Source organism: Bubalus bubalis, chromosome 3 (assembly GCF_019923935.1).
Source record: "Bubalus bubalis isolate 160015118507 breed Murrah chromosome 3, NDDB_SH_1, whole genome shotgun sequence".
NCBI classification, from domain to species: Eukaryota; Metazoa; Chordata; class Mammalia; order Artiodactyla; family Bovidae; genus Bubalus; species Bubalus bubalis.
Window position 1 is genome coordinate 17193914 of NC_059159.1, and position 142916 is coordinate 17336829.

A 142916-nucleotide genomic window follows, 5' to 3' on the forward strand; every position below is an offset into this window, starting at 1 on the left:
ACTTAAAACCCTCCTGAGGTTTTCCACCTGCCTGAGGTTGAAATCGGAATTCCTTTCCGAAGTCTCTGAGGCCCTCTCTTCTCCAGCCCTGCCCTTCTCTGCTCTCTCATTGTTATCTTGGGTGGTCAGGGAGGCCTCCCGGAGGAGGTGATCCTTAAGATATACATAACTAGAAGAAACCAGCTTCATAAAGATGTGGGAGCAGTGTGTGCCAGCCTGGAGTGGGGTGGAGTGAGGGGTAGCTGGTGGACAGCAAGCACAAAGTCCTAAGTCAGGAATGAACTGGCAAGCATGAGGACTGGAGAGAAGCTGGTAGGGGCAGAGTGGGGAGGGGACAGCATAGGACACGGTCTCAGATTCCAGTTAAAGAAACTCAGAACTGGAAGTAACCTTGGAGGGACCTTAATTCAACCCCTTTATTTAGTTTATTTCTTCACTTTTTAAAATGTATTTGGACCGAAACATGCAGCATCCCAGACCAGGGATTGAACTTGTGCCCCCTGCATTAGAAGCGCAGAGTCTTAACCACTGGACCACATAGGAAGTCCCTTTATGTATTTCTTTTTAAATTTAAAAAATCTAAATACAGTTGATTAGCATTATATTCCAGTTGATACAGTATTATATTAGTTTCAGGTATACAGCATCATCATTCAGTATTTTTACAGATTATAGTCCATTAAAAGTTATTATAAGGTAATGACTATAATTCCCTGTGCTCTACAATATCTTTTGCTTATCTATTTTATACATATATAATAGGAATATAACATTGTACTACTAACCTTGTTATTTCAAAGACCAGGAAATTGCAGGTCAGAGAATTATTTTTAAAACGTACACAAGAAATACATGAGTTTTCATGTTACAAATTCAGAGAACACAGCAAAAGTAAAAGCCCCCTTGGCACAACCCCATCCACCCCTGCCTGCCCCAGTCTCCTTACCAGTGACCTCTCCAGTGGGAAGTTCAGCCAGTCAAGAGGCTACTGTTCCTGACTTTTGGGTAGGAATATACTGGCAGCTCCAGTTGTAAAGAACCCATCTGCCAATGCAGGAGATATGAGACGTGGGTTTGATCCCTGGGTTGGGAAGATCCCCTGGAGGAGAAAATGGCAACCTACTCCAGTATTCTTGCCTGGAGAATCCCCATGGACAGAGGAGCCTGGTGGGTTACAGCCATAGGGTTACAAAGAGTCGAACACGACTGAAGCAACTTAGCATGCATGCACATACGTTTGTATATGTACACTGAGAAATGTATGGCTTTATTGGGCTTTCCCTTCACATCTATGAAATCATCACTTTTGACTTTGGAAACCTTTTCACGTTTGTTCATGTGGATGGAGTGCATTCTTTTCACCTGCTGTATAGTATTTCATGGCTAGATGAACTATATCATTTAGCTTTTCCTCTTGGGCATTTGGGTTGCCCCTGGTTATTAGAATTAGGACTGTGGTGAATACCACTGGACAAGCCTCTTGGAATACAAGTGCAAGGCTCTGGTAAATACCAAGCTGTGAAATTCCTGGATCCAGGGGCAGGCAAACACCATGAAACTTTAATCGAAGCTGCCAAAGTGCTCTCCAAAAAGAATACATCAAATCACCTTCCCACCAACAGAACGTGTGACAGCCTGCTTCTCAGCACCACTACCTCCGATGCTGGGTCTTATTCATCTTTATAATTTTTGTCACTGTGTTGGGATGACAGTGATATCTTTATTATGGTTGTTATGCATGTGCGTGCCTGGTAAGTTACTTCAGTTGTGTCCAACTCTCTGCAATCCTATGGACTGCAGCCCACCAGGCTCCTCTGTCCATGGGATTCTCCAGGTGTGAATACTAGTGTGAGTTGCTATGCCCTCCTCCAGGGAATCTTCCCTACTTGGTGATCGAACCTGTATCTTTTATATCTCCTGCACCTGGCAGGTGGATTCTCTACCACTAGCGCCACCTGGGAAGCCCAGGGGTTGTTATAGTAGTTGTTATTTACCTTTTTATTTTATTATTGTTATTATTTTTTGGCTACACTGTGAGGCTTGTGGGATCTTACGTCCTTGACCCTGGACCCCCTGCAGTGGGAGTTTGGAGTCCTAAGCCCTCGACCACCTGGGAAATTCCCTATCTTTTTATTTTGAATGAGTTTAGGCTAATAGAAAAGTTGTGAAAATACAGAGTTCTCGTAGTCCCTTCCCCTGATTTATCCTCCTTCAGCATCTTATATAACCATATACAATGATCAAAACTAAGACACTAACATTGGTACAAAGCTATTAACTAAACTGCAAATTTTCTCAGATATCACCAGTTTCTCCACTCATGTTCTAGTTGTTTTAAGTTTTGCTTCCCTAATTACTAGAAAGGTCGAACATCTTTCTGTAATTTTTTTTGCCATCTGTGTTTCTTCTGAAAAATACCAGTTCAAAATTCTTTGCCCATTTCCCCCTCCCTTGGATTGATTGTCTTTTTCTAATGATTTACAGAGGCTCTTTAAAAACTCTCCTAAGCTCACATAGCTAATTAATTAGTGAAATAAAAACCCAAGTCTAACCTGATTGCCTATTTCCACTACAAACACCCAGTCCTCAGTTTTCCTGCCCCTCTCTTGCTCCCTTTCTCCCCAGTCCAGGCTCTGTGCTCCCCAGCAGGGAGGATTCCTCTGTGAAGCCCAGTGGGGCTAAGGCTGCTCATTCACTCCTCATTTCACTCATCATCTCTGGGCTAATGACGTTAGAGGCCGTCTGGGATGTGCCCTTTCTGGACACCAGCTTGCTTTCTCTGAAGTCTCATCTCCCTTGGCCCTGAGGCAGGCTGCAGAGAACGCCAGCTGCTGAGATCCAAGAATGTGCCATTTGGCTGACTGTCCTCTCCTTAACTGTTGTCCTGGCAATCGTGAAACCTCTTGCACTGGCAGAACGGAAACTGCACAAGGGAGGGTATGTGTGTCTTGGGATCACTGGGGGCCCTGCGTTTCCTAGAACACCAGCCAGGATGCTCTGACTGCCTCTCAGGTCACTCTTTCATCTTCCAGCCGCAGCTCCAGAAATTAACAGGACCTAGCAGGCAGGGGTGGGCACTGCTGTGGGTGGGACTGCTCTGGTTCTACCCAACCATCTGTTCCTTGAGGAGAGGGGCTGTGTCTCGGTATTCTTCTCCCTCTGGGTCTAAAGTGAAGCTAAGCAGGAATCTTGTCATTTGTAGTTACTCTGGATCAGGGAGGAGATGGGGTGGAGACACTACTATTTGTCCCTGGTCTGGTCCCAAGTATTTGGCAGGGACACTGCTGTGTCGTGGCCCTCTCCTTCCTACATATAGGTCCACCCAGAACCTATGAATGTGACCTAATTTGGAAAAGGGGTCTTTGAAGATGTAACTATTAAGAATCTCAAGATGAGGCCCTCCTGGGACTTCCCTGAGACCCCAAGTGGGTAGTCCAGTGGGGTCCAGTGGTGGACTGGTGGTCCAAATACAGGGGGCCTGGGTTCGATTTCTGGTCAGGGAACTAGATCACAGAGGCCACAACTAAAGATCCTGCATGCTGCAACTAAGACCCGGCACAACTAAATAAATAAATAAGCATTTTTTTAAAGGATGAGGTCCTTCTAGGTTACTGAGGTGGTCCTGAAACCCAGTGACAAGTGTTCTCATATGATAAAGACAGAGAGAGATCAGAGACACACAGAGGAGAGGAGAAGGCCAAGTGGATGTGGAAACAGAGTCTGGAGTCATTTAGCTACAAGCCAAGGAAAGCCTGGGGTCACCAGAACCTGGAAGAGGCAAGAAAGGCTTTGCCCTAGAGCCTGCGGAAGGAGCATGGCCCTGAATTCCATCCTCCAGAGAAAACAAACTTCTGTTGTTTCAAGCCACCTGGTTTGTGGTCATTTGTTACAGCAGCCACAGGAAACTAATAGATTGGAACCAATTAGGTCATTAAAACCCATAATGCTTGAGGGGACTACAGACCTCATCCGTTGTTGCCTGTGTAGGGAAATGAGGACCACAGGGAGGGATGACCTACCTCTGACCAGCACAAGTGAACATCAGCCTGTTTCATTCATATACAACAGCCTGTGTGGGAGTATCTCTCTACCAGCCCCACAGGTGACAGGTGGAGAGCAAGGCGCTGGCTCTTCACCATGGAAAGAAGTTGGGAATTTTCTCTGTGGAAAATGGAGGGCAGGGATGGGGCTCGCTTTGAGAACCTGTGCGAAGTGCCCAGCTCCTTCCCAGGCACCCCCTCCAGGCCCTGGGGTGGGGACATCTCAGAATTTGCATTTCTTTTGTTTGGTTAAGAAGGCATGGATGATTTTTGGGGGGGTTTGGGGCACTGTTCTGAGTCTTCTTTGCTGGGCTCTGGCTTTCTCTAGTTGCAGCAAGCAGGGGCTGCTCGCTAGTTGCAGTGTATGAGCTTCTCACGGGGGTGACTTCTCTTGTTGCAGAGCATCGGTTCCAGAGTGGGGAAGGGGGTTGGGAGCTTCAGTTGTTGTAGCACTTCGGTCCAGTTGCCCCAAGGCTTTGTGGGATCTTAGTTCCCAGACCAGGGATCAAACCTGTGTCTCCTGCATTAGTAGGCAGATGCTTAACCACTGGACCACCAGGGAAGTCCCTGGATGATCTTCTTTTTAATTGAAGTATAGTTGATTCACAAAAATTGCCTTTCTAACACATTTCCAGGGAAGCCTGATGCTGCTGGATCAGGGATCGCTCTTTGAGAATCCTTGCTCTAAAGCAGTGCTTCTTAGACCTTAATAAGGACAGGCATCATCTAGGGAATCATGTTATAATTCAGATTCTGTTAACCCTTTGTGTGTGCTATCTGACCCTACTCTTCCTGCCATCCATCTCCAGCCATAGCTGATTGGACTAGAGGTAGATGCTGAGTCAAGGGCCCATGGGCTCACCAACAGCCAATGACAAGACCCAGATCACAGACAGTAAATCTAAGCCCAGTGAAGCTCCTATCTTGAAAATCAGAATGGTGTCTGAATAGAGACCATTGTCCACTGGTAGCGATCCCTGAGCTGAGACCACGATGCAGAGTTGTGGCCAGTGCCACAATGAGCCAAGAGGAAAATGAGCTTGCAAAGGCAGCCGGCTCATGGGGGAGGAGAGGAAGAGGGTGCACAGAGCCTGTGTAGCCTGGAGAGGCAGAGGGTGCCTTTGCTTTCTGACAGTTCTCTAATCCCCAACTCCCATGAGCCCCAACTGGGCTGTTTGCCCTGGTGTTCTGAGAAACCCCTTGTCCTTCCAATAAGCTCCTCTTTTTGCTTGAGATGCTTTGAACGGGTTCTTGTTCCTTGAAGCCAAAGGACTTGAATTAATCAGAATGCATGAATCTGTACCCTCATCCACCGGCTCCTGATGGTGAAACCCTCTGAGTCATGAACAGCATCCTGTGTCCTATTCATATCCAGGACCTTGGACAGGGCCCTTACAGTGGGTGCTGGAGAGTGTGGCCTATCTCTGGATATAATCAGTGTGCACAGGTGTTAGGGGAAGGTACAAGGGCACATTCCAAGTGTGTGGAAGGCAGAGGAGAGGCGTGGAGCTGGGTGAGCATGTGTGGAGGACTACACCCACAGGGTGGCTGGGGGCTGTAGTGGGCGAGTGAGGCTATAGGGAAGGCTGATCACAGACAGCCTTAAACACCAAGGCTGATCACGGACAGCCTTAAACACCAAGCTGAGGAACTGGGGTTGGTTAGACAGGCAGTAGGAAGGCATCCAAGGTCTTTCAGCCAGAAGGACAGGACCCAGAACAGTTGTGCTCTTTTCTTTCACAAGGATCCTATTGGCCGCTCATCACCAGGTGAGAGGTGACATTTTGAAATAAGCCTGTAAAAAATGGAAAGGAGGAGAAAATGGATCCCAGAGATTTTCCTAGCAGAGAATCAACAGGAAATTGTATTTGATTGCACGTTGTGCTAAGCCCAGGGACAGAGAGTATTCCATTAATAAACCAGCATGTGGAAATAAAAGTCCAACCTCACTATTAAGTAGAGACATGCAAATTGAAGGGGATATTGTGTTTCATCACAGCAAATTGGAAAAGATGCTGTAGCAGGTGTGGAGAAATGGTTACTTCCATAGTTTCCAGCACACTCAGAGGATAAATTAACACACACATAATTTGGAAAGTAATTTAGCAAAATGCATTACCATCTTTAAAGGTGTTCATACCCTTAGTTTCCCAGAGATAAAATTACTATATCTATCTCACAGAAATCTCCTAAAATATGTAAAGAAATTTACTGCCAAAGATATTCCTCACGCTGCTGTAGGAAACAGATCAAACACCCAATAAAGAGAATGTGAAGTCTATGAAGCTATATCTGCTATCAAATATTACATCACTTTGGTTCAGTCGCTCAGTCATGTCCGATTCTTTGCGACCCCATCAACTGTAGCACATCAGGCCTCCCTGTCCATCACCAACTCCTGGAGTTCACTGAGACTCACATCCATCGAGTCAGTGATGCCATCCAGCCATCTCATCCTCTTTCGTCCCCTTTGCCTCCTGCCCCCAATCCCTCCCAGCATCAGAGTCTTTTCCAATGAGTCAACTCTTCGCATGAGGTGGCCAAAGTACTGGAGTTTCAGCTTTAGCATCATTCCTTCCAAAGAAATCCCAGGGCTGATCTCCTTCAGAATGGACTGGTTGGATCTCCTTGCAGTCCAAGGGACTCTCAAGAGTCTTCTCCAACGCCACAGTTCAAAAGCATCAATTCTTCGGTGCTCAGCCTTCTTCACAGTCCAACTCTCACATCCATACATGACCACAGGAAAAACCATAGCCTTGACTAGAAGGACCTTTGTTGGTAAAGTAATGTCTCTGCTTTTGAACACGCTATCTAAGTTGGTCATAACTTTCCTTCCAAGGAGTAAGCGTCTTTTAATTTCATGGCTGCAGTCACCATCTGCAGTGATTTTGGAGCCCCCCAAAATAAAGTCTGACACTGTTTCCACTGTTTCCCCATCTATTTCCCATGAAGTGATGGGACCAGATGCCATGATCTTCGTTTTCTGAATGTTGAGCTTTAAGCCAACTTTTTCACTCTCCACTTTCACTTTCATCAAGAGGCTTTTTCGTTCCTCTTCACTTTCTGCCATAAGGGTGGTGTCATCGGCATATCTGAGGTTACTGATATTTCTTCTGGCAATCTGGATTCCAGCTTGTGTTTCTTCCAGTCCAGCGTTTCTAATGATGTACTCTGCATATAAGTTAAATAAGCAGGGTGACAATATACAGCCTTGACATACTCCTTTTCCTATTTGGAACCAGTCTGTTGTTCCATGGCCTAGTCCAAATAAAGGTTCAAAGGGTACACAGAATATTCATAGCAGAATGCCAATGTAAATATCCATTTTTTGCTGTGACTTTGTAATTGAAACACACAAATAAAAACCTGTGAATGGGGACTTTCTTGGCGGTCCAGTGGCTAAAACTCTGCTCCCATTGCTGGGGTTGGGGTCGGGGGTGGGAGGGGAGAGATGGGGCGGGGGTTCCACAGATTGCAACTGAGAGTTCACATGCCACCACTAAGAATTCTGCATGCCACAACAGAGACTTGGCACAGCGAAATAAATATTTTTAAAAATAAATTAAAGATTTTTTAAAAAACCTATGAATGGGGGGGAAAATGACTGAGTGGAAATATACCAAAGTTTAAGAGTAATTGTGCTCTTTTTTTTTTACTTTTCTATACTGTCCACTTTTTCTCCAAAGCACAATAAATTCATGATGAAAAGAAATCCCTGGAGCTTGATAAAGCAGTCTGACCCGGGAAACACTTCCTGGCTATTGTAACTGAGACCCCCAACTCCTGTCTCTCTTTCACTGACTGCCCTGTGCCCAGCTCTTCCAGCAGAAAGGAACACACGGAAGGACTAGCAGTGTGGCTGTGGGGCTGTGTCTTTGTCCCGTCTGCTCTGAGACGTTTAATTCTAAAGCACAGTGCTTGGTACTCAGTGATAGCCCCTGCTCACCGCAACTAGAGAAAGCCTGAATGCAGCGATGAAGACCAAGCACAGCTAAAAATAAACAAATATTTTTTAAAAAGACATTAAAAAATATTCTCATACCTGTCTACAGACACCTTCATGTCCTCACAATCAGCTTCTAAAGAGTTCATCTTTAGAACATGGGTTTCAGAACTTTTCTGATGGGTAATTTATATTTGTTGAACACCACCCTTTGCTGTAATTTAGTTTCCGGATGGAATGCCCCTGGCTCTTAAAGAGTGAGCCCGCCTGCTCTTATACCACTGACCAGCAGATGGCAGCAGAGGAGCGTGCAATGTTCAACACTGCAGAAAAAAAGAAGCACAAAACCTCCCACCCTCCAGTCTAACTGGGTTAGACTGCAGAGGGTTCTCTCTTCTGGCTCTGCGGTGGTGCCCCTGCTCACCGCCAGGCACCCACCCCCACAGCACATCCCCCTGGGCATGGCTGGGCATCCTCATTCCAAGGGGAGAGATGACTCCGCTTCTGGGAGCTCATCCAGGAGGAATTGTAAGCGGATTTGGGAAGGATGATATTTGGAGGTGTGCCAAGAGCTGTCCTGGAAACTTTCCCTTTGAAACCTGGGCATCATGTAACGAGATAACATGTGTATCTAGCCTGTCATTAGTTCTTAGCACATGTTAGCTATGTGCTCACATACCTCACCTCATTTAATCCTTATGACAAACCCACAATGTAAGTCTTTGCACCCCATTTCACAGATGAGACTATCAAGGCACAGAGGGGGTGGCCTCAGTGGTCCAGCATCACAGCCAAGTGACTATCAGTGCTGAGCTTTGACTCCAAGTCTCAATGACTCAGAGCCCAGCTGTGTCCTCCTGTGCTAGCCAAGGAGATGCTTCATGGTGAACCAAAACCTTATACATGCAATTACTTCTTAAAGAGAATGGAGGCTGAATCTCCCAGGGGGCACAGGGAAAAGGCATGGGTAGACCCAGGGCTTTCCTAGTGGAGGCGTATGTTGCAGTCAGAGTGTGCAGAGAGGAGGGGTGTTGATGGGAACTAATCCCGGCTGCTGGGCTAGGAGATAGAAGACCAGAGCTGTGAAATTGGGCAGTTCCTGGCCCTCTCTGGGCTTTCCTTCCCTCATCTGTGGAATAGAGCATCTCTCAGTCCTTGCTGGTTCTCACTGTCAAGGGAAGCCAGAAGCTCCGGCACCAAACTTCTCATTAACTAAAAAAATCCCTAGGCTGTGACTGTTCGTTCTTTCTGGGTAGCCTGAGCACAGCACAGCCCCTGAGCAGGGACTGGCCACCTGGAGCCCTAGATATGGCTCAGGAGTTCATTCTTGCGCTGGTCCTATCTTGACTTTTAAAGAATTAGTTAATTTGTTTATGGCTGCGCTGGGTCTCCGTTGCCGCATGTGGGCTTTCTGCAGTGGCAGCGAGCAGGGGCTACCCTTCGTTGCCGTGTGCAGGCTCCCCATTGCGGTGGCCTCTCTTGCTCAGGCTCTAGGGTGTACAGGCTTCAGTAGTAGTGGCACGTGTGCTCAGTCGCTCCACAGCATGTAGGATCTTCCTGGTCCAGGGATCAAAACTGTGTCCCCTGCACTGGCAGATGGTCTCTTAACCACTGGACCACCAGGGAAATCCCTTTAATATGTTTTTTGTTTGTTTTTGTGGGATCTTAGTTCCTGGACTAGGAGTCACACCTGGGCCCTCAGCAGTGAAAATATGGACTCCTAACTACTGGACTGTGGGGGAATTCCCCCTATTTTAGGTTTCACCTGGCATAGGTTGGGCTCTGCAGATGCTGAGATGGAGTTCAGAGTGCAAAAGGGAAAGAGGAGGAGCGAGGTGAGGGCAGAAGAGCCATCAGACTGGGGTGCAGGCCTGCCTGCCGCCTCTCTGCCAGCCCCGGGGAGATGGCCAGGCCCTGGTCCTGCTGTCTTGACCTATCATTATCTGCCTGAGGGTGCAGGACGGATGTGTGTGCATGTTTATGTGTGCGTACCCGAGTGTGTGTTTGTGTGTGTGTGAGTGTATGGTAACATGTGCAGATTCCTGTGTCTCTCAGGTACTCAGGTGGGAGCTGCCAGCTCTGGGCACCTCTTGACAGGTGACAGCTTGGTCCTGCCACTGGATTCAACCCAATCCCTGGGAAGCTGGCTGGCAAAGGGAAGCAGAGCCTGCAACCTAAAGAGGATCCTGGCCTTGGGGTCAGGGCAGGAGCAGGGGGTGCAGCAGCGCCGCAAGGTTTCTGGAGCCCAGGCTCAGCCCCTGCCCCAGAGGGTTTAACACTCAGCACAGTGCCCCGAGGTAGGTAGGGTCATTCTCCCCATTTTATAGATAAAATGTCCTCTAAATGTTTGCCTCTGCAGGGTGGAACAGTGAGAACAGGATCGGACTCATTCTTCCCTGAATCTGTTTGGACATGGTGGGGTGGGGGCAGGTTTGGGTGGCTTCCCTCCTCAGACCCTCCCCTTGAGAATCTTCTCCTTGGAGGCAGGCATCACCCTGCTGCAGGGAGCTCTGAACCAGCATCCTTAGAGCCGCCCTGACTGCAAGTTCCAGGTACAGAGGAGCTCTCTTGCCCCCGCCCACCCCCCCCAAGTCTAGGTGGTGAGAGGGACCAAGAGCCCTCTGCTCTGCAAGCCCTTCCCCTTGGGCCTGGCAGAGGGGTGCAGACCACCCTTGGTAGGTCCAGTGACGCAGGTTGGCAGCGGGGAGTCAGCCTCAGCTGGGGGGTAGCCAGAGCCTGCGGAGGCCCCTCTGCCAAGGCCAGATGGTCACTGACTCTGATGGGAGAGGGCTGCCAACACCTCCGGTCAGTGTCCTGGCCCGTGTTCCTCACTCGGCCCTTGTCCAGACCTGGCCTTCAGGTGCTGTTTGACGAGGAGCTGTTCTTCCTCCCCAGTGAGTGGGGCTTTCTGTGAGATGCCCTTTACCTGCACCCCCCACCTGCCTGGCCCTCTTTCTCTCCACCCCCAGGATGCAACCAGACCCCTTAGAGTCTCATTTCCACACTGCCCAAGGCTCTGCAGGACCCCAGGGAGGAGGCCTGAGGTCTTCATGTTCATGCGTGTCTGCTAAGTTGTGTCCAACTCTTGGAGACCCCATGGACTGAAGCCCTCCAGGCTCCTCTGTTCATGGGATTCTCCAGGTAAGAAGTGGAGTGGGTTGCCATTTTCTCCTCTATGAGATCCTTCTGATCCAAGGATAGAAAGTGCGTCTCCTGCATCTCCTGCATTGGCAGGAGGATTCTTCACCATTGCACCACCTCTTCATGCTGCATCAACCCATTCATTTATTTGTTATAACAGCTTTAAGAACTAAGTGAGGTGGGTTGAGAACAGACCCATCTTGGCTCACACTCTTTTGGTTGCGGAAGAGGATGGTCTGGATGACAACCTGGACTGTGATGGGTGAGGATTCCCAGGAGGGCTGCCTCACTTGCACAGATTCACTTCATTGTCTGGGTCAAAACTGCAGGCAGTGGCCAGGTGTTGCCCAGGATTCACTGATTCATTCATTCATTCATTCATTCCTCCAACAAACATAAATCAAGCACCTGCTACATACCAGGCCCTGTTCCACACAGATGAATAAGACAGAAGGCCCCTGCCCTCACCAAGTTGATGTGACCGGGGGAGACAAGAAAACTAATGAACCGGGTATAGGGTGATGTGATTAGGGCCGGCAGATGCCTTAGGAAAGGTCATCAGGGATCTCCCTGGTGATCCAGTGGCTAAGACTCTGAGCTCTTAATGCAGGGGACCTGGGGGTTTGATTCCTGGTCAGGAAACTAGATTCCACATGTTGCACCTAAGACCCAGCCCAGCCGGATAAATAAATAAATATTAAAAAAAAATTTTTTTTAAAAGAAAGGTCATCAAGGAAGGCCTCCCTGAGGCTGGGGCTGGAAGGACAAGAAACTGGTCAGACCCGATTCTGGGGGTGGGAGGACTAGAAAGTTGCACTAGAGGACCCAGCAGGTGGGAAGGCCCTGGGGAGAGAAGGGACATGTGTGTGGTGGGGGCTGGCGTGTGCTCCCTGGTGGTGGTCAGGGCAGGCATGCTGGGTGTGGAGGGGAGGAAATTGGCACCAGAACTCAAAGGCTTGTAGGAGTTGGATTTGACTCTTTCAGCTCCTTTCACAAAGGGGCATAATATAAACAGAGTTAACATTCACATCGCTCTCCCTACATGCACTGCATTAGTGCTCTTATGGAAGCCAATGCAGTCAGACTTCCCCCAAACCATGGTAGGTCCTATTATTATCCCATTCAACAGGTGAAGAAACTGAGGCACCACAAGCTTTAATCACTTGCTCAGTGACACAGCACAGATCAGTGGTGGAGCTGGAGTTTCTGGTAGGCTGCTGGCTTCCGAACTCTAACCACTGTCTTTTCCCACACTACCCTTCCCACATAGACTCCTCTGCAAGACTTCCCTCACCCCAGAGTTTGTTTCCTTTGCTTAAGCAACACATAAACATACTCTAAAGCTTAAGGAATTGTGGGGTCCTCAAGAGGTCATCTTGTCCATGCTCCTGCCTCCAGATAGACATGGTATTATAAGTCTCATCTTGAGGATGAGACTCCTAAGCCCCAAAGGGGTTAAGAAACCAGTTCATTATCCAAGGTCAGTGAAGGAAGCATTGGAACTAAAGCCATGGTCTCCTAAATTCTTTCACTCCAGCTCCAACCTCTCCATCCCTGTTTTGAGATGATTCTCAAGTTGTTTCTTATCTGTTCTCCATCCCCCACCCTTCCCCCAGCTGGACAGAAGACTCCCTCTGTGCCCACCAGCAGGGTGGGGTACACAGCAGCTGCATACTTGGTGTCTGTGAATGCAACAGGTGGATGCCAGCAGGCACACTGGGTGTGATGTTGCTGTCCAGGATGCTTATAGAGCAAGGATGCTTAGCAGGAAGGGTGGATGTGAGCTGATGCTGGAAGGCTGCTTAGAAATGTTTCATCTGGGCTTCAGCATTTCTGTCTGGGGTGGGAAGGGTGTCTCAGCTAGAGGAAACAGCATGTGCAAAGAGACAAGGAAGAGTACGTGGCATAATCAAGGGACAGTAATGGTTTGATTGGACCTGAGCATGAGAAAAAGATGGGCAATGAGGCTGGGGTTGGGCTGCAGAGACAGACAGGTGTGGTCTGTCCCAAGGACCCTGCAGGCTCTACGTGAACTGCTTCCTTACAGTTCTAACAAACAAAGAACCTCCGTGGGTGAAGGTGAAGTCGCTCAGTTGTGTCCGGCTCTTTGCGACCCTGTGGACTGTAGCCTACCAGGCTCCTCCGTCCATGGGATTCTCTAGGCAAGAATACTGGAGTGGGTTGCCATTTCCTTCTCCAGGGGATCTTCCCGACCCAGGGATCGAACCCAGGTCTCCCGCATTGGAGGCAGATGCTTTAACCTCTGAGCCACCAGGGAAGCCCTAACAAACAAAGCAGCTCTGTGGACAGATACAGAATATTTTTAATGCCCCAATTTATTTTTGTCACACGTGGCTTTGCTCTGTGATAGTCTAGAGGCACATGTCCCAGGATTCCTGGTTCACAAGGGATCTTGGGTCAACATGCTCTTCTTTACCTTAAGGCCCTTCCTCTTGTGGAAGCCTGTCCAGGGCAGGCTGGCCTCGTGGGCCTGGGCCTGGGCCTGGGCCTGGATGTGGCCCAGCTCTGAGGGCGGCAGCCTGAGCGGTATCAGCATGGCCTTTGGCATCAGTGGTAAGAGCTCCTCTGAGACCCCAGGAGGGGTACTCAACAGGTCATCGGGCTCCAGGTTGGCATCGCTCCAGCCCTCGGAGCTGTCACTGTGGCCTTCTGGACTGGCGGCTCCACCCTCAGATATGGTGACAGTCTCAGCTGTGCCCTCCCCAAGGCTGCTATCTAAGTCTCTTGCCAGGGCGGAGATGGTGGCCCCCTCGAGCTCGAAGGCTCTGTGGATGTCTGCTGCATGCTCCCGCTTCTGCTCAGAACCAACTGAAGGGGCACCGCAGAGCCCTGGCACAGGCCGGGTGAGGGCCTTGGCTCTAACCTGGCCTGTCCAGAAGAGGGTGAGCTCTTGGCGGCAGGCGGCCACGGCCAGGCTGGTGAACAGGGTGCTGGACACCAGGTAGAGCAGGGCAGGCTGGCCCATCTGCATGAGGGCCATGGCGAAGAAGGTGACCAGCAGGCCCACAGCGTAGGCCGCTGTGCAGGCCACGAAGTAGACCTGCCGCGAGCGGATCTGCATATCAAAGCGGTGACAATAGGCCACCAGGAAGCCAGGGACCACGATGTCACCGAAGCCGAGGATAGAGAAGGGCTGGTCACATAGGGTCAAGGCCGAGAAGCTCAGCCGGGGCACCTTGAGGACCATGGGCAGCCTCTCATGGCTCAAGGAATCTGCCGGGCCCGAGGCCACGCCAACCATGATGCTCTCGCCGGTCCTGGTAAGCAGGGGTGTGATGAATACGAAGAAGACGTCGAAGACTAGCAGGGCCAGCAGGAAGGAGGCGCAGCTCTTGAGGGTGGGCAGGCGCATGCGCCGTAGGACGAAGAGGCAGTAGGCCACGCCCAGCGTGTCCTGCAGCAGCCACGCCCAGCGGTCCTCGTTCCGGTAGGCGACCCAGAGGACCGTAACCACCAGGCACAGGCCAGCCAGCAGCAGCAGGGGCAGCTGCAGACAGGCCCGGCGGCCGGGCAGGAGCCACTGGTCCTGCCACACGGGCAGGTGGCGCACCACGGGCACCAGGCAGCTGTAGAGGCCGGTGCCTGCGCCCAGCCCGAAGATGGCGATCATGATGTAGACAAAGCAGTCATAGAAGAAGTAGAGCAGCAGCATGATGGAGCAGGACATGGTGACCACCGCGCCCGTCATGGCCGGCGTGAAGTCCACCGGCAAGTCCTCGTCGTCTTCTTCGGGCCCCCGCCGGGCCGCCAGGGCTCTCTGTGGAGGGTGACCGCCGGGCCCCCCGCCCCCTCGCGCCCGGCGCCGCTGCAGCCGGTCAGCCTCAGTCACACCAGCCCAGTAGCCGCCCACGGCCACGGTGCCCACGGCCAGGAGGAAGATGACCACCATGTTGTAGTCGAGGATGGGCTCTGGGGGGGCGTACAAGGCCACGTGGACCCCGTTGCCCCCGTGGGTGTGGCTGAGGATGTCCAGCATGTCGGTGTAGCGGAGCACGGCCACGGGGATGGTGAGGTCTGAGAGGGGCTTGCGGGGGTTCTGGGCCGCCGGGGTGATGTCTGAACACTGTTGGTCGCTGACCCGGCTCACGATGAGCAACCCGTGGGCGCCTCGGCCCTGAGCCAGCCAGCCCTTGTCGTAGAAGCTGCAGTTGCCTCTCATGACCATGGCGGTGGTCCTGTGGAGGGGCCGCTGGCTGGCGGAGCCGTCCGGGTGGGCCTGGTGGGAGGAGTCCTGGCCTGGGCACCAGGGTGCGCCCGTGCCATCGTGCAGGGGCAGGAGTGGGGCGTGCTGCAGGTCCCGGGGCAGGGTGACATAGTCGGAGCGGAAGACGATGCAGTAGTCCTTGCTCCAGTTGTCAGACACCACGTGGACCACGCCGTACTCCCCCTGGGCCGCGGTGCTGGCCAGGAGGAAGAGGAGGAGGAAAAAGAGGAGGAAACCCAGGCACGCCATCCTCCTACCGCTGCGTCCCAGTGTGGCAGCTGCCCACGGCCCCCTGACCCCTCCCAGGGCTGGGTGTGGCCCTCTTGTCACAGAGCAGCTGCTTGGCCGACAGTCCAGGAAACCAGGGCCACACCTACCTAGTCACAAAGCTGGGCAGCCTCTGGGGATCCTGTCCCCCAGCCCTGCCTCCAGGTGGAGAGGTCATCTGCCTAGGAGGAGCTGGACCAGGTTATTTGAAACAAGAGGTGGGGGGATGCGCTTGAGGATCCCAGACAGGATTCGGGACCAACCTCGTCCTTTACAGACCCGGCAGATGCCTGGCCCTCTCTGCCTATTTCTCTAACTGCAAAGAAATGAGGATATTAGACCAGACAGTTTCCTGAGCCCCTGGGATCCCCGACCTCAGCAATGTTGTACATTTTTATCGAGCTCTTCCCGAGTGCCAGGTGCTTTTTCTGCAATCACAGCCTCCTGCAAGGGGGTATTACTACACCCATCCAGCACAAGGCTGTGAGCCCTCCTTCAAGTGATGCCCCTTTGCACAGGCACATGACCGGAACTTCGTTCCCAGACTGACCAGGATTTAGGAAAGGCCACGTGGCCATTTCTTGCCATTGGAAATGAGCAGAAATGAAGTGAGTCCCTCAGGAACCCGGGCAGAGACCATGGGGCTCCTTGTCCATCCCTTTTTCTCACAAGTCACTCATGAACAAGCCATTGTCTGTGGAGAGGGGGGGATGTCCTAAGAGATGGGGAGAAAGGGAGTGAAGGAACCAGGTCCCCGGATGCTTGCATGGAGTATGGGATACTCATTGTGGACTGTTAACATACATTATCTTCCTTAAGCCACAGGCTTCTTGTGAGTCTGTTACAGCAGCTTTGTTGTTCAGTCAATAAGTGGTGTGTGTCTCTTTGCAACCCCAGGGACTGCAATGCACCAGCCTTCCCTGTCCTTCACTATCTCCTGGAGTTTGCTCAAACTCATGTCCATGGAGTCAATGATGCCATCTAACCATCTCATCCTTTGTTGCCCCCTTCCCCTGCCCTCAATCTTTCCCAGGATCAAGGGTCTTCAGCTTTAGCACCAGTCCTTCCAATGAATATTCAGGGTTGATTTCCTTTAAGATTGACTGGTTTGATCTCCTTGCTGTCCAAGGGACTCCCAAGAGTCTTCTCCAGCACCACAGTTCGGCTGAACCTTACCCAAATACATCCACTTCGTGGATGAGTACACTGAGGCTCAGAAAAGCCCACCCCATGGGCCCTAATCCCAGCCCCCAGATCCAGCTCTCACTCTGGACACACGTCACTTAGGTGTTGCCCTGTCCTGGGAACTGCCCGGGGTCAGCCCAGCTCCCTGACTGCTTGACTGCAGCTCTAATCTCTGCCCCAAGGCCTTCCCCACTGCCCATTCTTGACCTTCAGGCCCTACCTTCAAGGACAGTGCCACCACCACATCCAGGACACCAGAGGCCCATCCTTAACATGTCATGATCACAACTCAGATCTTCTTTTCTTTTCTGGTTTTTTTTTTGGTAGTGCCTCGTGGCTTCTGAGATATTAGTTCCCTGACCAAGGATTGAACCCATACCCATGACAGTGCAAGTGCTGAGTCCTAACCACTGGACCACCAGGGAGTTCCCAAGCCTTACTTTCTTCATTCCCTGGAGGAGAGGATGGTAACCCACTCCAGTGTTCTTGCCTGGAGAATCCCCTGGACAGAGAAGCCTGGCGGGCTGCAGCCCATGGGGTCGCAAAGAGTTGGACACGAATGAAGTGACTTGGGGTGCATGCAGCTTGTGAACTCCACATCAATGAGACGGCAAATCTCCAGCTTTGGATGCTTTGAAGTGGAGGGTGAGCTTAAGGGACCTTTGCCAAGAGGTTGATGAGTAGAACCTTGTAGACTCTGACAGTCCCCTCCCACCCAGTTGGTGACATTTGTCTCACCCACACCTGACTTGAAAGGTGTCAGATATTCTGTATGATTCAGATTGTGTCTTTCAAAGCATCAACCACATTTTTGTAAGAAATAACAACCCTGCTTGTTTGTGCATTTCTGTTTCATCCATTCATATAACATTTAATTAGATTACAAACAGTAATTACAATGACAAATTAACTGTCAGAAAGACTTTAGGAAACAGGGACAACTGACTGGTGAGCAGATCCCCAGCCAGTGAGGGTGAAGTGTGAGGGCCAGTGGAGGAAGCTGCCAGCTGCCCCTCCCCGGGCTCCCATTGCAGAGAGAGGACAGGTATATCAGTCAGGGGCTGTCAGGGAAGGTACGGTCGGCTTGTGTAGTTCTTCTGAGAGTGGAGCAGTGTCTAGACTGGGTTCACCTCTCTGCATCTGAGCACCCAGATGGTTGGTACAGCAGGGCTGTGATAATAGAAATCTCTCTGCACCCTCTCCGGCCCCCACTTCCCTGCCCCAGCTACTGATGTTCAGCTAGACTCTACTTCAGGTAGAGTCCTGGGGCTTTAATAAAACTGAAGACTAAGACACCTACCGGGCGTAGCTATTATAAAAATAACAAAACAGATAATAGCAGGTTTGGGGGATTTGCCTGGCGGTCCAGTGGTTGAAATTCCATGCTTCCACTGCAGGGGGTGCAGTTTCAGTCCTTGACTGAGGATCAAGATCTGTGCAGAGCAGCCAATAAATAAATAAATAAAAAGTTATTTAAAAACAGAAAAAAAAAACAAACAAACAGATTTTGGCATGGATGTGGAGAAATTAGGATTCTCATACGTTGCTGGTAAGGATATTGTAAATGGTACAGCCGCTGTAGAAGACACTTGGTGGTCCCATGGTAGGTTATAAACAGAAATGTATCATGTGACCCAGCAATTCCTCTCCTGGGTGTATACCCCAAAGAACGGAAAACAGCTGTTCAAACAAAAAATTGTACTTGAATGTTTGTAGCAGCACTCTTCACAATGACTTGGAGTAGGTGAAAAGAACCCCAACGTCCTTCATCTGATGGATGGCTAGAGAACGTGTGGTCCCCTCGTAAGATGGAGCATCATTCTGCCCTACAAAGGAACGAAGCTCTGATCGTGCTATGATGTAGATGGATCTTGAGAACATTAAGCGACGGAAAGAAGCCAGACACGAAAGGACAAATCCTGCACGACTCCACTTTTATGAAACATCCAGAACAGGCAAATCATCAAGACCGAAAGCAGGTGGTGGTAGCTGGTGGGAAGGAGAGCTGGGGGTCTGGGGTTTCATCAGAGCGATGAAAAAGCTCTGGAGCTGGATAGTGACAAAGCTGATACAACATGAGTGCATTTAATATGCTGAATTGTACACTTGGTTGAAATGGTAAGTTTGATGTTGTGTGTATTTTACTGTAATTTCATTTTTATTTATTATTTTTAATTTAATTTTTGGGCTGCACTGGGTCTTCGTTGCTGCGTGTGGCTACTCTCTAGTTGCGGTGTGCGGGCTTCTCGTTGCAGTGGCTTCTCTTGTTGAGGAGCCTGGGCTCTAGGGTAGTTGCAGGCTTCAGTAGTTACGGCTCGCAGGCTTAGTTGCTCCTCGGCAGATGGAATCTTCCTGGACCAGGAATCGAACCCATGTTCCCTGCATTGGCAGGCAGATTCTTAACCACTGGACCACCAGGGAAGACCCCCAGTTTTCTAAAGAACAAAACAAGGAGCAACTTCAGTTCCCTCCAGGAGCACTGTGCTCAGGACAGGCCTTGTTGTACCTGTCCTGGAGTTCATCAGACCAGCATGTGCCCTGATTTGGGGTTCAGAAAACACCCCCTGAAACCCGAAACAGAGGCTGCTCCTGCCTCCCCCTCTGCCATCTACCCTTGGGCTCCTGGCAGCCATGGAATCAAAAGAATTCTCTGGACTCATTTCCTCCTAGGCTCTTGCCAGGACGCATCTCATCAAGGCTTTTGGGTGTCTTGTCTAATTGCTGCTTCCCCAGATCCCCCATCTTGCCCCCCAGCCCCAACGCCAGCCCCCAGTCTTGGATTGGCTCCTCTCCAAGGCCACTCTGCCCCTACAGCCCCCTGCAGGAGGCCCTGGTAGGCGCAGTCACATGAATGGCTGATGCTCACTCCCCAGCCTGTGTTTCTGCTTCAAGACTCTGCAGCACCCTCCCTCCCCATGCCCCCCAGATTTCACCCCTTTCCTTGAGGGCATCCTGGTCTCCAGCTTCTGGTCCCTCCCAGCTGCCTCATCTTAGCCATGAGGGTTCTCTACAGCAACTCCTTCCCTACCTTCCCAACACCCTGCACCCCTCCACTCCTTAAAATGATGTCTAACTGCCAACAGTACAGCCCACGTCCACCAGAAGCCTCTGAGGGTCTCCACGCCCAGCCCATGTGAGGGTGCCACTAGCCTGCAGCTCGGGGGTCCCTCAAGTTTATCTCGTGCAGCCCCCTGACTTCAAACTCACCTTCCCACCTGGTCACCGCCCAGGGCAGGCTGGGACAGTGTCCCTGCCTTCTGTTTGGGGACTTAGGTGGTGCCTGGAGTTATTTTGAAATGATGATCATTGGTGTTTCTAGTACACCAAGACCTCTGAGAAATATACTTGGTCCAGGCCTCTCTTGACCTGAGTCTGCTTAGCAGCATCTGCAGGGGTTGTGGGAAAATGGAAGGAAAAGAATAAGAGGTGATGCTCTGAAATGAAATGGAGCAGGGACAGGGCTGGGGACTCGGGGAGGGTGGGCTGGTTCAGGGAGAGGGCCACAGGAGGCCCATGGCTTTACAGGCACAAACTTCTGCATCCAGCTTCGTCTCTGAACCCTGTTTGTCCACAAATTGGAGAAACTGGGGAATTCCCTTAGAAGAGGGTTGTCAGGAGCAGTGGGGCAGGAAGGGGAACTCCACAAGAAATTCAGCTGTGTAGGGTTTAAACACCATGGGGGTCGAGTGAGGCCGGCCGGGGTTCACATCTAGCTGGGCTACTGCTGGGTGCTCCCAGGCACGTGCCTCAACCTCTCTGGGCATCACTTCCCCCATCTGTTAAATGGGGATAACAGATCTTGCCTCATAGGGTGGTATGAAGGGTAGATGAGATCAGTGTGTGGGGGGCTTAGCAGAGGGGCTCCAGGTGGGCACTCAGTGATGGTACTGCTGATGGAAAAATGCAGGGAGCACCCCTTCTGTTTGAACCAAAGGTGGGAAGGTGAGTTTGAAGTCAGGGGGCTGCACGAGATGAACTTGAGGGACCCCCGAGCTGCAGGCTAGTGGCACCCTCACATGGGCTGGGCGTGGAGACCCTCAGAGGCTTCTGGTGGATGTGGGCTGTACTGTTTGCAGTTAGACATCATTTTAAGGAGTGGAGGGGTGCAGGGTATTGGGAAGGTAGGGAAGGAGTTGCTGGTTCTCACCCAGTTGGGCTCGGCAGCCTGACACTGGCTGGGCCATCTTTGGGCCGCGCTGGTATTTGCCTGGGACTTTGCCCCCATCAGACAGTCTGAAACCCCCAGTTCTTCTTGCCGTCCCCTCCCCGTAGAGCCGCTTTATCAGTCCTGGCCTCCATAAACCCAAGCCCAGTGACTCCAGTTAACTGATGGGGTGGAAGGAGACCTGGAATTGGAGAAGACCTTTGATGTCAGAGGAGTCCACTTGGCCTCAGTTTTCTCGGCAGGAAAATGGGCTGATTCCATTTTCCGTGAATGTTATAAAGGATTTTGTGGATTGCAAAGCAGTCTACAAATGCCCATAATTAATTATTGTCTGGATTCTAAAACCTCCCTTCCTCCTTGATCTGCACCCTCTGCCCTCTTCGGGTTCTGGGGTGTCTGTTGGGGTCCCACTCTGGGTCCTATTAGCAGCAGCAGGGGGCTGAACAGGCCTGGAGGAGAAGCCGGGGACCCCAAAGCAGAGGCTATGCTGTCACACTCAGGGAGGTGGGGAGCCAGAACTGGAAAACCCAAACCCCACAGGGTGGTTTTTCCTCCACTGGTGATCTGAGCCCGCGAGGGAGGGTCTAAAGGAGAAAAGGGCTCAGGTCGAATTTGAGGGAACTGCAGCCTCTGGGTGTGGCATGGAGAAAAATTCTTCCCAGTTTCATAGAGGGGCCTGTCCTGCAGTGATCCCCCACCCTGCAGCTGCCCGGCCCCTTCCCACAGTGTGGTGAGGTGCATGTCTCTTGGCCCATCACACCTCCCACAACCCCAAGAGACCTCCCTTCCCACCCACGCACAAGCCAAAGCTCCGAGCAGAACGACCCTCAGAAACCCCATTGGGGGCCTTGCCTTGAGCCCAGCCTGGAGCCCACGGAAGGGTTAAACGCTGCACACCTGCCTCTGGCAGTTCTTTGCAGCCCAGATGTTCCAGCCCCTCGGCCCTTTACAGTCTCTGGACAAGGGGGATCTTGAGATCATCTGGACCAGCCCCCTGCCTGCCCAGGGACCCCCTGCAGCTTCTGTGCTGACTGCCAGCCCCGCTTGGATGTCCTCCTGTGACCTTCCAGCGTTGGCAGCTCTGAAATTTGCAGCCTGGGCCAGCATATGTCCTGGGGGGTGCCACTTGCCTCCCCACCTCACAAAGGGCTGAGCGCACAGCAGGTGTGTGACTGGCTCCCATCAGCTACAACAGCCAGGAGGGGCACTTCCCTGGTGGTCCAGTTGCTAAGACTCTTGAGGTCCCAATGCAGGAGGCCCAGGTTCAATCCCTGATCAGGGAACTAGATCCCACATGCTGCACCTAAGGATCCCGCATGCCACAATGAAGAGTGGAGATCCTGAGTGCTTCCACTAAGACCCAGTGTGTAAATAAATAAATACTAAATGTTAAAAAACAGCCAGAGGACAAGCAGGAAAGGGGGCACCACCCCAGCTTGGTCCCCTGCAGACCCCTTGCCTATGGATTCCCCCTCACAGCCCCCGAGCCCCTCTCCGCACCTCTGCCCTTGGACTCCCCCTGACTCCACGTCCTCGCTTTCTCACTCTCCTCCTGGATGGGAGGCAGCGCTGAGAAAGCTGCCTCCTGTGGGCCTCCTCTGTGGCCATTTGAGATTCAGCCGCCAATTCTGGTTCTTCTTTTGGGGGACTCTTTATGGGGTTCCCCATAAAGTTTCCCCGCAGCTGCTCTGGAAGCTGTCAGCCTGTCTCCATCCTGGTGGCCCCTGGTCCCTTTCTCACAGCCTCCTCTGATCAGCTGGCCCTCCCAACTGCCTCCTTAAGGGGACAGTGCCTGGGGAGTCGGCAGAGCAGGGTACCCACTTGGCTTCAGGGACTGAAGCTTCTCCTCCCTTGGTGAGCGGCCAGACCCTCACCCACTGGAGCCCCCCCCGTCCCCCAGCAGATGCTTCTGGGCTCCCAGCACCACAGTCATCTGTCCTGGCGTCCTGACGCCATACTCGCCCGTGTGCACGTGTGTGGGTGTCCCTGATTGTGTGCATGCATGTATGTGCGTGCACACGCCCCCCTGCATGGCCCTGTTTCTGGGTCAGAGACTCGGAGGCAAGGCCCAGGCCTGAGAGTGGTGGGTGGAGTTTCTGTGTTCCAACCACCTCCTGTCCTGAGGATGCAGCTCACGCTGTGCCCAGCTCGCTCCTGACCTCTACAGGAGGTGCTGGAACTACTGCCTCCGGAGGGCTGGTGGATAAACTTCCCTGGCCCCTCGGGTGGGATGACGCAGGTGTGGGTGCCACTCGGCTCCCCCAGCTTCCGCAGCAGGACTGAGCTACCGTCGACCGTGGTGGTGGGCATGTGTGCCCCTGCCCTGGAGTTGGTTCTCAAAGCCTTGTCTCCTGGTCTGCTTCTGGGGTTTCCATGCTAAGACAGCACTCAAGCCTATACAGCCTCCCCTGCTTCTTAGCTCCTTTCTGTTTCCAGCCCAGCTCCTCCCCTGGGGCTGAGACACGAGGCTGCCTGGTCCCACCGCCGCACCTCTGCTCAGGCTGCAGCCCGCTCACGGAGTTCTCCGTCTGCATGGTTTGCCCACAGCCCTTCTCCCTACAATTCACCCTCTTATGAGAGCTGCCCTTATTCCCTGGGCCCCATGACCCACACCCTTCTAAGTCCTCTCCTAGCCTCAGGGGCCCCCTAGGGCCCCATCCCTGGCAGATGTGAGGGTGCCGTTGGTGCCCCGGCCACACAGTGGCCCTAAAGGCTGAAAGTGGCTTCTGTTTCTTTGGGATGCCCTCCCAAGCCAGCCCTGGCACACACAAGGCCTTCACAAGTGCTGGTTGAAAGCTAAATAATATAATTTACACCAGCCACCCCCATCTCTCAGACCCAGCCCCCAAAGTCCTGCTCTGGCTGTCCAGTCCCTCTGGATGTGGCTGGCTCCTTACCTGGGGTGTAAGCGGCCAGCTGGCTGGTGCTCTGGGGAACTCAGGGCAGGGAGGGGCCAGCACCCCACCCGTTCTATTTTGGCTTAGCTAGTGATGCCATCCCAGAGGTCATCCAAGGGCCACAGGGCCCCTTTGGCCAGCAGAGGGGTTGGGTCCCAGAGGCTGGGTCACTGAAGCCAGTGGGCTGGGTGGCCCCGGCATTCTCTGCCCCCTTCAAAGGGAGGCTGGCTTTGGTGGGGGCACACACTGGCTTCTGTCACCCTCCCACATCCCCATCATCTCACAAAGGGGGGACACCTGGGGCAGGAGGCTAAGGACGGGGAGCCTGTGTGGGGTGGGCAGCAGTAAAGTTCCAGGGGTGTGAGGCAGCGAGGCAGGGCGTTTCTGGTGGCAGGGCCACAGGGTCAGATGACTGGTGTTTGGGAGGATTTCGGTTACGCAGCCTGATGTCTGAAGATGCCATCTGATTTCTAACAATGTCTCCAGGGCTTCTGACAACAGAGCCTTGGTTCCCAGTGCTGCAGTGCTGCTAAGGCCTGGAGGCATCCTCATGGTGGCTTGGATGCTGTGGCGAGTTTCCCATGATGCCTGTGGGGCAGCGAATGGGCCCCTACAGTCTCTGAGGACATCCTGGGCTCTCCAGTGGGCTGTCATCTTGTGCTCTGAAGGGGCTCGTGTGCAGCTTTGGATTCCCCACCGTCCAGCTCCCACGCTGCATGTCCAGTCCACTTTCCAGGCAGGATGGGGGCAAAGAGAAGCCAGAGGCCCTGGGCCCAGCCCAGGCCTATCGGCTATTTTCCACTCATCTCGTGGCCCTGACTGCTGCCAAAGGCCTGGAACTTCTGCTCAGCTGGGGGTTGGGGAGGGGCCTCCCGGGCTCTCAGCGCCAGCTGAGCCTGGGGGTAGAGGGTGTGGGAGGGAGCTGGTCCCCTCCACAGACAGGGTGGCCGGCTAAGCCTGGCGGCCATCTCCCCAGCCGTAGATCTCGGGGCCGGTCCGTGGCCCTCTGGCTCACACTGCTGTGGACTGCTTGATGCTGTGAAAGCTGACACGGGTGGGGGAGGTGGGGATGGACATGGCGCGAGCCACGCGGGCGCGGATTGAGTGCTTGTCCTGCCAGCGGTGCCACCTCTTCCGGATGGCAGAGCGGACCTGTGGGTACACAGCAGAGCATAGGGTCTGAGCCCGGGTTTCAAACCCCCGCTCCCACCCCCACAAGCAGCCATCCAGGGAGCCACCTTGGAAGGGCAGCATTGACATCATCACCATCGTTGATTTGCGTATTTGTTAGGACAGTTTTCTCAAGCGTTATGAGGAAGGGGTGCCTTTTTCGAATCCACCCAAAGGTGCCATATTCCCTTGGCCATGAAGAATCTCTACCCTCAACCCATACATGTCTGCCCTCAACCTCCTGCCCTAGAGCTCAGCTTCCTGGTTTTACAACCCATTTCACAGACTCATTGATGAGACTGGAGTCCCCGCTTCTGACCCCCTACACCCACTGCTAAGAAGCGGCTCGTTACCGCAGCAGCTGAGTGGCAAGTGGCAGGGACCCTCCCGGAACTCCCAACAATATCTCTGCAGGGGCTGGGAGCCGGGAGGAGGGAGCCAGGGGAGAGAACCAGGAGAACGGAGCGGGGAGGAGGGAGTTGGCGTGTGGCAGGCAGGAGGCAGCTACGGCAGCCTCTGGTCCCAGCGGGCCTCCTGCCGTCCTGAGCTCTGGGGCCCCGGGTCCTCACCTCGCTGTTGAGGAAGCAGTAGAACACAGACACGAAGAAGCCCTGGGGTGGAGGGGAGGCGGGTCAGGGGCTGGGGCAGGCGTGGCCTCACCCAGGCTCAGAGCCGCCCCCAGGCCCCTGCCTGGGAGAATCCCCACCCAATGAGGAGCCGGGACCGGCAGGGGGACAGGCCGGGGCTGGGAGGCTGGGTGGGGTGGGGGAGGGGTGGGTACCTGGAAAGATTCCAGGAAGGAGTTGAAGTAGATGAAGACGACCCTGGAGACCTCATCCTCCCCGGGGTTCACGAAGAACAGCATGTATGTGATGCCCAGGAGGGGGAGCAGCACCAGAGTGGCCTTCACAGCCTTTCTGAGGGTGAGGGGTGGGAAGGAGGCCCAGAGTCACAGCCCATCCCAGGAAGGAACTGGAGCCTGGCACTTGGTGAACAGGACTGGGTCTGGGGGAGGGTTGTAGCACATCCTTGGAACGTCTGAGACAGGGGTGGAGCTGGGGTTTCAGGAGGGACTCTCAGACCTGGGGGGAAACCCTGGGTCAGAGGTGGGGGTCTCTGAAGCCCCCCAGGGGTGGGGGAGGCAGGTCTGGTTACCTGTACTGAATGGTCTCAGAGGTGGTGGATGCCCGGAGTTTGGTCATGAGGATGCGGACGATGTTGAAAAGGAAGATGAAATTGATCTGTAATTTGATACACAGTGGAATGGCCTGGGCATGGTGTGTGCAAGATGCTGGTGGGAAGGTGGGGGACAGGACAGGGACTCAGCTGTCCTGGGTCTGGCCTCTGCCACCCTGCTGCTCTCCCTCTATCTGCGTGAGCCCAGCGCAATCCTGGCCCCGTGCCCCCTACCTCTAGGCACAGGAAAACTTTCAGTCCATGTTAAGTACTGCTGGCCTCTCCCCACTGAGCCCCGCCCCCACCGCCCTCCTACCCAGGTTCTTACCAGCAGGACCAAGATCATCGGGCCCTGGTAGATGTAGTCAGTGTACACCCCAGGCCTTTTGCCAAACCAGCACCTGGAAGGCCACAGAAATAAGAGGAGAAGGGTCGTCTGGATCCAGTTCAGTAGCATGAGGGAAGAGCAGCGCTGGGCCAGGGAGGAACTGGGGCCAAAAGCCAGGATCTGGGTGCCCCGCTTCTCACCCAGGCAGAGGGTCAAGATCCCAGCACAATGCCTCAGTTATTCCATCTGCAGAATGGACAGCATCCTTTGAGATGTAAAGCTGGAATAGGGCACTGTGGCAGGGAGGGGGATTGTGGAAAAGCCCGCTGAATAGAAGAGGCACGGGCCCAACACACACGGTCCCCACTGTAGCTCTGGCACATGCCCAAAAGGGGGACCTTCCCTGTACCTGTCATGCAGTCACTCCCCACCCCAGTAGCTAACACCTGCCACGAGAGGCAGAGTTGCTTTGCATTTCCTTGATGCCTCCTCCAGCAAGATCTAGGGCGGTCTGGGGAGTGGGTTGGTGGGGGGCACGTTGAAAAGTCCTAGATCCTTGTGCAGAGACGCTACACTCATCACGAGAGTCCACAGTAGCTAGAAATCATGATGCTTCCATAAACAGGAAACTGAAATCTCTTGACTTTTTCAAGGTTGGAGACAAGTTCAGGTTTTCAAAAGGACCAAAGGCAAACTGTCCTGGGGCCAGGTCCAGTCCTTGGCCCTGGGGTCCGCAGGTTCTCTCAGGTCTCCCACCTGCATCCCTTCTGATGCAGTGCCAGCATCTTACCACAAGGTGGGGCTCCAGAGACGCTCAGACGGACTTTCCTCCAAGCTCAGCCATCCTTTTGGCTCCAAGATGCGCCCAGATGCACACACTGGGCAGCTTTTGGAAACCCGTCCTCTCTTCCCTGTACTCACCTGCACGCCTTCAGGCACAGGATTTACAATGCTCCTGCTCTGGGACCCAGGTCGCCATCCTGGGAATCACTGCCAGGCCCCTAGTTCTGTCAGCTGCCCTCGACGCCCAGCCCAGGCCCCCACCCCACGGTTACGCAAATACAGAGAGAGCCACAGCCAGGCTGGGCCGGAGTCAGGAAGGATCACCTTGATAAATGTGGATATAATTTTCCAGGCTCCTTGTCAGGGTTCGACGGGAACAGCCACAGTGATGGAGGCAGCCTGGAACCCCAGTCAGACAGTGGGTTCCTGAGGACACTTTGACAAAGAAGATTCTGGCATATCCCCTGGCCTTCTCTGTCCACTTTTTCTGCCTCTCTCTTACAGTGGTTCTTAAGTTTAGCTTCATATTAGAATCACCTGGGCAGGTTTAAAAAATCCTGGTGCCCAGATCACACTTCAGACCAATGATATCCAACTCTTTGGAGGGCAAGACTGGCCATCAGTACTTTTTAAAGCTTCCCAGGTGATTCTAATGTGAGCCAAGGCTGAAAACCACGGCACCAGAAGTGAAGTTTTCAGGGGCAACTGGGAACACCTGCTTCTATTTAAATACAGCTCCTCAAGACTTGAAAGATGGAAGGAATCTCTGAGATTGGATCAGTTTCTATTAAATCCACATAACCTTTTGCTAAAACATGTTTTTATTAATAGAAAACATTTATACACATTTCCTATGTGTCAGACTCTATTCTAAATGCTTGAGATATATATATATGTATGTATATAAACTCATGTCATTCCCTTAACAACTCTTTGAGGGAAGGCACTATTATGAGGATGCCCATTTTGCAGATGAGAAAACTGAGGCACATTATAGGAACTACCCCAAGGTCATAAAGCTACCTAGTGATGGAGTCACAATTCATAACCTGGGTGGTTTGGCTCCAGGGACTTCCAGTAACCTTTAGTCTGTTCTGCCTGTCATGAAAGCCTGAGACAGGTAAAGAGCCTTGACCTACCTGTCCAGCCCCACCTCAGGCAGAGCATTGCTAGGGATCCACAGATTGAGTCTGACCCCCAGGAGCCTCCCCACGTGGATAAAGAAACTGTGGCCCTGATGGGGAAGGTGACACGGCTGAAGGTCCCTGGGGAGGGTCAGGCAGAGCTAGGCTGGAAACCTGGGCCTTGGGGCTCAGGGGGCCCTGAGGGCAGTGAAGAGGAGGTGACTTACTTCTCATTGTCGTAGTACAGCTTCCCAATGGCCCAGGCCACAATGATGGGGAAAGGCACACCTGGGGGGAGACGGGCGTCACAGGACCTGTCAGTGGAGCCTGCGGGATGCAGACCCAGAAGACCCCAGCGCAGCCCAGGGCCTGGAGGTGGGCGGGGTCTCCCAGGTACTCACTGGCTCATCATGCCTCCTTTGAAATGTTCCCACTGTCCCCATGCCCAGGTAGGGACAGAGGGCTGTGTGCACACCCCACCACCCTCACCTGGCCTGACCCGGGCCTGGGTGGGGGGAGGATGGCCCAGTCGGGGCAGGGGGCTGGCCTGCTCACCCCAGCCAATGCAGATAAACATCCACTTGCGCAGCCGGTCCGTGGAGTACGTGAGCACGATGGCCGTGTGCAGGTAGCAGCCCTCGCCGAACATCCAGAAGAAGTTGGTCACGTGGAAGTAGTTGTAGGCGGCTGTCACCAGCCTGCACCAGCCCTGCCGCCCACCCCATCGGAGGTGATGATTAACCGAGGGGGGTGGGGATGCGAGGAAACAGCAGCCCACCCTGGGCCTGGGGCCTCCTCTGGGCAGGATGGGGGCATCCCTGGGATCCACTCTGGCACTATGAGCTCCAAGGCCTGGTTCCTGTCCCTGCTCCCCCAGGGCCACCCCACCCAGACCCTTCCTCTGACCCTGGGCCTGCCCCCCTAGGACACACCACGTTGCTTTGATGGACTTCAGGGCTCATGGTGAGCTGGACCACGAACCACGTGGCATTGCGCAGGATGAAGGCTGAGATGAGGTTCCAGTGGATGATGTTTCTCAGGCACCGGATGCTCCTGGGGGCAGCAGAGGCAGGTGGGTGACAGGAGGCAGAGAAGGAGGGAGAAGATGAGGGATCAGCCGCCAGCATCACTCCAGCCCAGATGTATTGAGGGGAAGCTGAGGCTCTGAGCAGCAGGGGCTGGCTAAGTCATACTGGGAGGTGGCATCAGGGGCTCTCCTTACATCACAGGTCCCTTCCTAATTGTGGCCTGCCCAGACCTAAGCAGGGGCTTCCCTGATAGCTCAGTTGGTAAAGAATCCACCTGCAATGCGCGAGACTCCGGTTCGATTCCGATCAGGAAGATCCGCTAGAGAAGGGATAGGCTACCCACTCCAGTATTCTTGGGCTTCCCTTCTGGCTCAGCTGGTAAAGAATCTACCCGCAAGACAGGAGACCTGGATTTGATTCCTGGGTTGGAAAGATCCCCTGGAGAAGGGAAAGGCTACTTTCCCTCCACTCCAGTTTTCTGGCCTGGAGAATTCCACGGACTGTAGTCCATGGGGTCACAAAGAGTCTGGCACGACTGAGCGGCTTTCACTTCACTTCACGTCACCTCAGACCTAAGCTCTGGGACAGAGCTTGCCACACGGCCAGCGCTGAAGAGACCAGGGGCTGCTTGCCAACTGGAATGCCCTTCTCCCATGGGCATCCCTCTCTCCTTGTAGCTCCAGGTTTGAGGCTCAGCCTCCAGCGAGCTGGCTCCCTCCCAGTTCAGCCCTGATGCTCAGCCCGTTCTCACCCCCCATTCCTGGCACAGACCCGGCCAGAGCTGCCACCTGCATGCTTGGCAGTCGTGGTGGGCCCAGGCAGGTTCAAACCCAAAGTGGGGCTCCACCTTCCTGGTCGGCCAAATGCGTGCAGCAGTCCAGACTGAGTGGGTGACTCCAGGCGAGCCTGGGCCAAACCCCCTTCCCCTCCCGTGACCCCAGTCACTGGCAGGGGTACAGAAGTGACCCTGCCAGATGCTCCAGGAGACCTGGGACATCTGTATTTGTCACCTTGTCCCATGAAGTGAGGGGGCAGGACTCCCCTTTCCCAGCAGCCCCCACCCCAAACCGCCTCTTGTTATCTTACTTCTCTGCCCTGCTCAAGGCCCAGGGGGCTGGGCGGGGGGCAGTGCCAGGGCCTCCTCACCTGAGCCGCAGAAAGAGGACAAAGGCCACCAGGAGGGCCGCCAGGGAGATGCAGTGGCCCAGGTAGTTGATGATGACAGCGATGTGGTAATGCACCTTGCTCTTCTTCTGAGGTGAGAGAGAGGGGAGGGGCAGAGGTGAGGCCCCCGCACCGCTGCACCCTCACCCACCGGCGCTGCCAGGACGGCCACACCCCCAGGTGCCTGTGATGACGAGTTAGCCCTTCCTGAGCCTGCTACGCATCAGGCGTGGCCCTAGAGCAGTGCCGTCCCACCTGAGTCTTGTCTGTCCCCAAATCCCATGCTCTGTGTGCTGCTCTGGGCTGTGGGGAAAATATCAGTTAATGTGAATCTCCACCTAACAGAGGGTTCCCCACTCCGCACGCACAAACGTGCGTGCACAGATCACGGCTGCGTTCTCACACTCACGCTTCCATCCAGTCCCAGCACTTGCGGGTGCAGACCCCAAGCCCCAGGACTCCTCCTATTCGGAGTTGAGTCACCATCTTCTCCATCACCCCTAAACCCCTCCCGCTGCAATTCAAGCCCGCTCCTATCAGCGACCGGGGGGAAGGCAGGCACTGTGGATTAGCATCCACAGAATCATTTGAAACCTTAAAAAAACATCTCTAGGCACCATAACTTGCTTCCTGGGTTGGCCCCAGAGGTCTGCTCCAAGTCACTGGGGTCCCCTCTCAGGACTAAAATGAAGTTCCCTATGTTATTACTCAATTCATTTCATTCACACCACAGCCCCCTTTCCAATTGCCGTACACTCTCTGAGCGTTGAAGCCTTCCTGTTTACAGAGTATTTTCATATCTGTCATCCTGTCAAACCCTCAGGGCAATGCCAGGGAAGAACTGGTAGGAGGTCTGTATATTATTTTGCAGAAAAACAGGCCTAGAAATACATGGACTTGTTCGAGGTCTCTCAACTTCAAGCCACCTCTCACCTTCACGCACAGATTGGCAAGGTGCTGAGGCAGCAAACGGGTCCCCACCCATGACAGGGCTCCCCACCGGTGGTCCTCAGTGCCCAGCGTCTGCAGACTCCTGACCCTGCGAGAGCAAAGGCCCCTTTCACCCTTTTCTAGGTCCCAAGAGGAAAGAGGCTAGAAACCAGAGCATGGCACAGTGGAGCCCGGGGCGGTGTGTCAAGTGCAGGAGGAAAAAATGGGTGTTGGAAAGTGAAAGTCGCTCAGTCGTGTCCAACTCTTTGCAACACCAAGGACTATACGGCCCATGGAATTCTCCGGGCCAGAATACTGGAGTGGGTAGCCTTTCCCTTTTCCAGGGGATCTTCCCAACCCAGGGATTGAGCCCAGGTCTCCCGCATTGCAGGCAGATTCTTTACCGCCTTTCTGGAGAGGGGATCGCTGTTAATCTCTCCCTCCCTCACCCTTCCCAGGTTCTGGGATGGGGCCTGGACATTATGAGACATAGAAACCAGCAAATACTGAGAAAAAGATGAGCCCAAAGGAAGACTTCTTGGCCCTTTTGAAGCCACCAGAGCTCCTCCTGACTCTCCCTGGACCCTCTTGTTGGAATTCCAGAATCCATGGGCGTCAGACCTGATCCCAAGGGATCAAGTCCAGCTGTACCCATTTTCCAGATGAGGAGATTGAGGCCCAAACTCCCCCCAACCCACCCAAGGATGAGGGTACCTCTGCAGCAAGATACCTAGCAGGCATCCGAGAAGGGGTGAAGCCCTCCCTCCCCTGCTCTCCCCAGCCCCTTCTGCACTGAAGGAGCACCCTCACCAAAGAAGGGGCTGGGCAGCTGTCCTAAAGGCTGGTTTTCCTGAAAGAGGTTTTCAGGAACATGACAGATCACATTACCAGCTCAGGCCCTGAAGGGCTGAGACCCACTGAGGTGAAAATGGATGGGGGTGGGCAGAGGGTATCCATTGCCATCATATAAATGCGCATGGGGGTCGCATCTCTGAGTGCTTGGAGGTAGGTGCCTATTCCAGAGACTCCAGCAGATATGCACATATCCAGGCTGTCTGGAACTGATATTTAATTTCCTTTTATTAAATTTTCCACAAATCCATGCTGCAAAGCCCCTGGGTAAAGACAGCATCTGCGGAGCCCAGAAAGACACCTCTGATACATGTACTGCCCAGGGAAGGAGGCAACCATGTCAGGAAGGCCCTTCACTGCCCCTTAGAGCAGGCTGGGCCAGAGCGCTTCGGCTTAGGGTGGGATGTGTCATTTATTAACCACCTGCTGCATGCTGGGCACCATGCCAGGGGCTTTACAGACGTCACTGCTTTTCTTTCTCACAACTGCCCTCTGAGACTGTTCTTCTGTCCCCATTTTTCCAGTTGAAGAGGGTGCATAATTGGCCCCGGCCACTGGGCCAACATCAGCATCCAGGTCTCCCTGGCCTTACAGACCCTCCTTTCTGTCCCCGCAGTGTGTTCCTTGGGGGATAAGCATGGACTGCAAACAGAGCCACTGTCTTCTTCCTGGACTCAGAATTCTTGGGGAGCTTCTACAGGGAGGTTGGGGGCTCATGAGGGGTTTTCTCCACTGAGGCCGAAAGGGGGAGAATTGGGCCAAACCATCCAGGTGCCACCTCTGCCTTACTCCTGGAGCTGGGCCAAGGAGGGCCCAGGCTGGGTTTGAGTCCTGCTTCCCACCTGCCACATCAGCCTAATGTAATGTGAGAAACAGCAAGGCAACAGGAAGGGCGGGGAGGGGGGTACAGTGCAGAGGGAGCCTGAGAAGACAGCTGGAGAGATGACAGGGTCACTCTGAAAGATGGCCAGCATCACTGGGAGAAATGGCCCACCATCCCCAAGAGCTAGTCAGTGATACCCCGAGAGGTGTTCAAGTTCACCCAGAGAGAACAGCTGGCAACATCCTAGAGACACCCAGTGACACTCCAAGAGACCCTGACGACACCCTGAGAGATACCCTCCTGAGAGAAAGCCACCATTAACTGTAGAAGCAGCTGGGATGCCCAAAGGACAGGTGGACACAGCCAGTCCCTGGGGACCTGAGTGATACTCTGTCCTGTCCGGTTTTGGGACCTGAGGCTGGCAGGTACCCTGAGGAGGGTGGCACTGGGTGGAGGCCACTCTGCTGTGCCCGCACGACCAGACTCTCTGCAAGAAATACCCGGTCCAGTGTCAGACCTGAACCGATCGATGCCTTTTCGGGATGTGTGATGGGTTCTCTCTGCCAGGTGCCCACTGCCCCGGCCAAGTACCCTGCCTGCCCTCTCTCCCACCCTCTCCTGCCCCATTTTTGTGGCTCTTCCTCCCCACTGCCCTGGGTTTCCAGAGCTGCTCTCTGACTCCACCCCTGGGCCCTCCAGCCCCTTGCTCCCCAAACAGTGGTCTCCAGACCTGCAACATCAGCATCATCTAAGAGCTCACAGGAATCTTACGAAATGCAGTCTGAGGCCCCACCCCAGACCCACTGAGTCAGAATCTTCATTTGAGCAAGAAGTTCAACCAGGGCAAGCCCTGGTTGAACCAACGCCCTCTGTGAGCCGTGAACGCAGGCCCACAAGCCTACACCCTCAGAGTCCCTTTCCTATCCCATCAAAGGGTATCCCAGGATGTGCTGGAGGCCAGGGCAACCTGTGCTCAGCAGAGTGTCGGGGAGAGAAGCAGGGTGTGTGCAAGTGTCAAGGGAGGTCGGGGAGGGGATGCGTCTGCCCCAGTTGTCTGGGGCAACAACAGGAGAGCTGTCTGGGGCAGTGGGGGTGGGGGGTGTCTGCAGTGGAGGGAGACAAATGTGTGTGGGGGAGGGGCAGGCGGTGCTGGGGGGTGGGTGGGGTCAGTGTAGGGGCCGGCCCATGCTTCAGGCAAGCTCCCCAAGTTGGGGGTTGTCCCTGGTGGTGATGGCTGTGGGCAGGTCTCCGCCCTGGCCTGGCCTCTGCGCGCCCTCGCAAGTCCCATTTCACAGGCAGCCGTTCTGCGAATCCATTATCTGCAGTTCCCCCAGGGCCGCTGGCGCTTAATTAGGGCTGAGCCCGGCCCAGGGCTGAGAAACCGGCGGCTCCATTTAATTGGCGACTTTTCTCTTCCTCTTTGCAGTAGCTCCAGGAGGGGACGGGAGTCTTGGGAGTGGCGAGGGGTCTGGCGAGGCTGGGGGCGGGCAGAAGAAGATGGCGTTTTCACTAATTAAATTAATTGATTACCCAAAGTGCTAGGCAAAGGGGCCAGCAGGGGCTGCCGCGGAAAGGGTGGGCGGGGCAAGCCGGGCGGGGGTGAGGGCTGCCACCAGACAAAGGGGGTGCCCGTGTCACCTATGAACTCATCCATGATCGCTCATCACCCCGCTCTCCAGGTGAACACTACAACCTCCCCGGAGCGCAGGTGATGAGAGCAAGAAGCGTGGCGAATGGATGGAGCGCCCTCTACAGGCCAAGGCTCAGGCGGACACCAGCCTCCCTCCCCTAGGCGGCAGAGATGGTACAGAATAGCTCTCCCGCCTTTTACACAACAGGAAGCTGAGGCTTACTGAGGCTGAGTTACCTGCCCAGGGTCACACAGTACAGGTGCTGAAACCAGAATCCAAATCTCAAAGCTCCTGCCGCCAACAGCCTCGTGCTGTTCCCCTTATACTGCCAAAGAGGGGCGTGATGAGAAGCTGGTGCTTCCTAATTCTCCTTCTCCCCCGGAGCCCGCTGGTGGAGAAAGCGAAAGACTGAGTCCTGGCAGAAGGGATGGGGGCTGCAGGATGGAGAGAAGGAAAGGCTGAGGGCAGCTGACCTTTGCCCCTGAGTCTTTGAAGGGTGCTGGGAACAAGGCAGTTGCTGAGGGTCCCCCAACTAGAAGGTCAGCCAACTAGAAGGAAGGGGCTTAAATTAGAGCAGGAGAGATTTGGGGGGGCATGAATGTCCTCTGACATTCAGGAGGCTTCCATGCAGGGGGCGGAGGGGGAGGCCAAAAGCAGCGGTGGCGTCTCCAGCTTTGCAGACTCCAAGAAGGGGACAGATGCCTGCTCCTCTGGGGCGGAGGAGAGGTGTCTGTCCTCAGACAGGAGGTTGGTGACCTCTGATTGGAGACATTTGGTCAGCCTCAGGCTCTGCAGACCCAGTGCGTGTGTGCGTGCTAAGTCACTTCAGTCATGTCTGACTCTTTGTGACCCTATGGACTGTAGCCCGCCAGGCTCCTCTGTCTATGGGATTTCCCAGGCAAGAATACTGGAGTGGGTTGCCATGCCCTCCTCCAGGGGATCTTCCCAACCCAGTGATCGAACCTGAGTCTCCTGAGGCTCCTGCACTGCAGGTGGGTTCTTTACCACAGAACCAGCAGGGAAGGCCTTAGGACAATTAAAGCGCCAGGTGGTACTGCACGGAGTACCATGGAGCCACATGCAGCCTGGTACTGCGCCCATGTACCACAACTACTGAAGCCTGTGCACCCTAGAGCCTGTGCTCTGCAACAAGAAAGTAGCCCCAGAACACAGCAACTAGGAAAAAAGCCCGCTGAGCAACGAAGATCCAGAGCGGCCAAAATTAAATAAATTTTAAAAGTTATTAAAAAAAGATGGGATGGAGAGTCCACAAGGTCTCTTTCAATTTAGATCATTTAGGCACTGGAATTCTCTGAACTGCCTAGACCAGCCCCTGTCTTCCACATCAGTAGTACCCTGGGGCCTTTGGACAACTTGGGGTGTCTTCCATCTGCCCTTTGCCCACTTTTTCTTCCAGGTCCATGACCCCCACCTTCCTCAGCATCCACTGAAGGATGAAGATGCAGGTGGGGGGTCAGGGCTCAGAGGTGGCAGCAACAGCAGGGCAACAGTCATGCCCGTGCGTCTGCCAAACGTCACCCTTGAAAGATTCTTCATCGCGGCGCTGTTTGTCATAACCAAAGACTGAGAACAAAGATGGGTTAACTAAGCTATCTGTACATCTGTACAGTGTGATATTATGCAAATATGAAAAAAAGAATGAAGATGCTCTTTAGGCACTTACACGGAACAATCACCAAGATGGATGATTACGTGAAAAAAGCAAGGTGTCGAACATGTATAATCTACAACGTTTGGGTGAAAAACACACAAAAAAGAATAAATCTACATAATTGCATGTCTGTGCAGAGACTGTCTCTGAAAGAATACTTAAGAAACTGGCAAAATGGTTACCGCTGGGTGGGGTAGAGGGAACCCAATGACTTGGACGCGGCTGGGAGGGAGACTTTTCTGTGTTTTCCCATTTGTACCTTTTGAATTTTGTATTAGGTGTGAGCAGCATCTTTTTCAAAAATATTTAAATATTTTAAAGGCTCTTCAAGGGCTTTTTCCAGCTCCATGGCTCCCCCCACCCCCATCCTGGATCCTGAGGCGGGACCCTGGCCGGACCTGGATGTGTCACTCAGGTAGGCGGAGAAGAACACAGATGAGAACCGGCTCCAGTGAGGAAGGAAGGAATGGAGGCTCAACTCACGGCTGTCAGAGCCCACCCGCTGCCCTCTCGGCTCAGCCTCCCTCGGGCGTGCCTGCTCACGGCTGGCCTAGATCTGGCTCCCTGGTCGCCTTCTCTCTGCAGGGCATGGACACCAGCCTCTGGCTCCCCACCCTGTTGGGCCAGTAGCAGGCACAGAGCTATGCCGGGGGCCCAGGCCCAGGCCTCAGTGGGCAGCTGGCTTGGAGCCTCACCTCCTCACTGAGGATCTCTTGGCACTCGGAGTAGTTCACGCGGGCGGCCCACGTGCCATTGGCCAGGCACTCCCGGTAGCCGTTGTCTGGAAAAAGAAGGGCAAGTCAGAATGACCCCAGGCTCCTCTCCCGAAGAGGAGTAACCCGAGCGTCTATCTACCTGCCATTCGTATGTCCATCTACCCGTCCATCTGGGGCAGCCCAGGGGCCGGCTTGCTGGGGGGCCCTAGGTTGAAGCTGGGGAGAGGGGCTTTCTTATTATCTCCATCTTCCTGCCTCTTTCTGCCATTGGCCCCCAACAGAGGTACAGTGGCAACCCCAAAGGCTGCCCATGGGGCCACGGCTGTGCCCACCCAGGCTGGCATGATCACACCCATGGGACTGGCCCAGGGGCAGAGGCCTGACTGGCTCACAGGGCTGTCTCCTCGCAGGCCCCAGTGTGAGGCAGATTACACGGTGGGCGCCCTGCTGAGAAACCTCCCATTTTAGGGTCTCACATGGCAGCAAAGCTGAAGGGTGAGTCTTGATGACTCAGTTCTCGCTCTCAAGGCCGGGCGTGATGCGGAAGGTGTGTGGTGGCAGCTTGCGTGGCACGGGGCACTGACAGGCTTCGTAGGGCAGGAATCACCAGGGTAAGCTACCCCCTGGGGGGTCCTCACGTGGCAGGCTTTCACAGGGCGTGGGGCTCACAGGGCAGGGGACAGGGAAGGTCTCCAGGCTGCCATTTCCCTACAGCTGGCCTCATGTTGGAGGGTCACATGGTGCGAGCAAGCACGGTGGGCAGAAAATGACAGGTGGCCGGAGATGAGGGGTGTGCTGGGGGATGTCATGGGAGTGGGTCACGTGTAGCAAGTATTTTTTTATTAAGATCAGGTTGAATGGGCTCTCAGCCTGGCACTTGGGAAAAAAGACAGGAGAGTGGCTGGAGGAAGGGCAAGAGGTCCAGGCTACCACCAGGCTGGAAGCCAGAATGCGTCACTTCCGAAGGACATCGGGAATCGCCTGAGGTCTAAACCGAGGCTGGCTAAAGGGCTCTGGGACACTCTCCTTCCTGCCCACTCTCTGGGGACACCGGAGCCCTGATGCCCAGGCGGGAGGGGTCCCAGGGACATTCACATCTTGACCTTTTTCTCCTTTGCTGGGAGAGGTCACTCTGCCCCACTCTGGACCCCTCTTAGGCATTGGTGGCTCTAAATATGTTTTCTTGAGTGAATTCTGGCTCTGACTCCAGGCAGCGCTGGCTGGAAGAGCCTTGAGCCATTTCCACCAGAGCCCCTCCCCTCTGGAGGGCTCTCCATGGTTCACACTAACCTGCATGTCACATCTCCACCCCAGCAGGGCTGGAGGAGGGCGGCGGAAGCTGCTCGGATCCCAGTCCCCAAGCCTGGAGCCCTGCAGGGGCAGAGAACCCCCACAGGAGGCAGATGGGGGCCCCTGCTGCATGAGTAGCATCAGTCAGGTCGCCTCCCGGGAGGCTCTCCTCATGTGCAAGAGGGAGGGCTACATCAGCCGATCCCCAGGGTGCCGCCCAGCTGGGGACATGCCTCTGCTGGCAGCACCAGACAAGAGGGAGAGGATGGGGCGGTGTGTTGAGGGGGGTGGGGGTGGGATTTGCTGCCGCTTGCCTGGGAGCAGGAACCTCTGCCTGGCTCTCCCTCCTCTCTAAACCCCGCTCCTCGGCCCTTCTGCTCAGAGGCTGCTCGCCCACGGCACCAGCGGGGAAATGAGGCTAAGTGGATTTTTAAAGCTCTGCTCAGCTTCCCTGCCATTGGACCCAAGTCCCGGCAGAGCTGAGCCCTTGGACAGAGCTGAAGATGCTGCTCATTCCCTCCTAATTGCTAAATGAGAGAGAAGCTAGCAGAGGGCTGAGGGCTCCATGGCTGGGGTTTCAGGGAGGCCTGGGGGGAGGCAAGGGAAGTGGGGAATCCTATGTGTCTGCGGTGGATGGGAGATGTCTGGGACCAGAGGCTGTTCCCAGATGTCTGCAAACAAAGGGACTTGGTGCAAGAGAATCTGGTGGGAAGGAGCATGAAGGCAGAGGAGGGGGCGTTGCCTTAAGAGAGGCAGCACACTATAGTGTTAAGAACTCGTCACCCAGACAGGGCTTCCCAGGTGGTACAGTGGTAAAGAACCCGCCTGCCAATGCAGGAGATGTAAGACATGTGAGTTCAATACCGGGATCACAAAGATCCTCTGGAGGGGGGTATGGCAACCCACTCCAGTATTCTTGCCTGGGAAATCCCATGGACAGAGGAGCCTGCTGGGCTACAGTCCATAGGATTGCACAGAGTTGGACATAACTGTGGCTATTTAGCACAGCACCCAGATAACCTGGGTTCAAATCCTGGCAGCACCCTTTACTGGTTCTGTGACCTCGGACGAGTCCTTCAGCCTCTCCGCTTCCTTATCTGCAAGATAGCAATGATCTTAACAAGAGTTCCTGCTCAATGGTTGAGGGGCATTTTTAGTTGACACATACAGGGTATGCGGAGCTCTACTTGGCATGTGGTGTGAGCTGTTGCTTTTATTATTATTGTCTTGGAGCCATATTTATACAACCTTACATAAGATTCAGAATATGTCACTTGTCGCTATCAAAGGAGGCACAGGTCCGGGAGGCACCCCCTTGCCTCAAGCCCCTCCTTTTGAATGCAGGTGGGGCAGGAGCCTGGAGTCCCTCCCAGGCTGGATCATCCAGAGGGAGCAGGCTCTGGTGGAAAGTGAGGTGATCTTGCAAGAAAACAGGCCCAACAGGCAGCATGAAGTTTCCAGGGAGGATGCGACCTCCTTGTCTTTAATTGCTGAGCTGAGCAGTCCTCCTGGAGAATCACGGGAAAATTGATATTTTTGGAAATATTTCCCATCCCTTTGAAGATCAGATGCAGTGGGAAGGGGGGCATTCAGGAGAAGGCCTAGACATCCTGGCAGCACCTCCTCAGTAAACGAATTAATTGGTGCCTAATGATTAGGTACAAATCTGGGTTCCCAGTCACCCCTGATTATGCAGTGTTTCTCATCATTGTGACAGGGGAGGCACCTGGAAAGGGGAGTCTCCTAGCCCTGCCCCCACCTCAAGGAACCATCACCTCCTCCCACTCTTCTCCTGGGATCACAGACAGAAAAGCAAAGGAGCCAAGAGAACATTTCACCCAAACCTCCCACCCATCCTGCAGGTGGAGAAACTGAGGCCCCAGGTAGGGCCAGTTGCAGAGGTCTCCTTAACCAGTTGTGGGTGGAGTTGGGACTAGAACCCAGGACTCCTGGCTTCCACTCAAAGGCAGGGCTGACAAATCGAGGAGCATGTGTCTAGGCACTAAAGGTGTATTCAGGGGGGTGTGTTGAGTTGTCCTTGGGGACAAGAGTGGGGACAGTTCATGAGGAGTGGCCAGGGCTGGCTACAAAGGTAGGTCCCACGGTAGCCACAGAGAAGGAACCACAGAAAGGCTGACTCTGAGCAAGGGTGTGACAGGGTCGGATGAGAAACTAGGGCTGGAGAGTGAGGTACCTTGAACCAGGGCACTGGCCCTGGGGATGGAAGGCTGGGAGGGTCAGACGTGAGAGTCACCCTGGAGGCGGGACTGACAGGACCTGGTGCTGTTACGAGCGGGGTTGCGGGCTCCCTCTGGAAGTAGCCCCCCTCCCCCAACATACACCAGCCCTAACGTTGCCTCCCTCCAGGGAGCTCCGGGGCCGGGCACCTGGCCGGGTGAGTGGAGGAGCGGGAGGACTCTGGTTTCCCAGCTCCAGTGCCACCTCCAAGCTTTGCGACCTTGGGCGATTTCAGCCTCGCTGCCTCCATTTCCAAATGGCAAAAGGGGCCCAACTAAGTTGGAGGTTGGCAGGATGAGCACCCCAAACTTTTCTTCAGGCCCTTCCGCCCTTCCTCCTACTTACATTCTCCTCACACTTCCTGCAGGCTCTCTTCTCCTCCTGGGTCCAGGGTGCGGTTGCAGACACACAAGGCTGCGTGGTCTGGCTGTTCCAGCTCCTGCCCAGTCCCAACACCTCCCCAGGGCCCTCCCCACCCCTCCTGGACTGTGGCCCCCAACCCTAGCCCCCTTAATCCAGCTGGACAAAAAGGGGAGGGGCAGGAGAAGGAAATTGAGAGGTTTGAGCTGGACAAAGTCTTAAGAAGCCATGTTGTCCAGCCCTCTCCATCCTCAGATGAGGGGTCAGAGGACCATAAAAGAGGAAAAAAAAATGTGCTAAAGGTCACACAATTATCTGGTATCTGAGATCACCCTCTGTCCCCTCTTTGGGCTCTAAGCTCAGGCCCACCAGACGCCAAAGGCCCACCCAGGGACCCCCCCCTCTCCCTCAGACAGGTCAGGGCCCTTGGCCTGCAGCTGTTGCTCTCTTGATAAGCAGGGGCTGTGAGTCATTGACAGGGGAGAGCAAATTAATTCTGAGGGTGACAGGTGGCATAGCAAGAAGCTGCAAAGCCTGGAGGTGGAGGCTCAGGGCCCAAGGGGAGCAGGGTGTTTATGTGAGGATCAAGTATCTGAACAAGCCCTGCTCGGGTCAGTTCTCCTCTGTCCCCACCCAACTTGTGGGCCTGCCTGCAAGGGCAAGCCCCGTGCTTGTGGATCTAAAACCCTGAGTCCCCTACCTCATGGCTGGAGGACCCTGGGTAGGCCTGGGAACTTCTCTGAGCAAAGTTGGGGCTACTCTGATGACCCCTGCCCTACCTCACGGCTCATGCCAACATTAACCCAGTAGGTCAACTGCAGAAGAAAGTGTCAGACAGACCTGGATGCAAATTCCAGCTTCACCTCTTACCAGCTGGTGATCTTGGGCAACTTCCCTAACCTCTCTGAAGCTTGGAGGCCTTAATTATATAACATAGTCACACGGAGCATCTTCCAGGGTATTGCCGAGGGTCCGCAGTAAATAGCAGAGTGCCCAGTGGAGCACAGAGCTGGCCTTCGGTCAATGGCAGCTGCACCCATGAATGGTATTGGTATTATTATTGTCACTGTCAGTATTGTTCTCCCCACATCCAACAAGCCCCCAGTTCTCCGCATCCTGTCCCACCTCCCAGGAGACGGTCTACCTTTCTCAGGCTTCCTTACTTGTGGTATTGTAGCGGACGCCGTAGAAATAAGCGGGACAAGGTCGAACTACCAGCTGCCCTGCAGGACTCTGGGGCCAGCAGGTACCAATAAGGTCCACGGAAGCATTGCACTGCAGTCCTGGAGGCAGAGACGGCTGGTGAGACAGAGCAACATCCCCACTGCAGTGTCCCCCCAACCGGTCCACATTCGCATACCAACTGAGGACAAGACAGCAATGACTTCAGTGCAGAGATGAGCTCTTTTTCTGCAGAGGGGATACCAAGGGAAGGAATCTAGATTTGATCCTATGGCACTAGGGAGCCAATGTGGGTTCCAGAGCAGAGGAGGAACAGGGACACTGGGGTGGTGTTAAAGCTGAGGTCCTGGCTGGCATTTAGAGGAAGGCTGGACATGCTCCAGGTCCCCTGCTCTGTAGTCTGAGGACACTTCTCTTGGCCCTGCACTTGGTGTAGACTGGAGCGCTCAAAATTCACAGCCTGGAACAGCTTGGAAGAAACCCAGCCAATCCCTGACTCAGTCCCCTCACACACCTCTAGAACCAAACCCCATCTGCTCTGAACCTGTAGGAACCAGTTAAAAGCCCACCTTCCAGCTCACCTGATAACCACAATCACTGAACATTTGTTCTCTAATCTATGCTAGGAAAGGACTGGCTGAGAGGGATCATGGGAAAAAAAAGGGAGAGAGACACTATGTGGGGAATTACTGAACCAGCAATTTGGAACCCAGGCTTCAGACTGGGCTCTGCTACTCATTTGCTGTGTGAGCGTAGGCAAGTCACTTGCCGCCTCTGGGCCTTAGTGTCTTTATCAATAATGATGTAGTTGGATCTGATCAGAAATTCTTAATCTCAGTCCACTGGAAATTTTACAGGTTCTTACAGACTTTGAAATTTAATGAAAAATTGTTCTATACATGCATTTTAATTGGGAAAGGGACCATGGCTTTCATTCGATTCTCAAAGGGAGTCTGTGACTCAAAAAAGGGTATAAACAACTGGACTAGAAAGAGGATGTCAAAATCCCCTTCCAAATGTTTGCCCTTAATTAGAAATTAAGAGCTTTTGGAGTCATGTGTGTGCATGCACGCGCACACTGGAGCAGACTTGAAGTCACAGTAACACTTCTGGAGGGCAGGGGGCTTTTGGTTTCCAACAGGTGGGGGCTGGGCTGAGGACAGTCCTGGCCCCCCCTCCCGATGCTGCCCCTTCTTTCTCCCCTTTCCAGGCCCCTCTCCTCTCAAGGCTGTCACACCAATCCTATGGAGGCCCAGTGTGTCCATCACGACGGGAGTGGGTTAATAACTCAAGACTGGCCCTAGAATGTACAGACAATCCGGGGAGAGCCACGAACCAATGAAGGGCAGCATTATCAGTGCAGGGCATCAGCAGCTGCCAAGCCCTACAGGGGTCCGCCTGCCATCCCCTCCCCAGCCAAGCCTGTAACCAGTCTCTCAGGACAGCACTGGTTAGACTGGCGTCCCTTCCCTGCTGAACGCAGCACAAGTGCTGAGTGACCCTTGTACCAAATGCTGGTTTTTCTTTCTAATCAAAGCTATTCATAGGGTGTGTGGGCAAGTCCAGGCTCAAGGGACAGAGGCCTCGAGGCCAAGTGTTTTAACTGAAAGAGAAAGAAATCGGAATTGGGGCTTAATGGACACAAGGAGACGACCAGCCAGGCGGTGGGGGTGGGTCAAGCCCTGGTGCTGCGCCACCATGGCGCCTCCATGAGTGGCACCACAGAGAGGTGCTGGGGGTAGGAGAGTGGGGAAAGCAGGTGGAGATTTTAATCTGCCTTGGGTCCTGCGGACAGAGCTGAGCCTGGAGAAGGGGAGAAGCCGCAGGTGTGTGGCTGTGGGGAGGGAGGGATAACATTACGGACCGTACTGTTTTTTTCAAAGCCCTTCTTCATGTATTTTGTTTGCTCCTCATCCACCCTGCAATGCCATCATTCCCCCTAAAAACTTACAGATTTGTTATTCCCTTTTTACAGATGGGAAAACTGAGGCCCAGGGAAGTTAAGTGACTTGCCCAAGGCCAGAAGCCAATGAATGAAAGAACCAAGCCTCTTCACCAGGTGCTTTGGACTCTAAATCGAGTACTCTATTATACCACACTGCGTGCCAATCTGGGGGGTGGGACAATCAAGGAGGCAGTAGGGAAAGCAGCAGTATTTACTGAGAGCTGACTGAGTGCCAGGCACCTGCCAAGTGCTTTGTATCTTCCTATATATCTATATGGGCTTCCCTGGTGGCTCAGACGGTAAAGAATCTGCCTGCAATGCAGAAGACCTGGATTCAATCCCTGGGTTGGAAAGATCCCCTGGAGAAAGAAATAAGACTACCTACTCCAGTATTCTTGCCTGGAGAATTTCATGGACAGAAGAGCCTGGTGGGCTACAGTCCATGGGGTTGCGAAGAGTCTGACACCACTGAGCGACTAACACTTTGACTTTTCGTATATCTACATCTGACTGAATAACCTTCCTCAATAGATGGTTCATTCACTCACACATTCACAGTTTAGGCTCTGGGAGCTTTAAATGGAATGTCACGAGCGGCACCTGGGACTTGCCTAAGGCACACTATCACACTATCTCTACCTCCCCACCCTTTCTCTCTCCTGCCCTGGACAGTTCCCCAGCACCCCTTCAACACAGGCAGGTCACCACTGGGCACCAGCCACAGCCAAGACCAGCCCAGAGCCAAGGCAGAAACCCACTGCTCAGCTGATGGCCCTCCTGGTCTCCAGGACCAGGTCTCAGCCAGTGGTCAGAGGCCTGACCCCTCCCACAGTTAGTCCGGGATATGCGAGTGGGAGGGGCCAAGGGAGAAGCCGTTTGCCCCTAGTCTGTGGTACAGATTAGGATTCCATAGCACCTAATATGGGCCTCACACCATCTGCCAACGTGGGTGCTCATTCTCCCCATTTTACAGATAAGAAAACTGACGCCCAGCTAATTGTTTATCCTTAGTCACACAGACAGACACTAAGAGGCAGAAGTGGGTTTTCACGCCTGCCCTGGGCTCTTCCCACTGCACCACAGCGGTGCCCAGTCTGAGCAATTGGCCCTCACAGCATTTGGTTGGGCTCGTCCCTGTACCCTGGGTTCCTCCGCCGTCTCCCTCCCTCCCTCATCCTTTGAAGCTCACAAAAGGCTGCACGGAGCTGGCACGGGGGGAACATTGCAGCAGACGTGACCTTTACATTAACAGCCCAGAAAATCCTGCAGGGAATGAATGTCTGTGTGCGAGACTGGGAGAAAGGGAGACAGGCAGCGAGAATGAAGAAGAGAAACCAAATGCAAGGGGCCAGGAGACGATGTTGCCCCTACCTCCGGAATAAAAGGCCGGCTAGCTGGCCTGGGGTCCGGGCGGGGGTGGGGGTGAGGGTTGGGTGGGCAGGGTCTGAGGGAAGGAGGAGCCAAGAAGGGGTGTGGCCAGAAGCACAGGGCCAATCAGGAGCGGCGACCAGCTCTGACTCCCAAATACAGGCTACAAAGTTCAAAGTCCGGATAGGCCCCTAGATTTTAGGGAGCGGATGGACGGAGACCTGAGAGGTAGAGAGCGAAAAGAGGAAGGAAGGAAAAGGGCTGCAACCTCTGAAGGGGAAGGGTGCGCAGGATTTGAGGGGCTGGGGGAAAAACCTTTGTCGAACACCGCTTTCCTTGTGGCTCAGCTGATAAGGAATCCGCCTGCAATGCGGGAGACGTGGGTTCGATCCCTGGGTTTGGGAAGATCCCCTGGAGAAGGGCAATGTGAAAGGCACTGATGAAATTCATGCCACCTATTCAATTCACTTCATCACTTTGAGAAGAATAGAGCGTGGGGTGGGAGGGAAGCGGGGGAAAAGGAGGAGGAGAGAGAGGGTGAGAGAGGACATAGGAGACAAGATCTGAGAATAAAACAGGGAGAAGCGGACAGAAAGCCAGGAGAACAAGATACAGAGAACAATAATTTCAGAGGGGTGGGGGTGGGGAGGACCTGGATCTTCTAGTTGGGAAGGGGAGAAGGAAGGAAAGGAAGCCCTGGTGTCAGTCAGCATGGGGGCTGTAAGGACCTGGAGGTCAGGGCTGTTGGACTGTGATTACTGGAACAATATCCTTTCCCTACAGGTCCCACTGGACTTTGCTCGTAGCTCAGACGGTAAAGAATCTGCTTGCAGTGCAGGAGACCCAGGTTCAATCCCTGGGTCAGGCAGCTATTCACCCCAGTATTCTTGCATGGAGAATTCCATGGACAGAGGAGCCTGGCAGGGTTACAGTCCATGGGGCCCCAAAGAGTCGGACATGACGGAGACTTCAGTAAGCACATGTCCCACTGGTACAAATGCCCAATCTCTCCTGCACTCCTGGGGGATATTTTTCCACTTTAATATCATAGTTCTGGGGGTGAGAAACAGTTTGGACCAGAGTAAACCAGCCTTGCAAATAGCCAAGCAGAATTACCAGTCAGCAGCATGAAGCCTGAGTTACTTTTAGGAGCCAACTCCTCCCCACTTCAACCCATCCCATGGAGCCCCTCCTGGTCCATAAGGTAATGGATGTGGAGGAATAAAGACTTTACTCTTTATTCACAAGTTTCTCCTGACCGCCTAAGAAACACTGTAGGAGCTGGGGATACAGTGCCTGTTCTAGGAGCTAGGATACAGTAATGAATAAAATAAATACCCTTCCATCAGTCTACAGGGTTGGAGGGTGGGATTGTGTGCATACAGACATAAAGTGGGGCTTCTCTGCTGGCTCATGGTAAAGAATCTGCCTGCCAATGCAGGAGACCTGGGTTCAATTCCTGGGTCAAGAAGATTCCCTGGAGAAGGAAATGGCTACCCACTCCAGTATTCTTGCCTGGGAAATGCCATGGACAGAGGAGCCTGGCAGGCTGTAGTCCCTGGGGTCCCAAAGAGTCAGACATGACTTAGGGACTAAACAACAACAACAATAGACATGAACAGATAGACTGACAGGAGGGGAGTTCCCTGGTGGTCTAGTGGTTAGGATTCAATACTTCCACTGCTGTGTCCAGGGTTCAGTCCCTGGTCAGGCAACTGAGATCCCACAAGAGTTCCCACAAGCCAAGCAGCAAAAAAAAAAAAAAAAAGAGAGAGAGACTGAGAGCTATTTTGATTTGGTCCTAACATTTAAGCAGGGACCCAACAGAAGTGAGAGAGGGCACTTTGTGCATAGCTGGGGAGTGGGGAGAGAGTGTTCTAGAAGAGGGACCAGCAAGTCCCTGAGGCAGGTGTGTGCTCACAGTGTGTCTGAGGTGTTAACCTTCCTGTCACGTGGTGGCTCACCTCCTCACTCATGGGGTACCTAGATCCCTCAGAGTTTTTTCTGGGGACAGGGGAGTGGGGCCACGTAGTGCATGAAACTGGTCCTGCATCTTCCTCCTTCCCCACACATGCCCAGAGCAGACACGGGGGCATGGGGGCCCGTGGTCAGCCTGCCCCAGATCCCTGCGAATGGAGGGAAGAGGAGAGAGGAACAGCATGAAACACTCCCACCTGCTTCTGAAAACTCCTGCTGAGTCAGAGTCCTAGGGGAACTGCTCTAATGAATAAATAAGAACCCTTTGAAGGCGGCCTATTTAAAATTGTGCGCAACTGGGCACTGGGCTCTTCCCCTAGATGGATCATATAGTTCCCTTTCCATTGTGTTCAGGAGCCAAATGTGCTCAGCAGACCTTTTTCCATGGTAGATAACTTCCGAGGAAGACTGGAACCTGGTTCCTGTCTCTAGTCATGTCGAGTCTCCCACTGGGGGCTTCTGAATAAGCCAGTTAGGTGGGCGCTTGGCAGGAGCCCGGTAGCTGGGAAGCCCAGCCCCCTGTTTGGTTTAAGCCCAGGAGAGGAGCTCAGCCAAGGCCGCCCAGAGGGGTCAGCAGGTGGCCCAAGGGCAATCTCTGAAACACACGTGCTTGCCCTTTCTGGGAAGCTGCTGCTAGGATGAATGGGCAAGGGCTCTGCCTGGGTCACCTGGCAGGGAGAAGCCGGGCCTAGAGTCTTTGGTCTTTGCTCAGCCATCTTGCCACTGGGCTGTGACCTCCTCGACTGGGCAGAATAGAAAGATGCCTTTGTATGGCGTGTGATTCCTCAGGACATGTGTGTGGGAGCCTCCTACCCTGTGGGCTCTTCATTTTTGCATTTCTGGCACCCAGTACAGTGTCAGGAACATAGCAGGCCTAAGGAAGACTGGGGGCTGTGTGTAAACCCAGAAGAGGTATGGGACACTGTAGGGGTGACTCTGCACCCCAGATGACTGACCAGCAGGCCCTGGATACCATGCCTCTCTGGGTGACCACATACATAGTGGTGAAAATGTCCAGAATCAGGCCCATCTGATTCAAATCTTAGGGCTAATGCTTAGTAACCGTGTGTACTCGGGCAAGTTACTTAACCTCTCTGAGCTGTAGGTTCCTAGTCTGTAAGATGATGATAAAAATACTTGCTAACAATATTGTTGTGATGATTGAATGAAAGTACTTAGAATGGAGTCTGACATATAACAGCCACTAAGTATATCTTTGTTGTTGTTTTGTTTAGTTGCTCAGTCGTGTCCAGCTCTTTGGGACACCATGGACTATAGCCTGCCAGGCTCCTCTGTCCATGAGATTTCCCAGGCAAGAATACTGGAGTGGGTTGCCATTTCCTTCTCTAGGGGATCTTCCTGACCCAGGGATCAAACCCAAGTCTCCTGCATTGGCAGGTGGACTCTTTACCACTAAGCTGCCAGGGAAGCCCAAGAAAATATTAGCTATCATTATTTACTATTATCACTCATGACCTTCAGACAGGGGATTACCCTGGGTCCTTGTCAGCAGTATGATTTCCATGTGTTTCTGATGTTCACTGGTCAATAATTCATTACTTTCTGGCATCATCATATTCATACCATTATTTTATACGTTTCCAAGTCTGTGGTCTGCCACATAATGGAGCCTTGACCCTGGGGATGCACTTTCTCCCTGCTCCTGGCATGTGAGAGGCCCCCCAAAGGCCCCAGCTCAATGCCAGCCACCCCAGGCCAGACGCCCATCCATCTGTCTCAGTCCCTCCACCCCACCCTCACCATCTGTCTCTACCAGTGCCCGTCGGTCTGGGTAGGTCTTAGCGCTGGAAGACAAATAGCCTGTTTTCAGAGGCTGCTGTGGAGGGTGATGGACTGCATGCCCTGAAGCCAGGCAGATTGGGCTGGGGGCAGGGACATGGGGTACAAATCATCAGGGAATGGATGGCATTCATCCCGGCCCGCTGCCTCCGAGGACTGATGACTCCGTCATGGGCTCAGGAATGTCACTGTGCAGGAGCACACCAGGCAAGTTAATGGAGACTGACCTGCCCCACCCCTCTCCTCCCCCCGCCATCAGTGCACAGGGCCTGGGGCAGGGAGGGGCTCCATCTCAGGCCAGGCCTCTGAGTAGGTCTCCTCCCTCCCAGGCTTTCTCCTCTAGAGCTCCAGATCTTTCCCATTCCTCAGCCAACTTTGCAGCCAGATGTTCTGGGCTGTCAGCATCTCCCCAGGCTTCCTGCCCTTCCTGTCTCACCCCTCCCCTGTTCTTCCACCAAAGCCACCAGCTGTTCCTTGGTCAACTCTAGTTTCGACTCAGAGCACTGGCTCTTTTCTGCCAGTCTCTGCTCAGAATCTCTCAGAGACTCGCTTTGAAACTTCCTCCTTCAGGAAGCCTTCCTGGATTCACATCACCCCTAATCTAACCTCCCTGCCGCCTCCACTGTAGTGAACAGCTCATGGCCAGTGTCTGCCTCTCATTCCAGCTACAAGGTGAGCACTTTTAAAATCCTGCTCTTACCAACAATAATCAATAATACTCAGTAGTGGTATGGCACTCTACAGTTTATGAAATATCGCCATTAAATGTAGTGCCTTTAATTGCAATGGATCCTTGAGGCAGGTTTCAGCCATACTACTCTTTAATTACAGAGTGAGGCTCAAGGAACTCAAGGGCATGCTCATCCCTGAAGTCAAGTGTACCAGCGGGGACCCCTAGGGCAGACAGAACAAGACTGAGCGCGACTATGAGCACGGGAACACAGTCAGTGCTCCAGGTCCCATTCCTCCCCTACCTCCTCCCCCCGCCAGTAGGGAGGGAACAGTAGGCCAGGGGGCAGCTGCTCGGCACTGTGGAGTCCTCCTCTCCCCGCAGGCCCAGAATCAGAAACTCCCTGCTTCCCTGTAGCACACGGTGGCCGTTTCTCCACCAGCATGCGTCTTGTGCTCCTCCTCACGACACATGTGTTTATGGACTTGACCCCCAGACCAGACTGTCAGCCCCTCTTTGTTCTGCCAGGGAACATGGGTCCTGGCACACAGTAGGTGCTCAGTTAATCAACTAATTAACTCAAACAGAGAGACCTGCAGAGAAAAAGGAATTACCAAAGAAGAGTCCCTCAAAGACCCTTAGGTACCCCTCTTCATCTTCACTGGGCAACAGCATCGCCAGACCCTAGTTAAAGGGGTCAGGATGAGGGTTCAGGGACCGCACTCCAGATTAGAAAACGCGTGGCCCCAGAGCCCACAAACCTAATTCTCCCATCTCAGTTTCCTCATGAGTATAAATTGTTGTTTAGTCGCTAAGTCGTGTCTGACCCTTTGCAACCCCATGGACTGCAGCACGCCGGTCTCCTCCGTCCTCCACTATCTCCCGGAGTCTGCTCAAACTCATGTCCATTGAGTCTGTGATGCTATCTAACCATCTCATTTTCTGCCATCCCCTTCTCCTTTTGCCTTCAATTTTTCCCAGTGTCAGGGCCTTTTCCAGTGATTTGGCTCTTTGCATCAGGTGGCCAAAGTATTGCATTTTAAACTCTTGTGAGGATGAAATAGGATTATTATACAAAAGCACTTTGTAAATGGTGAAATTATACAAGTATTAGTAACATTTACAGTCCTTTCTGTTGAGGAGGGGTAGAGCACGGTGCTAAGGGACATACGCGGAAGCCAGGCTTCCTGGGCTCAAGTCAGCTCAGCACTTACTACTTCTGCTCCAGGCCTCAGTTTCCTTATGTGTAAAAGGGATATACCTGCTACTGCCTCAGGAGGTCATTGTGAAAACTGGGTTAATACACAGATAGTCTCGACTTAACGATGGTTCTACTTAATGATTTTTTGACTTTACGATGGCTTGAAAGCAATATGCATTCAGCACAAACAACACTTCTAATTTTGAAGTTTGACCTTTTCCCAGGCTAGTCATGTGGTACAATCCTCTCTCCTGATGCTGGGCAGTGGCAGCAGCCACAGTCCCCAAACAGTCATGTGATTATGAGAAGAAATAACTGTCAATGCACTTACAACCACTCTGTACCCACACAGCCATTCTGGTTTTCACTTTAGTATGCCATAAATGACATACGATACTTTAATTTAAAAAAAAAAAGGCTTTGCGTCAGATGGTTTTGCTCAGCTGTAGCTAATGTAAGTATTCTGAGCGTGTCAAAGTAGACAAGTCTAAGCTACGCCTAGGTTATGTGTATTTAATGCATTTTCGGCTTATGATATTTTCCATTTACAATGGGTTTACCTGGACGTTTCCCCATCGCGAGTCAAGGAAGATCTGTTCTCAAACACCTCGGATGGTGCCCTGCACAAAGCTGTTGTTATTTAGTCACTTGTCTGACTCTTCATGACCCCTGGACTACAGACCTCGCTGTCCCTCACCATCTCCTGGAGTTTGCTCAAACTCATGTCCATTAAATCGGTGATACCATCCAGCCATCCAGCCATAGTTAGCACCCTGCATATTCTGCTCCAGGCATTTTTAGCAGCAGAACAGCAGACTCTCTTCCTCACTGATGCCTGAGTCACAGCCCAGCCTTCCGCTCTGTTGATTCTCACAGCAGCAAGGGCTGGGATGTCTTCCCTTGTTTTCCAGCCCAGAGCCAGGAGATAACACCTGGGCACACTTGCCCCAAGCCCCTCTGTCACCTAATCGCAGCTCTTTCCCACCACTCCTACTCAACATGGCACTCTGTGGACAAATGATGGATTGCTTGGAGCCCCAGAGAGGAAATCCCTCCACTATCCCTGCCCTCTTGCCGGCCGTGTGTAGGTGTTGGAGCCCTGGGGGAGATGGGTGGTGGGGCTCTGGGGACCTGGAACCTTGCCGGAGGCAGATGGGCATGCTCACCAGAGATGTTGCTGGCCACAGACAAGCTCTCGCAATGCTGGTCCTGGAGGGAGGCAGAGATGGAGTTCAGCCCCAGGAGGAGAAGGGCCTGTGGGCACAGGAGGCGAGGGAGTCGGTTAGACTGTGCCAGGAGCAGTCTGGACTGCAACTTCCTGCCACTTCTAGTCTCCTTCCTCCTCCGTACAGTCTTATCCAGACACACCTCCTTCTCCCACCAACCCAGCCTCCCTGCCCTCCTGCCCCGTGTCCTTCTTGCCTACAACATCTGGGGCTGCCCTGCTATCGGAGGAACCTGAAAGAAGGCAGGTGACAGCGGGAGCCCAGGTTCCCAGGACAGAGGTGAACTCTCCCTGAGGACAGGGAGGCTCTGCCTGATAAAGCCACCTCCATTCTCATGGGATCACGAGGATGGCACAGCTGTGTCCCAACACACACCCACACTCAGACATACAGACACACAGAGACACACACATCCTCCCACCTGCCCCCTGAGCACCCCTCCCCTCCCCTGGGCTCACAGAAGACCCCCAATAGTGAGCCTACCTCCCTGCCTCACTCCCTCCCCAACTGCAGGAGGTCAGGGCCCTCATCCCTGTCCAGCTAATTAGTGGTCACTGCAAATTGTGCCTGAACCATCTACCAAGTCCTTTTATATCCACGATGATACTTCATTCTCTGTGGGGCAGGTGTGGCTGTCCCTGACGAGGAAGCTGAGGTTCCGAGAGGTGAAGGGATAAATCTGTCTGGAAAGATGGCTGCCTTATTCCCGGGACAACCTTTGCCTCTTACATCCCTGGGGACTCTGTATCACTCTGATTCCAAAATTTCGGCCTCCTTGGGGACAGTAGCATGGGCTCCATGGAGGGCCGACCCTTCTTCAACTAAACCCCCACACAATCACTGTGCTCCCTCCCTTGAGGTCAACACCCTCCCTGTGGATTTAGAGTCAAGAGACCTGGCGTCCAGCCCCAGTTCCACTGTGTTGCCATGGGCAAGTCACTTGACCTCTCTGTGCCTCAGTTTCCTCACCTGTAAGACTGGCATAATAGCCTCCCCATCTCCCCAGGCTTACAGGATGCAGGGTATGTAGGAGTCCTTTGTAAGCAGCACAGCTTGCTCCAAGAGGGCAGGGATTTTATTTTATTCATTGCATTTAAATTTGCTGAATACATTAATGGGTTACATTATGTTTCAGGTCTACAACAGGCACTCAATAGGTCACGTTGATTAATTTGAACTTGGTGATTCTCATTTAGTCAAGGGTTGGAGGCTAGACAATTGTTTCCCTAGAGATTTGATTTGTGAAGGGCTAAGAAGCATGTGGGGGTTTGGGGTAGGGAAGGATGGAAATCAGACCCTCCCCCCAGTTGTCAGGACATGGGAGCCTGGTGACCTGCAGAGCTCTGTCTCCCTGACCTCACGGGAGACTCCTCTCCACATCACCACCCCTGCTCCCTGCTCTTTATTCCTGGGGTCTCCCCTCCCTGGGACTCTCTCTTACCTCCCTCCACCCTCCATGGGGTCTCGGCCCCAGCCCATTTGCAAACAGTTCTGCAAGATTCACTGCAGAACTATTAGGGGAAACAGTGACCAAAACCTCCAGCCCTGTCCAGGCAAGACAGTAACCACTCACATGAGTTATCTTACAACAGGAGGTCCTGAGAAGGAACTCAGAACTCACAAGCGACCACCAACCAGAAGAATTCAAGAAAATCAAAAGGAGACAGAAGACAGATGCCAGTCCATATGTCCTACCAACCTCCCAGAATCCTTCTTGCTGGAATCCATCGTGGTTGAGCAATGTGTGTGCCATCAGCAAGGACCCTGAGTCAGATGGATTGGCCCCAGACAACCTGGAAACTAACCCCATCACCATAAAATCTGGGACTGCAAGCCATGTGGCAGAGCAGTTCTCCTGGGTTCCCTTACCCTGCTGCTCTCTGCCTGGGTGCCCCTTCCCAATAAAGTCTCTTGCTTTTTCAGTACATGTGTCTCCTTGGACAATTCATTCCCAAGTGTTAGAAAAAAACCCACTCTTGGGCCCTGGAAGGAGTCCCCCTTCCTGCAATAGGACTTCAGACAGAGACGCATAGATCTGGAAGTAGCCTAAGCCATTTCAGAGGAAAATGGGACCGGGAGAGAGCTTGTCCAAGTCCCACAGTGAGCAAGTTTCAAATTTAGACCCAAGCCAGGGCGGTGGCCAACGCCACCGGCAAGCATTTGCAGCCTTCACTGGCAGGGCTAGGACTAAGGTGAGAAGAGCAAGGAATTCCTTTCAGGTGCAGAATATAAGGGGTGGAGGCTGAGCACCAAAAATCTTAGTAGTTAGATACATAATATTTTAATGCAATATTTTTTTAAATTCTACATCAATGCCATACAGATGGCTAACAAACACATGAAAAGATGCTCAACATCACTCATTATCAGAGAAATGCAAATCAAAACCACAATGAGGTACCATCCCATTCCGGTCAGAATGGCTGCTCTCAAAAAGTCTAGAAACAATAAATGCTGGAGAGGGTGTGGAGAAAAGGGAACCCTCTTACACTGTTGGTGGGAATGCAAACTAGTACAGCCACTATGGAGAACAGTGTGGAGATTCCTTAAAAAACTGGAAACAGAACTGCCTTATGACCCAGCAATACCACTACTGGGCATACACACTGAGGAAACCAGAATTGAAAGAGACACGTGTACCCCAATGTTCATCGCAGCACTGTTTATAATAGCCAGGACATGGAAGCAACCTAGATATCCATCAGCAGATGAATGGATAAGAAAGCTGTGGTACATATACAAAATGGAATATTACTCAGCTATTAAAAAGAATGCATTAAAAAAAATAAATAAAAAAAATAAAAAGAACGCGTTTGAATCAGTTCTAATGAGGTGGATGAAACTGGAGCTTATTATAGAGTGAACTAAGCCAGAAAGAAAAACACCAATTCAGTATACTAACGCATATATATGGAATTTAGAAAGATGGTAACAATAATCCTGTATGCGAGACAGCAAAAGAGACACAGATATATAGAACAGTCTTTTGGACTCTCTGGGAGAAGGTGAGGGTGGGATGATTTGGGAGAATAGCATTGAAACATGTATATTATCATATGTGAAACGGATCGTCAGTCCAGGTTTGATGCATGAGACAGGGTGCTTGGGGCTGGTGCACTGGGATGACCTTGAGGGATGGGATGGGGAGGGAGGTAGGAGGGGGATTCAGGATGGCGAACACATGTACACCCATGGCTGATTGATGTCAATGTATGGCAAAAATCACTACAATACTGTAAATTAATTATCCTCCAAAACAAATAAATTAATTAAAAAAATTCTACATCAATGCAAAAAATTCCATGATAAACAACATATAAAAAGCTTTTTTTTTTTTTTTTTTAAGGCAGGCTCACTACCAGTGCTGGGTCCTATTGGAACCTGGCATAAAAGGAAAAATCAGTGATAATATTAAAATATTATTTATCTTGATGTGCGATTTTGGGCAGCTTTTTAAATCCCATGCTTGAGAAAAATGTCTCACTTGCCTGACCCTAGTCCCGGCCTTGTTGCTCATGTATCTTCTCCCCAGACTGGTCCCCACCCACTAGCCCAGACTCTCCCCACCCCCCACTGGCACCACCCGCCTTCCGACTCCTGTCTGATGACAAAGGCAGATCCTGATCCCTTCTCTCCCACCCTACATTCCAAGACAGAACCGAATACTCCCCACTCCAGGTCAGAGCCTGCCCAACCCCCTGGCCTCTGGTAGGAAGTCCCCGGCTCCCACATTCACCCTGATGGTTCACCCCCTTTGCCCCCTCAGTGCTGAGCCTGAGCCCGCAGTGGGCTTTGTTGATTCCCTCACTGGCACACTCCACCTGTCACATCATGAGGGTCTTTCTGATCTAACTGGGCCAAGCTCCAGGCTCCAAGCTCACCCTGGCCCTGTGCCCCCATCCCATGCCCAGAGCTTGGCCTCGGCCAACAGAGCTGGGGTCAGCTAACTTGCTCCTGGGACCCAGGAGTGATTAGAACAAACCCAGTCATTTCTCTGGCCCCGTGGAACTTCCAACATTTTATTAATCAGTAATTAAACTTCACGGTCCCCAGAGATGGCAAATTATCTTTACCCTCATTTTCCAAATGAAAAACGCAGAAGCAAGAGAGAGGTGGAGGCCACCAGGCCCGCCAGTGGCTCCTGCAGGCTGAGCGGAGAGCAGCGTCCATGCTGACAGACCTGCTGTCAGCTGGGCACAGTCAGCAGGCGCCCGGCTGTGAGCTGTCCCCCGGGAGGGCCGCTCCACTGGGATGGCCAGAGACCTCTTCTAGAAGCGGACTAGGGACCCCTAGCCCTGGCTTGTCACTCACCCCTGCCTCTGCCACCTCCCAACACGGACACATGTGTACACACACACACACAGAATGGAAATGGGGCTCCCATAGCCAACTCAGCCACAGGCAAATTAAAGAAACCGGTAACACCCTGTATAAAAATATCAGCCCTGCTTCCTGGCATTCTACCGCTATCCTAAGCCTGAAGCTGCGCTTTGTGCTTTGGTCTTTCAGTTCTTCCTTGAAAGCATGCCATGTTTTATTCGCACTGAATTACTTATGGTTTCCCAGCACACGGGGTCCTGCTGGGGTCTGCCCACTCCTCACCCTGGCTCACCCCTTCCCCTGGTGAACTCTGCAGCCCTCAAACATCAGGCCCAGAGCCCCGCCTCTTGGCAGCATCTCCCCAACCCTCCAATGCCAAGCAACTCTGTGCCCCATCCATGCACCCAGGTCCCCTCCATACACACACTGCTGCTGCTAAGTCGCTTCAGTCGTGTCCGACTCTGTGCAACCCCATAGACAGCAGCCCACCAGGCTCCCCCATCCCTGGGATTCTCCAGGCAAGAATACTGGAGTGGGTTGCCATTTCCTTCTCCAATGCATGAAAGTGAAAAGTGAAAGTGAAGTCACTCAGTCGTGTCTGACTCCCAGCAACCCCATGGACTGCAGCCCACCAGGCTCCTCCATCCATGGGATTTTCCAGGCAAGAGTCCTGGAGTGGGGTGCCATTGTCTTCTCCATACACACACTAGACCCTGGCAATCGGAGAGCTCAGACTAGTCTCAAATGCATGGAATTGCCTCTATAAAAGCATTTACGCACCAGGGTTCTAATTAGATGGCAAATACACCAGCCAGAAGGTCTTAGCCTCGAATCTTAATGTCTTGGGGTTCAACAAGGAGTGAGCAAATCCAGATTCATCATGAAACCAAAGCAAATGCCATGGCACGACACCCGTCCTTGGCTGGCTGCCTATAACCGTGATCCTCACCTCTCATGGATGCGCTGGTTCACAAAGTCATTTTCTCCCAAAAGAAGGCTGGGTTTGCATTATGCCAAGAAAAAGGCTTATTGAAATTCCCCAACCAGTTTCCCCTCTCAGGAAATCTCAGCTCTGTACAGAATCTGGATCTAAGCCACCTCTGGCTCCGCGGAAGGGTTTGTCACGCTCCTGGCTTATTCCTGAATCATACTTTCATGAAAAGTGCAGAGTTTTCCTGTGTTCTTCCTTCCACCATAACACTGATCTCCTCTTCAACATTCACTAGTTTTCCAACTCTGCCAACAGGAAATTATTACACTGTAGGGGCAGACAGGCCCCTGGAGTTTCAAGGATGTTGCTTGCTTTCTTCTAAAGCTGAGAGTTTTTAATCTGGGGCCCACAAACACACGAGGCAGGGTGAGGGGCATGAAACCCTGTGATTAAATGCAGAATGCTACATGTAGGGACTTCTTTTGTGGTCCAGTGGCTGGGACTCTGAGCTCTTAATGTAGGGGGTTCGGGTTCAACCCATGGTCGGGGAACCAGATCCCAAATGCTGCAACTAAAAGGTGGTCCAGTGATTAAGACTCTGTGCTTCCACTGCAGGGGCTACAGGTTTGATCCCTGGTCAGGGAAGTGCTGCGTGCCATGGGGTGCAGCCAACAAAAAAGAACCCTCAGGCCGCAACTAAGACTCGGTACAGCCAAATAAAATTTTTTTTTAAAAGAAGAATGTTGCATGTAAGGCCAACGATTTTCGGGGGAGGGTAAAGAGCTTCCTCCACTGCTCAGTGAAGTCTAGCACCCCAAAATATGGCCAGAGCATGTGATAAGCGGGGTCACATCAGAGGCCTGGGCCTCACCAAACTGGACACGTCATCCTCTCCCAAAGTTACCAATAGTGGCTTTGACCTAAGAATTGCTGCTTTCTTTGGCGTCCCTGTCATCAGCCCTGGCCACTGGCTCCTCCTTTCAGAACCATTTTTGACAAACCAAGTTTTCAGGACTTTGTGAGGTGGGAGAGAAAACCAAAATGGGGCTGAGGATCTGAAGCTGGCGGGCTCACTCACGAGGTAATGCACCCGCCTGGCAGCCCCGAGGCCCCAAAATAAAACCTGCACCTCAGCTGCAAATCTCTCCACTTGCCAAAGAGCCAGACCTTGAATGTTAAATCTGGGAAGGCCAAGGGCGTGCTGTGGCTTAATCATAGCATCACATAAAATGACACGGGGTCCCTGACACGGGAGGAGCACTGAGCTCCGGAGAGCAGACAGGGCAAGTCTCCTGCTCCCCATTTCAAAGGGGTTGTGGCTCAGCAGTAAAGAATCCACTGGCCAATGCAGGAGGCTCAGGAGACCTGGGTTCAATCCCTGGGTCGGAAAGATCCCCTGGAGGAGGAAATGGCAACCCCCTCCGGTATCCTTGCCTGGAGAATCCCATGGACAGAGGAGCCTGGTGGGCTACAGTCCATGGGGTTGCAAAGAGTCGGACATGACTGAGCAACGGAGTACGCACACACACGCACGTACAGTTGAACTGCTTTTAGTGCTGAGTGGAGGTTGGGGTTCAGTAAGCAGGCGTTCTGGGTCTGTCTTTCAAGTGGATGAAAGATGGAGGAAGACAGATCAGGGCAGGGCATGGGAAGAAGGGATGCAGAGGAGAGGGGAGGGCGAAGGACCCCGAGGAGAGTGTGGGTGGGCGGGCCGGAGTCTGACAGCTGCCCCCTCCAGGCTGCTCCAGCTGCTGCCCATGCCCCACCCCCTGGCCAGCGCAGAGTGTGGCTGGAATTGAAGCTGCCACCCCAATTCCCAGTGTGACTTTGGCATAAAGGTTAATCACACCCAGAAAATGCTTATTAGAGACCATAAATAACTACGCTGCTGAGGCTCAGTTTGGTCTTTAAGGGACAGAAGCACAATTTCCTTTGATGGGATGATCTGGTAATTAACCTTTCAGGGAGAGTCCTGAAGGGCCACTGGAGGCAACAGGCACCACCCTCACCTCTCCAAAGTTCACGAGGAGCAAGGAGAAGGGGGTCAGCCTTCCCTTCCCTTCACAACCTCTGATGCTCAGCCTGGGAGAGCCCCAGAGGCCCCCAGAAAACCTCTCCTAGGGGCCAGGGACTGAGATGGCTGTCCAGCAGAATCACAGCTTTAGCATTTGAGAGTGGTCTTCCAGCGAGATTCTTCCCCCTTCTTCTGGGCTCTGAGCCCAGTCCTGCCACTGTCTGTGTGGGCAAGTCACCTCACCCCTCTGGGCAATACCCTCTTCCTTACCTGCATTACAGAGATATAGGCCACCTGACTGGTTGGGCGAATAATGAGAGAGATGCTTTCTGGAATTTAAAGACTCCTACAAGTACCCATAAGGGTTTCCCAGGTGCAGCAGTGATAAAGAATTCACCTATCAATGCAGGAGGCACTAGAGATGTGGCTTCAATCCCTAGGTCGGGAAGATTCCCTGGAGAAGGGAATGGTAACCCACGCCAGTATTCTTGCCTGGGAAATACCATGGACAGAGGAGCCTGGCGGGCTACAGTCCATGGGGTTGCAAAGAGTTGGACACCACTGAGTGACTGAGCGCGCACGCACACATACACACACACACACACACACACACACACACATACACACAAAGTGCCTATGGAGTCACAAATATGACTGGGTCACTCTGGGCCTAGAATCTTTCTTGGTTACCGAGAGGGTTGGACTAAAACAAGCTGTTTTGGTGTTCCTCCCAGGCCCTGGGGGAGGGGCTACAAAGGAAAAAAGGGGTTTTCAGCTTAAAGGGAAAGTTGTTTTGATTTTTGTCTCCTGTTTTTTTTTTAAACCATCCAACTAATTGACCTCACCGAGCTCCTTGTTGAACTGGGATTCTACATTCAAGCAGGCCAGGATTCCTTGATTTGAAGAAAAGGAAACGAATTTAAAAGAGGCGGGGAAGGACACATAGACACACAAACAGACACAGATACACACACACAAAGGAGAATGGCAAGGCAGGGTGTGCATGAGTGCAGGGGGATTAGAGGAAGGGTCAGCACAAGGCGACGATGTGGGCAGGCTTCCGGGGGGAGGTGAGCTGGAGGATGGCAGAGCGGCCACAGACTGTGAGAAGGAGAGAGAGGGCTTTCCAGGCGGGGGAGGGGGGTGGGGAGAGGTCCTGAGGTTTGGGGGCAGCACAGACCACCTGTGGAAGGGCTCAGACACTAGGCTGAGATGGATCCATCCGACCCGAAGTGCGGAGGTGGATTCCTGAGCATCAGCTTGTCATAGCTGGTCAGTTTCATCATTTGTAGGTACAGAGACAGACCCAGAGCGGAAGAGTTGTATGCTCAGTGGAGACCCTTCAGTAACTGGGGGAAGAACCTGGGCCTGGCTGCCTTCCCTGGCCCAGGAGACTGTGGCAGATCCTGACTTGGGGCCAAAAGCTGCCCAAGTGAGGCCAAGACTGCAGCCCTCCCTGGAGGCCACCAGAGGCAAAAGACCCTCAGCGAACACTGCCGCCTGCTGGCCAAGGAAGGAAAGCCCACTCCTCCTGGGTTCTGGGGTCCCCTGGCTCCGCAGCCCAAATATCTGACCATCCTGACTCTGCTTTGCTCTGTGCTATGGTCTTTTTCAGCTTTATTGAAATGACATGTAACATTGTATAAAGTTAAAGTATACATGATGATTCGATACACATATATATTGCAAAATGATTACCACAATTAGTTAACACATCCATTATCTCACGTAGTTACAATTGTGTGTGTGTGTGTGTTAGAAACTATTAAGATCTACTCTCTTAGTAATTTTCAAATACTCAACACAGTATTGTTAGCTACAGTCAACACGCTGTCCATTGCACCTCCAGGATGTATTCATCTTATAACTGGAAGTTTGTATTTTTGACTACCTTCACCCATTCCCACATCTCCATTTCACTCATGGCAATCACCAATCTGTTCTGTTTCTCTGAGTTCGAATTTTTTAGATTCCACATATATGTGAGATCATAAGGTACTTATTGTTTTTTGTCTTATTTCACTCAGCATAATGCCCTCGAGGTTCATCCATGTCATCACAAATGGCAGAATTTCCTTCTTTTTATGTCTTAATAATATTCCACATTTTCTTTATCCATTTATCCATTGACAGACGCTTTTGTGTTTCCGTATCTTAGCTATTGTATTATTGTTCAGTGACTAAGTCGCATCCGACTCTTCGCGACCCCCTGAACTGCAGCTCGCCAGGTTTCCCTGTCCTTCACTATCTCCCAGAGTTTGCGCAAACTCATGTCCATTGAGTCAGGGATGCCATTCAGTTATTTCATCCTCTGCCGCTCCCTTTTCCTCTTGCCCTCAATCTTTCCCAGTAACAGGGTCTTTTCTAATGAGTTGGCTCTTTGCACCAGGTGGCCAAAGTACTGGAGCTTCAGTATTAAGTCCTTCTAATGAATATTCAGGGTTGATTTCCTTTGGAATTAACTGGTTTTATCTCCTTACTGTTTGCTGTCCAAGGGGCTATTGTACACAATTCTGCAATGAACACAGGGATTCAGATATCTCTTCAAGGTAATGATTTCATTTCCTTTGGATACATACCCAGAAGTGGGACTGCTGTATCATATGGTAGTTCTATTTTTAATTTTTTGAATAAACTCCATACTATTTTTCACAGTGGCTGTACCAATTTACATTCCGACCAACAGTCCACTGAGGTTCCCTTTTCTCCACATCCTCCCTGGCACTTATCTTGTCTTTTTTATAATACCCATTCTCAGATGTGAGATGATACTTACTGTGTTTTTTATTTGCATTTTTCAGATTTCATTGGATTATTTGCAGGGCTCACTTTTATCTGGAGGGGTGCTTTTGCTATTGAGTTGTATGGGTTCCCCTTATATATTTTGGATATTGACCCTTCATCAAAGCTGTGGTTTTTAAGGTAACAGCCTGTTTTAAGCAAAGCCAGGAGAAGAAAATCTAAATATGAAGAAGAGGAGGGATCATAAATCAAGATTTCTTTAGAAAGCTGGCTCTCCCGTTGGATTTAAAAATCAGGATCTGGTGTGCAGGAATAAAACATATGCGCAATCAACTCTTCGGAAACCTGTGTGCCTACAGGGGATATATCTGTAGAGACAGAATGACAATACGGGGGAGGTGCAGAGCCCACAGTTGTGAGATTTCTGCCCTGCACAGAGGTGCCAAGTAGAGGGGTCTATGGGGGCTGGAATTGCAGGCTGCACATCAGCAGAGCTGGGACCCCTGGGGGTGGGGTGCATTTTCTGATTCATGCAGTAGTGCTCTAAAGACTAGCCTGAGTGAAACCAGACTTGGGACAGAGGGTGGTGATGCCAGATGCCCCTTCTTAGCCCTCTTAACTGACCCAGGACTTCTGTCCCTCCCCATCACCCTTCCCCCCTCCATCCGGCCCCAGGTCAGCTCCTCCCCCAACAGCCTCTGCCTAGGACAGCCACAACCTCAAAGCAAAGAGCCTGTGCTTTCCCCAAAGTGGGTGAGCAGTGAAAGATTATTCTATTCTAGGCCATTGAGAATTAATTTATTGTTACATTTAATTAACTTAAATTGCTGTTGTGCAGAGAGGAATAAAATGGAAAGGAAAATCTCCTGCCTACATTTCAGGGAGTGGGGCACACCTGGGGGGCTCCCGCCTCCAGGCCTTCGCCCTGAGGCCCTGGGTTCAGGATGCACCCTGCCCCACTTCCCTGCTACTTCACTCCTTTGCTCCCATAATAAGCCCCCCGCTACCCTGCACGAATCCTCCAAAAGAGGAGGTACAGGTTTCCTTTCCCTCTTGACCTCTAGCTCCAGGGCATAGCCTGGCTCCCTGTGGAATTGAGGGGTAGACACCTGTGCAGCCCTGTCAGCTGGGGGCTCAGGAAGGGTGCATCTCAGTTCTCACAGGGCAGTGGAGCTTGCTGGGGCTCTGATCCAGCCCCGGCCCCTGGGAACTGCTCAACTGGGAGCCGCTCCCAGACGCCAGGAACCCATGAGGGGGCGGGAGAGGCATCTGCTGCACGGGGAGACAGAGCCGAGGTGTTGGGGACGGCGCGGAGACACCAGCCACGCAGGCGCCACTATCAGTGTGCTCGCGCTGGGCCCACTCTCTGACAAGTGTGAGGTGCGGGAGATTTCGGTGTCGGCAGGAAAGGGTTGTCCTTTAAGAAGCTGCTTTTTGAAAGTGACGTGAACACGTATATTACCATATGTAGAACAGATGACCAGTGCAGGTTCGATGCAAGAGGCAGGGCACTCAAAGTCAGTGTTCTGGGACAACCCAGAGGGATGGGCTGGGGAGGGAGGTGGGAGGGGCGTTCAGGGTGGGGGGACACATGTGCACCCGTGGCTGATTCATGTCGATGTATGGCAAAAACCACCACAATATGGTAAAGTAATTAGCCTCCAATTAAGATAAATTAATTAATACAATTTAAAAATTGAGAAAGAAAAGACGTGAAGCGGTGTGCGTGGGGGTGGGGGGGAAGGCAGCATGAAATCATCAGACGGATGACAATTAATTTCTGTGAGAAAACCGCTCAAGGGTCCGAGGCTGTTTTTTCCTGGAGAAGTGACTGCCTTCCAAGGCCATGAGGGGTGGTTTAAAGGGGGCTGCTGAACCACCCAACCCCACTCAGCAGGGAGATTCAGGGCAGAGATCAGGAATAATCAAATAATCCTCCATAAAACGGCCAATGGCCCTGCCTGTTTCTCTATCTGTAAAAGAAGTGAATTAGACAAAATCGGAAGTTTCAGACCTGTGCCTGGCAGCCAGGAGAGAGAAAATTCTGCTTCTCGGGCTTCCCCTTAGAGACCTGGGCCTGTGGGGTAACCTGGGGGTGTCTCTAGTTTTTCATCTTCTCCAGGTGATTCTGAAACTTCACCAGGATTGAAAGAGAACCGCGCTGGCCCAGTGGCTCTCCACTGGGGGCAGTTCTGTCCCCTGGGGGATGGGAGGCAATATCTGGAGATATTCTGGGTTGCCATGACTAGGAGAGGCTACCAGCATTTCATGGTGAGAGGTCAGCGACGCTGCTTAGCATCCTCAGATACACAGGGCAGCCCCACAAGGAATTTGTTGTTGTTGTTGTTTAGTCACTGAGTCACATCTGACTCCTTTGAGACTTTGAGAGGCTGTGGGACTTGCCCAAGGTAGCCCGCCAGACTGCTCTGTCCCTGGAATTCTCCAGGCAAGAATACAGGAGTGGATTGCCATTTCCTTCTCCAGAGGATCTTCCTGACCCAGGGATTGAACCCATGTCTCCTGCACTGGCAGGTGGATTCTTCAACACTGAGCTATCTGGGAAGCCCCAACAAGGAATGGTCCCTAATGTCAGTGGTGCTGAGCAGGGGAAACTCTGGGCTGGAGGGTTTTGCAGCTCCCTCTCAGTTCTGGAAGTCCTCACCTGCAGGCCCATCATGGAAGTTGGGAATGTGGAAGGAAGATGGTTACTGGGAGGAGAACCCTGGAGAAGAATGGGAGGACAAAAGTGGGGATCCTGCAGGACAAGAAGAGGCTGCGATCTCACTCTGTGGACTTGGACTGGTCATTCCCCCACCTCCTAGCCTCAGCCTGAAGGCAGGAGACTGGCGAGAATGACCCCTCTTGACCAACGGATGGGAGGTCCTTCCGCTCACTGCTGTCCTGACACAGCCAGGTAGCCACCTGTGGGTGCAGCCAACGCTAGGGATCAAGCAGCACAGGAAGGGCATGGACGGATGTGGCATTTCCCACAGCCAGTGGGCAGGGCTCTGCCAGCCTGTCCCCCACCCCCCCACCCCCCGTCCAGTTCCTCAAAGCGGGAGACAGAGCTGAACCTGCAGAAATCGCGCTCCCTTATCTTGGGTGAGCCCAGCGACAAGGGCTAGAACCAGCGTGGGGCTAAGTCCTACAAGCTGTGGGGTGAGCCCACCACAGAGGAAGGACTTCCCTCGTCTCACCTGAGCTCTGTGAGTGTCATGGGTCGTCCCCCTCCCTGCTCCCCTCCAACCTTGGTGGGCGATAAAGGTGTAGCTTGATGAGTAAGAACAAGGCGGAAGAGAGGCCCATCCAGAACCTGCCGAGTGGTAAGGGCTCTGAATGACAAAGGTTTCCACCCTCCCGGACAGGGGTTCTTTTACTTCTTCCTACTTGGCAGCCCAGCCCAGTGGCTACAGCACTGAGTCTTCCAGCAGGAGACACACAGGGGCAGGGCTGGTTGGCAGCCAGACTCCCTTGAAAAGTGAACCAGGGATTCTGGGCTGTGCATCCTGGCCCCAAAGAGGGCTTTAGATCAGCACTGCTGAAAGAGTGGTGGGGACCGGTGTGGGGCTGCAGACTGCTACAGAGAGTGACATCTGGAAACGTTGGTGTGAAGTTGTCTTTGCCGTGATCTCACTGAACAGGGTCTAGACCCAGTTCAGACGTTGTCCAGCTCTGCAGGAGAGTCGTGTGGTACAGGCTGCATGGTCGTCATGCACAACAAGCCCAAGTGCCATGGATTGAAAAGACCCATGTGGTTCTTCCCCATAGCTGGCTTGAGAAGCCCCGCTTTGCAATGGCCAACTCATCAGGAAAGGCTCCATGGAGAAGGAGAGTCTTAAGTACCTGTCGGGCTCAGCATTAAGGGGAGGAGTGAGTGGGAATGAGGGGGACAGTGGAGGCGGGGGAGGGATCTCACCGGGGAAAGCAGCAGGTCCCACTCAGGAGCTTTGGTGGGGTCAGGCCCCTTGCCACACAGGCATTTCCTCCTTAATTCTCCATCGTGGTCCAGAGGAGGGCCAAGCCCAGACAGGCTGTGGGACTTGCCCAACGTCAGCCAGCCAGGCCTCCTGCCTCCTCAACTTTAGGACAGTTGAGGGAGACTCCCTTAGGGATGCTCTGCTTCTCAGGGGTGCACATGTGCCACTGCCTAGGCCCAGAGTTTCACAGTCTGGCAGCAGCATTCATGATAAGACCACTGAGGCCCAGTAACCTAGAGAGAAAGACACCAAAGCTGCCCCACCCCCACCCACAGGGAGCTGGAGGGGAGGGATGTGGATTGAGAGATGGGATCCCATGGATGGAGCCAAGAATGGGCCCACTCCCTTTCACCTGTGTCCTCTGCCACCTCTGCCTCGCCTGGCTATTCCTGCCTCTTAATCAGCAGAACTGGGACAATGGCAGGGAGGGAGCCCCAGCCTGCCCCCAAACCTCCTTCCCAGCCCCTCCTTGGGGACTAAAACACCCTGACTTGCTCTCTCAAGACCCCAGGTTCTGAGAAGGTTCTTGCTTCTCTGTCCTCAGCTCCGCTCCAAACCTCCCTCTGGCAATGTCTCCTACCAGCCCTGCCCAGAACCCCTCATGGAACAAAATGCTGTCTGTGCTTTTATACGTGGACAAAAGCCTCCGGTGCTATGGGGATCAGGGATGGAACACAGGGCAGGACCAGAATCGTTAAATGTTACTAAGTGATGCCAACGGTGTAGCACTCGATAAGCCACGGAGTCATAAATGCACACGCAGAGCCGGGGGGATTTATCCATCTAGCTTGCCATTTCTGCCTCCTGTCGCCATAGCACCTCCATGCACACAGATAAACGTTCATTGGGGAGTGGGAGGGGGAAGATGCCCTCCACTGAATTCAGTGTTTATTGTACGCCTGCAGTGCTTGGAGTACTGGGCTAGGTGCTGGGGACGCAGTCCTTTTTGTTTTTTATTTTCAAGGGAGTCCTCCTGGCCCAGGCAGAGCTCAGAATCTACAGGGGGACAAGGGCTCCAGTTAGATGAGAGACCAGGGGTCCATGCGGGGTCTGGATGGGAAATGTTTTGAGCATCCTGTGGGGGAACACACCAAAGAGTTGCAGGTCCCCTGTTGTTGGGGAGCCCAGGCTCCACCATGAGCTAGAGGCTCACATGAGGGGCGGGGAGAGCAAGCAAAGGACCAGTGAGATTAGCCTGGAGGGCTTCCTGGAGGAGAGGGTAGTGATGGTTCAGAAAGAATTTGGTGGTCCTGTTAGACACGACTGATGCAGAGAGACTGGGGAACAGGGCTTCCTTGGTGGCTCAGTGGTAAACAATCTGCCTGCCACTGCGGGAGACAAGGGTTCGATTCCTGCTCTGGGAAGATCCCACATGCCACGGCTAAGCTCACGTGCCACAATTTTTGAGCCTGTGCTCTACAGGCCAGGAGCCACAATTATCGAGCCCACGTGCCACAGCTACTGAAGCCTGCATGCCCTAGAGCCTGTGTTCTGCAACAGGAGAAAGCACTGCAGTGAGAAGCCCACGCACCACAACTAGAGAGTAGCTCCCGCTTGCCGCAACCAGAGAAAGGCCCTAAGCAACAAAGACCTAGCAAGGCCAAAAGTAAAACTAGTAAATAATAAAATAAACAAATGTGCATGTGCGCTAAGACGGTTCAGTCGTGTCCGACTCTGTGCAACCCCATGGACTGCAGCCCGCCAGGCTCCTCCATCCATGGGATTCTCCACGCAAGAATACTGGAGTGAGTTGCCGTGCCCCCCTCCAGGGAATCTCAAAATTATATTAAAAAAAAAGACTGGGGAACAGAAGCCCTAGAAGGAGGAACAGTATGGCCAAAGGCAGGCAACTGGCAGAAATGAGTCTTCTGTGGGGGTAGAAAGGAGGGAGGGCTGGGCAGAGGCCCAGAAGAGCGGGTGGGGAGGTGCGGGGGTATCTGGTTCTTTCACACTTGGAGTAGGACAGGAGGACTCCGTGGGGTCGTGCGTGTGGACACTGGCACAGAGGGAGCTCAGTGAACGATGCATCTGGCCAGAGAAGTTGGACAAAGTGGAGGGAAAAGGAAGGAGGGGACAGGCAGGAACTCAGCCCAAGTCCAGGACACAGGCATCCCTCCATGGACCACCTCTGGGCCTCCCGGCCATGCATGCGTGGCCTAAGGCATGGCCATAGAAATGGTCCAACCTACTGCCCACTCCCACTGTTGACCCCATGGTCCCTGGAGGCCCAGCTGCTCTTCTGGGTGCCAGCCCTCCAGCCCTGGCCCTGAGTAGGTGGGTGCCGCATGCCTGTCTCACTGGTTTGACTGTACAATAGCCTCTGAGGGGGTAGCAATTGCGGGGATGCTGTTACTAATGCTGCAAAGGACTCCTGGAGAATCCCAGCGTGTGTGTGTGTGTGTGTGTGTGTGTATAAGAAGGAGACGGACTGCACACTGGGGACCAGATAGAACCTCAAAAGCAACAGGCTTTGTTCTGAAATGGGCGCTGGGAAGCCCAGCCCAGGGGGTGCTGGAGGGTATGGGGTTGCTCCTTCCCTTGGGCAGCCTCCACACAGCGTGACTCAGGGCATCCTGACCCTGGTGCCTGAGGAAGGTGTTCCCTGCAGCAGGTTAGAGAGGGTGAGGGTAATTCTTGTAAGAAATGGGGAAGGGGGTTTCCAATAAAAGCCATCTCTGGCCTCAGTTCTCCTGGCTGCTAAAGAGAAAGCACGAAGCTAGAAAGGCCAAAAAAACCATGCACTTCTTTGCTTCACCTCTTTCTCTCTCCTTTTCTCCCTCTCTCCCTCCCTCTTTCTCTCCTCTTTTCTCCCAACCTTTCTGTCCTGATCTCTCCCTCTCATGCCAACTTTAGCCAGCGGTTTCCATCTCTACAAATCTTTGATTTCTCTCTGTCTGCATGTTCGAATCTTACATAATAAAATTCTCGATCCTGAGCCGGCCCACGGGTGCCCAGCTGGGCCTTTGTTTCTGCCTGTGGGGTCAAGGCCCTCAGTGCAGGGGGACATTCTGCTCCTTAGATAGCCTGGGACTTTCCTTTGATCCTTCCCCAGGGTAGCCAAAGCCCTCCTGGGTCTAGTTTCTGTCTCCAGCCTGCACTGTTCAGCCCTCTGATCCCTGGTCCTTCCTCTGTACCCCACCCAGCTCTGTCTGCACAGTGGGGGGGCTGCTGCAGGAACAGCTGGGGCCTCTGGAAACCACTGAACCCTTCACACACCTGCCAAGGAGACTGGGGAGACACAAATCGAAGCTGGGGAAACCCTCTCTGTCAATGGAAATGTCATAGCCATCTCTTGACCCAGCCAGTCACCCTGGGCAGCCTGCCCTCCAGCTCTTCAGCTCCATGGACCTGGCAGGGATACTGAACAATACGTTGTCCCAAAGGCCTGACCTCCCAGTGCTTAGAGGTTCAACTAAGTCTCCCACAGTGCCTCCAGGTAGCTCTGCTACCTCTTAAAACTCACTATGGATGGGCTCCAAATTGTAGTCTGCTCAGGAAGATCCCCTGGAGGAGAAAATGGCAACCCACTCCAGCATTCCTGCCTGGGGAATTCCATGGACAGAGGAGCCTGGCAGGCTACAGTCCATGGGGTCAAAAAAGAGTTGCACATGACTTAGCGACTAAATAACAGCCTAGAACAAAAGAGGCCTCCCCTGGTTCTTCAGGCACGGAAGCAGCTGGACCAGTCTGGTCAGTTTCTGTCCTGGGCTTTGACCTAGGCATCCTGGCTCCTGGCCACACTGGCTGGAGGACGGGAAGTGACTGCCAGGTGAAGGGGAACAGGTGTGTACCCCACAAACCCCACCTCTAAGCACCTCGCTGGGGCTGCTCCCTGGGGCCGGCAAAGCCAGACGTGGGACTGGGATATTACTTGTGTATATAGGGAAGATGGAGCATCCACAAAACACTTCATCTGTCCCTAAAGTGGCTTCATGGCTGCTGGGTGGGGAGCTGCCAAAAAACACATTCAGTGAAAGCTTGTGAGTCGGTGGTTCTGTCTGTGTTGAGGGGACCCATCGACCAGACCTGCATCTCCCCCCACCCACTTCACAGGAAAAGGAAGGGCACATTCATATTCCCCCAAGTATCCCTCTTTCCCTTCCTCCATCCCTCCCCAACCTTCCAGTTTCTTAATGTTGTGGAAGCCGACACCAATTACTTTCAAAAGAAATGTTTAATAATCTGTTGCTTAATAGAACCCAGCTAGTTGTTTTCAAAATAATTGTTTGCACCAGTGAATTAATCATTTTGTATTATCCTCCCTACATGTCTCTAGCCTTATTGTCAAATATTTTCACGTCAGAGATGCTCAGAGGGCCAACAGCAGGCACCTCCACCCTTTGCCCTTCTAGCTTGGCTGAGCACAGGGGCAAGAGAAGATTGTACATTGTTAAGCATTCCTTCCTCTACCTCCCTTTCCCTCACCACTCCTCCTTTCACTGTTATTCCTTGGATTGATACAATTCAGTAAAGATTTATTAAGTGACTATTATAGTTAAAATTTATTGAGCACCTACTGTGTGCCAGACAATGTGCAATTGGGCTTAATTTTACACTTGATATCTCATGAAGTCATTATGATGATCCCATAAAGTAGTTTTCCTCTTTTAAAAAAATTTTTAATATTTATTTATCTTTGACTGTGCTGGGTCTTCCCTGGTGGTCCAGTGGCTAAGACTTCATGCTTCCAATGCAGGAGACCCCAGTTCAATTCTTGGTCAGGGAACTAGATCCCACAGGACGAAATGTAAAGATCCCACGTGCTGCAACAAAGACCCAGCACAGCCAAATAAATACCAAAAAATAAAAAGTATGCAATGATGCCACTTCCAACGGACTCTGCTGACAGGGGTTCTGGAAGATCTAAGCAGACAGGAGTTATTTGTAATTAACAAATTCACTCATTGAAGATCAAACTGTAGCTAAGACTTGGCCTTAGCTCTGAAGTGGGTCTTTGTTGTTGCATGGACTTTCTTCAGTTGCAGTGAGCAGGGGGACCACTCTTCGTTGCAGTACAAGGGCTTCTCATTGCGGTGGCTTCTCCAAATCACCAGGTGCTACATTGGCTGCTTGGTGCTTCCTTTTCCTTTTCTTTTAAAAATAACCATAGGGACTTTGGGGGCAGTTTCCATTTTTTCTGCATCAGAGACGGCTTTTCTGCTAGGGTGGTTTTGGCATCTCTCAGTCTGTTTGGACATGACAACTGCATCTCGTGGGAACAGCAGCGGGTCCTCTGTGATCACACAACACTACACTGAAGGAAGCAGCAACGAAACTATCCAGCCAGCCAACAAACATTCGTGAAACGCTTACTACGTGCGGTTTATTCTTAGGCCCAGTGCTGTGAAGGGTGAAAGGTGCAAAAATGCTAGATGCTGAATGTCCAAGAGGTTTTCCTGGTTGTTTTTTTCCCACATCAGCTCATTTTCTACGAAGAGTGGTCAACTTGCAGCTTTTTCTGAAAGCAAACTCTGTGCCAAGAGCTGGTCCAAGCACTTTGCAGGTGTTGATGCAGTTCATCCTTATCTCAACCGTATGAGTTAGGTATTGCCTCCATTTGACACATCTTTCACAGAGATGTGAAATGTAAGAGGGAATCTAGTCAAATACTCCTGTTCACAGAGAAACTGAGGCTCAGAGAGGAAAAGTGACTTACTTGAAGTCACACAGGCATAGCTGTGAATGATGTCAGGTTTGCTGACTCCCAGGCTGAAGGTCCTTCCACCCCAAAAGCTGCTAAAAATGATCAACCCTGTGCCTAACCCCTTCCTTCTAGGTCACATCACAGCTGGGGCTCAGGCCCATGGGCTCATAAGCATTGTGGGCACTTGGGGTGCTGCCAAGGGGCACCTTCACCCTCTAAACTCCTCCTTTGCAGCTGAATCCCACTGGCTGCTGATGCTTTCCAAGGAGCCAAATGTTAGAGAGGGTGAGAAATGGATTTTCCACTTGAGTTCATCCTCACTGGTCGTTGGTCAGTGTCCTGCTCTTGCTCAGTCACACAGTTCTGTCCGACTCTTTGCAGCCCCATGGACTGTAGCCCGCCAGGCTCCTGTCCATGGGGTTCTCCAGGCAAGAATACTGGAGTGGGTTGCCATTCCCTTCTCCAGGGGATCTTCCCGACCCAAGGATCAAACCCTAGTCTCTTGTGCCTCTTGCATTGACAGGCGAATTCTTTACCACTGGGAAGCCCCTAGTGGGTGTTCTGCTGCTGCTGCTGCTGCTAAGTCCACAAATCTATGCCTTCCTTAGGAACTGGATGGACCCGAGACATGCCCCTACGCAGGGCTGGGCATATCAAATCCTGACGGCTCCCCTCTCCTCCTCTGTCCCTGGACTGTGGCCATGCCAGCTGTCCCCACATCCCACGGCTCACTTTAATATATATATATATTTATTTATTTATTTGGCTATGCTAGGTTTTAGTTGTAGCATGCAGGATCTTCAGTGACAGGATGCTAACTCCTAGTTGCAGTATGTGGGATCTAGTCCTATGACCAGGGATTGAACCTGGGGCCCCTGCATTGAGAATCTTAGCCACTGGACTACCAGGGGAGTCCCCGACACGGCTTACTTTTTTGCCCTCATTTCCCTTCTTGCCCAGGCTCCCCTCAAAACCTGGCTCCACATTATTTGTCAAAGAAGCAATTGGGAAATGGCCCCGAAGTGCCTGGATACAGACATGGCAAAAGAGCCTCCCCTCACAGGGAACACAGAGATGTTGAGGTTCTCCCTCTCGAGGCCCTGGAACAACATGGGACGGACTTGGGCTGCGACAGTGAGAGGACTTTCCTAAGGGCAACAGCTGTGACCAAATGTGCGCTTGAAAAAAAAAAAAATGCTTGCAGGGATTATTTTCAAAATGGCAACAATAGCTGTGTTAGGAGGGAGAGATTGTAATAATTTTCCCCTCTGGTTTTCAAACTTTGTGTAATACTGCTAGATTGCTTTTATGGTAACAGCCATGAAACCAGCTCTCTCCGTGGAACTCACTTTCCCAAATAGCCCACCAGGCCTTGCCTTCTCCACTTCTCACACTCAACCAAACCCGCTGTTCTGAGTCACACTCGAGTCTCCCTTTGAGGACCTGTGGCTGTTGGGTTGGAGATTCAGGGTGCTCGGTCCCTGGCCCTCCCCTGGGGGTAGAGACCATATTTTACCTGTCCCCTTGGCATCCACACAGATTCATGCTCATCCTCTCTCCCTCACTGACATATATATACAAGGCCCCTCCCATGCACACGCACATTCTCACTCACGCACATGTGCACACACTCTCCCCCAGTTCTCTGTAATCAGTACAGTGTGATGCCCACAACAGGGGCCCCAGAGCAGATCCTTCCCACCTTTCCTGATACTGGCTGACTTGTTGAGGGTTAGACCCGAATACTGGATGAACCCCATCTAGATTTGGGTTTCCCTGGTGGCTCAGCGGTAAAGAATCTGCCTGCCAATGCAGGAGACGTGGGTTTGATCCCTGGGTCAGGAAGATCCCCTGGGGAAGGAAGTGGCAACCCACTCCAGTATTTTTCGCCTGGGAAATCCCATGGACAGAGCAGCTTGGCGGGCTACAGTCCATTGGGTTACAAGAGTCAGACACAACGTAGTGACTAAACCACCAACCACGACCACCCACCTAAGTTCAGATGTTCATACTGACAAAACTACCTGAGTTATCTCTCATCTGGCAGAAGTCAAGGAGATTTTAGTGGCTTCAAATATTTTCTGGTAAAAGCTAACAAAAGAAAGTCTTAGAGTTGAAGTGCCTGAGTTTGAATTCCGGCTCCACCATTCACTGGCTGCATGACCTTGAGCAAGTTACAGAGCCTCTCTGTGCTTAGGAATAATTTCGGCTTCCCAGAGCTGTTAGGAGGACAGTATGACTTAATATTTGTAAAGCAGGTAGAACACTACCCAACAAGTTGTATATGCCATATAAATAAAAGAAGAAAGTAATTATTTAAATGAAACTGCATTAGCTGACCATTCATTCACTGCATCTTACTCATTCAGTACAAGTTTACTGAGCACCTACTGAGCTCATTAGGCCAGACATAAAGGGCACACATCCCACGACCTAGCAGGAAGCACACACACACATACACACACACAACGACAACAGTAAGAGAAAAATTTTTTTCTTTTAGAAAAGCATCATAATTCTAAGCAGAAATTTGCACATGATTCAAAGAAAGTCCAGAGAAAGATCATTTACCTATTACCATATAAACTCAAAACCAAAAACCTACAGTTCAATCCTTTGAATCTGTTTGAAACCTTGAATTTTTTCTGTTTTGTAAATTTAGGCCCAGGTTTGGTACACCCAAGAGCGACTTCCCTTTCACTTTTCACTTTCATGCATTGAAGAAGGAAATGGCAACCCACTCCAGTGTTCTTGCCTGGAGAATCCCAGGGACGGGGGAGCCTGGTGGGCTTCCGTCTATGGGGTCGCACAGATTCGGACACGACTGAAGCCACTTAGCAGCAGCAGCCTTTGGGAAAATATTTCCGTTCAGTGCCACCTATTCAAGTTCTCCGGATGTTTTTCCTCCTGCTTCCCTCCCTGGGTCTCCCTGATCACCCAGAAAATAAATTCTGGGTTCGCCCCTAGTCCCAGTTAAGGTGTGGGGGAGGGGATATGGGTTTAATCAGACCAACCTTTACTCATTTTTAAAAAACTAACGTAACTATTCGGGAGAGGGACAAAGAGAATAGAGGAAACCTAGGTAACTAATAACGTCTCAATTGATGACCAGGCAGCAGTTGCATTTTTAAATCTTGGTGGTTTAACTCAAATCACTTTGCGTGCTACATACGTACAGCTGGTTTAATAACTGATGGAAAAATGGAAATCGGTCAATCCGCACCCCTTCCCCAAATCCATTCTTTTGAGTGTAATCGCTTTTTAAATGCGCTGAATCCCATGAAGCCGCTGTCTGTGCTCAGGCTATCCACTCTGACCCTGCGGAGTCGGGATCCTCAGACGAGAGCCTCACACGGCTCCCTGGTGGCGGCGCCGAGGCCCACCCACTCCTCTCTCCGGCTGCTGCATGCGCGCCTACACCCCGCAAGGCGAACCGCTTTGGGAATCGCCCGGGACCTGCAAGTGGCGGCCGTCACTAGCTGTGGGCCGGGGTGTCGACCCCCCAGACCTTCCCCGGGGCCCAGGGGGAGCCCTCGTCACCCCCGAACTTCAGCGGACAGACATGAGATCTGTCCGGACGAGAGATCTGTCCGGACGAGAGATCTGTCCGGACGTGAGATCTGGCGACTTTCCTAAAGTCCGGGAGCAGGAATCGCGTAGCCAGAGCCCGGACAGGAGCGAGCAGGCACAGGGACCCGCCAGTGCAAAGGACCGGAGAGCGAGCGCTGCGATCCCGCGGGCTGGCCGGCAGCGGTGGCGACGGCGACGGCGGCGGAGCTCGGTCGGCTCTCCGGAGATTGCGATATTGATCCAGGGCTCGCAGGCGCGGGGGACATTTATCTCCCCGGACTTTAAGGGGCAGGAAGGAGCTCCCAGGAACAGGGCGGGGGCGCGCCGGGGCAGATGGGGAATCCTCCGCCCCCTCCCGAGCTTTCCGTCCCGGGACCCGGGTCTACACGGGACGGGTGGGAGGAGGAACCCTGAGTCGGTTCCCAAAGCCTAGAGCGATTTCCCTAGCAGAGCTTGTTGCCCGGGTGGGCGGACCCCCCCGACCCCCACCCCCCAACACCAGTCAACATCCCCGCAGCTTCGCCACAATGATGTCTTTCTTTTTTTTCCCACCTGAGTTCTCCCCTTACCGCTCAACGCCGGCTCCAGAGGTCCAAGAAGAGGGAGTTGGCCTGCCCCTTAAACCCCGGCCGCCCCCGGACCTGGGCACAGTTCTGCTCAGTGACACCCAATCACACCCTCCGCATCACACCCACTGCCCACGGAGCCAGCCCTGCGCGCCCGGAACTGGGGGCCCCCGGTGCTCGAGGGCTGACTGGCTCGCTCTTACCTTGACAAGCCGGAGCTGCGGGCGCCGTCCCATCCTCGGGCTCGCTCGGTCACCGTGCTGGATGCCTGGGTCCCCGGGACATCCCGGCGGGGGCGGGCTCGGGCTGCGCGGGGTGGGCGCCGAGCTTCTGTGTCGCTGCCGGTGGCGGAGGTGCCCGGCTCCGCGCTCTCCGGCTCCGCAGCCCGGCCCGGAGGGCTCTCGCTCTCCCCTTCCCGGGTAAGTCCAGCCGCCGCTTCCTGACTCAGCCCGGCCCGCGGCCGCCTGTCGCCCGCCGCTAGCCCGCCTCGCCCCCGCCGTCTCCCCCTCGGTCCGCGCCGATACTCGCCGCGGCTCCCCGCCCCCTCGCCTGGGCGTCCCCTCCCCTCCTTTCCTCTGCCCTCCCCTCCGCTCCCTCCTCAGCGCCTCGCCCCTCCGCTCCCTCCCCCGCCCCGCCTCCTCCGCCCCGGCTCGTTCCGGGGGCGGCTCCCCGCGCCCTAACGGCGCTGACCCCCTTTCCTCGAGCCGGGTTTGCGGCAATCGGCGGGGTGCACTGGCAGCGCTGGCGGCCGCCGCAGCCCGGGGAGAAGCTGGGGGGGGGGGTGTGGGAGAGGAGGCAGCTTCCCTCCTTCCGCCGGATTTCAGGTTGGGGCCCGAGGAGTCCAGGAGAGTCCGAGGGGGGTCCTGGGGGGCTCAGGTGAATCTATAAGAGAGAAGCTATTGGAGGCTGGGGAATAGGGCAGCCCGGACTGAGCAGTGCCGCCGCGGAAGCCGGGTGAAGCTGGGCGCTGCGTTCGGGCAGTTCTCTCCCTGCCGCGGGGCGGGGAGAAAGTCCCCGCCGCCCCCACCTCAGCGGGGCGAGGGCCAGATCCCCGCGCCTTTGGCACTGACACGCCAGGAGCGCGCTGAGGTGTGACAGCTCTGAGGGAGGAACCCTTCTCATTCATTCATTCGTTCGTAAATTCATTCTACTAACTAAGCGCCTGCCCAGTTTGGTCCCGCCAAGGAGGTGAACCTAGGAACCCCAAGAGAAGGCGAGATGGCGGTGCCGGTCAGGACTAGCTGCCCTCTGACCGCGGAGGAGGGGGAAAATCGAGCGCGCATTGCGCTACAGAGGGGATAGTGGCTGGGAATCCAATGGACTGGGCGAGGAGTAGGCCACAGCGCCCCCTCTCGGCCGAGCGCTCAGGGTAGGGTCAGCCGCCCCGCCAGACCTCCTGGCCTCCATCCACCTTGGCTCCCTAGCTCCCCATCCCGCCCCCAGCATTGGGAAGCAGCTCCCGACTTCTCCAGCCCCTTAAGACTTTCCCCTCCAGCTCTTCCAGATGGACATAACTTTTTACTTCGATGTCTTCCTTCCTTCCACCAGAGCCAAAAGGCGGGTAAAAAAATGTAACTACCCCGCAGATCCTCCTGCAGCACCAGGAGCAACCCCTCACCAGGAAGCCTGAGCACCCAGGGTGGACCACACTCCCAGAATGGTGGTCCGCTGACTTTGCAACCCAACTCAGAATCTAACCTCCCTGGAAATTCTGTGCACTGCCGCGCCCACCCGCCTCCTTCCTTCCACCCACTTTTCAGCACATTCATGGGTCCAACTGCTTCTTCATTTAGACTGGGAGTTATTGTAAGATGACTTGTGAGGAAGCTGAGGCGCATAGACGGGTGGTGGCCTGTCCACACTCACATAGCTAGTAAGCCTAGTTCTTAGCCTCCTGATTTTCAGTTCAAAGTGTCCCCAGGGCTGGGACCTGATGGGTCTGGGGCTCTGAAGTGGGGAGGGGCAGTGCCCAGGAAACTGGCTTAGCTACACTGGGTGGCACTTTCTAAATGAAGCTCGGGGTCCTGAGTCTTGAAAACCCCTAGTTGGTTGTGTGTGTGCTTAGTTGCTCAATTGTGTCTGACTCTTTGTGACCCCATGGACTGTAGCCTGCCAGGTTCCTCTGTCCATGGAATTCTCCAGGCAAGAATACTGGAGTGGGTTGTCGTTTCCTTCTCCAGGGGATCTTCCTGACCCAAGGACTGAACCAGGGTCTCCTGCACTGGCAGGCAGATTCTTTACCATCTGAGCCATTGGAGCTGGTCATGCTGAGCTTGACACAAACTCACCCCAACCAATCCCAAAGAGATAGATGTACCAACTAGGTTGCCAATTTATTGTTTTCAACAAAAATGAAATGCAAGGTAGTCCAGTATTCTTTCCTGGAGAATCCCATGGACAGAGGAGCCTGGCGGGCTACAGTCCATAGGGTCGAAAAGAGTGGGATAAGACTGAAGTGACTTAGATGCATGCACACACTAGATTCTGGAGTCAGCCTGAGTTTGAGTCTTGGCTCTTCTGCTTACAAGCTGTATGAACCTGGGAACTTATCTAATACTGCCTCAAGTATCTCATCTCTATAATGGAGCTAGGAATACCTCCCTCATAGGAGGAAAGATGCCTGGCTTAGTGAAGGTTAGCTGTCATCACCACCATCACCACCATGATCATCATCATCGAGTGGACCAGATGCTCAAATGCATGGCCAGCAAGGTCCCTCCCCCTAGGCAGCTCTTTGTGGAAAGTCGAATTCTTGATGAGATGGTCACAGCAGCGATGGACTGTGGAATCAGAGGAGAGGAAGCTGGCAGGTCCTAAGAGAGGTTTGCCCAGCCTTGCAGAGCCCTTGCTCCCCAGCCTTGCTTGACCTTGGAGCTGACTCTCCAAGGACCAGACAGCTCCAGATTTCCAGATTCTGTTTCTCTGTGCTTAATAAACACCATTTTGCCTTTCCGAGCCCCTTCTGTCCTCTCCTTGACATGATCTTTAAATATGCTAATGCCATCGATCAGGCTGTAATCAAGTCTTGCTCTTCGGGCCTTTTTTGGCCTGGGATCCAGACCTTCTCTCTCTAAAGGGGAAACCACAGAGAGCACGTTTCAACCCCCTGCCCCTTCCCCTCCAGTTGACTGTGTTGGTTTCACTGACTTAACCTCCACACTGACCCCACCCCTGAGTGGGAAGAGGGGGCTTCTGAATCTCTCCACGACCTACTTATTTATAGTTTTGACCACCTCAGGGGGGTTATGACAGCCTCAGGTTTAATACTCCTTCTGTAAAAGGATTCTATATCCCTTTTTATTTGTCCTGAGATTGCCTCCTCCCACTTTCAAGGGCCCTTTCTGCCCTTCCCCTCCTCAATCCCAGCCGCTTCAGCCAATCAGCCTAATGGCTCAGGCTGGTCTCCTTAGCAGCCTTTTCAATCCTCCTTAGGACTGCTTTTTGCTCCATTCTAGCATCTTCTTCCCAGCCAGACCTTTCCCAAACTCTCTTTGGACCCCTCCCTTGTCCTCTCTTCTTCCTGTCTGACCCCAGACCGGAATCAGCTTTCATTCATTGAACCAGCCAGTTTTGGAAGAAAAGAGAAATATGAGGAATCCAAACAGAAATAAAAGACAACGCCATGTCCTTCCAAACAATAGGAGAGACAGATATGAGAACAGGTAGCAATGGGAGGGACCCAGAGAGAGGGGACTGAGCAAGCCCTCCTCTGCCGTTGGCTTAATCAGTGAGGTCCATGGTCTGGAGCTGTATGTCTCAGAACACTTGTGATGAAAAACCAGTTCTTGATTTTTAAATTTCTAATCTGTTGCAGAATGATACAATTGCAAAATATAGTAGGAATTGAATTATTAGAAAAAGGAAGCAATGAGAAAGACATACAAACCTAATATTCAGAACATAATAAGAATTCAGTAACTGTAATCTTTTATAATCTCTGATCTCATGACTTACAAAAATAAGAAAAAAATAAATACAAAGGAAAAGCCCAATTTTAAAAATTATTAGATCCAATAGACATAAAGCTACTCTATCAAATTGCTTAAATTTTTTTACATGCTTACTCTCAATTTCTACATCTACCTGTCACGACTGGTGACACATAGTTTGCAGGCAGATGATGCTTGGATAGCACTAGAATGCTTCTGAAGTATGAGGTCAGGAATGTGGCCTCATGGAGGGAGCAGCTTATAAAATTGCATGAACATCGGGGGACATGGTGTTAATTGCTCAATCAATCTGTGCATTCATTCAACAAACATTTAATGAGCAGCAACTATATCCCAGTTGCCATTAGATGCCAAAGCTAATAAAGATGAATATAACAGGGCCATAGCCCTTAAGATGTTCAGACTGGAAGGGGAGACAAGCTGCTTTGATGAATAATTAAAACCTAGTGAATTTAGGTCAATAATAGACCAGGCATCATGGGCATAGAGGGAGAAATATGAATCCTGCTCAGGGCCAACGGGGAAGGTCTATCACGTAAGTGATATTGTGCTGGGGTCTGAAAACGGAGAGGCAGATGTTGAATTCCATGTAGCTTGCCAGCACTCAAGGGATGGGGGTGTGATGACTGGGTGATATTATTCATTCTCTCATTTAGAACAACAGATAATAACAATACTAATGAAGATTTGTGGGGCAGTTTTTGCCATGTAGCTCTTTTACAAACACTTTCTCATTTAATCCTTATCTGAGCTCAGAGGTTGATAGCTTGCCCGGGGTCACATGACAGGATTCCATCCTGTGTCCCCAGCTTCCACTCCACGGAGCGGTTGACTTGAGCCTAGACCTTCAGGGAGCTGTGATATCACCTAGAGGAGGCCCTGGCTCCAGGAAAACAATGCTCTAAGACAAGTCTTTCCCTTTTTGTTTTCCAAGTGGATGGAAAAACAGAGGCAAGCTACATGATAGAGCTTAACAGTGACAGCAGACACTGTCTGCCAGGTGGGGCGCTGGGTCAAAGAGGCTCCTCAGGTGACCTGCCTACTCCTCCTCCTGACACTGAGTTTGTATCAATCAAGGGCAAATGTGCTTACCGTGGACACCATTACCATATTTTTGCATGTATTAAGTGTGGCCAAGAGGGCCATTGAAGTTGTTTATTTTTAAGAGAAGTTTTTTTTTTTTTTTTTTTTTTTTTTTTTAAGGTGCACTGCAGTAAGAAGGGTTGACACCCTGGGAACATTCTGGAAGTGGAAACAGATCAGAGGTGCCAGTCATAAGTGCAGAGTCAAAAGGAAGGGCACATACTCACATATCTTTACAGAGGAATATCATCCCTCTAGCCTAGACCAGTGGTTCTCAGCTAGGAGGGCTCCTGCCTCCCAGAGGACATTTAGCAAAGTCTGGAGACATTTCTGGTTGTCACAACTGGGAATGTTGCTGACATTTGGTGGGTAGAGGCCATATATACCACTAAACATCCTGCAAAGTTCAAGACAGCCTCCACAGCATAGAAATGCCTCATTCAACACACCCACAGTCCTAAGATTGAAGCAGTGAAGCCTAGACAAGAGTTTGGTACCATGGACAGCAGAAACCAAGCTTTCCATGGGGCTACACTCCAAATCCAGACATTTGACTCTGTCTGAAAATCATCGGAGGACAAGAGTTTCCTACTCTGTACTTCCTGAATTCCATCATTTCCAAAACACTGAGGCCCCAAGGAAGGCACTGGGGTGAAACCAATGGTGGAGACATCCTGCTCAAGGCCACCTGGCTGGTAATTAGTAAACCCAGGATTTAAGGACTCTGGGGTCTTTGTGAATATTCCTCATCCCTCCACCACATTGGCAGCCAGCCCTCCTTCTCCTCTGCCTCCCCTAATTAGGGGTTAGGGTCAGGGTTAGGGTTAGGGGTTAGGGGTTAGGGTTAGGTATAGTTTGTCCCTTTTTTCCTATTCATAAAATCCCATTTATACCTAGGAGAGTTCTCATAGAGACCTGCTGGTCTAATAAGTAAGGTGGTATTATTTCCATTTTGCAGATCACTAATTGAAGTCTAGAGGTTAAATATACAATGTGCCCATCTGTCCGCTGAAGAGTTCTGAGCTCCTGGAGGGCAGACAGCTTCCCCGTTCATCTCAGCCGTCTCAGCCTCCAGCAAAGTCCTGTGTTCCAGCAGATACCAGAGCAAGTGTTTTCAGTTAATGGTCAGTTTTACCAGTGGATTAGACCCCAGGCTCCTGCATCCAGGGCCTCTGTAGCATCCATCCTCTTCTGGGTCCTTCTCATCACCAGTGAGGCACCCGCTCTTCTGGAGTTTGACCTTACCATTCCCCCTCCTCTCACAAACAGACAGTTACAGCTTCTTGGTGGGAAGCCACAGAACTGAGCCTCAGTCTGGCCTTTTCCCTTAGAGGTTCAGGTCAGAAGAGATTCTCCCTCAGGGTTCCTGGGAATACCTTCACTGTCTCCAGAGAAGCACATAAAATCTGGCCACCCTGACCTTCACTGGCCACTTACAATTCACAGAACAAGACAAAACGGCTTCTCAATCAACTGCAATATGTGAACCTCATGTGGACCCTGATTCTAACAAACTGTAAACAAACAAACACCATAATAAACAATTGGAAATATGAATTCTGATGAGATATTTTAAAGTGTGATAATGGCACTGTGGTTATATACTTAAAATGAATCCTAATCTTTTAGAGATACAAACTGAAATATTTACAGGGGAAATGACATGATGTCTGGGATTTGCTTTGAAGTACTATGAAAATACATCATGAGAAACACTGGGCTGGAAGAAGCACAGGCTGGAATCAAGATTGCCGGGAGAAATGTCAATAACCTCAGGTATGCAGATGACACCACCCTTATGGCAGAAAGTGAAGAGGAACTAAAGAGCCTCTTGATGAAAGTGAAAGAGGAGAGTGAAAAAGTTGGCTTCAAGCTCAACATTCAGAAAACAAAGATCATGGCATCTGGTCCTATCACTTCAGAGATGGGGAAACAATGGAAACAGTTTCAGACTTTATTTTTGGGGGCTCCAAAATCATTGCAGATGGTTATTGCAGCCATGAAATTTAAAAACGCTTACTCCTTGGAAGGAAAGTTATGACCAACCTAGATAGCATATTAAAAAGCAGAGATATTACTTTGCCAACAAAGGTCCGTCTAGTCAAGGCTATGGTTTTTCCAGTGGTCATGTATGGATGTGAGAGTTGGACTATGAAGACAGCTGAGTGGCGAAGAATTGGTGCTTTTGAACTGTGGTGTTGGAGAAGACTCTTGAGAGTCCCTTGGACTGCAAGGAGATCCAACCAGTCCATTCTGAAGGAGATCAGCCCTGGGATTTCTTTGGAGGGAATGATGCTAAAGCTGAAACTCCAGTACTTTGGCCACCTCATGCGAAGAGTTGACTCATTGGAAACGACCCTGATGCTGGGAGGGATTGGGGGCAGGAGGGGAAGGGGACGACAGAGGATGAGATGGCTAGATGGCATCACCGACTCAATGCACATGAGTTTGGGTGAACTCCGGGAGTTGGTGATGGACGGGAGGCCTGGCATGCTGCAATTCATGGGGTCGCGAAGAGTCGGACATGACTGAGTGACTGAACTGAACTGAATGGAATACAGGAAAGGAGGAAGTGGATGAGGATAGTGATGAAACAAGACTGGCCATGAGTTGTTAACTGTTGAATCTGGGTGATGGGCACATGGCAGGATATGGTAACAATTTTGTCTATTTTTCTGTATTCATAGCATGTGAGAGCTGCCTGAGACCTCTTAGGGACTGTATGGGCCAGAGTTTCCAAACCATTTTCTGTGCAACTCCCAAGATTCTAAAAAGTTGCCCCAAGGACTGATGCTTGAAATGGGGTTGGGGGAGAAGCTGGTGATAAGGAGACTGGATAGGGGGCTCTGAGACTTCACTTTTGCTTGAACCAGTTTTATACTGGGGAAAGGATTTCACTTTGGGAAAAGGATTCCACCCAGAAGAAGAAGCAATTTTTCTAAGACAAGCTATGTTAGGACAGGGCTGGACAGAGCCCAGTCTCCTGCCTCTTGGCCTCCTTTGCTCTGTATTGATGCCCCACAGCCCCTGCAAGATACAAGGGGGAACCTGAAGCCTAGGTTTAGTGAGCCACAGCCCAGATAGGGGCAGGGCTGTACCATCCATCCCCCAAGGTGCTCGTGGGCATGCAGCCTCTGTGGGCCATGCATTGCCGGATTTCCCAAGCTGGGCCTGTGGCTCTGAGCCAGCCTCAGCTTTGCCGGCTGCCATCTGGCCAAGCCCCAGTGGCTCAGCTGGATGCAAGCCAGCACCTCCAGGCATGCCTGAGCCGGAGAAGTGCTAACCAGGGCGCAGCCCACCGGACACATGGCAGCAGCTCATTCCAGAAGAAGGCCTCACGCTTGCTCCTTCCTAAGCCCCTACTGTGTGAGAGGACTGGCCTGAGACTGGCCAGACCGTTCTATCCCAATGTGGTCAGGGGAAGGGGTGATAAAGGCTGGAATTATTGGATACCACCAGCATGCCGCTTCCCTGGTGGCTCAGTGGTAAAGAATCCATCTGCAATGCAGGAGATGCGGGTTTGATCCCTGGGTGGGGAAGATCCCCTGGAGAAGGAGATGGCAACCCACTCTAGGACTCTTGCCTGGGAAATCCCATGGACAGAGGAGACTGGCAAGCTACAGTCCATGGGGTTGCTTAGAGCTGGACATGACTTAGCAACTAAAGAAGAACAACAACAACTATAATCATCAGGCCACACAGGAAAGGAGAACAGAGGGCTCCTGAGTCGTGAGGCAGAGGAGGGAAGAAAGAGAAATTACCTGTGAGACAGGTAGGAGATCCTGTCACAGGAAACAGAGCCTGGGAGGACTCGGGAGGGCATGAAGGAAGGTCAGAGATGAATGAGGCCATGGCGGCTGCACAAGGGATCTCCCGTTTGCTCCTCCACACCCCACACTTTTCCCTCCCTGCAGAGCAGTCCAGGGCTGACTAGTGTGAACTGCACCAATGGGCTTCCTCACCCTCCCACTTCCTGTTGGATTTGGCCAATAGGAAGCCCCGGCTGAAGATCAAAGGAAAGGAGGGGGGGTGAGTTGGGATATTTAGCCCACCAGCTTTCTCGCTGTGGGGTAGCTGTGGGCTGGGTATGTCCCTTGACTGAGGGTCCACGTGGCTCTCCTGGCAGCCTCTCTCCATGACTCTCCTTCAGGGTTCTGGTAACCTTCATCCACGGTTAACTACAAGAAATCCTATGGCTTCCCCACTCTGTGCAAATTTTTGTAAACAGTTCCTTTAATAATCCTTCTCACTTATCCAGATTCGGGTGGGCCATTCATTTCCCGGCTAAGACCTTGATCGATGCAGGCTGCTCAGAAGCTGACTTTGCAAATGTGATTGCACAATGAGCCTTTTTCTGCATGTAACCCTAGTGAACTGGAGGGATGTCAAGGCCTCCCCAGGGCGCCTGACTGGACTGAGGAGAGGGCAAAGGGTGAAGGGATGTGAGACAACCCAAAACAAAGGAGCAGATACCCCAGTGGGGGGCATCTAATTAGAGGTGTGGCTGGTGGAGGTGTCAGGAGCAGACCCGGGGGGTCCTCCCAAACCTCGGTAGAAGGATGTTGTTATAGGGCAGGGGAGGGAAGGAGGTGGAGGGGTCCAGGACAAAGAGCCACAAGGCCAGGCTCGGCCCATCCCTCTCCAGCTGTGCTGAGGAAGAGAGCTGTGCATGGCACAACTCCAGGAGTGCCCTGGGTGTCTGGGCCCATGGCTGCTGGATTCCCAAGGATGAGCCCCTCTGACTGGACAGGAAACTCCTGCCCAACCTACCTCCCCACCTGGCTCTGGATTCTCCCTGGTAAACATCTGGAGGAAACCAGAATGAATCCTGGACACTGCCAAGTTCCCTACCTTGGCACTTTTCCTCAAGATCTCTCTGCCCGCTTCCTGGAGTGCTCTGGCCCTCTCTAGGATGGCTGGATTCTCCTCTTGGTGGCCACAGCACTCCAGGCCCACTTCTCTCCTCCATCAGTTGCCATCTTATCTTAGGGTTGTGTCCCCAGACTTGCCTCCTAGCCCTGGCCCAGCCGTTCCCTTGCTGTGTGATTTGGGGCAAGTCACATTTCCTCTCTGGATCTTAGTTTCCTTGGCTGTGAAAGGGTAATAGCAGCAGGTGGGTGGTATAACAGGGGACCTTTCCTGTCCCTTTCAGGCTTGCATAAATCCATGGATCTGTGTCTTTTGTCCCACTGATAGATGATGCAAGAGAGAGAATATGCTTCACTCACTCATCTTTGTATTCCCCACAGCACTTAGCAGAGGGCCCAGCCGGTAAGGGTTGGATGGATGGATGGGTGGGTGGGTGGGTGGATGGATGATAAATCTCCCCGGAGTGGAGGAAGGTAATTCATTCTACGGCCCTAAGTTGATAGAAATGTCCCCTGGGAACTTCCCACCACCTCTGCCCACTCCCTGATTAATCCTGCACATTCTCATTTGTAACCTCTCCTAAGAAAACCATCCCTTGAAAGATGCTTTGGGAGCCAGCAGTAATTGTTATCCTTTAAAGAAACACGGGCTTCCCAGGTGGCAGAGTAGTAAAGCATCTGCCTGCCAATGCAGGAGACTCATTTTACTCCCAAGCCGCCCAAGCCACCCAAGCTTGGGCAGCTTGGGAGAAAATAAAAGTATTCATTATATTTCCTTGTGTTCTCTCTGGATTATTTTTAAATCCACAAGTTGCTTTTATAACAAAAACTTTATAAAAGAAACTTTTTAAAAGTCATGATTTTTTTTATGACTTAAAAAGTTTTAATTCATGATAATTTTTATTTTGCTTCCTAGGAGGGGAACTGAGTCGGTGAGAATTGAGGCAAAGGTGGGGAGAAAGAAGAAGACTCATTGTTGATTTAAAATTCTTTGGTGCCTTTGGACTTTCGTACTATGTGCGTTTACAATCTATTAAAAGATAAATACAAATGTAAGAAATCACTAATCTGGGACCTCCGTGGTGGACTGATGGTTAAGAATCCGCTTTGCAATGCATAGGACATGGGTTTGATTCCTGGTCTGGGAACTAAGATCCCTCATGCCAAGGGACAGGTAAGCCTGTGTGCAGCAACTATCGAAGCCTGTGCACCACAATAGAGAGTCTGTGTGCCTCAGCAAAAGATTCCGCAAGATGTAATGAAGATCCTGTGTGCCCAACTAAGCCCCCAAATAAATAAAAAGATAGACAAAAAGAAAGCATTAACCTATGTATAGATATTCTTACAGAGAAATGAAATGATTGGATGGTTGGATGGCATCACTGATTCAATGGACATAAGTTTGAGCAAACTCTGGAAGATGGTGAAGGGCAGGGAAGCCTGGCGTGCTGCAGTCCATGGGGTCATAAAGAGTTGGACATGACTTAGTGACTAAACAACAAAAATAGAGAAACAAAGCTCTTTTACATGCAATAGCTCACTTAATCCTCACCACAACTCTAAGTAGCCATGACTATTCTTGTTTTTAGATGAGGAAACCAATACTCATAGAGGATTAAAGGTCTGCCCAAGTTCCTTAGTTGGTATGATGTGGCACTGAGACTCAGACTCTGGGTCTCTGGTCCTAAAGCAGGCTGCCAGTGAGGCTTAGTTTGCCAAATATACTTCCCTTACAGAAAAACAAATTGGCATTTTGATGTATGACTCAGTCTCTGGGAGGTTTGTTTATTGTGAGTCAGCCCCATTGAGCTCTATTCCATTGGAGGCAACTGAAATAACAAAGTTCCCAATGGTGCGAAGTTGAGACTGAGACACAGGGCTGAGAAGACCCCACCAAACCTCAGACACAGTACTCCCCACACCAACCATCACACCTCAGCTCCTCACCTGGACTCTTTGGAAATTTTACTTTAAACCTTACTGGCTCTAGGAACCCCTCATCAGTACCCTAGGCTAGTTCTTTGGGCTTCCTCTGGCCACTCAAAACACCCCTGTCCACAGTCTGCTTTCCCTGCTCCACCCTCAGTTCTATGCCTGTTTACAAGTCCACTCCGGTGCTCCTAGCCCTGAGCCGAGAACACAGCAGGGGCTCAATAGATATTTGTCAAATGAATAAACCAGTGGCCAGGTCCCTTCTCCTGCCAGGTCACCCTTCTTGTCTCCTTTTCTGTGTCCTGCACCTGTGCTGGGGTGCAGGAATATAGGAGATGGGTCCAGATGACACCCAAGGGCTCTGTGCTTAGAAACTCCAAGTCTATCTCAGGCCAGCATGTGGCTCATCTGGTCAATGAAAGTGTCCTCTTTCCCAGGCTGTCCAGCCCTCGGTTCTAATTTCTCACAAGACCCAGGGCCTTGGAAAGGAGTGGGGGGGGGGGGGCGCGTTCTCCTGAGTGGATAAGCCACTGGCCCCTCTGTTCCTAGGGTGGCTGAGCTCGGTGGGGTCGGGGTGGTGGTGGAGTGGGGGTAGCAGTGTAGGGGGAAGGTGCTGTGGGAAGCCTCAAGTGGCTCCAGGCCACCCTTGAGCAGCGTCGCCTCCTAAAGCCTCCAAATTGCTTATTTCTGCGTCTTCGCCTGCTCTTCTCTCTTCCTCTGCACCTCTTTGCCACTCCTCTCGGAACTCTCCGCCCTAACCCCCAAAGCTGAGCCACTTCTCTCAGAATGACAAGAGGAGACGAGGCAGAAGGAGACCGAGTTCTTTTCTCTCTGGAGCTTGTTCAGATTTTCCATAAGCCGCATACCCGACACGCAGCGCCCCCCCCGCTACCGCAGCCCCTGCCCACCGTCCCTCCAACTTCCCCTCCCCAAGGGCTCCTCCCCTCTTCCACCCTCCTCTCCTCTCTCCGCTGCCCCCACCTCAACCGCCCCCATCCTAATTTGGCAGCAGAATTTCTGCACCCCAGCAATTTCAGCATGGCAAAACCCTGGGAAAGCCCTGCGCCGCTAATGAGCTCAAGCTGACCTGGTCTCCCGGCCGAGGCTGCTGCATTTAACAACCCCTCGCTCCAGCACGGCCGTCATTGACTTCCCAAACACTTTTTCATCATTATTCCATGCAGCCTTTCACTGGGCACCTGCTATGAACGAGACCTTCACTGGGGGAGGGGGTGGCGGGACTGGAGACACCACCCTCTTCCTCGTGGATTTATAATCTTGCAGGAGCAGCTGCAATGCATGTGAGAGGAGAGGTCACCCCTAGGAAGCCAACAAAACTGCAGTCTGGTTTGGGTCATGTGGCCAGCCAGCTTTGTGACCTTGAAATAGTCCCTTCCTCTCTCTCTGGACCTTAGTAATTCTATTTGTAAAACAAAGAGTTGAATTACCTTGGCACCTTCCAAATTGTAGTTTTGTGATCCTTTATAAGATGGTGAAATAAATTTAGTGAATCAGAACCAGCATTTAAAAAAAAAAAAAAAAAAGGAAGCAACAACTATATTAGAATCAGAGTGATACACACAGTAGAGGTAAGTATTGCATAAAGAACTGGTCATATGTACATGTGTGCATTTTGTATCCATGTGTGTTTACATGTCTCTATAGTTGAGTATATATGTGTATGCATTGTGTGCATATATACACAATGTATGTTGAGTGTGTGCATGCACGCTTGTGTGTTGGGTCATAATACAGACTGGTTTTCTTATAATAGGTCACATCGAAGTATTTTGGCAAACACTAATGTATAGGCTCCCTAAGGCTCTTCTGGCTTACATGGTTCCAAATGCAGTTAAAGGAGGAACCTGAGGATCACCATGGGACAGGGAAGGGTTCACAAAAGAGATTGTAAAATTTGTTCTTTCAAAAATGGGGGAGAGACCAAGAGAGGATGCTGAGTAAAGTCTGGAAAGTCTGCTGGATTCAGTGATGCAAGATCAAGCCCTGAGCCTTTGGAGTGGGAGCACTGACTCCAAGACCCTAGACTACCAGAGAACTAACCCTAGGGAGTATCAAATAGTGAGAACTCACACAAAGGAAACCACTTGATACAAAACCCGACATCACCCAACTACCAGTAGCACCCTGTGCAGGACGCCTCATCTAAACAACAAACAAAATAAAAATACAAACCCAATCATCAGCAGACAGGATTACCACCTCACTCAGCCTTGACATAAGAGGAAAAACAAACAAACAAAAATTCAGCACAAATCTCACCCTATAAGAAGCTTACACAAACCACTGGACCAGCCTTAGAAGGGCAGAAACCAAACGGAAGAAAGAATTCAATGGGAAAAGGAGACCTCAAACAGTAAGTTTAAAAAAAAATACTGAAAAGGCAGAGAAATACTATACAAATGAAGGAACAAACTAGAAACATAGAAGTCCAAATAAATGAGGAGGAAATAGGCAAACTACTTGAAAAAGAATTCAGAATAATGATAGTAAAGATGATCAAAAACCTTGAAAACAAAATGGAGAAAATGCAAGAATCAATTAACAAAGACCTAGAAGAATTAAAGAATAAACATATAGAGACAAACAACACAATTACTGAAATTAAAAATACTCTAGAAGGAATCAATAGCAGAATATCTGAAGCAGAAGAATGAATCAGTGACCAGGAAGATAAAATGGTGGCAATAACTTCTGAAGAGCAGAATAAAGTAAAAAGAATGAAAAGAATTGAGGATAGTCACAGAGACCTCTGGGACAATATCAAACTCACCAACATTCAAATTATAGGGGTCCCAGAAGAAGAAGAGAAAAAGAAAGGGTATGAGAAAAATTTTGAAGAGATTATAGTTGAAAATTCCCCCAACATGGAAAAGGAAATAGTCGATCGAGTCCAAGAGGCACAAAGAGTCCCATACAGGATAAACCCAAGGAGAAACACACCAAGACACATATTAATCAAACTAACAAAGACTAAACACAAAGAAAGAATGTTAAAAGCAGCAAGGGAGAAGCAACAAGTAACATACAAGGAAAACCCCGTATGCTTAACAGCTGATCTTTCAGCAGAAACTCTGCAGGCCAGAAGGGAATTGCAGGATATATTTAAAGTAGTGAAAGGGAAAAATCTACAACCAAGATTACAGTACCTGGCAAGGATCTTATTCAAAATTGATGGAGAAATAAAAAGCTTTTCAGTCAAGCAAGAGTTAAGAGAATTCAGTACCACCAAACCAGCTTTACAACAAATGTTAAAGGGACTTATATAGTCAAGAAATACAAGAGAAGAAAAAAGATCTACAAAATCAACCCCAAACAATAAAGAAAATGGCAATAGGAACATATATATCAATAATTACTTTAAATGAAAATGGATTAAATGCTCCAACTGAAAGACACAGACTGGCTGAATGGATACAAAACAAGACCCATGTATATGCTGTCTACAAGAAACCCACTTCAGACCTAAAGACACATATAGACTGAAAGTGAAAGGATGGAAAAATAAATTCCATGCAAATGGGAAGCAAAAGAAAGCTGGAGTAGCAAGCCTCATATCAGACAAAATAGACCTTAAAGAAGATTACAGGAGATAAGGAAGGACACTACATAATGATCAAGGGATCACCTCAAGAGGAAGACATAACAATTGTAAATATCTATGCACCCAACATATGAGCACCTCAATACATAAGACAAACACTAACAGACATAAAAGGAGAAATTGACAGTAACCCAATAATAGTAGGAGACTTAAACACCCCACTCACACCTGATGATCTGTTTTGACAGGTCATCAAAACAGAAAATTAATAAGGAAGCACAAGTCTTAATTGATACATTAGATGAGGTGGATCTCATTGATATCTTCAGGACATTCCATCCAAATGCAGAAGAATACACCTTCTTCTCAAGTGCACATATCATATTCTCCATGATAGACCATACCTTGGGTCACAAATCAAACCTCAGTAAATTTAAGAAAATTGAAATCGTATCAAGCATCTTCTCTGACCACAAGGCTATGAGACTACTAGATACCAGTTACAAGAAAAAAACTGTAAGAAACATGAACTTGGAGATTAAACAACACGTTTCTAAATAACCAACAGGTTACTGGAGAAATCAAAAAGGGAAATCAGAAAATTTCTAGAAACAACAATGAAAACACAACAACTCAAACCTATGGGATGCAGGAAAAGCAGTTCTAAGAGGGAAGTTTATAGCAATACAATTCTACCTTAAGAAACAAGAAAAACATAGAATAGACAACCTAACTTTACACCTAAAACAATTGGAAAAAGAAGAAAAAAAAAACCCAAAATTAGTAGAAGGAAAGGAATCATAAAGATCCAAGCAAAAATAAATGAAAAAGAAATGAAAGAAACAATAGTAAAGATTAATAAAACTAAAAGCTTGTTCTTTGAGAAGATACAAAATTGACAAACCTTTAGCCAGACCCATCAAGAAAAAAAGAAAGAAGAATCAAATCAACAAAATTAGAAATGAAAAAGGAGAGGTTACAACAGACAATGCAAAAATACAAAGGGTTATAAGAGACTATTATGAACAACTATATGGAAAAAAAAAAAAAAGGATAACCTAGAAGAAATGGACAGATTCTTAGAAAAGTTCAGTCTTCCAAAACTGAGCCAGGAGAAATAGAAATTATGAACAACCCAATTACAAGCACTGAAATTGAAGCTGTGATCAAAAATCTCCCCAAAAACAAAAGCCCAGGTCCAGATGGCTTCACAGGAGAATTCTATCAAACATTTAGAAAAGAGCTAGTGCCTATCCTTCTAAAACTCTTTCAAAAAATTGCAGAGGAAGGAACACTTCCAAACTCATTCTACGAGGCCACCATCTCCCTGATACCAAAACCAGACAAAGACAACACACAAAAAGAAAACTACAGGCCAATATCACTGATGAACACAGATGCAAAAATCCTCAACAAAATTTTAGCAAACAGAATTCAGCAACACATCAAACAGCTCATACACCATGATGAAGTTGGGTTTATTCCAGGAATGCAAGGATTCTTCAATATATGCAAATCAATCAATGTGATATACTATATTAACAAGTTGAAAGATGAAAACCATATGATCATCTTAATAGATGCAGAAAAAGCCTTTGACAAAATTCAGCACCCATTTATGATTGCAACTCTTCAAAAAATGCACATAGAAGGAACCTACCTCACATAGTAAAGGCCATATATGATAAGCCTACAGCAAACATTATTCTCAATGGTGAAAAACTGAAAACATTCCCCCTAAGATCAGGAACAAGACAAGGGTGTCACTTTCACCACTATTATTCAACATAATTCTGGAAGTCCTAGATACAGCAATCAGAAAAGAAAAAGAAATAAAAGGAATCCAGATCAGAAAAGAAGTAAAGCTCTCACAGTTTGCAGATAACATGATACTGTACATAGAAAACCCTAAAGATAGTATCAGAAAATTACTAAAGCTAATCAGTGAATTCAGCAAAGTTGCAGGATACAAAATCAACACACAGAAATCACTTGCATTTCTATATACTAACAATGAAAAATCAGAAAGAGAAATTAAGGAATCAATCCCATTCACCATTGCAACAAACAGAATTAAATATCTAGGAATAAACTTACCTATGGAGACAAAAGAACTGTATACAGAAAATTATAAGACACTGAGTGATCTTCCTGATGTTCAAGCTGGTTTTAGAAAAGGCAGAGGAACCAGAGATCAAATTGCCAACATCCGCTGGATCATAGAAAAAGCAAGAGAGTTCCAGAAAAACATCTATTTCTGCTTTATTGACTATGCCAAAGCCTTTGACTGTGTGGATCACAATAAACTGTGGAAAATTCTGAAAGAGATGGGAATACCAGACCACCTGACCTGCCTCTTGAGAAATCTGTATGCAGGTCAGGAAGCAACAGTTAGAACTGGACATGGAACAACAGACTGGTTCCAAATAGGAAAAGGAATACGTCAAGGCTGTATATTGTCACCCTGCTTATTTAACTTCTATGCAGAGTACATCATGAGAAACGCTGGACTGGAAGAAACACAAGCTGGAATCAAGATTGCCGGGAGAAATATCAATAACCTCAGATATGCAGATGACACCACCCTCATGGCAGAAAGTGAAGAGGAACTCAAAAGCCTCTTGATGAAAGTGAAAGTGGAGAGTGAAAAAGTTGGCTTAAAGCTCAACATTCAGAAAATGAAGATCATGGCATCTGGTCCCATCACTTCATGGGAAATAGATGGGGAAACAGTAGAAACAGTTTCAGACTTTATTTTTCTGGGCTCCAAAATCACTGCAGATGGTGACTGCAGCCATGAAATTAAAAGACGCTTACTCCTTGGAAGGAAAGTTATGACCAACCTAGATAGCATATTCAAAAGCAGAGATATTACTTTACCAACAAAGGTCCATCTAGTCAAGGCTATGGTTTTTCCTGTGGTCATGTATGGATGTGAGAGTTCGACTGTGAAGAAGGCTGAGTGCCGAAGAATTGATGCTTTTGAACTGTGGTGTTGGAGAAGACTCTTGAGAGTCCCTTGGACTGCAAGGAGATCCAACCAGTCCATTCTGAAGGAGATCAGCCTTGGGTGTTCTTTGGAAGGAATGATGCTAAGGCTGAAACTCCAGTACTTTGGCCACCTCATGTGAAGAGTTGACTCATTGGAGAAGACTCTGATGCTGGGAGGGATTGGAGGCAGGAGGAGAAGGGGATGACAGAGGATGAGATGGCTGGATGGCATCACTGACTCGATGGACGTGAGTCTCAGTGAACTCCAGGAGTTGGTGATGGACAGGGAGGCCTGGCGTGCTGCGATTCATGGGGTCACAAAGAGTCGGACGCGACTGAGTGACTGAACTGAACTGAACTGAATGAAAGAAATCAAAGACTACATAAATAGATGGAGAGATATTCCATGTTCCTGGGTAGAAGAATCAATATTGTGAAAATGACTATATTACCAAATGCAATCTACAGATTCAGTGCGATCCCTATCAAATTACCAATGACATTTTTCACAGAACTAGAAAAAAAAGTTTACAATTATATGGAAACACAAAAGACCCCGAATAGCCAAAGCAGTCCTGAGAAGAATGGAGCTAGAGGAATCAACCTTCCTGACTTCAGATTATACTACAAAGCTACAGTCAGCAAGACAGTATGGTATTGGCACAAAAACAGCAATATAAACCAATGGAACAAGATAGAAAGCCAAGAAATAAACCTATGCACTATGGGTACCTCATTTTTGACAAAGGAGGAAAGAATATACAATGCAGCAAAGACAGACTCTTCAACAAATGGTGCTGGGAAAACTGGACAGCTACATGTAAAAGAATGAAATTAGAACACTTCCTAACACCATACACAAAGATAAACTCAAAATGGATTAAAAACCTAAATTTAAGACCAGAAACCATAAAACTCTTAGAGGAAAACATAGGCAGAACACTTGATGACATAAATCAAAGCAAGATCCTCTATGACCCACCTCCTAGAGTAATGGAAATAAAAGCAAAAGTAAACAAGTGGGACCTGATTAAACTTAAAAGCTTTTGCACAGCAAAGGAAACTATAAGCAAAGTGAAAAGACAACCCCCAGAATGGGGGAAAATAATAACAAATGAAACAGCTGACAAAGGATTAATTTCCAAAATATACAAGCAGCTCATACAACCCAATTAAAAAGTGGGGAAAAGACTTAAACAGACATTTCTTCAAAGAAGACACACAGATGGCTAACAAATACATGAAAAGATGCTCAACATTGCTCATTATTAGAGAAAAGCAAATGAAAACTACAGTGAGATATCACCTCACACTGGTCAGAATGGACCTCATCAAAAAGTCTACAAACAATAAATGCTGGAGAGGATGTGGAGAAAAGGCAATGCTCTTGCACTGTTGGTGGGAATATAAATTGATTCAGCCACTATGGAGGACGGTATGGAGATTCCTTAAAAAACTAGGAATAAAACCACCTTATGACCCAGCAATCCCACTCCTAGGCATATACCATGAGGAAACAAAAATTGAAAAAGACACATGTATCCCATTATTCATTGCAGCACTATTTACAATAGCTAGAACATGGAAGCAACCTAGGTGTCCATCAACAGATGAATGGGTAAAGAAGTTGTGGTACGTATACACAGTGAAATATTACTCAGCCACAAAAAGGAATGCATTTGAGTCCGTTCTGATGAGGTGGATGAATCCAGAACCTATTATACAGGGTGAAGTAAGTCAGAAAGAGAAAGATAAATATTCTAATGCATATATACAGAATCTAGAAAAATGGTACTGAAGAATTTGTTTACTGGGCAGCAATAGAGAAACAGACATAGAGAATAGACTTATGGACATGGGGAAAGGGGAGGAGAGGGTGAGACGTATTGAAAGAGTAACGTGGAAACTTATATTACCATATGTAAAATAGATAGCCAACAGGAATTTGCTGCATGGCTCAGGAAACTCAAACAGGGGCTCTGTATCAACCTAGAGGGGTGGGATGGGGCAGGAGATGGGAGGGAGGTTCAAAAGGGAGGGGATACGTGTATACCTATGGCTGATTCATGTTGAGGTTTGACAGAAAACAACAAAATTCTGTAAAGCAATTATCCTTCAATAAAAAATAAATTAATTTAAAAAAAATGGGTAGAGGGACTTTGTTGGGGGTCCAGTGGCTAAGACTCTTTGCTCCCAATGCAGGGGGGTCTGGATTCAATCTCTGGTTGGGGAAATAGATCCCATATGCCACAACTAAGAGTTCACATGCTGCAACTAAAAAAAAAATCCCGTATGCCACAGCAAAGATTGAAGATCTCGAGTGCTGAAATTGAGAATTGGTGCAGCCAAAATAAATAAACATATATATATATATATATATATTTTTTTTTTTTTTTTAACGGGTAGGATTTCTACCAACTGAGAAATGTAATTCAGGGACAAAGGGGAGAAGGGGAAATGGCATTCCAGGTAGAGGCATCCTTGTGAACAAAGGCCCAGCAAGTGGACTCTGCTTGGTCTGTGTGGGGAACAGGGAGTCCTGTGACTGTGCAGCAGAGTATGACGGGGCGGTCGTGAGGTTGGACGGGTGGGCCAGGGTCACAGCTTGCGGAGGCCCTTGGCTTCCACATGGTGGTTTCTCATGGGGGTGGTAGGGAGCCCGGTGAGGCTTTCAATATCCTAACAGCCCCATGAAGGATCCCAAGACTCCATGTTCTTCCTCCTCTTCCAGGAAAGGACTTTCTGGACTGAGTTATACTAAGATGTGACTGACTGAGAAGACTTAATGAACAAGCTGTTTCATGGCATAGTTGGTGTTTTTCTGTTGGCAAGTGGCCCTGCGACAGAGGGACTTTAGAATTTTTAGGTCCGGATAGGACTTTAAAGGGAATGTCAAACTTGTTTCTTTTTTGTCTCCCTTCAGAGGAAAAATTAGTACCGAGGGTCTGAAAAAGAATTGTCACTCTGCCTGATGGTCCCTAAGGGGGTTTGCAGGGGGGACAGAAAAGCCTGGTGTGCTTCAGTCCATGGGGTCGTAAAGAGTCGGACTCGACTGAGCGACTGAACAATGGAGGGGGTTTGCACGCTGAGGAGTTGGCATTTCAGGAACCTTGATGTTTGTGAGGATATTTGGGATAAAATGCTGGAAATTGTGAGTCCACGGTGTCTGAAAATCCAATACCTAGGGCTCATTTAATTTCTCTTTCTGCAAATAAGGAAACGGCAAACTGGAGAGAAAGGACCAGGCCGAGGTGACGCAGTGGGTTAGAATCCATTCCTGGTCCATTGAATGGTGGTGTCTGCTGGGCGATGGGTGGGAGCATGAGGGTAGAGGAAGGGGTGGTATTTCAGGAGGCCACCCAGGGAGACCTCTGAGAAGGTGGCTGCCTACTCAGAAAGCCTGCACACTTAAAACAGCTTGGCCTGGCTCCCCTCCCTCGCAGAAGGCGGCCCCACTCCTGCCCTATGGCTAATTCTTTGTCACGTTAGTTAAAGGTAGGTGACAAAGGTTCGATCCCCAGATCAGGAAGAACCCCTGGAGAAGGAAATGGCAACCCACCCTAGTATTCTTGCTGGAAGAATCCCATGGACAAAGAAGCCTGGCAGGATACGGTCCATAGGGTCACAAAGAGTCTGATACGACTGAAGAGACTTAGCATAACCATTAAGACCCACCCTGGCACCCACCAGGGCAGGCCCTAGACCCCAAGCTTGCTCCCTCCCTGGCTTCAGCAAAGATTGGATGTTAAACAAGGAAAGGTGAACCCCCGAGCTAACTATTTTTAGTCCAAGAATTGGTTGCCAGGCACATTAAGCTAATTCCCTGCCGTATATCAGGGAGGTGACAGGGAAGCTGTTTGCAGGGTCTAATTGCAGGGATTTATTGTAAAATGCAAGTTGTCAGCTCCGCTCTCAGGATTCAGTCTCTCAGCTCTGGGAATCTGAGCTTTTTGCCGATTCCTTGGGAGGAGGGGAAGGACTAAGGTGGAGAAGGGACAGGCCCTGTGCCCTAGAATCCTGGGCAACCGTCAGCTGACTTTGCACCAAGGGTTCTTAAGCCCAGGAAGGGGACAGAGAAGTTAAAACAGATGGGTCAAGCAAGAGGGGCTGGGGTTGCTGGGCCCCCAGCAAGACTCAACCTTGACTTTCCTTGCACCTTCAGATCTGGAAAAGCTTCCTGTAGGGACCACGCTGACAGCTTTCCCTCTTGCCAGTGGACCATAGCACAAGAGGCCACAGACTTGGGTCATAGTAGATGGGTTTTTAGTTAGACAGAAGGAGGATTCTATTGACATGGGCATGATTGGAGGCAAAGAGGTGACAATGTCTGGTCTCGATGGTGATTTTTCTTCTGCCCAAAGGAAGGGAGGGGGAGAGAACATATCCAGCAGAGCCCACTAGGTGCTAGACACATGAGAGGCACCCGGATAGGGTCTTGTTTAATCCTTTGAGTGCATTACACATTGCAGAGATAAGGAAACTAAGGCTCAGGTGAAGAGACTAACATGAGATCACATGGCAGCCAGAGGAGCAGAACTGAAATTGTAAGCAGACTGTTGAATTCCAGAGCTCTGCTCGCTGACCTGGGATCCTAGGAGCCAGAAGGAGGGGATCCTTTTCCCTTTCGTTCCTCCATACCCAGGATTCTGGGGCAAAAAGACATCCATCCATCGATCCATCCACCCAGCAAATGTGTCAAGTGTTGTGCCAGGCCTCTCAAATATAGAAATAGAACATGGCAACAGCCCACAAGGATGCCACGTGAAGAGGCTGCTTTTTTGTTCTATTTATTTATTTGGCTGTCAGGTCTTAGTTCTAGCATGCGTGATCATGAGGACATTTCACTGTGACACATAAACTCCCATGTGTAGTCTCCAGAGTGCATGGGCTTAGTTGCCCGACCAGGGACGGAACTCATGTCCTCTGCATTGCAAGGAGGATTCTTAACCGGTAGACCCACCAGGAAAGTTCCCAACAGGTCATTTTATCTAGCCTCCCTCCTGCCTCATCTCAACCTCTCCAAAGAGAGCAGTCTGCATTTCAAATAGCTCAGGAAAAGGGCTGCAGACTTCCCTATGTCAGGAAGATTTAGGAAGCTTCTTTATCCCAGGTAAGGGGTAGGAGAAGGACAGCTTGGACTCAGCATTTTGGGAAAGGCTGATCTCAGGCCTGCTTTCCTCATTTAGAAACATGGACTAATGATGCAGAACCACCTTATGGGAATGCTAAATGAGAAAAGGAAGGTTGAAGGACGCTGTCATGGGTTAAACTTTCCTGAGAAAAGCTAAAATCGGGTTGATCATTATAGCAAAATTCTGTGATCAGGCATCCAGGTGTATGGTTATTCTTTACAATTATTTTTAAGTTATACATATACATATATATGTTTATAGTTACCATGCTGCTGCTGCTGCTGCTAAGTCGCTTCAGTCGTGTCCGACTCTGTGCGACCCCATAGACAGCAGCCCACTAGGCTCCTCTGTCCCTGAACTTCTTTTAATTTCTACCATGTTAAAAATCAAACGGTATACATCCTGAAAATTGCCATTCTTTCCCTGCTCTCAGCCTCCTAATTCCTCTTTCCAAAAGCTCCCAGGTTATCTGTTTCTTGGCACACTTCCAGAGCGTGTCTATCTACATAAATAAGCAATTATGGCTGTATATTCTTTTTGTTTCAAACACGATTTTGATTCATACAAACATGATTATGTTATGATAAGCATGATCACCTTGCTCTTTTCCACTTGATTTATCTTGGAGACTATTCTAAATCAGCCCATAAAGGGTGTCCCCATTCATTCCTTTTTATGGCTGCATAATATTCCACTGGTTGAATGCACCATGATCTATGTGTCTTGTCCCTAAAGCCAAATATTTCTCACTTTTGGGTCTTATCAGCAGTGCTGCCAAAAAATAATCTTGTTCATAAATGTTTTGGCATTTATAAGAGAATATCTATAGGATAAAATTCATGTCCATGGCCCAGGAACATGTGTGCTTGTAATTTTGGTGCTTATTGCCAAATTATCCTCCAGATAGATTGTACCCATTTACTGTATCTTTGGGAGGGTTACCCCAGAAGCAGACCCTGGGAAAGATTTACAGCAGGTAGTTTATTTGGGGGCTGTTCCAATGAAGCTGTAGGAGGGGAGGTGGGGAGTGAGACAGGAAAGGGAAGGAAGTTGAGCAAGTAACTCCTGTGGTGACTGGAGCTTAATCCCATGGAGGAACTTGGGGAGTCCGTGTGGGATGCCTGCCCCAGTGGGGATGTGAGGGTAAGATTCCCCCAGAAACATGGGTGTCCCATTGCCCCACCCCTTCACCAAAGGCACGTGGCTATTCTGGAAACCCAGTCCTATTTCCCTGGACATCCCTCTCCTCACCCCGTCTTGCCATCCTATCCCAGGCAGACACTTGATCAGCTACCCTTGCAGGGTCCCTCTCAGCTGCTGAGCCCTGGAGAAGGTCCGGAGGCAGATCCCTAAAAGGAAACTACGTTGGGCACTTCCTTTCTGCCACCTCGGCATTTCTGAACTGTATCCTACAAACTCTAGTACCTTCAAGCTGTAAACTAAGTGCCTGCAAGGGAAAAAAGTGTTTCCATGATGGAAAAGGTTTGGGAAGCAATGATTTCAAATTAAACAGGTTCCCTTGCTGCAGGACTCCTCAGAGTCATTGCTGCATGCACCACATCATGACTGTCTAGGGAGGGGCTAGAGACTAGGATTTCCCTTCCTCCTCCTCCTCATCTTGAGGAGTTCTATGGAGTCCAGTCCGGAAAGGGTTCTCCTGTGGGATTTCCAGGTGAGTGCAGATTCTGGTGGCCCCATGGAGGCCTGGGCTGGCTGCCAGCCCCCTTCCTGCCACACAGATGCAGCAGCATCCAGATGGTGGGCTATCCATCCAGCCAGACAGGCCCAGTAATCTCCAGGGGGCTCCTGGCCTGCTTCCCTCCCCACCTGCAGCCAGGCAGGAGGCCCCATGCATGCTAAGCAGGCCTGTCCCTCAGTAAGGCCCCACAATGGAGAGGTGCAAGCTGGACAAAAAGCCAACGAGAAAGGCAAAAGCATCTTTCACCAGCCAGGTGTGCATATCCAGCCTGCTTGTGTCAGGAGGGCTGCTTTCTGCTGTCCAGGCCCCGTGCCGCACCTGGCCATGGGTCATTTCTGATTCTACTGGGCAGCACAGGGCCTCTGGAGCAAAGGTCTCTTACCTGGAAGCCCCAACTTGCCTCACGGGGAGAGCAGAGCTGGACAGGAAGGGAAGTCCAGACCAGGAGAAACACAGACTAATGCCACCTTCCCTCCCTCCCCGCTTCCCTCCCTCCCTTCCCCCTCTCCTTCCCCCCTCCTTCTCTTCACTCCTTCACTCTCTTCTTTCCCTCCATCTAACCATATCCATCTATCCAATTTAAAGTGCCTTGAGCCCCTGTTCTGCACCAGTTCCTGTGGGATTCACCAGATGTCTATTGCTGACAAAGGATTCCTTCCTTTCCTCCCTGCCCGCACGATTTCTTTTTCTCTCCTCCCTCTATTGTTTCCTCCTCCCTTTCTCCCGTTTTCCTTTCCCTTCCCTTCTCCTTCCTTTCCTTCCCTGCCTTTCTGGTCCCATCTCCCTTGGGCATTCACTGAGTGCTCATGACAGACAGAATTCCAGCTCTGACCCTCCAGAGGGGAACTCAAAGCCCACCACACTGAATGCACCAAACAGAGGGGACGGGGAGGGAGGATGCTTGTTCCCAGGGTAAACGCTCTGGTATTTAAGTGCCCAGAGAGATGGAATGAAGGAACAGGGCATAGATAGGCCCAGAGAAAGGAATCAAGCTTTAGTGAACATGTGCTAAGGGCTGTTACATACGCTAAGTAATTTCCTTAGCTCACAAATGCCATGGAAGAGGTGCCTGTATCCAGACTTCTACCCTTGAGGTACCTGAAGTCCTGAGGCTCAGAGAGGTTATGCTGTTGACCCAAGGTCACACAGGAGTGAGAGGAGACCAGAGGCTGCTGGAGAGGCTAATGAACTGAGACTGAGGAACAAGAGTGAGTCTGAGGAGGCTGGCTTGCCTGGGGCTGCGGGAAATCAGTCCGGTTGGGGAACAGATATGGAATGGGAGGAGAGAAAAGCTTGCTGAGCAAAGCTGTTGGCAAGGCCAGAGGGTGGAGCTGGCTTCAGTGGAGACCCCAGGACAGAAAGTTTTCTGGCCAAGGGAGTGGAAGGGACACCATGGAATCCTTGTAGAAGACACTCAGACTGTGAAACGTCAGCTTCTCTTATTTATCTGCTACAGGTTATGTCATGGGTATTGATTCTCTTTTAATAAAATTTCATTCTGATATTTTACAAAAGGAAAATGAGGAGGGTGTGTGGGGAGAGAGGGAGCCCGGCTGCACATGGTGTGAAGTGATGCTTCTTCATGGGCAGTTTGGCACCTTTCCCAAGAGGAAGGGGGTGGTCCCTCCACCGGTTGTGGGAGGGCACTGAGGGTGGCCAAGGGCGCCTGAGAAAGACACAGAGATTGGGAAGATTCCCCGGACTTCAATCCCTGCCTTCTCCCTTCTCTCGCACAACCCAGACAGGGTCAAATCAGACCCCAGTCACGACTCCTCTGCTCAGAGGCCTGCACCCATGTCCCTCTGCCTGATGTGGGGGCTCTTCCCTGTACCACCTGGGACACCACATCACATCTGCTAATCAAGGATAATGCCCCTTGGTGGATGCTCTTCCTGTTCCACAAGCCTGTTGTGATCACAGAAAATAAAAGCACTTTGCTGAACCTGAAGTTTCCCCCAAAAGGCAAGGGAGGGAGGAGGGGATGTTGAGTCCCACCTGTCTGCAAGGCATTCTCCCCCAGCGGATCCCTCCCTCACTCAAGCTCTCTCCCCCCACCATCTCCACATCCTACCCATTTTCTGTTCCTGAAATGGGGGTGGCATTGGCAAGGCAGGACGAGGCCCTAGAGGGGCTGGGTAGTTTCCCTTTGGTCACTAGTTTCCAAATCAAGTAGCCACCCTCACAGAGCCTAAGTGAGAGGGGTGGTTTGTTTCTCAAGGACCGCCCCAACTCATGCATTTCTATTTGTATTTAGATCTTAATTTTTACAATTTATTTTATTTTTGGCTGCGCTGGGTCTTCATTTCTTTGCAAGGGCTTCTCTCTAGCTTCAGTGAGCAGGGGCTGCTCTTCGTTGCGGTGCTCAGGCTTCTCATTGCATTGGCTTCTTTTGCTGCCGGGCACAGGCTTAGTTCCTCCAAGGCAGGTGTGATCTTCCCAGCCCAGGGATCTAACCTGTGTCCCTTACATTGGCAGGCAGATTCTTACCCGAGGAGCCGCCAGGAAAGTCTTAGATTTCTTTTCCATAAAGCAGCAACATTAAAACAGGGATACAAATACTTATCTAACTCCTTTTTTTGCCCATTAAATTTAAAATAAAATCTCATTTGGAGCAAGATTTAAAGTACCCTCCACCCCCGAGTACAGATGGGTGCCTCTGTCAGCAAAACTCTTATCAATCTCTGCTTAAATTGATTCTGGCCTCTCCCTTAGCCTCTCTGGAAATACTTTAGTGTTCACAATCCATGGTCTGGAACTATTCATGGACATTTGTAAGCAGTTTGCTGTTCTTCTTTTAAAAAAGCCTTTCCCAGTCCCTCAGCTGCTATGCTAACCGAACCATCGAGTACTAATTATCCAGGCAGGAATTCACCTGCTTTCCTCCCTTCTGTAACTAATTCTGTCTTCTCAAGAAAAATTTGGCTTTAAAAAAATAATCATAATATATCTGAAAGATCTATCATCCCAGGTCTACAGTCTTCTATTATTCAATCCTTTCGGCTGAGAACCCTCATGGGCCCGTAAGATGGCTTCCTTCCAATCCTCTGTGCGGAGCTGGAGCCCTCTCTTTTCCAATCTCATCTCCCACCGCACCCTTCTTGGGTCAGCCTCACCAGCTCCCTGCCACGCCATTGCCTCTGCAGTGTGCACAGTCTGGAATGGCCCTCCCCACCATGCCCCATTCAAGGCTCAGATAAGAAGTCACCTCCTGCGTAGAACTTTCCAGAGCCCTACAAATGACCTCGAATCCTCCTTCTGTTGTTTCTTTATCCTCTGTTTAGTTAAGTGGTTAAGGATCAAAACCCTTGGGTCACCATTCCTGCTCAGCCACTGCTCTGTATAAACTTCATAAGCTGCCTAAACTCCACCAGCCTATTTCCCCCCAAAAGATGGGGGATAATAATAAGAGTACTGACCCCATAAGACTGTTGTGAAGATTAAATATAGAAGTTCATGCCTCTGACCTGACACATGGCAAGGGCTCCCCAAGTGCTAGCTGGCTGCAGTGGCCCTGGCTATAGATAACGTGTAACTGTCCATTCCTTCCACTGCACAGGGAGTTCCTTGAGCACGTGAATCAGTCCTTGTTCATCTCACAGTCCATTCATTATCCATCAGGACAGCTCAGGTCCCACCTCATCTGTACAGTCGTCCTTGAATGCTCTAATCCTCAAGATCCTTCTGTTCCTATCGTCATTCATCCCGCTCTATTTATTAGGATTAAGTTTGAGTACAAATAACAAAAAACAAAAATAGCAGTGGCTTGAAAGAGATGAAAGTCTATTTCTTATGCAGAAATTCATGCAGATAGATCAGGGCCCATTCCAGGACCTCACACCCTCTTGCTCTACCAGGTGTGACCTCCATTAACTTATGACTCCCAACTTCATGCTCCAATATGACAGCCCCCCTCCCACCATGTACTCCTGACAGCCAGTGGAGAAAGGGACAAAGAGAAGGGATAAAGTGTGCACTTGTGCAATCTCTTTAAAAAGTCCCAGAGGCACTCACAGGACCCTTCCACTTATATCCATTGGCCAGAACTGTCACGTGGCCACACCCACCTGCAGAGGATGTTGGGAAATGTAGTCTTTTTTCTGGGCTGCCTTGCACCCAGCTAAAATTTCTCTTTCTATCCTAAAAGGGGAGAATGCACTATATTGTAAAGCAATTATCCTCAAATTAAAAAAATTTCATTGAATTAAAAAAAAAGAAAGGGGAGAATGGATCTGAGAAGAAACTAACAATCTTGACCAGGTACCTCCATACAATCAATGTAACACAATTATTTTTATATAAAAAATTTTGAAGATTGTTTTAATTGGGGTAGTATACACATAACCTGTAATGTAAATCTTACCCATTTTTAAGTGTATAGTTTAGTAGTGTTAAGTACACTCACATTGTTATACAATCAAGCTCTAGAACGTTTTTAATCTTGCAGAACTGTTACTCTGTACTCATTAAACAATAACTCTCCATCCCACCCCAGCCCCTGGTAACCACTGTTTTACTTTCTGTCTCTGTAAATTTGACTACTCTAAGTACCTTGTTTTTGGGGGCTCCAAAATCACTGCAGATGGTTATTGCAACCATGAAATTAAAAAATGCTTAATCCTTGGAAGGAAAGTTATGACCAACTAGATAGCATATTCAAAAGTAGAGATATTATTTTGCCAACAAAGGTCCCTCTAGTCAAGGCTATGGTTTTTCCAGTGGTCATGTATGGATGTGAGAGTTGGACTGTGAAGAAAGCTGAACACCGAAGAATTGATGCCTTTGAACTGTGGTGTTGGAGAAGACTCTTGAGAGTCCCTTGGACTGCAAGGAGATCCAGCCAGTCCATTCTAAAGGAGATCAGTCCTGGGTGTTCATTGGAAGGACTGATGCTGAAGCTGAAACTCCAATAATTTGGTCACCTGATGTGAAGAGGACTCATTGGAAAAGACCCTGATGCTGGGAGGGATTGGGGGCGGGAGGAGAAGGGGACGACAGAGGATGAGATGGCTGGATGGCATCACTGACTCGATGCACATGAGTTTGGGTGAACTCTGGGAGTTGGTGATGGACAGGGAGGCCTGGCGTGCTGTTATTCATGGGGGTCACAAAAAGTCGGACACGACTGAGCGACTGAACTGAACTGAACTGAAGTACCTTGTAAGTGTGAATCATACAGTATTTGTCTTTGTGACTGGCTTATTTCACTTAGCATAGTGTCCTCAAGGTCCATTCATGCTGTCATATGTGTTAACATTTAATTTTTTCTTAGTACCAATAGTCATTTCTGCTGTTCCTTTTTTTCCCCTGGCCACACCATGTGGCTTGCAAGATTTTAGTTCCCTGATCAGGGGTTGAATCTGGGCCCCCTGCATTGGAAGCTTGGAGTCTTAACCACTGAACCGCCAGGGAAGTCCCTCTTCTGTTCCTTGATGTTGCACTTGCCCTCCCACTAGAACTGAAGATCATTATTCATTTGACAAAATTGTCTAGGAAGATTAATATAACAAGAATGGTAGGTACTAGAATGTAGGATTGGGGCAAAGACAATGTTTATGCTCCTCTTTGCCCTACGACACCTTTCCAGGGCAGTATTAGTTCATATTACTGCTTAATAAAAATTTGTTCAATGATTAAAAAGTCATGCTAGTCTACCATCACTATGATAGACCAGAGACCCTCTAGATCACTTTACCACCTTCTCTCATGCCTTCCAACTGTCTGGCTTCCAACTTTAGACACCCTGTTCCCAATCCCCTCCTGTGTTCCCTGCAATTCTCAACAGTGTTTTTCCTGCTTTTCCTCACTGCGGGGTGGAAGGTAGGGGAGGGCAGGGCGGTGGAGGAGGTGAGCTTGAGAAGAGTTTGGCTTCTGGCTCTTGACTGAGGAAAGGACAGATGGGGGTGGGGCCAGGGAGTCAGATGTGCCCCTCAGGGAGACCTAACATCCCACCACCATCCACTTCCTCTCTGCCTTCTCTCCTTAAGAAGATTAAGTGGACACCTACCGGAGGTGTACCTGCCTACACCTGGCCTTGTAGCTGAACCTCTTGGGGGAACCTGCTAAAACAAGCAAATAAAACTAGATTCCTGAGCCCTTCTCCAAACCTACAGAATTAGAATTTCTAAGGATGAGTGACCAGAAATCTTAATTTCTAACAAGCTCCCCCTATGATTCTGATGTAGCCAGCTTGGAACTGGGGACCACTCATCTACAGAAAATAATGTCTGTGGAATTGCCCCTCGCCTACGTCTAATGTCAGTCCCAGCACTTATTTGCTATGCAGCCTGGCCAAGTTATTTAACCTCTGTGAGATTCATACCAACACCTGTGTGGTAGAATTACATGAAATGATGCATGCAAAGTATTTAGCACAGTTCTTGGCTTGTCCAGACCCCTTATAAATGGGGAGCTGATGTTATTGTTATTATTACATTATTAATTAGTATTAATAATATTATTATTACTCAAGCACCTGACATAACCTAGTTTTGAAGACAGTAGTTCCAAAGAGTGCTGTTGCCAAGCAGGGCCCCTGGAGAAGGTGTCTCAAGTATCTGAAAGCCAGCCAGATAAAAGGAGCTATTTGCTAGAGGCTTGGCTCAATGATAGTGAAAGCTCCAGGGAGACCAGGGAGATGAAAGGAAGAGACTCACCATTTGGTGATATTACCCCACCATGTAGTGCATGTGCGAGTTTCATTCGCCCCATGTCGCTCCAGCCGCTGCCACCCAGCAGCTTTCTGCGGCAGCAGAAGAGTGGGAGGAGCTTCAGGGCAGGGAAATCATCTGGGGGATGTTCCTCTGGGCTCGAGCAGGGTGCAGCTGATGCCACTCCAGAGCCCCCTGCTCTTGGCAAGAAAAGGGAGGGAACTGGAGCCAGGTCCATGATGACAGAAGGATGGCGGGCCATGCAGGACTGGAGAGCGATTTGGGAGTGCAGTATCAAGACGCGGTGCTAATTTGCCTCCTTCAGGCTGAGTTCCCGGCTTCCTGGCCCACTTCCATCTCCATCACAGCATCTCCCACCAGCTCCCAGTGTTTGCTTGTCTGCCTTCTCTCACTGGAGGGCAGTGACTTGCCCAACCTCATCTTGCCCTTTTCCTCTGTCCTGCAGTCCTACTGGGCTCATCTTTCTGTTCCTCAAACCCACTGAGCTATTCCAGCCCCAGGGCCTTTGCATTTGCTATGCCTTTTCCTGGCTCTTTCTCCTCAGTCTTCATGTCTTCAGGACAGTTTCTCCCTAGACTGCCCCTATGCAATTAGGCCACCTGACTGCTCTCCATCACAGCACCTACATATTTCCTTTACAGTACCTACACAATCTAGAATTATCTTTTTAATTTAAAAAATTTTTATTTGTTTGACTGTAATAGGTCTCAGTTGTGTCAGGCGGGATCTTTTTAGTTGCAGCATGTGGAATTTCACTTCCCTTGTGGCTCAGCTGGTAAAGAATCCACCTGCAATGCGGGAGACCTGGGTTTGACCCCTGGGTTGGGAAGATACCCTGGAGAAGGGAAAGGCTACCCACTCCAGTATTCTGGCCTAGAGAATTCCATGGACTATATAGTCCATGGGGTTGCAAAGAGTTGGACATGACTGAGCGACTTTCACTTTAGTTTCCTGACCAGGGATCAAACCCAGAACTCCCTGCACTGGGAGCACAAAGTCTTAGCCACTGGACCACCAGGGAAGTCCCTTATCTTGCTTATTGATTATGTACTTGCTTATTATCTGTCTTCTGTGGAGGGGAACATATGAGCTCCATGGAGGTGGGAGCTCCATCTGTCCTGTTCACCTCCATGTCCAGAAGCATGTACAGGGTTTGATGCAGAAGGAGAGTTTAATGCCTGTTGTTGAATGGTTTCACTGTCCAGTCCTTAGCATCTCACAGTGCCAGGCACTTGGAGTTGCCTGACAAATAAATGGTCACCAAATCAATAGATGATACCCTCAGCCACTTCTGAATGGGTTTATGACCAAGAAATTTTCAGTGTGATTCTAAGGCTAGAAAAATCCACTTATTCAATGATATTTATTGAATAACTGTGACACTCCAGGCACTGCACTAGGCTCAGGGAACATGGTAGAAATCAGAGCCCCTTCGTGGTCTAAATTACAGAGGAGAGGAAGTAAGTGGGGGAGTGAGGGAGTGGGGGGTATTTTTCTGGGAGGTGAATACAGATGCTCTCAACATCCAATTTTTCTCCTATCTTTTTTTCTGTATCTGGGATGTTCCAACATCCCATCATTGCTGTGGTTTTGGTTTGGGGGTTTGCTGATAGGTTTTGAATGTTGGAGGAGGAACCCAGGGAAATTGCTCTTTGCAGGCAGAATCAGAGCAGGCAAAGCTCAGTGACAAATCTTCTCCCCCTCCCTGTCCCTGCCCCTCTGCTTCTGCCCACCTACAACCCAGCCTGCAATCAGGCACCTTCATTACAAAGACTGATGGTACATGGTTAGGGATCTGAGAAAGCTTCTGCTGTGTCTAACTTCCATGGTGTTCATTTAGAGCCCTCAGTAACCAGGCTGGTGTAGCCCTGTTAATCTATGCCAATCAGCCAGGCTGAATCAAAGGGTTCCTAGCAGGGATTGGAATGGGTCCTGGGAGCCAAGGACAGCCAGCTGGATGAGATGTCTCAGAGTCCGGAGCCAGGCTTTCCAACCAGCATGTGGGACACTGAGAAGCAGACCCCAACCAAACCAGTCCGTGGTGGAAGGGAAGCAAGGAAGACAGGGCAGGAAATGGTACAAGAAAGGGGAGCCTTGGAATTGCCCAAAGACACAGTCTGCCTTTGGAGGGGGTGAGGAACCAGAAAGGGCATCCAGTGATCCTATGCGCTCCAAGGGCTGAGGGACAAACCACTGTCTCCAAAATGCTAATGCCAAAGGCTATTTGCTATAGACTGAATGTTTTTGTTCTCCCCCACTACCAAATTTTGTATGTTGAAACCTAATCCCCAGTGTGGTGGAATTAGGAGATGGGGTCTCTGGGAGGTGATGAGGTCATGAGGGTGGAGCCCTCATGAGTGGGATTAGTGCCCTTATCAAAGAGAACCCAAGAGCTTCCTCACCCCATCCACCAGGTGGTACAGGTGGTTTTGTGGTGGTTTAGTTGCTAAATCGTGTCCTACTCTTTGCGATCCTGTGGAATGTAGCCCATCAGGTTTCTCTGTCCATGGGATTTCCCAGGCAGAAATACTGGAGTGGTTTGCCATTTTCTTCTTCAGGGGAGCTTGCTGACCCAGGAATAGAACCTGGGTCTCCTGCATTGCAGGCGGTCTCTTGCATTGCAGGCAGATTCTTTATCGACTGAGCCACCAGGGAAGTCCCAGGTGAAGATTCAACAAGTAGACAGACATCTGGGAAACAGGATTTGCTGGTAATTTGATCCCGGACAGCCCAGCCTCCAAAACTGAGGATAAATGTTTCTTGCTTAAGCCAGGGGTCCCCAACATTTTTGGCATCAGGGACCGGTTTTGTGGAAGCCAGATTTTTCACGGACCAGGGTGGGGGTGTCGGGGAGTGGTTTCAGGATGATTCAAGCACATTACATTTATCATGCGGCCACCAGTCTGACAGGAGGCGGAGCTCAAGCGGTAATATGAGCGACAGGGATTGGCTGTAAGTCAAGTGGAAAATTCCCTGCTAACCAACCTGCCGCTCACCTGCTTCTGTGGGACCAGGTTCCTAACGAGCCACAGACCAGTACCAGTCCATGGCCCAGGGGCCTGGGACTCCTGGTTTAAGCCGATCAGAATGTAATACTTTGTTACAGCAGCCCAAACAGACTAAGCCACTGCTGTTTTGACTGGTGCCTGCAAATCTCTGAGATACAGCAACCAAACATACAAATCCCGCTTGAACTGATCCCCCTGCGTTTCAGGGTCATCTCATTCTTGGAAAGCAGGCTTTTAGCCTGTGGGAATTGGTGATAGTGATGCCCATGACCCTGGCATCCTTCTGTGTCCCCCTCACCCCTCTACAGTGTCCGAGCAGCCCCTGGGCTCTAGGAAATGACCTCTATCTGGAAATGAGAAAGATTTGCCCAGAAGATCTGCCCTGAACCCCGACATGCCAGAACTGGAGGGGGGCTTGAGATCTTAAGTCCAACCCCCTCATTTTACAGAGGAGAACTGAGGCTCAAAGAGAATAGAGACCAACCTAAGGGCTGGTGTTGGAATCTGGTTTTCCATACTCTCGTCTCACAGTTCTTTTTATTTATTTATTTAAAAAAATGTTTATTCATTATTTATATTTATTTATTTATTTATTGGCTGCACTGGGTCTTTGTTGCTGCAGGAGGGCTTTCTCTAGTTGCAGTAAGTGGAGTTTCTCTTGTTGCAGAGCACAGGCTCTAGACGCACGAGCTTAACTGTTCCATGGCATGTGGAATCTCCTGCATCAGAGATCAAACCCATGTACCCTGCATTGGCAGCTGGATTTTATCCACTTCACCACCAGGAAAGCCCACCGTTCTTTTTATTCTTACACACTGCGCACTACACAGTGGGTGCTCTGTATTTATTGACTGAACAACTGAATGATTCAGAGGATGAATGGATGGCTGGATGAATGGATGATGGAGAGAAAGGTTGTTTCGTATCTTTAGAAAAGGAACAAGGACATCCTCCTGATTTCCTGTGGTGTAGTTAGTACCACAGACTGTACCTTAGAAATTTATCAGGAAGCCAACTGATCAATTAGACACCACCCAGAAGTGCATAACGCACTACACAGCCGCGACCAAATTGACTCCGGGAACAGCAAACTGTGCCAGACCAATTTAATTTCCTCTCCAGTGATAGAGTGATGGGCTTCATTGGTGAAGGGCGAGAAGGAGCTGTCATCTATCTTGATTTCAGGGTGGCTGGTGGTTCTGTCCTACATGACATTCTCATCAACTTGCCAAGGAAATGCTGTTTGTTCCAGCATGCCCCAGGGGGCCGGGGGACAAGCAGCCTGAGGCTTCATGCCCAAGGTCTTGTCCCCATGTCAACTCCTCTGAGGCCCTGGGTTCCCATCCAGACACTGGCCTGAGAATACCTTCACACAGGGGGCTCTCCCGGGTGTTTACACACTGAAAGCATAGAGAGGTTTGGATGCAGACGTGCAATTCACATACCTGTGGGGAGGGACACGTGTGCACCTGACCTCACAGATACACACATGTTCTTTGCAAACATGTGTGTCCTACTGAGATCAGCATGTCAGTATGGACCATCCATAAACCCAAAGTCCCTGGCATTTAAGCCTACGGGGTAGGGGAGGGGAAGATAGGATGGGCTGAACTGTCAATCAAGTGTTAGATCAGTGGCTTACATAAGTGCTGTCCAACAGAAATAGACTTCAAGCCACATGTATAATTTTACATTTTCTAGTGAATTTAAAAGTTAAAAAAAAATATGACGCTAAAGATTTTTCTCTCTTTGCTCTCTGTGTCAACTTAATATATCCTAAATACAATAATTTCAATAGGTAATCAGTTTTTAAAATTTAGCTATTTTATTCTTTTGAAATTTTTGGATTCTTCAAAATCCATTGTGTATTTCACACTTACAGCACATCTCAATGTAGATGCTAAATTCAGACATAAATGTAGTTCACTGGCTATGTTAGATGTCTGCTTGGATTTCATTAAATGTCCAGTTAAAAAGGTAGTTCACATACCCAAATTGTTCCAAACATTCAAACATTTAAATTGTTCTAAACATTAAACATTTCCCAATAACTGAATCCACTCTCAGTTTTTAAAGTTTAAATTGATGTAAATGAAATTAAAAATTTAGTTCCTCAATTGCACTAGCCAGTTCCAAGTGTTCAACAGGCATGGTGGGTAACTGGCTTCCAGACCGGACTACAGGCCTGAAGCCCCAGCAGACTTAGGGTCTGCAAAGGCAGGGGCTACTGCACAGAGGGGCTCAGGGGCCCCAAGGGGAGGCCGGAATGGCCGGAACCAGGAGCTCGTGCCGGGGACCCATGGGAAGGATAGGCAGGGGTCAAGGCTCTGGGACCACTGGGCCATGAAGGGGCTTCATCCCACATACAGTGGGAAGGGGTTGAAGGTCTTTGACAGGTGGGTGCTATGATGAGAGGGAGAAGGGTGACATAGAGGCAATGCCTGGGCTAGAGGAGGCAGGGGACCAGAGAGAGACCAGAGCAAGGGATGAGGTGAAGACAAGCTGAGCCAGGGTCTGATAGGGCGATGGAAGGGAAAGGAAGGGGTCAGGAACCCCAGAAGCAGGAACCTGCAGTGTTGCTTGATGACTGCTCCAGAAGCAGCAGGAGGTAAAGAGAGGAGATTCTAAGACTGGAGATGGGATTGTTAAGCTCCTGTGGGCACCTTCCAGCTCCTAGACACAGCCTCAGGACCCCTTTCCTTTCTAGGAGGAACCCTATGACTTTGACAGGGTTCTGCCCAGATCCTGAGCAAGTCTTTCCATCTCGGCCCATATTCAGAAGCCCTCCCACCCACACCCACACCTTGGGGTCCCTAGAACCAACTTCCAGCCATTTGAGCAACCTCTTGCTGGCTCTAGCTCTTGCTGGGCAGGTCCTGTCCCTGGAGGGTTGGCTGCCCACCCCTGACTGGGCCCAGGGACTTCTGCATTCCTGGCAGCCATGGGGCAAGGCAGGAAATAGTTTTGGGGTGGGGGAGATTAGAGAAGACTCTGGTTTGGGATGTGCTGAATTTGAGGGACCTGAGGGAGGTTCTGAAGCCTTCCCAGTTGGCACTAGTGGTAAAGGACCCACCTGCCAATGCAGGAGATGGAAGAGACTAGGGTTCAATCCCTAGGTCAGGGAGATCCCCTGGAGGAGAGCATGGCAACCCACTCCAGTATTCTTGCCTGGAGAATCCCATGGACAGAGGAAACTGGTGCGCTACAGTCCATGGGGTCTCAGAGTCAGACACGACTGATGTGACTTAGCAGCAGCAGCAGGAGTTCTGGAGGGGAGGCAAGAACGAGCTTTCATTATTGAGGAATGATTGAGGAATCATTTCCCTGGAGGAATCACATAGCCACTGTGCATACAGGACTCACTCTCTGTCACTGGCCAGTCCATGGGACCTACCCCAGAGACAGGCCACAAAATCTCTGCCCTTCTCCCCGTGTTCCCCAGTTCTTCCCCAAGAAGCAAATTAATTCCCAAATTGGGCTTCTAGAAGGAAATTTGGTAGGAATCGAGATTGGTCTGGGGGATGGGAGTTCTAGGGCTTAGGAGGGCCATGACAGAGGAGGGCTGGGGGTGCAGAGGGGATGCAGACTGTCTTGAAGAGGGATGATTGGGTCAACAGTGATTCTCGGCACTTACACGTGTCCCCTCCCTGGGTTCTTGTCATTTATTGATGCAAGACAAAATCTAAAAATGCAGTGGCTTTAAAAAGCAATTTACTGTTATCATACCTCACAATTCTGTGGGTCAGGAATTTGGACGGTTGGACAGGGCACAGAAGGAATGGTTCGTCTCTGCTCCAGAAGGCTTATGGCTCAGGACAGGTGACTCAAATGGCTGGGAACTGAAACCTGTGAAGGTGGCCTGGCAGGTCTCCGTTTTCCTGCTCAGTCTCTCCATGTGGCACCTTGGGCTTCCTCCCTGCATGGCAGCCTTGGGGAAGCTGGTCCTACACGACAGCTCAAGACCTCAAGTCCTTCGAGGCTCAGACAAGAGCTGCAAGATTTTTGGTCTCTTGCCTTAGAAATTCTGAGTGTTGCTTCTGTCACATTTTACAGGTCAAGCAAATCACTACGGAAAGCTCAGATTCAAGAGATGGGGACGGGACACAGAAAAGGAGGGGTGGACGGCAGCCATCCTGGGGACAAGCTACCTGCTACCTGCCCGTCCACTAGGGTACCCCAGCTGCGTGTTTTACCAGCTTACACACATTTGTCAGCCCAACAACCTTTCTGTTACTGTCACTGCCTTCTGCACGGAGGCCACAGCCTCAGTGACACGTTGAAAAGCTTGTCTTACATACTTACCAGTTCTTTGAGGGCTAACCTAGAACGTAAGCCCTCAAGGAATTGAGATGTCTTTTTTATGCTTTGCAGCCCTGCCCTTGACATTTTGAGTTCTTTGCTTCCCAAATCAGTGCTCTTAACCTGGTTCCATCAGCCTTCTGCTGCCAGCCACACACCACTCCTAGAAACATCCATCTTTATTAAGTATCCTGGGCCTCCCCCTCCCCTCACCCCCCAGCCCCAGGGTGGAAAGAGGTCTTCTTGACTCATCGTCACAGCTTTGGTGCTGAGACAGAGAAGGAGGACAGAGAGGTGGGTGGAGGGAGAGAACAACGGAGGGAGCTGTGACCGTCACCGTGGCAGGCCAGGTCTGGGGGAGGCGTGGGTGCTGGCGGCCACTTGGACTTGTGCTCTTGTCCTGTACACATGCCATCTCTGCCTTCCAGGCTTTCACTTGTTATTGTTGTTTACTCACTAAGTCATGTCTGACTCTTGCAACCCCGTGGAATGTAGCCTACCGGGCTCCTCTGTCCATGGGATTTCCCAGGCGAGAATACTGGAGTGGGGTGCCGTTTCCTTCACTGCTGCATTTCAATGCAATGTTGTTGTGGCTTTACAATGCAAACTGTGTTGGAGCATTACACCCTTCCCAGGAGAGGGGAAAAAAGATAAACAACAAAAGGAGTGGAGGGGAATAGCAGTATCTTTAAAGAATTATTGTCAAAATAATTGTCTAAATAATGATGGCTAGAATAGATCTGCATTCAGATCCTTGTGCACTTGCACTGAGAAAGCGGTGTATCCAAATGTATTCTTCTGGCCTCAGGCGGAATGCAGGGGAACAATGAGGCTGGGCTGTGCCAAGCAGAAACTGGTGATGGAAAAGATGATTTCTGTACAGGAGGGCAGGGGCTCGTCTCTATCTGGATCCCTTTCATTGCTCCACAAAGAGCCCTTTCTTCCTTCCAGGCTGTACTGAGTAATAACAACCAGGGACTTTTTCTCACCTCGATTTCTAAGCCTCTTCAAGTGTCACTTGGTTAGCAGTCAAATTCATACCTGGAATAGTGTCTTTGACCTTGGATAAGTCTGCCTAAGTGCTTGGCCCTTTTGTGGGATTTTGGGAGAAACAGCTTGGTTTGGAAATATGATGAGATTGAGAGCTCCCTAAAATATGGGTCAGTCATGCCTTGATGTTGGGTTTTTGTAGAGTAAATAGCTTTTCCTATTGGCTGCTGTCAGATTGGAAAAACGTGTTGTCGCATAAGCTCCCTGCCCTGAGCTCCCACCAGCCACCACTGCCCAGGCCTCTCGGTGTTTCCTCATTCCCATGGTCACAAGGTGCTGTTTTGCTTGGCTTTCTCTCTGCCTGTCTTCTGATCCAGTCCAGGATCCGATCTTGGGTCCCAGGGGCTGTTTGCCCGGCTATTGGTCTCTGTTCACCTGAGCATGCCTCACAGCCCTGGCCTTGCCCTTGAGGTATTTTACTTCTAGCATCAGTGCTCCTCACCTGGTCTCACCAACCTTCAGGCCCCCACTGTTTGAGTGACACTGTCTCACAGAGAGGGTGGTGGGTGGAGAGAACCCAGCCAGCTTGGAAATGGGCAATGGATTCGAATCCAGGCTCTCCCTGTCACTAGCCCTGGGATCTGGGCAGGGGATTTAGGAAGCTAGAACTTCTGTTTCCTAATCTCTAAAGCAGGGATAATAAACCCCACCTTGCGGGGCTGATGTGAGGTTTACAAGTTGCAGGGCAAGGGTCTGGCCCTCGAAGCACTCAGTTAAGTGACAGGTCCGGGTCCCTCCTCACCTCTGTCGCTGATGGTGGCAGTGGGGAACGGCTCTGTGCACCTTAGCTGCCTGGGAGGGCCTTTGTCAACAAGCCCATTTAGCTGCACAACCCAAAGAGCTGATCTGGAGGAGTAAGGGAGTCTGAGCATTTTGCTGAGAGCTCTGGTTTTCTCACTTAATCCTCAAAGAGCCCTGGGAGGGAGGCACTATTGTTATGATCATTTCACAAAAGAGGGAAGTGGGACTCGGGGCAGAAGGTAGTTGTAGAACTAAAGGCTGTAGGGCTGGGATCCAAACCCACAGCTGGAACTGAGCCCAGGATGAAGGTTGGATTTCAATGGAACCAAGTAGATAAGAGGTGGCTTGATTTTGAATCCAGGGACCCTTTAAACCCTCAGTCTGGGAGCAGGGTCAGAAGCAGAGCCTCGGGAGTGGGCAACCTTGCAGGTGGAGGCTAAGCAGCCCCCTTGATGGGGTTGGGGGATGCTGGAGATGCAGCAGGATTTTGGAGGCCTGGGGGGCCTATTTCACAGTGGTTGGCACAAGTCCTATACATCAACCCATCTGTCAGCTCAGAACAGGTCCCTGCACAGCAGCACCCAGGCCACCAGGAAGGAGGGGGAGACAGTGCTGGAGGCCAGTGGGAGGAATGGGTCCTCCAGCCTCTGCCAGCCCTATACTGGAGCCCGTCGTGTCTCGCCCATCACGTACTTCTCAGTCCCCCTCCTTCTTCCCTCCGACCTGCCGCCACCTCCCCAGTCACTCTTACCTCTCTCCCCAATACTCTGTCCCCTCATCTTCCGAAATCACTCCCTCCTTCCTCTCACTGGGCTCCGAGGTCCAGAGAGGGGCCTCACTGGCCTGGAGACACACAGCCAATCCACTGCCAGGACTGTCTCCAAGCACCTCGAGACCCTGTTTCCCACGCCAGCACTGCCTCATCCTGAAGTGGGAGTCTAAGCCTGTCTTCTTTTTCTTCCCCCGCAGGGGAGATGGTTCAGCCCCATAAAATGACAATGCCTGTCCTCCATTGATAGGCAGGGGCACTACCTGGCTTTTATAGAACATTCACAACTGGTCTGCTCAGGGGAATGTGCCCCATCTCCAATCTCCCCAAGCTGTGAAACCAAAATGCAGAAACAAAGGCCCTTTCTCAGGGGCCCTTAATCTCCCGGCCAATCGTGGTCACGGAGGCCTCTCTCCCTGATCACACTTGCCGGGCTTGGGTTTAAAGCCGAGGGCACAGAAGACAGAGAGGGCAGCAGGGCAGGTAAAGACAGAGTGATTGTGTTACCTGTTTAGTCTTGCAGTCCCAGCCAGCTGGGAGGGATGGGAGATCTGTTTCACTGAGGTTAGCACAAGTTCTACACATCAAGCCTTGTTAATCCACCTGCCAGCTCAGCATGGGGCTCCTGGGCCAGGGGCACCCATGCTGGAGGAAGGAGTGGGAGCCAGTGGTGGTGGTGGGAGGGAAGCATAATAAAGTAGCAGCTTTAGGGGACTTCCCTGGTAGTCCAATGGCTGAGACTCCAAGCTCCCAATGCAGGGGGCCTGGGTTCAATCCCTGGTCAGGGAACTAGGTCCTACATGCTGCCCCTAAGACTTCGCACATTGCAACTAAAGATCTCACATTCTGCAACAAAGATCAAAGATCCTGTGTGTTGCAACTAAGACCAGGAACAAATAAATAAATACTTTTAAAAAATAAAATAACACCTTTAGCATCATATGGTACCCACCCCACCCCCACATCCCCCGATGGCAGTGGGGCTTAGAAATAGAGGACAGAGACACTTCAGTCTTGGATACCCTCCACAAGAGCAAACCCCAAGCCCTGGCTCTCCCACCTTGCTGCCTGGTGACTGGGCAGGCTTTCCCGGAGTCCTCTGGGAGTTCCCAAATGAGCACATGGGCCTCCTGGGTTGGGTTAGGCATTCTGCTCTGGTATGCGTTATTAATGAGGATGTCACAACTGGAGATCCATCTTTGGTGCTGAGAAACTCCCAGGCTTGAGGACGGTCATTTGTCACTCTCATTAACAAGTGCTGCCTGGTCTTGGACACGTGTGACAAATACGGTGGGTATGCCCACCCACAACCCCAGGCAAGGAGCTTCCTGTGGGGCTGGAGGGGATGGAGAGACAAGACTTTTGGCTGGATGAATTCCCACCCAGCCCCGCTGTCCCTCCTGGCCGGCACTTGCTCTTAGCAGAATGAGTAGGGAGGCAATATGGCCGAGGGGTTAGCACCGGGCTTTGGTGTTGGATGATTTGGGTTCAAATCTTGGCTCTGCCACTTCTTGCGGGTAGCTTGATCTCTCTGAACTTCCATGTCCCCATCTGTAGGAAGGTGAGAATAAGAACAGTTTGACAGTTTCCAGCGGATCAAGTGAGGACACACTGTAAAATCCCCAGTACCCAGGGCCACCCGCACACAAGGTGTCACACAGGGCAGAGCCAGAGGGTGGCGGACAAACGTTGCCTCGCAAGGATGAGAAAATTCTGGGCTGATGGCACTGCTTCTGACAACCAGGGCAGCCTCTCCCTCTGTCACTATTTTCAGAAAGACCCTCAGAGCATCTCTGGAATTCCAAAGCACCTTCCCTCCCAAAGCAGAAAGGGGGACAGGAAAGGGTGTGGCTTCGTGCACTCAGGAACCCAGGCTCCCAGCAGGCCCCTAGCAGTGGCAGCAGGGGCGGTCTGCTGATATGCCCTGGGCAGGACACGGACGCTCCCTTGGAGGTGCTGGAAACTGCCAGGTTCCTCTCACACAGACTCTGTAAGGATGTCTGGAGCAGATGGCAGGGGTGGGTGTTCCCAGCTGGGGTGACAGAGCCTCATTTGCCTGGAAATTCCCTCCAGTTCCAGGGAATCCCTTCCAGATGTTCTAACCCACAGCCTGGCTGAACGAGAACAGTGGGGAGCTAAAGAGCCAGGGCTGGGAAACTGAGCCAGCCTTCTCTGCAGAGAAAGCAGCCACCCATAAGGTCAGGTCAATGGCTCTACTGCCCTCAAACACTTGCCTACCACCACTTATACCAATCCCCAGGGCTATTAGATAGCCATTCCTTTGGATAAGTCATTCCGTCTCAGGGAGTCCTCTTCCAGACTTTAACCCCCCTGCAAGGGTTACCTTGCCAGCAACACTGGACCACACTCAGGCCACCCCAGGGCCACTGAATGAGACTGAATTCTAACAAGATGTTGCACGAAATCATTATTGTCCCTTAAATATCCAGAATGCAAATTCTCAGGAGGTAGGGGGTTTTGTTTGTTCTGTTCACTACTATATCATCAGAGCCCGAAGAGTTCCTGGCTCGGAACACATTGAAAGTTTTTTGAATAAATGAATTAACACTATTCGGAGCCTAGTTCCCCATAGCCCTGAGGGAGAGGTATGAAGGATGGCTAAGTGTTGATGTGGGGGGAAGGGGGAGGAATTAGAAGAGGAAGGTACCAGGGAGCAAGGCACTAGGAGGAGAGGGGGGCTGGAAAGAGGGAGAGGATGTGCCAAAAGTGTGTCACGCTTAGTCCCCCAGTCGCATCTGACTCTTTGTGACCCCCTGGATTGTAGTCTGCCAGGCTTTTCTGTCCATGGAATTCTCCAGGCAAGAATACTGGAGTGGATTGCCATGCTGTCCTCCAAGGGATCTTCCAAACCCAGGGATTGAACCCAGGTCTCCCGCATTGAAGGCAGATTCTTTACCATCTGAGCCACCAGAGAAACCCAAAAGTGTGGGGGCTTCTAAATAATCTTGATAGATACTCCCAGAGCCAGAAGGGAAAACACAGCTTGGGAGGAAATGAGACAGGAGATGAGGAAATGAGATAAGTCCATTCTCCAGCTTTGAGGTCCACCTCCTCTGTCTCTACCCTCAATCTGATCCTTCCAGGGCACCTCCCCACACGTGGCTTCCTTCTTCAGGAGCCTCCCTTGAAATCCCCGACCCCTTCAATGCCTGCTAGGCACGCCCTATGTACCTTCTTCCTCTGAAGTAATGTTTGGACCTTCTGATTCCTTGTGTAGGCTGCTCCCTCCGTGTCCCCATGAGGGGCCTTGGCCAATGAAGGTGGGTCTTTGGAGGTGGCAGGCCCCACCACTGACCACCTAGTGATTGGCAAGTGGATCCCTTCATCAATAGCTGAGATCACCAAGGACCAATGAGATAAAGCAACATGGCCAAGTTCATTCAGGTGGAATGGCAGCCTAAGCCCCAGGGCTCTGCCTCTTGGACTGTTGCTACTCCTGTCCCACCTTTTTTGCTGTTGTTTGTTTTTTTAAATATTTATTAATTTACTTAGCTGCATCAGGTCTTAGTTGCAACAAGCTGGCTTAATTGCTCCGAAGCATGTGGGATCTTAGTTCCCCAACTGATCAAATCCACATCCCCTGCATTGCAAGGCAGGTTCTTAACCACTGGGCCACCAGGGAAGTTCTTGTCCTAACTTTGGACAGCTCAGGTGTCTCTCCACTGGGTACTCTAGTATCTAGGACCGGGCAACTAGTAGGTGAGAGAATTGTAGAATGAATGAGTGAGACACAAAGAGCCCCACAAGGAGCCAAGAAAATGACAAGGTGGGTAAAGGCCACTGTTTATCGACTCTCCCTCCAAACCAGGCACTGGGCTAAGCGTTTTTCTCAGGTTATTTCTCTGAATCCTTAGAGCAACCCTATAGGGGAGCCACTATTGTTAGCCCCGTTTGCAGATGAAGAAACTGAGGCACAGGGTAATTAAGACATGAACCTGATCTTGTTGGAGCTAGGATTTCAAAATGGCTCTGCTTAAAACTCTAAAGCCCCCGTCCTCATCAGGAGGCTCTGCTGCCCTCTTTTCTGGTAAACTCTTTTCTTTGAAAGAGACCACTGCTGCCTAGATGACTTCAGCACAGGCTCTGAGCCAAATGAGTTTTTAATTCACTTTGATGGTGAGCGGCGTGTCCCCGCTGGCTCGTCCAGGAGTCTGAGACTTCAAAGAATTTTTCTGAATCCCGCTGGCCACCTGGGATGCTTGATTCACTCTCAATGGCAGTTTTCATTCAAATACCAACTCTTTTGGGGGGCATCATGGACCCTTCTGTCTAAAATAGGATCCCACCAACCCCACCTCTTTCCTGTCGTCTCCCCCTGCTTTATTTTTCTCCATGTTGTTGTTCAGTCTCTAAGTCATCTCTGACTCTTTGTGACCCCATGGACTGCAGCACACCAGGCTTCCCTGTCCAACACCATCTCCCGGAGTTTACTCAAACTCATGTCCATTGAGTCAGTGATGCCATCCAGCCATCTCGTCCTCCCTCATCCCCTTCTCCTGCCCTCAATCTTTCCCAGCATCAGGGTCTTTTCCAGTGAGTCAGTTCTTCGCACCAGGTGGCCAAAGTATTGGAGCTTCAGTTTCAGCATCAGTCCTTCCAGGGATTTTTCTCCATAGCATAGAGCATTGCCCGAGTGGTGTTTTCTTCTTAACTGTCTCCCCTCTGGGACATGATCTTCATGTGATCAGGGACATTGGCTAGTTTCCTGCTCTCTCCCCCAGCGTCCTGGGACATAGTAGATGCTCAGTACATATTGATCGATGAATAAATCATCACAACATGATACCGAAATTTCTAAATTGGAAGTCGCAGTGATCTGGTCAGAGCCGTGCCTCTAGGAACTTGTTAGTAAGAGTAAAAACCCAACATTTGCCAGAGATTTACGTTAAAGAAGGCTTCCCAGGTGGTGCAGTGGTAAAGAAACTGCCTGCCAATAAAGGAGACACAAGAGACTCGGGTTCGGTCTCTGGGTTGGGAAGATCCCCTAGAATAGGAAATAGCAACCCACTCCAGTATTCTTGCCTGGGAAATCCCATGGACCAAGGAGCCTGGCAGGCTACAGTCCAGGGACTTGCAAAGAGTCAGACACGACTGAGTGACTAAACCACAACAACCTGCGTTTTGGGCCCTTGCAAAATATGTCACCTACTCTGATTTCAGACAAAGTCCTTGACCTTCATCTGAAGAGGTAGGGCCAGTGGTATTACAACGGGAAGATGGCCACCCCAGGGCTTCTCTGGCAGCAGGGGCCTAGGCTCCCTTTCCTTCTCTTTCTCTCTGGCTCACTTTGGCTCTCCTTCCCACCGGCTGTGGATGAACCAGCAGGGCCACTCCCTCCATGCTCTGAGGTGACCACGCACCCTCAGGCTTCCTTGACAGCCTCCGGCTCCTCACTGACCTTGCAGGGTTATGACTGAAGGCAGTCCCTCTGGCTGTCCTGGGACAAGAAAAGACACAAGGAATTGCCAAGATCAGGCCAAACAGATAGCATGAGAGACAGGCAGTGAAACACTGCATGTCAGATAAAGGGGTGACTTAATTAGATCTCAGATGTAAAATCTGGAGTTAAAACATCTTGCTTAAAGATATGACATTGTGACACTGTGTAAAATGAGCCATACACACACACTCACAAAATACTGTATATTTTCCATAGGCTCAAATATTTTTAAGTGTGGAAGGACCACACCAAATTCATATAGTAGTTGTTACCCCTGAAAGCGTGTGTGTGCTCATCGCTCAGTAGTTTCCGACTCTTTGCAACCCCATGAACTGTAGCCCGCCAGGTTCCTCTGTCCATGGGATTCTCCAAGCAGGAATACTGGAGTGAGTAGCCATTTCCTCCTCCAGGGGATCTTCCTGACCCAGGAATTGAACTGGTATTTTCTGTGACTCCCGCATTGGCAGGTAGATTCTTTTACCACGGAGAAGCCCTATCCTTGAAAGTGGAGCGTCAAAGGGGAGATGAGCTGTGACTATATAACAATGTACCAGGAGTTGGCCTGTGTGTATTTTTTTTTAAGGACAGACACTCCAAGTATGGGGCCGAAGAGTGAGGTCAATTCCATCTTTCCTGCGGCTCTGTTAGTGCTACTCCCATGCTTCCAGTCACACAACACTATTACCCCTCTTATCGTAGATGGTGCCCACAGTAACGCCACGAGGGGTTGGGCAGGTGTAATTATTATTCCCATTTTACACATGAGGCAACAGAGTCAGAAAGCTTGAGGGACTTGCCCACAGTCACAAAGCCAGGAAGCAGCAAACCAGGACTCCTGGGTCCTCTGAACCAAGTCAGGTACCCCGTGAGCGTGAGCTGGTACAAGCAGCCATTTATTCCCCGGGGCTATTCAGGCTTTGCAGGATTTAGAGAGTCCTTCCAGGCAAAGGCAGCTTCTCCTCGACTTGCTCAGAGTCTCCAGGAAGACATGCATGGTGTTCCCCCTTGCCCTTCGGTCCCTGTCCTTCTCCTCCTGAACCCCAAACGTGATCCCCTTCTTACTGTTTCCTGATGCTAGAAAGTCACACCACGACAGTAATAGGCAAAGTACTTCAGTTTCTCTTGACAGCAACTTCTCTTTCTGGGTGCCCAGCCAGGCTGTCCTTCCATCCAAATTAAATGTTCCTTTTCTCTCAAAAGATGAATCCTAGATCTGACACATCTGCTTCTCCTGATTGGCTCCCCCCTCTGGCTCCTCCTCCCTCCTGGTCAGTGATTGGTTTCCCTTTTCTGGCTCCTCCCACCTCTTTGGACTGCTTCCCTAACTTCTGCCAGAGACTGCTTCAGGCTGGACTTCCTGGTCCACAGGGTCGTGGTTCTGGAGATGTTGGTGCCTAACTGGCCATGCCAAAACCCACCAGAAGAACCTTTAAACACCTGAAGTGCTGACTCATTACGTCTGGGGTGGGGCCCAGAAATCTGTAGTTTATTTTAAAAATCCCGGGTGACGGTGGTATTCAGTGAAATTTGGAAGTCACCGGAGTCCAAACCTTTGAATCAGAAGTTCAGGGAAACCAAGACCCAAAGAGGTTAAGTTACTTGACTAAGGTCACACAACTAATAAACTGAAGGCAAATATTTGGAGGCTACTTGTCCCTCTCCCCTGCACCAGGACACCCTCCCATGCTGTAGATACATATCACAGACACACCTATACACCCCACACATCCTATCCAAAACCAAGTTTCTAGGCTCCTGCCCTGGGGCCTTGACTTAAATGTTGTCTCTTTTCTTCTAGGCCATAGGACCCAAAGTCAGGGCTGGAGTGGTCCCTGTGGAGCAGGGAAAGGATGGCGGTTTCTTGGTGAAAGGTATCACTCTTCAAGGGCCAGGGCCTGACATCATTCTGCTGCCTGGTCAGGGCCCAGGTAACACACTAAGCAGTGGTGAAACCTGAGCTGCCTCTCCCTGTCCCCAGCTGTCCTGGGAGGCTCCAGTGGCCTGGTCCCTCAGCCACCTTCTCCAAGATTCGGGTGTCACACAGCTGGGCCCCAAGCCAGGCTTCTGGTTCCCAGGCGCCCTCCCCCTCCCTCTCAAGCCTGTGGGATCCCAGGAGACTTCCAGTTCTCTCTGTAGGAAATGGCTGGGAGGCAGGGAGGGCGTGGGAGGGTGCTGAGACAGTGGGGCCTCCTCCTGGGCCCCAGGAGGCCTTTCTATCTACCAGCCAGCCCTGAATGGACAGGCTGGGTGGTCTTCCTGATCCTGTCACTTTGAACTGCTGCCCTCAGGCCCTTCACTGCCCCTCCCACCTTGGCCCTTGTCCTGGTTTTCTTCTTGACATACCTGCCGGCGGTCACACCTTCCTAAAAACTGCAGTCCCTGTGGCCCAGTGGTTAAGACTCTATGCTTTCAATGCAGGGGTTCGATCCTTGGTTGGGGAACTAAGATCCCACGTGCTCTGCTGCTGCTGCTGCTGCTAAGTTGCTTCAGTCGTGTCCAACCCTGTGCGACCCCATAGATGGCAGCCCACCAGGCTCCCCTGTCCCTGGGATTCTCCAGGCAAGAACACTGGAGTGGGTTGCCATTTCCTTCTCCAATGCATGGAAGTGAAAAATGAAAGTGAAGTCGCTCAGTCGTGTCTGACTCTTAGCAACCCCATGGACTGCGGCCTACCAGGCCCCTCCATCCATGGGATTTTCCAGGCAAGAGTACTGGAATGGGGTGCCATTGCCTTCGCCAGATGGCCAAAAAAAAAAAAAAACCTTGCAGTCCTGAACTTTCTGGTGTCCAGGGGAATTCTGAGATCTAGTCCTTCTGTTTCTCTGCATTGTGACCACACCTGTTCCTCAGTGGGACCCATGTAGGGGAGGGGGAGAGAGCAGGCAGCAGAGCAGAAAGAAGGGCTATAAAATTTTGAAACTCACGGCTTTCCACGTGGCACCAGTGGTAAAGAATCTGCCTGCCAATGCAGGAAATTCTGAGATTCACACAGAAAAAGAAAAGAATGGCTAAAATACCAACAATAATAATAATAACCTGACAATACCAAGGCCTGGCTGAGTGAACCAACTAGAACTCACATGTGTTGTTTGGAGGGAATGCAAAATGGGAAAGATTGAAGGCAGGAGAAGGGGACGACAGAGGATGAGATGGTTGGATGGTATCACCAACTCAATGGACATGAGTTTGAGCAAGCTCTGGGAGTTGGTGATGGACAGGGAAGCCTGGCATGCTGCAGTTCATAGGGTCACAAAGAGTCAGACACGACTGAGCAACTGAACTGAACTGAAAATGGTAGAACTGAAAATTGAAAACAATTTGTCAGTTTCTTATGAAGTTAAACAGACACGCACCATTCAACACATTGAACCAACTCATAGGTTTATCCAAGAGAAATGAAAACTATGTAGATACAAAAACCTGTGTGTGAATGTTTATAGCCATGTTGTTCAAATAATCAAAGAGCCCCACTAAATGTCTTTCAACTGTAAATGGATAAACAAACTGGCATAACCATACAATGGGCTACCCATGCGTGTGTGCGTGCTAAGTCGCTTCAGTCCTGTCTGCCTCTTTGCAACCTTATGGACTGTAGCCTGCCAGTCCATGAGATTCTCCAGTCAAGAACACTGGAGTGGGTGCCATGCCCTCCTCCAGAGGATCTTCCCGACCCAAAGATGGAACCCACTGTCCTGTGGCTCCTGCATTGCAGGCAGATTCTTTACCACTGAGCCACCAGGGAAACCCTGGACTATCCATATTCTGCAATAAAAAGAAATGAAGCCTTGATTCATGCAACAACATGGTTGAATCTCAAATGCATCTTACTAGATGAAAGAAGCCAGATCCCAAAAAAGTACATGTCATGCGATTCTATTTATATGGCTTTCTGGGAAAGGCAAAACTGTGGGGATGGATCCATGCTTGCCTGGGCTGAAGATGGGGGAGGGATTGACTACCAAGGTGTGGGCGGGAATTGTGAGGAGAAGTGGAAATGTTCTGTGTCATGATTGTGCTGGCGATTACGTGACTGTGTGCACTTATCAAAATTTTTTTTAAGTTTATTTTTGGCTGCGCTGGGTCTTCGTTGCTGTGCATGGGGTTTCTCTAGTTGCAGAGAGTAGGGGCTACTTTCTAGCTGCGGCATGCGGACTTCTCACCGCAGTGGCTTCTCCTTTTGCCGAGCGTGGGCTCAGTAGTTGCAGCTCGCGGGCTTAGTTGCCTCACAGCATATGGAACCGTCCCGGACCAGGGATTGAAGTGTCCTCTGTATTGACAGGTGGGTTCTTAACCACTGGATCACCAGGGAAGTTCTGTGTGCACTTACCAGGATTCAAAGACACGTACACTATAAAGGCTGAATTTTGTTGTTGTTTAGTTGCTAACTCGTGTCCAATTCTTTTGTGACCCCCATGGACTACAGCCCGCCAGGCTCCTCTGTCCATGGCATTCTCCAAGCAAGAATACTGGAGTGGGTTGCCTTTTCCTTCTCCAGGGGGTCTTCTTGATCCAGGGGTTGAACCCGTGTCTCCTGCATTGGCAGGCAAGTTTTTTTTTTTTTTTTTCCCCTTACCACTGAGCCACCAGGGAAGCCCAGCCTAAATTTTACTGGATGTAAATTACACAGTAATTTTTTTTTTTTTTAAAGGCTCTCTCACTTCCCCACCTCACCTCCACAGTAGCTTTCTGCCACACGCCTGAGGCCATAGTGTAAAAGCCGTAAAACTAAACTATGACTAAATCCGGTGTGGGATCCAAGATTGGGTCCTGAACAGAAAGAAGGATATTAGTGGAAAACCTGATAAAATCTGGAGTTTAGTTAACAGCAGTGTACCAATGTCATTTCTTTGCTCTGACAATGTCCCATGGTAATGGAAGGTATTAATATTAGGGGAAATTGAATGAGGAGCATAAGGAGACTCTTGGTATTATCTTTGCAACTTTTCTGTAAATCTAAAATTCTTCCAACATAATTGAATAATTAAATTACACATCCAATATAAATTATATATTATACATATGTAATTTTTAATCATTTTGGAGTAACTAGTCCCAGCTTCTTTGCATAGAGAAATGAAGACATAGTCACACAAAAATCCATACACAGTTGTTCATAGTAACTGTAATTATAAGAAGCCCAAACTGCAAACCACCCTGTTGTCCTTCACAGGGGAACGGTTAAATAAACTGTGGCATATCCTACCATGAAATACTAAGCAATAAAAATGAATGAATTACTGATACACACAACAACCTGGATGAATCTTTAGAGAAACATGCTCAAGGAAAAAAACCATTCCTCGAAGATTACACACTATATGAAACCATTTATATAACATTATAGAGATGAAAACAGTGGTTGCCACCCATTAAAGAGAGACTGGGGGAAAGGGATGTAGGTGTGGTTATGAAATGACAACATGAGGATCCTTGTGGTAATGGAGAAGCTCAGTGTCTTGACTATAGCAATGTCAGTATCCTGGCTGTGATATTCTAATATGGTTTTGTAAGATGTTACCATGGGGGGAACTGGATAAAGGGCACATGGGATTTCTCTGTATTCATTCTTACAATTGCATGGGAAGCTATGATTATCTCAAAATTTAAATTTAAGTAAATTTAAACTTGGGAAAGGGAAAAAAAGGAAAAACAGCTGCTGCTTTTCCAAGATGAAATAAGAATGGCCAAAGCATCCAGACAGGCACCTGGACTGACCGAGGATGGACTCGTTGAATCAGAAGAAAGATCTGCTTTCTCATTCTGCATCCGGTCTCTTCCTTTCTCCAACACAGCCTAAAGCAAGTCCTCTCCCTCCTTTCCCCTTTTCCAAATGGGAAAAAGGGAATAAAGCCTCTAGTACTAAATCACAGATAATTGTTCATTTGGTCAGTGCCTGCTCACAAGAGAATGTGCATTTTAATGGGAACAAGCTCTTTTAAGCTAAAAAGCAAATCTCCAATGGTGAAATTGCTGATGCAGCAAATAAAAGAGGGAAGACATTGAAGACAGTAGGAAGAAAGGGAGGACTCAGGAAAACCCATTAGGTTTGTCAGCTAAGCTGATTCATAAGGCTAGCTGTGCCCAGTGAGCTGAAAGCAGAGACCTAAGCATGAGGGTAGGAGACAGGAGTTGGCAGAATGTAAATTTCATATAGTGGTACTTCCGTATTGGATGGGAGTGATTAGCAGCAGAGAGAACTGGGATTTAAAAAAATAAAATACATTTATTAATTTGTCCAGAACCATCATCCGTTTTTGTTTTATTTTTTTGTCCAAGCATTGTCTGTTCCTGCTCTAGGTATGGGATCTAGAGGGGAGTAGCCATCTTGCTAAAAATGATTGGCCAAGGTGTGATCACCTGATCCAAGCCTGGCCATTCATGGGAGTTTTTTATTTCTGGGTCTCAATGATTGGTTGAGAGGTGATGGCAGTTAGACTCCTTCCTTGTTTGTGTGTTTGGAATTGGAGAGAAGAGTTTTGTCCTCAGGTCTTGGAACAGCAGCATGGGAAGAGAAATCGAGGAGATGGAGATGAGCAGGAGGAGATACCCACAGGTTCAGAGATAGACCATAGGAATGAGGCTGGTGGCCCCAGAGGCCCTGGTTCTAGTTGCCCCTGAAGCTGGCTACATTCCCTACCCAGCCAGTGGTTGGGCTACTTGAGCTGTTAAGTGCCCTTCCTCCCCTTTTCCAGAAGCTGGAGCAAAGCTGGGTCTATACTGGGGGTGGTGTGTGGCTTGTGTGGGTGTGTAGGTGGCTTCACATCAGAGAGTTCTATCCCAGGCAATGAACTCTAAGAAAAAAGTTGCCAGGAGCCACACTGAGGCTCTGAAAGCATGCACACTGGAGAAGGTGCTGAGGAAGCCATAACGTAGGGACAGCCTTCCCATTTACTGAGTATCTGAGCTGAGCCAGATAGATATTATTAATCCAAGCCAGATAGATATTATTAATCCATTTACAGACAAAAAGCAAAACAAAAAACTGAGGCTCACAAAAGTAAAGCAGTTTGCTCAAGGTAACACAGTATAATAAGAGGCAGTGCCAGACTGGTACTTAGTTTTTTCTGACTTCCAAGCTAGTTTCTTTCCAGTTTTCCATCCTATTCTCCATGATTACCAGGATCACTATCTAAGCAAGTCTCACTTGCTTGGATTAAGCTTTTTTTTTTACTGTCTCAGACATCTTGGTTACTCTGAACCACAAAACCAGGGGGCTTCTGATAGCCCAGCAAGCCTTAGTGGGTAGTATTTGGTGTCAGATGGATACCAGATTGGGCTTTTCTGGTGGCTCAGATGGTAAAGAATCTCCCCGTAATGCAGGAGACACAGGCTCAATCCCAAATTGGGAAGATCCCTTGAAGAAGGGAATGGCTACCCACTCCAGTATTCTTTCCTGGAGAATCCCATGGACAGAGGAGCCTGGCAGGCTACAGTCCATGGGGTTGCAAAGAGTTGTCAGATAGTGTCCAGCCTGAATATGGGGCCCTGGGAAAGTTCATTTACCTCCCGGAGTCTCAGTTTCCCTATCTTCCATTGAGTGAATAATAATAACACCATCCTAGGGTCATCATGTGAATTAAACACGACGAATGTAAGATTCTTAGCACAGAGCAAGTGCTCTGGCAGAGCTCCAGGAGCGACCTCTGATCATTATGAAAGAGGAACCCAGGGCTAGAATCGGCTGTCACCCTGTCAGCGGTCTGATGTCCCTGTTCCCCCAGGCTCTGACCTTCTCCCTCCTCTCAAGCTCAGCCCTGCCCAACCCATCCTTGTCTAAACTTCCCCAAATGTCACCCTTTGGGTTTTTTTTCTTCTTCGTGCTCTGTGTCTTTATCTAGGTGACATTTTTCTTTCCTTCCACAGAGACTGTTATGAGAACAGGAGCGAAAATAACAGCAGAGCCTCTGGTCAGGCTGCCCCCAAAAGCCAGAGGGTAATTTGGCCCGGAGGCGCCCAGAGGGAGTCCCCAGGGATGGGAGGGGCGGCGAGGGGAGAGACCGAGCTGAGGGAACCCCGCGGGCAGCTCCACAGCTGAGTCGCAGGGCAGGCGTCCCTCTCTAAGAGAAACTCCACTGACAGAATCTTTTGCTTTTAATTGGAGAATAACTGCTTTATGATGTTGTGTTGGCTTTGCCATACAATGCGAATCAGCCGCAAGTACACACATGTGTCCCCTCCTTCCTCAACCTCTCCCCCACACCGTCCCACCCTTCTGGCTGTCACACAGCACTGGGTCACGTTGCCTGTGCCCGTACAGTGGCTCCCCACTGAATCTTTTAGACATGGCAGTGTATATATGTCAATGCTACTGGCTTAATTTGTCCCACCCTCTCCTTCCCCTGCTGTGTCCAAAGTCTGTTCTCTATGTCTGCATCCCTAGTCACGCCCTGCAAATGGGTTCATCAGAACCATTTTTCTAGTTTCCATATATATGCATTAATTGAGAAAATTGTTTTTCTCTTTCTGAGTTACTTCACTCGATTTAACAGGATCTAGGTTCATCTATCTCACTGCTGCTGCTGCTAAGTTGCTTCAGTTGTGTCCGACTCTGTGCGACCCCATAGACGGCAGCCCACCAGGCTCCCCCGTCCCTGGGATTCTCCAGGCAAGAACACTGGAGTGGGTTGCCATTTCCTTCTCCAATGCATGAAAGTGAAAAGTGAAAGTGAAGTCGCTCAGTCATGTCCGACTCCTAGCGACCCCATGGACTGCAGCCTACCAGGCTCCTCCGTCTATGGGATTTTCCAGGCAAGAGTACTGAGGGTGGGTTTCCATTGCCTTCTCCTATCTACCTCACTAGAATTGACTCAAATGTGTTCCTTTTTATGGATGAGTAATATTCCATTGTGTATATGTACCACAACTTCTTTATCCATTCATCTGTCGAAGGACATCTAGGTTGCTTCCCTGTCCTAGCTATTGTAAATAGTGCTGCTATGAATATTGGGGTATGTTTGTCTTTTTCAATTATGGTTTTCTCAGGGTGTATGCCCAGTACTGGGATTGCTGAGTCACATGTAGTTTTATTCTTAGTTTCTTAAGGACTCTTCATACTGTTCTCCACAGGGGCTGTATCAACTTATATTTTTGACCCTGCTGCAGTTTGCAGGATCTTGGTTCCCCAGCCAGGGATTGAACCTGTGTCCTCAGCAGTGAAGGAGCAGTGTCCTAAACACTGGACCACCTGGGAATTCCCTCCACTGACAGAATCCCAATATGGTGAGTCAATAAAATCCAGCTCTGGAATTTCTGATAAATCTGACACCTTCTGTAGGAACTTGGGGAGCAGATGAAGATACCTTCCTGCACTTTCTGTCCACACATGCCTGTGCTGGCTGGCTCCATGCTAGCCTCCCCTGGCTGGGGGAAGAGATCAAGATACGGAGCTGACAGCGGTGGGTCTCACCGTAGCCAGATTCTCCCCAGGCTCCTGTGTTGCTGTGGTTGGTGGACTCCCCGGTCTTCATGGCACTTGGTGCCCATGATTCATCAATTAGAACCTCCATGAAGGTTGAATGAAGTGACACAGACCCCTGCTCTCTGGAAAAATGAAGCGCAGGACCTTCTGAGAGGAGGTGTGACCGATGGCAGGCGCCCGCACCTGCCCATCCTCCAGGAACTGGCCACCCTCAGGCCCCGCTCCAGAGTGCTCCCAGCTTCCTCCTCACTCCTGGCTTTAGCTAACTGAAGCAAAGGAGGACACCTGACTGGAGCTAGCCAGCCAGATTCTTTCTGCCAGGAAGTCAAACTTTCTACCTGAGGGAGTAGCAGGTGAGAGGCACCAGGGTGGCCCCTGGGTTTCTTACTCCTGCTGTCTGTCCACAGTCCGTCCAGTGGGGGCTCCACTTCCGGTTATCGGCACCCCAAGGCCTGGGATGACAGAGCAGCCGTCCTCTGGGAAACTGCCAGTTGGCCGGTCAGTGGGTTGTCATGACGGCAGGAAAGGGGAACATGGCCTTCTAGAAACGGACCCAGAAACAAAGATGTGCCTACCAAGAGTTTATCTGGGAGGTGCAAGGAACACTGGTGTGGAGTGGGAAAATGCAACAGGGAAAGAAGACAATGGGTGAATGAGCTCAATCCCAAAAGAAAATCCCAGAAATGTGGTGAGCAACCTGCACACTAAGGGTGAGACCACCTGCGGGCTGAGAGAACTGGGGCATTTACATCTCAGCTCCCCAGTCATTGATGGAGACTAATGGGGCTGAACAAGTGAAAGTGAAAGTGAAGTTGCTCAGTTCTGTCCCACTCTCTGCGACCCCATGGACTGTAGCCTACCAGGCTCCTTCATCCGTGGGATTCTCCAGGCAAGAATACTGAAGTGGGTTGCCATTTCCTTCTCCTGGTGTGTAATTTCCTAGGCACTCAGACCTGCTGAGAAGGCAGGTAGGTTGTCTTTCCTGGTATAGAGAAAGCGCTTGCTCAGGCACCGAGATGCTGACCCTGCAGGTGAGTTAGCCCTGAAAGATTCAAGGAATATGGGTGGGCACTGATGGAGTTCGCCTTCGTGGCGAATCATACTGGCTCTTCAGACTTCCACCAGGAAGTGATGCTATCATCTTCATACATATGTCATTGGCCACAGTCGGTCACATGAGCTTCAAAGGCATGGAGGACACAGTCCTGCCTTGTACCTTGATGGTGAGACAAGACAGTGCTGGTGCACAGCCCACTGACAGCCACAGGGACACAGTCTGCACTCTTACCACTTCCACAGAACGTAGCTGGACTGACTCTGCCTTGAGACCTCAAAATCTCATTCACTGGCCATATCTTGTCTCTTGCTGGAACCATTCTCTCTTCCCCTCTCTTCACCTCCCTCCTACAGCCCATTTTGGGGTTTCTTCTCTCACTTCTCACCAAAGTCATTTCAGGGTTGACCCTTCGGCCTCCTGTCTCAGCTGCCCTGGGAGAACTTCTCAGTTGTCTATCTCTCAGTCCAAATAATTGCCTGCTGCTGCTGCTAAGTCGCTTCAGTCGTGTCTGACTCTGTGCGACCCCATAGACGGCAGCCCAACAGGCTCCCCCGTCCCTGGGATTCTCCAGGCAAGAACACTGGAGTGGGTTGCCATTTCCTTCTCCAATGCATGAAAGTGAAAAATGAAAATGAAGTCGCTCAGTCGTGTCCGACCCTCAGCGACCCCATGGACTGCAGCCTTCCAGGCTCCTCCATCCATGGGATTTTCCAGGCAATAATTGCCTAACACTTTGCAATTTTCAAACTGCATAGGCATCCACTGTTTCTCCTCCTCATCTCATATGAGGGCTTCTATCTTTAGTTCAACAGATAAGGAAACTGAGGCACAGAGGAAATAAATGACCTGCTCAAGGATCCAGGGTCCATTGCAGGCCTGGGATTTAAAAGGCAGGTCCCCTGGCTCCTAGTCATGGCTTTTCTGAGGTCAGCTCCTGACTCCACCCACCATCCTGTTGTTCAGTCACTCAGTCGTGTCCAACTCTGCGACCTCAGCAGCACACCAGCCTTCCCTGTCCTTCACCATTTCCCAGAGTTTGCTCAAACTCATTTCCATTGTGTCGATGATATCATCCACCCATGCACATCTGCTATATTTCAGAGGGTAAAGAATCTGCCTGCAATGCAGGAGATCCGAGTTCAATCCCTGGGTTGGGAAGATCCCCTGGAGAAGGAAATGGCAACCCACTCCAGTATTCTTGCCTGCAGAATTCCATGGACGGAGGAGCCTGGTGGGTTCCAATCCATGGGGTCACAAGGAGTCAGACACGACTGAGAGACTAACACTTTCACTTTCAACCAACAAGAGCCTATTCTATAGCACAGAGAACTCTGCTCAATGTTATGTAGCAACCTAAATGGGGAAAGAATTTTAAAAAGAATAGATACATGTCTAACTAGATCATTTTGCTGTATACCAGAAAATAACACAACATCATTGATCAACTGTATTCCAATATAAAATAAAAAGTTTAAAAAAGAATGTAAAGTTCACATTTTCATATGTTTATAGAAACACAATAATAAATAGCAGTTATGATAGTAAAATATTAAAAATAAAAACTAAGTAAATGGAAAGACACATATCTCATATTCTTGGATAAGAAAAGTTAATATTGTCAAGTTATCATCAAGGTGGCAATATTGCCCCATCCTGGGGCCACCAGTGCTGCCTCCCCCCTGCCATCCTAAAAAGCAAACACTCCATTATTCTGTTATTTCATGACTCCATGCCTTCGTGTGTGCTATTCTCGCTTTGAAAGCCCATCTCCATCTCCAACAATCAGGGGGTAACCTTGAAGTTGTCATCTCCCTCAGGCCACAAATGCAAGAGGCCTGGGTCTTATCCCTGCAGGCTGGGAAGGCTGGCAGATGAATTCCTTCCACCTGTGGCTACAGCTGCTCAGATCCCAACTCCGTGGCTTATCGCCTAAAGTGCAGCCTAAACCTCCTCCTTCCCTCCACTTCCTCCATTAGTTCAGTTACCTGCATCGGTGAATCCCCACATGCCTGTCAGCAGTGGCAGCTGGCAGCCAGCCCAAGGATCCCAAGCTTGCTGGCTCAGCCCCACTCCCTCTCTCTTGGGAGGGCCAGGACAGGAATCTTTCTGCCTAAAGAACCCTCCTCGGCCCTACTCCAGGTAGCCCCCTGTATGGGTCTGGGTCTCCTTGCACTGGGTCTTTCTGGATTCCCCACCTCGAGGCTCCAGACCTCTGATAGCCATGCAGAGGTGGGGAGGGGACAAGACAGGGGTGCAGGTGGGCCTGAGTAAAAATTTGAGAGTCAAGGAGGAATTGGGTATCCTGCTGCCATTGCACCATTCAAACCTTTCTATCTGCAGCCTCCGCCTTCTAGATCCCTAAGGACACTAGAAACTGTACTTCCTGGGGCATCTGTGCAGATTCTGAGCTGCACACTTAACCTGCATCGTCTCCTAGCAACCTCAACACGCAATCCCCATCCTATGGACAAGAAAACGGAGAATGAAATAGATAAAGAATCAAAGAGAAGAGAGTCCATTTATCCATTCAAAGTGAAAGTGTTAGTTGCTCAGTCATGTCCAACTCTTTGCGACTCCATGGACCGTAGCCAGGCAGGCTCCTCTGTCCATAGAATTCTCCAGGCAAGAATACTGGAGTGGGTTGCCATTTCCTTCTCCAGGGGATCTTCCGGACCCAGGGATCGAACCTGGGTCTTCTTCATTGCAAGCAGATTCTTTACCATCTGAGCCACCAGGGAAGCCCCACTCATTCAAAGACTATTGATTAAGTCATTGTGATGTGCCAGTTGCTGTTCTAGGCACGAGGGATAGACAGGCACAGGAGGGGCATAGATAATAAATGTCAAGAGATGGTAACTGCTCTGGAGAAAAAGAGAGCAGTCAGGAGATGGGGAGTGATGGCAGAACTGCTTTAAAAGGGTAGCCAGGTGTTCTTGCGCTGAGGAAGTAATGTTTGATCAGAAACCTGGAGAAAGACATCATGCAAAGCTTTGAGAGAAGAACATTCCAGGAGAATGGAGCAATGGGTAACAAAGGCAGAGGGACTCAGCCATCCATATACATGTATTTATTCTCCCCCAAACTCCTCTCCCATCCAGGCTGCCACATAACATTGAGCAGAGTTCTGTATTCGATACAATATGTCCTTGTTGGTTATCCATTTTAAATATAGCAGTATGTGCATGTCATTCACAGTGGGAGTGATCTTGGAGTCTTTGAGGAGTGGCAGGAAGGCTGATGGTCAGGATAGAGTGAGGAAGAGGGAGGGAAGTGCAGAGGGTGGAAGGGGACAGGGCGTACAGAGTCAGAGTTAGCCAGCTGCTACAACACATAGTCACCCAACTTAAAGATTTTTTGATGTGGACCATTTTTAAAGTCTTTAATGAATTTGTTACAATACTGCTTCTGTTTGTTTGTTTGTTTGTTTTGGCCCCAAGACATGTGGAATCCTAGCTCTCCAACCAGGGATTGAATCCACACCCCCTGCACCAGAAGGCCAAGTCTTAAGCACTGAACTGCCAGGGAAGTCCCTCACCCAAGTTTTAATCGTATAAAACAATAAAGGTTCAGTTTTTAGCTTCTGTAACAACTCAGTATCATCAGAGTTGGGGTAAATGGTGCTTGTTCCGCACACCCAGGAACCCAAGCACCTCACATCTGGGGGCTCTGTCAACTCATCAGACACCTCACCAAATACCCTACATCCAGCTGGCAGATGGGGAAAGTGGAGAGAGGGCACACCCCTTTCAAATGCCTCAGCCAAAAGGTACACGTGTCACCTCCACTCGATTTCTATTAGCAAAAAGCAGTCTTATGTCCTCCCCATGACAGGAGGCTGAGGAAGGCTGCAGTACTGAGTCTAGGATCAACGGAAGGATGGAGGCTTCCGTGAGCGCTGGCAGCCTCTGCCATGAGCCCTGGGAAAGTGCTTGGATTTTATTTTTAAAGTGATGAGAAGCTGTTGGAAGGTTGAGACCAGAGGAGTCAAATGATCTAGTTTGTGTTTCAAAGGCTCACTCTGGTTATTGGCAGGGAGAGACTAAGGGAGGAGCTGGAGTAAAAATTATCCAAGTCACTTGGCTAGTTCAGAACTTTGGCTGGCATTTAAACTCAACTGCTCTGACACCTGAGCCCTGGAGCTTCACCCCTGTGTCTGCTGCCTCCTAAAGGCTGGTGCACAGATGTCAGCTTTTACCTGCATGGTTGCAGGAGCCAGCCTGCCCATCCATCTTTCGGCCTCTTGGAAATAGCTCAGCACGGAAGGTAGGGGCCAGGTTTTAGAGGAAGTCAGGAAGTGATGGGACCTTCATGACCTCACTCAGTCTTGGTTTCCTATAAGATGATGATAATGTCATCTGTTCATATGAGCTTTAAATGCGGAGACATTGTATATGATGTGAAGTGCTGGGGCCCAGTGACTGCAGTAAAGCATCCAGAATCCTGTAGGTCTAGTTCTAGTAGCCTTGGGAGGAGGGTCCCTGACCCCCACTGTTTGGCTTTCCTTGTCCTGGAAGTCTGGGATCCTGTCCCCTGGTGTAAGGCTTAGCCTCCTATTACCATGCAAAGTCCCCTGAGAGAGGTGGCATGTTCCCAAGTTCCTGTCAGTTCCCCCTGGGGTAAGAGCTTCAGCAAATCCTCCTGGAAGCCTGCTTGACTGAGGGTCTCGGGGCCCAGTCTTGGGGAGAGGGCTGCCAACCAGAAGGAAAATGACCCTCAAATGTGGGCCAAAGATTCTCTTTCCCTCTCAGGCAGTTTGCCTGGCTCTCCCATGCCAGGATTCACTTACATTCCTTGACTCCATTCTGGGGAGGAGAAGTTGGCCAAGTTCTGGCCCCTCTGGACCCATAGTTGGACCTCACAACCTAGGACCTTGCCCATGAGATGAGCTGGGACTGAAGGCTTGGTGTTGATGTTTGGGGCTCTGAGCTCAAGACTTTTGAGTTTTTCTCATAGATAATGTTCACAGAGATTCAAAGGAGGAAAGCTTCAAACAGATTATAAAAAGCTCTAGCCAAAACCTGCTCCTGGCGGAGTGCATTTTGACATGTTGAATAGTGATGGGCTAAAGAGCTCTGGGTGAATAAAGAGAGATTCTGACAAGTCTGTGCAGAAGATAAAGCTGGAGGGCACTGATGGGGGTAGTGATTGTTCACTGGCCACATTAAGGAGCTGGAGTTAGAAAACCAGAGGGAGGAGCTGGGGAGAGTCAACCAGGAGCATTGAAGACAACCTGCCAAAATGTCCCCTTAGGACATGCAAAGCTAACCATTGCGATCTAGCAGACAAGCGTGCCTTCAGTGTGGACAGAACGAGCCAGAGACTAGAAGCAAGACCAGTGATAAAAAGGGAAAGAGCAAAGGAGAAGGGATTGCTTTAAAAAAGGGTGAAAGATGTGGCATTTGAGTCCACTAGAAAGTGAAAGTGTTATTTGCTCAGTTGTGTCTGACTCTTTGTGAGTCCATGGGCTGTAGCCCACCAGGCTCCTCTGTCCAGGCAAGCATACTGGAGTGGGTTGCCATTCCCTCCTCCAGGGGGTCTTCTCAACCCAGGAATCGAACCCGAGTCTCCTATATGGCAGGCAGATTCTTTACCATTTGATCCACCAGGGAAATCTTCTGGCCATCATAAAAACTGCTCCCACTGTACAGCAGTATGTGTGGGGCAAAATACCACAAATACTGTGTCAATGAAGCCTTGAATTCATAGGCAGGTGAGGGCATTCCTCAAAGGCCTCAAATGAAGACAGAATAGGAAGTAAGAACACTGAGATGACATTGAGGGTGGCAGCTTCCCTCAGGGCATTAGCCCAACTCCTTAGCATAGTGTTGTTGTTGTTTTTTTTTAGCATAGGGTCTTGAGTTTTAAAATCCACATGAGGACCCAAGCAAGGTGGGAAATTTTAATTGAGATCCTAACATAAAACCTAGATCCTTGAAGGGCTAAATCTGGAGTGAAAAGGTGGCCCTATCAGTGAAGACAGACTAACGGAAGCACATCTGTCTTGGCCTGGGCTCTGAGTTAAAAAAAATTAGTCTCTTCCAAGAATTTAGAATGGGAACTCCTCTCCTCTGCTGGTTGAGGTTCACATGTACACTGGTTATGTGATTTGGACGGCCCCAAACCAAGTAATTTACTGGGACCAGATTAGTAGCACCTTGGGGATGCTAATACTGATCCTCTTTGGAAATGACACTCTTAATCCAGACCTCCCAGGATTCCCACAGATAAGGAAAGCCCAGGTGAACATGAGCTCACAACCTGCAATTATAAGATACATAAGAAAATAAGCTGGTGCAAGTGAAAATCAACTGATAAAACAAACAGCAGACTAGATGTCCAGAGGACCTCAGATGCTGGAATTGTCAAATTCAGACTATAAACAAGCATGTTTAATTTACTTAAAGAAATATGCTTTAAAAGATATAAAGCTCTCACCAAATATGATTTTGTGTTAGGCTCACAAAACCTCTTTGGGGTATGCAGGTGAAGTTGCATTTAGCTACTTTTTTTTTTTTTTTTTAATAAAGATTCAGAGCAGAGGCCAGGAGACCTGCTTAAGACCCCACAATTAGAACTGGCAGAATCAGGACATGAAATTCAGGTCTCCTGCCACAAAATCAGTACTTATTCCCCATATAGTCTACCTGTTTCTCAAATGCATCCTCAAGGGCCTTTTGCATCAGGGATGGCTAATCACAGGTGAAGTGGTCATGGGCAAGTGGAGGCAGGGATGCACACTGGCATCCTCAGCTCTGATCATCTGGGGCATGGTTGTGCAATCTGACCCTTGGTACCTGGAGCTCCATCCTACTTATTCTAGTTCTGTATCAAGTGAGGAAAGACTGAGGGGGAGAGGTGTGGTGAGGATGAGGAGAAGAAGGAGAAACAAGAGCCAGGAAGTGGGAAGGATAGTGATAAATGGACAGATGATTCAAAAGGCAGAGCCTGACATGAAAAGGACTGTCAGAGGGAGAAAAAAGTTTAGCTTGACATCACTTTCAGACATCAAAAATCTATTTGTGATCCATTGAATTGCATATCCCCTTCTTCCTTGGTAATAAAGTTGTATTTGAGCACATGAGAGCCTAGCTAGGAACCACCATAACCAGCTTCTCTTACAGTTAGGCGTGACCTTGGGGCTGAGTTTTTATCAACAGAATGTGAGCAAAGAGAGGGGTTTAGTTCCAAGATGGAGCCTTAAGACGCAGGTGTTTCCAGGAAACCGAGTCTCAGTCTTTGACCCTAAGCCTATGGGTCAACAGAGGCACACCACAGAAGGAATCCGGGTTCCCATACGCTGTGTGAATAGAGCTGCCCACTGATCTGGACTGTTCACCTCATTACAGGAGAGAGAATTAAGCTACTATCTTCTGAGTTGTTATTGGGTCTCTTTGTTACAGCAGCCTGCCTTACCCTAACTAATACACCCAGGCAAAAACACAGCCCATTACTGCTGCAAACAATTGAGGGAGAATCAGAAATGCGTGTGCTGAGTGATGCAAAGTTCTGCAACACTTTAACATGAACCAAAGTTCGTGCAGGCAGCTGTAAGGTCTAGCAGAGATGCTATAACAAATGTTTTCATGTTTGTTATGCATGGTTTTTCTTAGTTTGGGTTTTCCTTGAATTTTTTTTACACAGTTTCATTACAGATGGAAATTTGGCTTTTGTTTCAAAACTTACATAACTGATTGAATGTACTTCTGACAATGCTCACGTTTCTGTCATGAAGCATATTTTTCCCTCTGAGGAGTTGCAAGGGCAAAAGCTCTTTCTGGGGCACCCCATGATACATTGATGGAGGGAAGTATTGGGGGCAGGAGGTACCCACCTGGTACTGGCCTGGCAGTGAGGAGTGTTTCTGCTCACTGGCAGTGTCCATCCTGGGCTGTCTCCCTCTGCTGGACTGTGCCTACCCCTGGTCCCTGGGAACCTCATGAGCTGCTATGTTGCTTCTAAAACTGAGTTGTGTGTGATGTGCCTGGTGAATAGACAGTAAGGTCTACTCCCATGACCTGCTGAGCAGAAGGTGCAGGAGTTGACCCCTAGGGAGGCCTGAGAGTGTTCCATGCAAATCATGCATGATTTGGCATGATTTGCAGTAGGGGGAAACTGAGGCCCAGAGGGAGGAAGTGATTTCCAGATGGAGCTTAAATCTCGGCTCATCAGCAAGAATTTATGTTCTACTAAACCCCAACACGGAGAAGGCACTGGCGACCCACTCCAGTCCTCTTGCCTGGAAAATCCCATGGGCAGAGGAGCCTGGTAGGCTGCAGTCCATGGGGTCGCTAAGAGTCAGGCACGACTGAACGACTTCACTTTCACTTTTCATTTTCATGCATTGGAGAAGGAAATGGCAACCCACTCCAGTGTTCTTGCCTGGAGAATCCCAGGGACGGGAGCCTCGTGGGCTGCCGTCTATGGGGTCACACAGAGTCGGACACAACTGAAGCGACTTAGCAGCAGCAGCAGCAGCAAACCCCACCAGCTCCCTACAGGTTTGTATTGTTGGCCTCATATCCAGGGCATGTATTTTGCATTAAAAAAGCAAATTGCAAACAAACATTCTATCCATTCCAACTGAAAATAAGCACAGCCCCGCAAAACACTGAACCCTAAACTTTTTTTTTGCCATGCAGCATGTGGGATCTTAGTTCCCCAACCAGGGTTTGAACCCATGCATCCTGCACTGGAAGCACAGAGTCAACCACTGGACTGCCAGGGAAGTTCCAGAACCCTGAGGTTTTTGAAACCAAGGTGTCCCAGCCCTCAAGAAGGAAGACCACCCCCCTATGCCTAGTGCAGGTAGATTCCTCCAGGATGGGCTCCTGGGTGGGGGGCCCAGAGTAGGTGGGAGACCTGCAGCTAGAAACCAGTAGCCTGGATTCTGGCCATATCAACAATGATTTCGTTTGCTGTGTGGCTACAGGACTCTCACGTGCCTCCT

General features: G+C 50.4%; 2 protein-coding genes across 3 annotated transcripts; both read right to left on the minus strand.

Annotated features, from left to right (window-relative positions):
• Window positions 1-13451: 13451 nt before the first annotated feature.
• Window positions 13452-15983, minus strand: SPPL2C (signal peptide peptidase like 2C). Its single transcript, XM_006060683.3, has one exon. The coding sequence runs from the start codon at window positions 15596-15598 to the stop codon at window positions 13526-13528; it is 2073 nt and encodes a 690-aa protein (XP_006060745.1). The 5' UTR covers window positions 15599-15983; the 3' UTR covers window positions 13452-13525.
• A 7769-nt stretch (window positions 15984-23752) lies between these two features.
• On the minus strand, window positions 23753-76823 carry CRHR1 (corticotropin releasing hormone receptor 1). 2 transcript variants are annotated; one of them, XM_006060681.3, is made up of 13 exons: window positions 76485-76823; window positions 52458-52545; window positions 42312-42431; window positions 37240-37325; window positions 30619-30725; window positions 29377-29497; window positions 29000-29153; window positions 28672-28732; window positions 26538-26610; window positions 26189-26274; window positions 25815-25950; window positions 25603-25644; window positions 23753-25015 (listed from the first exon to the last, which is right to left on the minus strand). In XM_006060681.3, exons 1-13 carry the CDS (start codon window positions 76515-76517, stop codon window positions 24875-24877), a joined length of 1248 nt encoding a protein of 415 aa, XP_006060743.1. In that variant the 5' UTR covers window positions 76518-76823; the 3' UTR covers window positions 23753-24874. The 2 variants fall into 2 exon arrangements, with proteins under 2 accessions (XP_006060743.1, XP_025135698.1); XM_025279913.2 differs by lacking the exon at window positions 25603-25644.
• Between the last annotated feature and the right edge of the window lie 66093 nt (window positions 76824-142916).

Bases quoted from the DNA above. Each gene is read 5' to 3' on its own strand.
- CRHR1 (XM_006060681.3), bottom strand. From the start codon at position 76,517: ATGGGACGGCGCCCGCAGCTCCGGCTTGTCAAG. The intron at 42,432-52,457 runs GTGAGCATGCCC...CTCTGCCTCCAG, and splicing joins TGTGGCCAGCAACATCTCTG to GACTGCAGTGCAATGCTTCC. The intron at 37,326-42,311 runs GTAAGGAAGCCT...TTCTTTTTCCAG, and splicing joins CGTCCGCTACAATACCACAA to ACAACGGCTACCGGGAGTGC.
- SPPL2C (XM_006060683.3), bottom strand. From the start codon at position 15,598: ATGGCGTGCCTGGGTTTCCTCCTCTTTTTCCTCCTCCTCTTCCTCCTG.